Raw genomic sequence first — 137,439 nt, 5'->3', positions numbered from 1 at the left:
TAGCCATGGGGGCAGCCATTCAAGCACAGGATACACAGTAGATAACAGATAAGTACTACTATAGTTGATATAAACAAGCTGCTGTGTAGCCATGGAGGCAGCCATTCAAGCACAGGATACACAGTAGATAACAGATAAGTACTACTATAGTTTATATAAACAAGCTGCTGTGTAGCCATGGAGGCAGTCATTCAAGCACAGGATACACAGTAGATAACAGATAAGTACTACTATAGTTTATATAAACAAGCTGCTGTGTAGCCATGGGGGCAGCCATTCAAGTACAGAATACACAGTAGATAACAGATAAGTACTACTATAGTTTATATAAACAAGCTGCTGTGTAGCCATGGGGGCAGCCATTCAAGCACAGGATACACAATAGATAACAGATAAGTACTACTATAGTTGATATAAACAAGCTGCTGTGTAGCCATGGAGGCAGCCATTCAAGCACAGGATACACAGTAGATAACAGATAAGTACTACTATAGTTTATATAAACAAGCTGCTGTGTAGCCATGGAGGCAGTCATTCAAGCACAGGATACACAGTAGATAACAGATAAGTACTACTATAGTTTATATAAACAAGCTGCTGTGTAGCCATGGGGGCAGCCATTCAAGCACAGGATACACAGTAGATAACAGATAAGTACTACTATAGTTTATATAAATAAGCTGCTGTGTAGCCATGGGGGCAGCCATTCAAGCACAGGATACACAGTAGATAACAGATAAGTACTACTATAGTTGATATAAACAAGCTGCTGTGTAGCCATGGAGGCAGCCATTCAAGCACAGGATACACAGTAGATAACAGATAAGTACTACTATAGTTTATATAAATAAGCTGCTGTGTAGCCATGGGGGCAGCCATTCAAGCACAGGATACACAGTAGATAACAGATAAGTACTACTATTGTTTATATAAACAAGCTGCTGTGTAGCCATGGGGGCAGCCATTCAAAGCTGAAAAGGGAGAAAAGGCACAGGTTTCATAGCACATAACAGATAATCTTTATATTAAACAGTGGGATTCTACAGGGCTTATCATAACTTGATATCTTGATTGTTCAGTGGCAGGATTTCTTTCATTTATTTATATATAGGCACCCTTAGCATGGGCCATTGATTGCCTATATATTAATACTGTACAACCCTGAATCAAGGTGGCGCTGGTGCATTTTGAGTATAGTACATGGTTTCTGAATAGCCCTGCACTTAGATTCATTGCCAATTGGGCTTTTATTTTGGGGAGTTTGTGTCCTGTTTCAGCAGGTGTTACCATGAAACACAAGGTCGCTGCACAGATCCAGTGACAACACAGGAACATAGAATCTATGTGTTGGCACAACTCTTAAAGGGCTGAGATGAATTGTATAAAGTCGCTGGAATTTCCCCTTTGTTTTTGACTCAGAAAACATATTGTCCTTCGAGTGCAACAGATGATAAATGTGTGATAGATTTTTACGCTTTTCTGCTCTCCAGGAAGTTACATCTGGTAAATCGATTTGGGTTATTTGATGTGTGCAAGACAACGTTTAACCCTTCCTAAGTACCCACCATAGAAACTACATGCGGTGCAATTAAGCTGTGTGGTTACAGAAAATTTAAAGGTGCGTCCATAAGTCACATATTTTGGATTTTCCAGAGAACTGCGCAATAGCGTGCTTGGAATGTGCTTATTTCCCTGAGCTGTTTAGCGCTGACTCCCATCTATCAAAAATGTATTAATGTATGTATTATGTATGTCTTAAAGGGCTGAGGTTGCTAACCCATTCACAAGGATTCCTGCGAGTGGCTGTCTGGCAGTTGCTCTCTATTCCTGTGCAAACCTTCAGGGCTTCTCTATCTTCCAAGCAAAGTGAGGTGCCTGCTGTATCAATCAGATGTTTCATTGGAAGACCGGCCTGGACTGGATTCTGAGGGGCTGCTGTAAGTTACTATGAACAGTCACTCTTTATTGGGCTTCTGTGTAGTTCAATTGCCAGGGCCTATTTTTAATCCCAGCCCAGACCTGTTGGAAGGTCGTTGCCACAGGGCCCTGGGCACACGCCAATGTTCCACATGTGCTGACTACCTTCTGATCCTCTCTAAATTGTGTCAGCCCTCTCTCATCATGAGAAATGGCGAGGCCCCCTGCAATCAAATGGTTTGGCCCATCTAAAGTGGACAATTTATCAGCGCCACTAGGGCCCAGATATTGCCCGGGAGCAGGTGGGCTGAGAGGGAGTATGTGGGACTCTCTGCAAGAATCCTGCCTGTGGCTCCTCATTGAAGCTCCTACCAGCTGTGCTGGACAAAGGGGACACATCTTAAGCCCAAGGGGGATTAACAGAACTGATCAACTGCCCTTAGGTCTCACTGAGCAAGAGAAGAAGAAGGAGACATGGCCATTTTGTTTATGTTATATGTGTCTCACAGGCCAACCCAAGGCCTCCTAGTCACACTGTCTGGTCACATTTTCCACACAGATAATGAAATGTTTGTTGTGCTTCACAGAGCAGTGACATACAGTCATATGAAAATGTTTGGGAACCCCTCTTAATTCTTTGGAGTTTTGTTTATCATTGGCTGAGCTTTCAAAGCAGCAACTTCCTTTTAATATATAACATGCCTTATGGAAACAGTAGTATTTCAGCAGTGGCATAAAGTTTATTGGATTAACAGAAAATATGAAATATACATCATAACAAAATTAGACAGGTGCATAAATGTGGGCACCCAACAGAGATATTACATCAATACTTAGTTACAAATGTAACAGCCTCTAGATGCCTCCTATAGCCTTTGATGAGTGTCTGGATTCTGGATGTGGCTATTTTTGACCATTTGTCCATACAAAATCTCTCCAGTTCAGTTAAATTTGATGGCTGCCGAGCATGGACAGTCTGCTTCAAATCGTCCCATAGATTTTCAATGATATTCAAGTCGGGGGACTGTGACGGCCATTCCAGAATATTGTACTTGTCCCTCTGCATAAATGTCTTTGTAGATTTCCAAGTGAGTTTAGGGTCATTGTCTTGTTGGAATATCCAACCCCTGCAGCGGAACTTCAACTTTGTGACTGATGCTTGAACATTATATATTAAAAAAAGGCGGTAAACCATCCCAAAAAAGGACATGAGATTAACTTAAATGTATATGCTACTTGTAAATCAACTCATGTTGTATATCTTCTTAAATGCCCTTGTGTCTTGGGCTATGTAGGGCAGACTTCCAGAGAAGTGAAACAAAGGATTCAAGAACATAAATATAATATCAGAAATTTTAAAGAAAATACACAAACAGATACTTCGGTCTCTCTGTGAATCTGTGTTTGTTACACTTGACAAAGGGCAATTACAGCCCGAAACATGTCGTGTACAGCAGTTTAAATAAATATTAATCACAAGCAGTTAATCTGCGTCTGAGTGCTCTCCTCTTCCTTACTGAAAGTCTAACAGTTGTGGATGTTTGGTACATCTATGTAAGAGGATTGACGCATTCATCTATAAAGAGTTAATTGGCTGAGCACGGATTCCCTCTCTTTCTACAGATCCTGAAGAATTTGTTGATATTGGATTCATCCAACCCTTGACTTTAACAAGAGCCCCAGTCCCTGAACTAGCCACACAGCATGATGGAACCTCCACCAAATGGGACAGTAGTTAGCGGGTGTTTTTCTTGGAATGCGGTGTTCTTCTTCTACCATGCAAAGCGCTTTTTGTTATGACCAAATAACTCAATTTTTGACGGTGTCTTGTCTAAATGAGCTTTTGCATACAACAAGTGACTCTGTTTGTTAGGGATGTAGCGAACTGTTCGCCCGCTAACTAGTTCGCGCGAACTTCGACCGTTCGCGTCCCCCGAATGTTCGCGAACGTTTGGGAACGTTCGCATTTTGAGTTCACGTTCGATCGTTCGACCATTCGAATTCCTTCGACCGCTAAAAATCGAACGATTTCCATTCGTTCGAACGATTGTAAGCATTCGATTCAATGAAAAGCATTCGATCGAATGGCTTCGATCGTTCGATTCGAATGAAAATCCTTCGATCGAACGATTAAAATCCTTCGATCGTTCGAATCGACCGATTTTAGCGGTGTTCGAAGTTCGCAAACTGTTCGCGAACGTTCGCATTTTTTGCCGGTGTTCGCGAACGCCGTTCGCGAACACCAAATCGGCAGTTCGCTACATCCCTACTGTTTGTGTGAGTGCAGAAAGAGCTTCTTTCTCATCCCCCCCCTGCCATACAGATGTTCTTTGTGCAAATTGTGCTGAATTGTAGAACGATGTACAGAAACACCATCTGCAGCAAGATGTTCTTGCAGGTCTTTGGAGGTGATCTTTGGGTTGTCTGTAACCATTCTCACAATCCTCCGCATATGCTGCTCCAGTGAAATCTCCCAGTGAGCCCAGGTGACAGTGGGCCCTCATACTGCTAAACATTTAGCCTATTTCATGGCCATTCCCTATTTCTATAAAAACAAAGGGGTCAAATAGATTGAATAATAGATTATAGTATGTAAATAAAAGTGACTAGGAGAGTAGAGGTTGAGTGAGGAGAGGAAGAATAATAGTTCTGAGAGTGGACCCCTGATCTAAAGTTTTTGGGTGGGCCCCTGGTGTCCCAGTTGACAGTGTGCCGCTCCTGTATTTTTCTTGGCCTGCCAGACATGGGTTTTACAGCAACTGTGCCTGTGGCCTTCCATTTCCTCATTACATTCCTTACAGTTGAAACTGACAGTTTAAACCTCTGAGATAACTTTTTGTAGCCTTCCCCTAAACCATGATACTGAACAATCTTTGTTTTCAGATCTTTTGAGAGTTGCTTTGAGGGTCCCATGCTGTCACTCTTCAGAGGAGAGTCAAACAGAAGCACAACTTGCAATTGGTCACCTCAAGGCTTAACAGGCTAATCCAACCAATTTGGTGTTGCCAGTAATCAGTATTGAGCAGTTACTTGCATTCAAATTAGCAAAATATTTGCCCAGCCAGTTTTTCACATTTGATTTAATTTCGTACAACTGAATACTGCTTCACTAAAAATCTTTGTTCAGAAAACACCCCAGTACTCAGATATTTCTGGGAAATGAAAGACATACCTCTGTTATCTTTTTTGTTGAAAGTGGAGTCAATTATTATGCAGGCTGATAGGGGTTCCCAAACTTATTCATATGCCTGTATTTCTGTCACCAGTGTTGGACTGGCCCACCGGGGCACTAGGAAAACTCCCGGGGGGCCCAGGTGTCAGTGGCCCCTCATGCTGCTACACATTTGGCCTATTTCATGGTCATTCCCTATTTCTATGAGAACAAAGAGGCTAAATAGATGGAATAATAGATTCTATGTAAAGAAAAGAGACTAGAGAATAGAGGAGGTTTTGTAAGAGGAAGAAAATAGTGGGTGGGCCCCTGGTGTCCCAGTCCAACAATGTCTGTCAGACACGAGGGAAGCTCTAGCTTCTTTATTTGCCCCTTACAGAAATGCAGTTTGTTGTCAAACAAGGCCACTTGGCGCTCCCTTTACTGATTGGTAAAGTCAGTGACGTCTCAGTGCTGTGGGCGGAGCCTAGTAAATCTGTGCCGGCTTGTGATTGGAAGAGAGCGTTATTCCGGTGTGGGAGGAGAATCGCTTCCGGTGCATGAGGAGGAGGGAGGCAGCCGGCGCACAATGGCTGCTCAGTTAGTGGAGATATTGGGCTCTGATGAGGAGGAGCAGGAGGATCTGCGGGCGAAGGCTCGGGGGAGGCTGAGACTGGTGGATACAGACCGAGTGCGGCGGAGGTTGGAGTCGCGGAAGAAGTATGACTGCAGGCGGGTGAATCTGGGGGACGTGCACGGCGCTTGGGTGTTGCGGAGGGAGCGAGGCGGCGAGGAAACAGAAGAGCCGTGGAGTGATGCCAAGCTGGCGGCTTATCTACTTGCCCTGGAGAGGCACGGGTGAGGCGGGGATGGGACTGGCTGCTGCTGCAGGACGAGAGGCCCTGGGCCCGGATTGTTACTGACCCACTACTGTGTGTCTTACAGGAAACCCTGCGATTCGCTCCAGACTGGAAAACTGCCCAATAACAGTGAGTATCAGACATCCTCTGGGGCGGGATTGGCTGCTAGGGACGGGCCTCTCTGGGGTGGATTAGAAGGCTGGGACAGCCCGCCTCTAGGGTGAATGGACTGGCTGGGACAGGTGTCTTCTAATGCGGATTGGATGGTGGGGACAAGCCCCTCCCCTCTCCCAGGGTGGATTGGATAGGCCCCGCTGTAGAGGGTATTGATTGGCTGGGGCGGCCCACCTCCAGGGTGAAATGATTGGCTGCCTGGGATGGGCTTCCTTCTAGGCTTGGCACGTCCTTTAAAGGATAAGTAAACCTTTAAAATAAGTGTAAAAATGATGAGGGGGCTGTTCTAAGAAATTTTGTCATTTACATTCATTATTTATTTTGTTTTTATTCCAAGATATTAAGAGATACATGTGCTGTTAATATGAATGAATTTTGTTACAACAGCGCCACCTGCTGGTCAGTTTCCCACCAGTCTGACCACCAAGTAGTCAAGGAAGTTGCCAGGAGACTAGACAGAGGCTGCTCTGATGTCTGGATTTCTTTTTACTTCCTGGTTTTGTTACAAAAAGTCATGAGATTTCCCTCCCCGCCCCTAATTTGCATTTGCAAATTCGGGTTCGGCCGAGCAAAAGGATTCGGCCGATCCTGCTGAAAAAGGCCGAATCCTGGATTCGGTGCATCCCTAGTTTTAAATAGAAAGTCGGCAAACTGGAGTCTAGAGCGCGCACGTTAGTGAATGTCGCCTTTTCTAAAGCACAGTACACAACCGGAAGTGGGATTTTATCACATTGTTTATTTATTAAACACTACACATATTTAACTTTTTCCAGAATAGAAGTGTTGCTGGAATAGGGTAGAGTGGATTTTTCACTTACGAAATTTTTAGTGTTACCTTTAACAGCACATGTACCCCTTAATATCTTGGAATAGAAAGAAAATAAATAATGAATGTAAATGACAAAAGTGCTTAGAATAGCCCCCTCGTCAATTTTGCATTCACTTATTTTAAAGGTTTACTTGTCCTTTAAAAATAAATAATGAATTTTTTTAAAATTGGCCATTCTATAACATGCTAAAAGTTAACCTGAAGTTGAACCACCCCTTTAAGAGCCTGTGCGTATATAGAGATTTATCCCCCAAGCTTTAGCCCTTACAGTGCTGCTGAAATATCACACTCTGGCTCTTTAATGCAGTGGGAGATGCCAGGTCTCTTGTTCACTTGTTAGGCTGCACTGTCTGTTTTATAATCCACTCTGTGTTTTGATTCTCTCTTGTAGGGCGGAGACGCTGCACAAACAGTCTGCTGAGCCTCGCGACCTGGTACCATGCCCACAGGACCCACTGCCCCCATGAACCTGCCCTGTCTGAGCTCGACACTAGTCACATTCTGTACACTACAGCAGTGTGGCAGTGCCAAGAAGGCCACCGATACTTCCAGGACCTGCGCTGCCCCCTCAAGGCCATTAACCAGAGAGGCTAGTACCAATATCAGCGGGATCATTTAGTGCATAGTCTGATGAAAGAAGCAGTTTTAGGCTGAATCAGCATGTTGAGTTTTTATCTGTATCTCTACAACATTCCTCTGTTAATAAGTCAGAAGTGTTGGGGGTGAATAGGACCTGCTGAGAAATAAAAAAAACATTGTTATAGGATAAGTAAACCTTTAAATAAGTGACTATAAAACTGATGAGGGTGCTATTCTAATTATTTATTTTGTTTTTATTCCAAGATATTAAAGGAGACATTTTGTGTAAAAAAATAAGAATGTACCAGTGCTTAATACTAATTTAGATATAGAAGAATTGTGCTTAAAAAGTAGTGTAGTAGTTTAGACTGATTTATTGAATATTTCTGCAAAAATCCTAATAATCCCTCCCTTCTCTCACACTTTCTGCTCCCTGAATTCCCAGGCTGTGCAGGGGAGCTGGCAGTTTTCAGCTCACTGCACTGTAGGACAGGAACCAATCAGCAGCTAGCAGGACCTGATAGGGAACTGAAGCCTGTCTGTGCTTGTGTGACTGCAGGGCTGTGATTGGCTGTCCCTCTCCTACTGTGTGTCTGGCAGGGACCGTTAGGACACGCCCACCCCTCATTTAAAACAGGGACCAGAGAACATCTATAGGGAGCTCCAATAAAGGGGCTATTTTTATGGATGATCGTAATAATTTTTAGCACCATGTAAAAGCAACACCATACTTTACACATACTTGCCTACCAAATTAGGATTTTTTCATTTATCCTATATGTCTCCTTTAAGGGATACATGTACTGTTAATATGAATATGAAAAAGGCTGCTCAGATGTTTTTCTGCTTAGGAAAACAATTAGAAACCCTTCTCACATCTTTCCTAAGCAGAAGAACATCAGCCTCTTTCTTTCTCCTGACAACTTCCTTGACTACTTGGTGGTCAGACTGGTGGGAAACTGACCAGCAGGTGGCGCTGTTGTAACAAAATTCATTCATATTAACAGTACATGTATCCCTTAATATCTTGGAATAGTAAAAAAATAATGAATGTAAATTATGAAAGTGCTTAGAATAGCCCCTTCATCAATTTTACATTCACTTATTTTAAAGGTTTACTCATCCTTTAAGGGTAGAAATGCTAAGAATGCTGGGAGTTGTAGTTTTAACATCTGAAATCTCTTTCTGTTGTTTGATCCATGTTTGATCCATTGCAGAGATACTTTTTTTTTTTTTTTATTCCATGTGCAATATACAAAATGATTTACCCTGCTTGTTCTATCCTGATTTGCTTTTGTTGTCTATACCCCCAACAGGTTGCGATGATGGTGCCAGTTCTGATGACTCCTCCTCAAGCTCACTCCCTGTGGAGCAATCACCTGAAGTCTATCATGTGGCACATCCAGTGCATGCCGGCTTCCCCCACCTCTCTGAGAGTGTTGCTGAATCTGGGGCACAGACTTCTGAGAGCTCAGAAACTGTAGTGTGCGTCCCCATAGGATCAGATGAAGGGGTGCTGTATAGGGGGGTGTCTCAGGAGAACCTGGGGCACGTGGTGGCTACTAGTTGCCCCTCTCAGGTGATTATTATTGCCGGTCCTGGCTACGAGGCACTGACAGCTGAAGGGATCCAGGTTAATGTGGGAGATGGTGAAGAGCATGAGACGTGCACAGCAATGGAGGCCGTGACTGCATACTCACAAACTCACCCAGAGAACACTAGGCGCTTAGTTACAGGTAATAGGCTAAAAACACATGAGAGGCTTATGGGATTTGGAGGCTGACATGGAGCCTGTTCCTCCCACTGCAGGGTGATACAGTGACACAGACAGGAGGGAACTATGGGACATGAGTCTGTCCCTCCCACTGCAGGGTGATACAGTGACACAGACAGGAGGGAACTATGGGACATGTGTCTGTCCCTCCCACTGCAGGGTGATACAGTGACACAGACATGAGGGAACTATGGGACATGAGTCTGTCCCTCCCACTGCAGGGTGATACAGTGACACAGACAGGAGGGAACTATGGGACATGAGTCTGTCCCTCCCACTGAAGGGTGATACAGTGACGCAGACAGGAGGGTATTATGGGACATAAGTCTGTCCCTCCCACTGCAGGGTGATGGAGACAGAAGGTAACTGCAAGGCATAGAGGGATGATAAAGTTGGAAATGATGGAGTTAATTATTTTCCATTGCAGGATGGCACCCGTTCTTTTGATGTGAATTTGGATCATGTATAAGGAACCCAATAAGTCTGTTTCTTTGTTTCCATTCAGTGAAGGAGGAAGATGAGGAAGAGGAAACAGAGTTCCACCCACAGCACAAAGTGATAACAGGCCATGTAGCAGATATCTACCACCATATATCCTATGATGAGTCTGTACTTGATGATGATGATGATGATGATGATGATGAGGATTATGATCCAGAGCTTGTGGAAGACCCCGACTACACATCAGATTATACACCACACCCTCAAAAGGAACCTGCAAAGTATGTAGAGTAGGGTGTTCTTCTGCCTCTCTGTGTAGACTTGTTTTATTTTGTTTAAAGGAGATATATAGGATAAATCAAAAAACCCTGATTTTGTAGGCAATTATAAGTAATATATGGTGTTGCTAACGGTCCCTGCCAGAAGCACAGTAGGAGGGGGACAGCCCTGCAGTCACACAAGCACAGACAGGCTTCAGTTCCCTATCGGGTCCTTCTAGCTGCTGATTGGTTCCTGTCCAGTGCAGTGAGCTGAGAGCCGCCGGCTCCCCTGCACAGCCTGAGAATTAAGGGAGCAGGAAGTGGAAGAGAAGGGAGGAATTATTAGGGGGTTTTGCAGAAATATTCAATAAATCGGCCTGAAACTTTTTTTTAAGCACAATTCTTCTATATCTAAATAAGTATATTGCACTGGTACATTCTTATTTTTTACAAAAAATAAAGCCTAAAAATGAATTTGGCAAAAATGGCATATTTTACATAGTGAACTTATTGCACGAGGCTTAAGTTTCAGCTTGTCAATAGCAGCAATGATCCAGGACTTCAAACTTGTCACAGGGGGTCACCATCTTGGAAAGTGTCTGTGACACTCACATGCTCAGTGGGCTCTGATTGGCTGTTGAGAAGCTAAGCTTAGGGCTCGTCACTAATTATCCAGCAGAAAATGAGCTTCCCTGGCTGTAATATAAGCTGATGCTACAGGTTTGCTGATTATTCAATTCTGATGCTAATTGCACTGGTTTCTGTGCTGCCATGTAGTAATTATCTGTATTAATTACTAATCAGCCTTATATTGTGACATTTCTATTCTATGTGTACTGTATATTGTGAGTGGCTCCCTAAGCTCAGTAAGTGACAGCAGCACAGAGCATGTGCAGTGAATCAGCAGAAAAGAAGATGGGGAGCTACTGGGGCATCTTTGGAGACACAGATCTTTACTGCTAAAGGGCTGTGGTTGCCTTGGGCTGGTACAGAAGCACAAAACATCATGTACAACGTTTCTTGCTACTTCTTTGGTTAGGCTTTAGTTCTCCTTTAAGAGATAAATGTCTTTAAAGGAATTGTTCAGTATAAAAATAAAAACAAGGTGATTAGAAACACTATGCTAAATAAAGAATGTTTCTAATATAGTTAGCCCAAATGTAATGTATAAAGGCTGAATGTATAACATAATAGCCAGAATACTACTTCTTGCTTTGCTTTCTTGTTTTCCACTGATTGGTTACCAGTCAGTAACGTGGTCATTCTTTATGTTTCATGCAGAAAGAAAAGTCGCCCTAACCGGGTGCAAAGTGATGATGGTGTTCTTGAGATGTACCACTGCCAATATGAGGGTTGTTTGCAGGTTTACAAGGCTCTCAGCAGTTTCCAGGTATGTTGGGGTTGTAGGTTATAATTGGTGACCTCACTGTGTGCGGTTTATAAGGATCTATGTTGTGGGTTATTCACTCTCTTGTGGATAGGTGGGTGGGTTAGTGAAAGCAGAGCATTATATGTATGTGGTATATTGTAATGTTTTGTGTAAATACTCGGCCACAGAGCTGTTTGTCCCATCTGAGTGTCCAGTGTTTGGTACAAACTTTGAACTGTATCATTTTCCCCCCAGAACCATGTAAATCTGGTTCACAAAAAGGGTAGAACGAAGGTGTGTCCTGAACCGGGCTGTGGGAAGAGCTTCTACCTGACCAATCATCTGCGCCGGCACATGCTCATCCACACAGGTACGTGGGCTCCATTCAGGTGTTCCCTTGGTACACCATTGAGACGACTGCCTTTCAACATCATTTATCCCTTTTTTCTTTCATAGGGGAACGGGATTTTATCTGTGAAACGTGCGGGAAATCGTTCAAAAGGAAAAGTCACCTGCAGGTCCACAAAAGAACCCACACTGGGGAGACCCCATTGCAGTAAGTGAAGCCGAATGTGCTGTGCATTAGAGTGAGGTTGCAATGCTGCGGCCTCTGCTGTGTATACATCTTGTATAGTAATGTGTATGTGAGCAGAGATTTGATTTAACCCTTTATAAACATAGTTACATAGTATCAGGCTGAAAAAAGACAAAGTCCATCAAGTTCAACCCCTCCAAATGAAAACCCAGCATCCATACACACACCCCTCTCTACTGTCACATAAATGATATATCCCCATATCTATACTAACTATAGAGTTTAGTATCACAATAGCCTTTGTATTATGTCTGTCCAAGAAATCATCCAAGTCCCTCTTATAGTCATTAACTGAATCAGCATCACAACATCACCCGGCAGTGCATTCCCCAACCTCACTGTCCTGACTGTGATGAACCCCCCACTCTGTTCCTTTAAATGAAACTTCTTTTCTTCTAGTCTGAAGGGGAGGCCTCTGGTACGGTGATTCTCTTAATGGGTAAAAAGGTTCCCTGCTATTTGTCTATAATGTCCTCTAATGTACTTGTAAAGTCTAATCATGTCCCCTCGCAAGCGCCTTTTTTTCAAGAGAAAACAAACCCAACCTTGACAGTCTACCCTCATAATTTAACTCTTCCGTCCCTCTAACCAGTTTAGTTGCACTCAGTCTCTGCACTCTCTCCAGCTCATTTATATCCCTCTTAAGGACTGGAGTCCAAAACTGCCCCCATACTCCAGATGAGGCCTCACCAGGGACCTATAAAGAGACACAATTATGTTTTCATCCCTTGAGTTAATGCCCTTTTTATACAAGACAGAACTTTATTTGCTTTAGTAGCCACAGAATGACACTGCCCAGAATTAGGCAACTTGTTATCCACAAAACCCCAAGATCCTGCTCAGTTAAGAGATGATCTGCATTGTGTGCCTATGGTTGGCTTATCCAGTTCCGTTATGTGTTCTTCCTTTTGTGCCCCGGAGGTGTGAAGTGTGCGGCTACCAGTGCAAACAACGGGCCTCCCTTAACTGGCACAGGAGAAAGCATCGGGAAGAGATCAGTTACAGCTTCTCCTGCGAGCACTGCGGCAAACGATTTGAGAAGAAAGAGAGCGTGAAGTTCCATAAGCTGAAGAGTCACCCCGATGAGAAGCCCACCTGAGGCGCCAGCTTGGGAGCTGACACTTGCTATACTGAGCATGTGGCTTTAGACAGTGTACACCCATCAGTATAGACTGGGTGCCCAGCCAGATGGCTACCCTTGATGTGTGAATGAAGGATAACTGACTGACCATGGAGTAGTTGTAGCACTACCAGAAGGGGGCGTTACAGGCTCCCCACACATCACTCCCCTCGATTGCTTACCCACTTAGTGTTAGTTGAGGGGTGTGAGGCATCTAAACAGAACTCCGCTGCTCTGCACTAGAGGATGCGTATGAATTCTACCCTGGACTACATGAAGTGCCTGTTCCCACACCCCATCCCCAATCCTCTGCTTTTGTTAAACTGCCCTGTATTTATTATTTCTACTGATGTTCAGTATTAGTTCATTAAAAACAATTTTCCCAGCCGCTGGAGTTTTTCTAAGGAGCCAGAAAGGCCGTGACTGATGCAGCAGCTCAGCACCAGATTAGTGCTGGTTCTTGCCCCCTCTCCTTCCCTAGGCATATGTGCATCAGTTAGTAGAGGGGTACTTCCACAGCCCCCCATCATCTCTGCCACTAGATCATACAGCAAGTGTCCAACAGACGCATCTTTTCTTCCACTATATAGGCACCTATGGGGCCACATGACCTAAGAATGGGCCCTTGAATGTCTGTATATAAAATGTAGCCCTGGACCCACTTGTATGGCACGCTTTACTCTGTGCATTGAAACTGACTATGATTTAGTAAGTTTCCATCAATTCCTCTGCTTTCTATTGGCTTATTAAAGGTTGCCAATAATGGGTCAATGTTGAGTGCAGAATACCCAGATTTCAAAGTGTAGAACAGTTTGGTTCCCCTCCTAACTACAACCATGGGGGTCAGTACCCAATAGATTTTCTGCTAGAGATTAACTCCTCCAAAAACAGCTGAACTGGATTTAAATCCTTCATGACTTACTTGAGGCTTCACAAGGGCCTTAAGTGAATTTACATTCTGCCTAATAAAGAACTTTAGCCCCCAAAATACAATGCCTAATACACTAATCTCCTTGCCTCTGCTGCACTGGTCTGGTCTTACATTGTAAGAATTGGAGTCTAAACTGGAAGAGATCAGGTTTCTGAGATGCCATGAAACGTGAATCTAAAATAATTACAACTCAGCCTTGTATCATGAATTGTATGTATACAGTATATTGTGTTTGGGTCTCTAGCTCAGGTAAGTGACAGCAGCCCAGACCATGTGCTCGGAAACAGCAGAAAAAAAGATGGGGCGCTAGTGTGGGTGCCTTTAGGAGACACAGATCTTCCCTGCTAAAGGGCTGTGGTTGCCTCTGGCTGGAACGGAACAAAAGTTGTAACATATCTGGATTAATCTAAATTCGAGTATAGTGAAGTTACATCTTTCAAATGCCTGCAGGTTAAATACTATGTATCAACAAATGAATTAAATGAGATGTTACTCTTGAATCAATGTATCCACAACCAGTTCAGGTGCTAAAAATTGTTAGTGTGAAAAAACATAGCTTTTATTGGCAATTAAATAAAAAGACACGCTGCTCACAACACAAAACTCATTACTGATATATCACCCCAGTAGTGTTGGACCATGTCCATAAAAATGACAAACTATTAAAAACCACATAGGATGGAACGGTGATGGAAGTAGATAAACAGAGCATACGCTAAACCACTTTTGCTCCCAAGTCAATTCAGTATGCCATGGGTGGGCAGAACACTTATTTCACCTAAGTCTTGGTCCCTGCTTAATTTCTTTAACCTGTGTAATAAAGAAATACAGTATTCCCCCTATTCATTACAAATAGAGGCATTGCATTATCTACGCTGCAGGCATGCATGGATTCCATATTGAGAATTTGAAAAGAGAAACGTCTACAAACAATTTTATGTTGGAGCTCTTCATATAGAAGTGGAGAAAGACTGGAATCACTTCCTAGAGGGGCTGCACTGTGTATAAGTGTAATAGAAAGGAGCGGTATAAATACACAGATATTACTGGGATCCCTCCCCAGAGGAGCTGCACTGTGTATAACTGTAATAGAAAGGAACTGTATAAATACACAGATATTACTGGATCCCTCCCCAGAGGAGCTGCACTGTGTATAACTGTAATAGAAAGGAGCCATATAAATACACAGATATTACTGGATCCCTCCCCAGAGGAGCTGCACTGTGTATAACTGTAATAGAAAGGAGCTGTATAAATACACAGATATTACTGGATCCCTCCCCAGAGGAGCTGCACTGTGTATAACTGTAATAGAAAGGAGCCGTATAAATACACAGATATTACTGGATCCCTCCCCAGAGGAGCTGCACTGTGTATAAGTGTAATAGAAAGGAGCTGTATAAATACACAGATATTACTGGATCCCTCCCCAGAGGAGCTGCACTGTGTATAACTGTAATAGAAAGGAACTGTATAAATACACAGATATTACTGGATCCCTCCCCAGAGGAGCTGCACTGTGTATAACTGTAATAGAAAGGAACTGTATAAATACACAGATATTACTGGGATCGCTCCCCAGAGGAGCTGCACTGTGTATAACTGTAATAGAAAGGAGCTGTATAAATACACAGATATTACTGGGATCCCTCCCCAGAGGAGCTGCACTGTGTATAACTGTAATAGAAAGGAGCCGTATAAATACACAGATATTACTGGATCCCTCCCCAGAGGAGCTGCACTGTGTATAACTGTAATAGAAAGGAGCCGTATAAATACACAGATATTACTGGATCCCTCCCCAGTAGGGATGTAGGGAACTGCCGATTTGGTGTTCGCGAACGATGTTCGCGAACACCGGCAAAAAATGCGAACGTTCGCGGACAGTTTGCGAACTTCGAACACCCGCTAAAATCATTCGATTCGAACGATCGAAGGATTTTAAGCGTTCGATCGAAGGATTTTCATTCGAATCGAACGATCGAAGCTTTTCATTCGATCGAATGCTTACAATCGTTCGAACGAATGGAAATCGTTTGATTTTTAGCGGTCGAAGGAATTCGAATGGTCGAATGGTCGAACGGCTTGTATTCGAATCGAACGCGAACTCAAAATCCGAACGTTCCCAAACGTTCGCGAACATTCGGCGGACGTGAACGGTCGAAGTTCGCGCGAACTAGTTCGCGGGTGAACAGTTCGCTACATCCCTACTCCCCAGAGGAGCTGCACTGTGTATAACTGTAATAGAAAGGAGCTGTATAAATACACAGATATTACTGGATCCCTCCCCAGAGGAGCTGCACTGTGTATAACTGTAATAGAAAGGAGCGGTATAAATACACAGATATTACTGGGATCCCTCCCCAGAGGAGCTGCACTGTGTATAACTGTAATAGAAAGGAGCTGTATAAATACACAGATATTACTGGGATCCCTCCCCAGAGGAGCTGCACTGTGTATAACTGTAATAGAAAGGAGCCGTATAAATACACAGATATTACTGGATCCCTCCCCAGAGGAGCTGCACTGTGTATAACTGTAATAGAAAGGAGCTGTATAAATACACAGATATTACTGGATCCCTCCCCAGAGGAGCTGCACTGTGTATAACTGTAATAGAAAGGAGCGGTATAAATACACAGATATTACTGGGATCCCTCCCCAGAGGAGCTGCACTGTGTATAACTGTAATAGAAAGGAGCCGTATAAATACACAGATATTACTGGATCCCTCCCCAGAGGAGCTGCACTGTGTATAACTGTAATAGAAAGGAGATGTATAAATACACAGATATTACTGGATCCCTCCCCAGAGGAGCTGCACTGTGTATAACTGTAATAGAAAGGAGCCGTATAAATACACAGATATTACTGGGATCCCTCCCCAGAGGAGCTGCACTGTGTATAACTGTAATAGAAAGGAGATGTATAAATACACAGATATTACTGGGATCCCTCCCCAGAGGAGCTGCACTGTGTATAACTGTAATAGAAAGGAGCTGTATAAATACACAGATATTACTGGATCCCTCCCCAGAGGAGCTGTACTGTGTATAACTGTAATAGAAAGGAGTCGTATAAATACACAGATATTACTGGATCCCTCCCCAGAGGAACTGCACTGTGTATAACTGTAATAGAAAGGAGCCGTATAAATACACAGATATTACTGGGATCCCTCCCCAGAGGAGCTGCACTGTGTATAACTGTAATAGAAAGGAGATGTATAAATACACAGATATTATTGGGATCCCTCCCCAGAGGAGCTGCACTGTGTATAACTGTAATAGAAAGGAGCTGTATAAATACACAGATATTACTGGATCCCTCCCTAGAAGAGCTGCACTGTGTATAACTAATAGAAAGGATATTGCTTGGATCCCTGGGAAAGTAGAAGTCGCTATATCAGCAAAGGGAGGGGCAAGTTCCTATTATTTATGTTTGTGTCGACCTATAGGTAAATGGAGTTCTGTGTGTCCCATACAGATGATAATGTGTTTTTACCTGCCCTCAACAGAACAAACTTACAGGTGACTCGTCTTGATGTCAGAATGGGCCCTTGCCCATACTTAGTGGAGGAAGGGTGTTGCTGAACTTAAACTCTCAGGGTAATTAAATCAGTTGGGTGGCAATGGTTCGTAAAAGAAATGATAACTTTATTTGTGAGGATGTAATTATGTCTATTCCTAGGTCTGTACAGTTCAGTCACTACTCTGCCATGTGATACCCAGGATTTCTTATCTTTCTGCTTTCCTTGTCGGAGCATTATGCTGCTCATTCGTTACCCTGATCCTAAAGCTGGCCGCAAATATACAGTCGTACCAATGGAAATATACAGTCGTACCAATGGAAATATACAGTCATACCAATGGAAATATACAGTCATACCAATGGAAACATACAGTTGTACCAATGGAAATATACAGTCGTACCAATGGAAATATACAGTCGTACCAATGGAAATATACAGTCGTACCAATGGAAATATACAGTCGTACCAATGGAAATATACAGTCATACCAATGGAAATATACAGTCGTACCAATGGAAATATACAGTCGTACCAATGGAAATATACAGTCATACCAATGGAAATATACAGTCGTACCAATGGAAATATACAGTCGTACCAATGGAAATATACAGTCGTACCAATGGAAATATACAGTCGTACCAATGGAAATATACAGTCGTACCAATGGAAATATACAGTCGTACCAATGGAAATATACAGTCGTACCAATGGAAATATACAGTCGTACCAATGGAAATATACAGTCATACCAATGGAAACATACAGTTGTACCAATGGAAATATACAGTCGTACCAATGGAAATATACAGTCGTACCAATGGAAATATACAGTCATACCAATGGAAATATACAGTCGTACCAATGGAAACATACAGTTGTACCAATGGAAATATATAGTCATACCAATGGAAATATACAGTTGTACCAATGGAAATATACAGTTGTACCAATGGAAATATACAGTCGTACCAATGGAAATATACAGTCGTACCAATGGAAATATACAGTCGTACCAATGGAAATATACAGTCGTACCAATGGAAACATACAGTTGTACCAATGGAAATATACAGTCGTACCAATGGAAATATACAGTCTTACCAATGGAAATATACAGTCGTACCAATGGAAATATACAGTCGTACCAAAGGAAATATACAGTCGTACCAATGGAAATATACAGTCGTATCAATGGAAACATACAGTTGTACCAATGGAAATATACAGTCGTACCAATGGAAATATACAGTCGTACCAATGGAAATATACAGTCATACCAATGGAAATATACAGTCGTACCAATGGAAAGTTTGTACGGATTTTCAGACTGTGTTTGTATCGTCCCATCATTTTTCGTACCATGTCGATTAGTCACTTAGTTGATGGGACAGGTTAAAAGATTCCTGTCGGCCAATTTCTCTGCATGTATTGCTTATTTGATTATATCAATGTGTAACTGTCACTTCTATTTGTCAGACATTCGATTGCTGTCACGCACAGAACATCATCTGATTTGTTCTTTTACTACTTTATTTAATGTGAATGGTTAGTGGCAGGTCAGAAGATTGTCAGATAGAAGGCTAAAATCAGCATGTCTATGGCCAACTCACAAGTCTAGAGCAAGCTATTCTAGTACTATCATCACACTATCTTCACCTACTGAGCCTACCTCCACCCAGCTCCATCCACCTCTTCCAACAGGTCCAAAGAGGCCAAACACATGGCTTCCACTTTTGAAGGGGTGGTTCACCTATAATTTAATTTTATGCTATAGCATGGCCAATTCTAAGCAACTTTTCAATTGGTCTTCACTTTTTTTTTTTTTAAACAAAAAGTAATTATTTGCCTTTTTCTGACTCTTTCCAACTTTCAAATAGGGGTCACTGACCGCATCTAAAACAAAACAAATGCTGTGTAAGGCTACATATTTATTGTAATTGCTACTTTGTATTACTCATCTTTCTATCAGGTCTCTCTTATTCATATTCCCGTCTCTTATTCAAAGCAGTGCATGGTTGCTAGGGGAATTTGCAAATTCGAGAGCTGCTGAATAAAAAACTAAAAACACAAAAAATAAATAATTGATACCAATTATAAATTTTTACAGAATACCACTTTTTACATCATATTAAAGATAAACTGAAAGGTGAACAAAGCCTAAGACTATGACACCTAAATACAATGCCTAATACACTAATCTCCTTGCCTCTGCTGCACTGGTCTGGTCTTACATTGTAAGAATTGGAGTCTAAACTGGAAGAGATCAGGTTTCTGAGATGCCATGAAACGTGAATCTAAAATAATTACAACTCAGCCTTGTATCATGAATTGTATGTATACAGTATATTGTGTTTGGGTCTCTAGCTCAGGTAAGTGACAGCAGCCCAGACCATGTGCTGGGAAACAGCAGAAAAAAAGATGGGGCGCTAGTGTGGGTGCCTTTAGGAGACACAGATCTTCCCTGCTAAAGGGCTGTGGTTGCCTCTGGCTGGAACGGAACAAAAGTTGTAACATATCTGCATTGATCTAAATTCGAGTATAGTGAAGTTACATCTTTCAAATGCCTGCAGGTTAAATACTATGTTTCAACAAATGAATTAAATGAGATGTTACTCTTGAATCAATGTATCCACAACCAGTTCAGGTGCTAAAAATTGTTAGTGTGAAAAAACATAGCTTTTATTGGCAATTAAATAAAAAGACACGCTGCTCACAACACAAAACTCATTACTGATATATCACCCCAGTAGTGTTGGACCATGTCCATAAAAATGACAAACTATTAAAAACCACATAGGATGGAACGGTGATGGAAGTAGATAAACAGAGCATACGCTAAACTTCACTTTTGCTCCCAAGTCAATTCAGTATGCCATGGGTGGGCAGAACACTTATTTCACCTAAGTCTTGGTCCCTGCTTAATTTCTTTAACCTGTGTAATAAAGAAATACAGTATTCCCCCTATTCATTACAAATAGAGGCATTGCATTATCTACGCTGCAGGCATGCATGGATTCCAATTGAGAATTTGAAAAGAGAAACGTCTACAAACAATTTTATGTTGGAGCTCTTCATATAGAAGTGGAGAAAGACTGGAATCACTTCCTAGAGGGGCTGCACTGTGTATAAGTGTAATAGAAAGGAGCGGTATAAATACACAGATATTACTGGGATCCCTCCCCAGAGGAGCTGCACTGTGTATAACTGTAATAGAAAGGAGATGTATAAATACACAGATATTACTGGATCCCTCCCCAGAGGAGCTGCACTGTGTATAACTGTAATAGAAAGGAGCCGTATAAATACACAGATATTACTGGATCCCTCCCCAGAGGAGCTGCACTGTGTATAACTGTAATAGAAAGGAGATGTATAAACACACAGATATTACTGGATCCCTCCCCAGAGGAGCTGCACTGTGTATAACTGTAATAGAAAGGAGCCGTATAAATACACAGATATTACTGGGATCCCTCCCCAGAGGAGCTGCACTGTGTATAACTGTAATAGAAAGGAGATGTATAAATACACAGATATTACTGGGATCCCTCCCCAGAGGAGCTGCACTGTGTATAACTGTAATAGAAAGGAGCTGTATAAATACACAGATATTACTGGATCCCTCCCCAGAGGAGCTGTACTGTGTATAACTGTAATAGAAAGGAGTCGTATAAATACACAGATATTACTGGATCCCTCCCCAGAGGAACTGCACTGTGTATAACTGTAATAGAAAGGAGCCGTATAAATACACAGATATTACTGGGATCCCTCCCCAGAGGAGCTGCACTGTGTATAACTGTAATAGAAAGGAGATGTATAAATACACAGATATTACTGGGATCCCTCCCCAGAGGAGCTGCACTGTGTATAACTGTAATAGAAAGGAGCTGTATAAATACACAGATATTACTGGATCCCTCCCCAGAGGAGCTGCACTGTGTATAACTGTAATAGAAAGGAGTTGTATAAATACACAGATATTACTGGGATCCCTCCCCAGAGGAGCTGCACTGTGTATAACTGTAATAGAAAGGAGTCGTATAAATACACAGATATTACTGGATCCCTCCCCAGAGGAACTGCACTGTGTATAACTGTAATAGAAAGGAGCCGTATAAATACACAGATATTACTGGGATCCCTCCCCAGAGGAGCTGCACTGTGTATAACTGTAATAGAAAGGAGATGTATAAATACACAGATATTACTGGATCCCTCCCCAGAGGAGCTGCACTGTGTATAACTGTAATAGAAAGGAGCTGTATAAATACACAGATATTACTGGGATCCCTCCCCAGAGGAGCTGCACTGTGTATAACTGTAATAGAAAGGAGCCGTATAAATACACAGATATTACTGGGATCCCTCCCCAGAGGAGCTGCACTGTGTATAACTGTAATAGAAAGGAGCCGTATAAATACACAGATATTACTGGATCCCTCCCCAGAGGAGCTGCACTGTGTATAACTGTAATAGAAAGGAGATGTATAAATACACAGATATTACTGGGATCCCTCCCCAGAGGAGCTGCACTGTGTATAACTGTAATAGAAAGGAGCTGTATAAATACACAGATATTACTGGATCCCTCCCTAGAAGAGCTGCACTGTGTATAACTAATAGAAAGGATATTGCTTGGATCCCTGGGAAAGTAGAAGTCGCTATATCAGCAAAGGGAGGGGCAAGTTCCTATTATTTATGTTTGTGTCGACCTATAGGTAAATGGAGTTCTGTGTGTCCCATACAGATGATAATGTGTTTTTACCTGCCCTCAACAGAACAAACTTACAGGTGACTCGTCTTGATGTCAGAATGGGCCCTTGCCCATACTTAGTGGAGGAAGGGTGTTGCTGAACTTAAACTCTCAGGGTAATTAAATCAGTTGGGTGGCAATGGTTCGTAAAAGAAATGATAACTTTATTTGTGAGGATGTAATTATGTCTATTCCTAGGTCTGTACAGTTCAGTCACTACTCTGCCATGTGATACCCAGGATTTCTTATCTTTCTGCTTTCCTTGTCGGAGCATTATGCTGCTCATTCGTTACCCTGATCCTAAAGCTGGCCGCAAATATACAGTCGTACCAATGGAAATATACAGTCGTACCAATGGAAATATACAGTCGTACCAATGGAAATATACAGTCATACCAATGGAAATATACAGTCATACCAATGGAAACATACAGTTGTACCAATGGAAATATACAGTCGTACCAATGGAAATATACAGTCGTACCAATGGAAATATACAGTCGTACCAATGGAAATATACAGTCGTACCAATGGAAATATACAGTCATACCAATGGAAATATACAGTCGTACCAATGGAAATATACAGTCGTACCAATGGAAATATACAGTCATACCAATGGAAATATACAGTCGTACCAATGGAAATATACAGTCGTACCAATGGAAATATACAGTCGTACCAATGGAAATATACAGTCGTACCAATGGAAATATACAGTCGTACCAATGGAAATATACAGTCGTACCAATGGAAATATACAGTCGTACCAATGGAAATATACAGTCGTACCAATGGAAATATACAGTCATACCAATGGAAACATACAGTTGTACCAATGGAAATATACAGTCGTACCAATGGAAATATACAGTCGTACCAATGGAAATATACAGTCATACCAATGGAAATATACAGTCGTACCAATGGAAACATACAGTTGTACCAATGGAAATATATAGTCATACCAATGGAAATATACAGTTGTACCAATGGAAATATACAGTTGTACCAATGGAAATATATAGTCATACCAATGGAAATATACAGTCGTACCAATGGAAATATACAGTCGTACCAATGGAAATATACAGTCGTACCAATGGAAATATACAGTCGTACCAATGGAAATATACAGTCGTACCAATGGAAATATACAGTCGTACCAATGGAAATATACAGTCATACCAATGGAAACATACAGTTGTACCAATGGAAATATACAGTCGTACCAATGGAAATATACAGTCGTACCAATGGAAATATACAGTCATACCAATGGAAATATACAGTCGTACCAATGGAAAGTTTGTACGGATTTTCAGACTGTGTTTGTATCGTCCCATCATTTTTCGTACCATGTCGATTAGTCACTTAGTTGATGGGACAGGTTAAAAGATTCCTGTCGGCCAATTTCTCTGCATGTATTGCTTATTTGATTATATCAATGTGTAACTGTCACTTCTATTTGTCAGACATTCGATTGCTGTCACGCACAGAACATCATCTGATTTGTTCTTTTACTACTTTATTTAATGTGAATGGTTAGTGGCAGGTCAGAAGATTGTCAGATAGAAGGCTAAAATCAGCATGTCTATGGCCAACTCACAAGTCTAGAGCAAGCTATTCTAGTACTATCATCACACTATCTTCACCTACTGAGCCTACCTCCACCCAGCTCCATCCACCTCTTCCAACAGGTCCAAAGAGGCCAAACACATGGCTTCCACTTTTGAAGGGGTGGTTCACCTATAATTTAATTTTATGCTATAGCATGGCCAATTCTAAGCAACTTTTCAATTGGTCTTCACTTTTTTTTTTTTTAAACAAAAAGTAATTATTTGCCTTTTTCTGACTCTTTCCAACTTTCAAATAGGGGTCACTGACCGCATCTAAAACAAAACAAATGCTGTGTAAGGCTACATATTTATTGTAATTGCTACTTTGTATTACTCATCTTTCTATCAGGTCTCTCTTATTCATATTCCCGTCTCTTATTCAAAGCAGTGCATGGTTGCTAGGGGAATTTGCAAATTCGAGAGCTGCTGAATAAAAAACTAAAAACACAAAAAATAAATAATTGATACCAATTATAAATTTTTACAGAATACCACTTTTTACATCATATTAAAGATAAACTGAAAGGTGAACAAAGCCTAAGACTATGACACCTTCTGGCCAGTTAGTAAACTGCCAGGAAAATACTTTAAAGGAAAACTAAACCCTACAAATGAATATGGATAAAAATACCATACTTTATATACTGAACTTATTGCACGTGGCTAAAGATTCAGCTTGTCAATAGCAGCAATGATCCAGGACTTCAAACTTGTCACAGGGGGTCACCATCTTGGAAAGTGTCTGTGACACTCACATGCTCAGTGGGCTCTGATTGGCTGTTGAGAAGCTAAGCTTAGGGCTCGTCACTAATTATCCAGCAGAAAATGAGCTTCCCTGGCTGTAATATAAGCTGATGCTACAGGTTTGCTGATTATTCAATTCTGATGCTAATTGCACTGGTTTCTGTGCTGCCATGTAGTAATTATGTGTATTAATTACTAATCAGCCTTATATTGTGACATTTCTATTCTATGTGTACTGTATATTGTGAGTGGGTCCCTAAGCTCAGTAAGTGACAGCAGCACAGAGCATGTGCAGTGAATCAGCAGAAAAGAAGATGGGGAGCTACTGGGGCATCTTTGGAGACACAGATCTTTACTGCTAAAGGGCTGTGGTTGCCTTGGGCTGGTACAGAATCACACAACACAATGTACAACATACTTCTTTAGTTAGGCATTAGTTCTCCTTTAACCCACTATAGGCAAACAACTCCCCATACTTAGCTGTCCCAAAGCTTCAGAGGCCATCCTGCAATAAAGGGTAACGCACAACGTTGGACTGGGGACCCCCTACACCCACTGGGGTTTTTCCTGGTATCCCGCCGGCCCAGTCCAACCCATGTAATACAATCTTGAGTCCCCTACACTTGCTGCAAAATGGAGCCACCCCTTTACAGTGTTGAGCCATATGAAATATTTACCAGCAGAGGGGGCTCTTTCGCCATATTCACTGATAGCTCTTTCTTAGTTGAGTGATTCCCATTGTGTGACATTAGATTGTAAACTCCACTGGGATGTATAATCTCTATGGAATATGGCTTCTGTATACATAAAGGATCATACGCAGAGACCCATTTTAAACAGCATCATTGGTCAGATTTGGGGTCTGGACCCGTGAATACAAAATCCTTGCCTTAGACATTCTAGGCTGTAGAGCTGACATCTCTATATATCTGTAACCTGCCTACAAGCTAAGGGGAGCCCTTACCAAATTTTGGACCAGAGAAAGGGTTCAACAACCCCACTCTCCCCAAATGAAAGCATCACTTTGTCCCTAATGAGTGTATTGGAGGTGACAGATTCCCTGTGAGGGGACCAGAGGGATCCACGCCCTTCCCTGGTTCTACCCACAGAGGAGGAAGGTATTTTCTAGCTGGATCCAACCCTGCGGCTGCTGCGCGTTACTTCCACTCGGCTGATACCACCCTCTGTCTCCACAGTCCCTTTAAATAGCAGGGACTGGATAATCAGCATAAATTATTAAGCACTATTAATAATGCAGGGAATGCGGGGGGGGGGGGGGTGTAGAGCAGCTCCCAGAATGCTTTGCAGTCAAGGACAATCTTGAAGACCTCGCTCCATTCCCCCCCTTCTTCTTTCTCTCTTTGATCCTTTCTTTTCAATCTCAGCTCATCTTCCCCTTTTATCTCTCTAATCTCTGATTTTTCCATTCTCTCTCTCTCTCTCTCTCTCTATCATGCTGCCCAGCTTCTCACCCTCCTGTAACTCTTTCTTTGCTGTATGTCACACATACACGTCTTTCCCTGAATGCTAGGGATGCAACAAATCCATGATTCGGTTCAGGATTCAGCCAGGATTCTTTCTTTTTGAACAGGATTTGGATTCGGCTGAATCCTTGTGCCCAGCCAAGCCGAATACTAATTTGGATATGCAAATTCGGATTGGGGAGTGAAATCATGTGACCTTTTTGTCACAAAACAAGAAAGGAAAAAATGTTTTCCCCTTCCCACCCCTAATTTGCATATGCAAATTAGGATTCGGTTCAGTATTTGGCAGCAGGAGGTGTCCCTGCCTTTACCACTGCTGAGATGAAGGGTCTATAGACAGACTAGGAATGGGGTAAATTGAGCAAATTAGGCCTCACGAGACTGTGCCAGGGGGCTGCCAGCAGGGGTCGGAGTTTGGCTGCTCGTGACCTGCAGAGGGTAACATGGGGTTGTGCAGAGCCTTTGAATGTGATAGTGTTCCTTTACCTGTCCATGTACACCCATATGTAAGAAACCAAGAGGCTGCAGAATAATGGTTAATAATGGTTAGTGCCATTGTGCCATACAATACAAGAGACATATATGTGTATACTTGCAGAGTTTATACAGTATATATAAGGCAAAGGCATTGGCACTGAGGGGGCAACACCCCAATAATTTTCCCTTGTGGTTTCATATGCTGATGCGGGCAGCTGCCTGGGAGGGCTGGGAGGTAAGAAGAATTGTACTCCGCAGTAAAAACCTACCCCCCCCAAACTAATCCTGCACTATTACTGATATTAAAAAGGAACAAATATATTATCCTACCTGTGTTCAGTGTCAATTAGTTAAACGTAATCCAGGTATTTAAAGGGATACTGTCATGGGAAAAAAAAAAAATTCCAAAATGAATCAATTAATAGTGCTGTTCCTGCAGAATTCTGCACTGAAATTCATTTCTCAAAAGAGCAAACAGATATTTTTATATTCAATTTTGAAATCTGACATGGGGCTAGAAATATTGTCAATTTCCCAGCTGCCCCCAGTCATGTGACTTGTGCTCTGATAAACTTCAATCACTCTTTACTGCTGTACTGCAAGTTGGAGTGATATCACCCCCTCCCTTTCCCCCCCCCCCCAGCAGCCTAACAACAGAACAATGGGAATGTAACCAGATAGCAGCTCCCTAACACAAGATAACAGCTGCCTGGTAAATCTAAGAATAATACTCAATAGTAAAATCCATGTCCCACTGAGACACATACAGTTACATTGAGAAGGAAAAACAGCAGCCTGCCAGAAAGCATTTCTCTCCTAAAGTGCAGGCACAAGTCACATGACCAGGGGCAGCTGGGAAATTGACAAAATGTCTAGCCCCATGTCAGATTTCAAAATTGAATATAAAAAAATCTGTTTGCTCTTTTGAGAAATGGATTTCAGTGCAGAATTCTGCTGGAGTAGCACTATTAACTGATTCATTTTGAAAAAAACATGTTTTCCGATGACAGGATCCCTTTAAGTTCTATTGCTGGATGTTCATGCATATCTCCCAACGGTCCCGTACTGTTTCTGAAACATCCCGACTTTCTCTTTGATCTCCAGCACCTAACAGCCAGAAAAAGATACAATGTTTCTAAAACTTAATTGGCTTTTGGCAGAGAACCCAGAATATGTGGCAGATGCACTTAGTTACTTTTGTAACAATTTAAGATAAGCAAAGAAACAATTGTAACAATTTAAGATAAGCAAAGAAACAATTGTAACAACTTAAGATAAGCAAAGAAACAAATGTAACAATTTAAGATAAGCAGATCTCTTGGGGAAACTGTGACTTGAAGATTAAAGGGCAACTCACCTTCATTAGCAAGACTGTAATAACACATAAAAACCACAGAAATGTGTTCAAACTTTCATAGCCTGGCAAATTTAGTAAAATGAACATGGTAATTAGAGGGTGTGGCCAAAAAAATGGGCATGGTGAAATACATTTGTCACGCTCTGCGCTGCAAAGCTTTTTGTCCCTCTTTCTATTTCCAAAATGTTGGGAGGTATGTAAATGTTTTCATAAGTCTGTGGTTGTTTGTCACTACAAGACTGTACTTGTGCATTAGCATTTTAATAAGTCTGCTCTGATGTATCTGCAGCTATGTGTTTATGTAAGTGTACGCACTGAGAAGTCTGCAGTTATACACAAGGGCTCTATGGCTGTACATGAGAATTTGAATTAGCCTCTGAATGTGCATTAGGTTTACATTATCCTTATGTCTATGGCTGTACCTTGGTGAATTAAGTCTACGATTATACTGTACATAAGTATTCTCATAAGTCTACGGCTATGTGGAAACCCGTTATCCAGCAATCTCATAATTATGGAAAGGCCATCTTGTACTCCAATCTATCCAAATAATAATTTTTAAAAAAAATTATTTCCCTTTTCGCTGTGATAATAAAACAGTAGCTTGTACTTGACCCAGAATGAGATATAAATCCTTATTGGAAGCAAAAATCAGCCTATTTGGTTTATTTAATGTTTTATAATTTTCTAGTAGACTTAAGGAATGAAGATCCAAATTATGGAAAAATCTGTTATCCGGAGAGCCCCAGGTCCCGAACATTCTGGATAACAGGAAAAACACTTGTACATAAGTGTTCTGATAAGTCAATGGCTGTACAATAGTGTTCTGATAAGTCAATGGCTGTATAATAGTGTTCTGATAAGTCAATGGCTGTACAATAGTGTTCTGATAAGTCAGTGGCTGTACATCAGTGTTCTGATAAGTCAATGGCTGTACAATAGTGTTCTGATAAGTCAGTGGCTGTACATTAGTGTTCTGATAAGTCAGTGGCTGTATATAAGTGTTATGATAAGGATATGGCTGTACAATAGTGTTCTGATAAGGCTATGGCTGTACATAAGTGTTATGATAAGTCTATGGCTGTACAATAGTGTTCTGATAAGTCAATGACTGTACAATAGTGTTCTGATAAGTCTATGGTTGTACATCAGTGTTCTGATAAGTCTATGGTTGTACATCAGTGTTCTGATAAGTCTATGGTTGTACATAAGTGTTATGATAAGTCTATGGTTGTACATAAGTGTTATGATTAGTCTAAGGCTGTACATCAGTGTGACTTCCCTCTTGAGGACACTGACTTGAAAAGAAGTGACACTTTTTTGCTCTTGTGTCTTCTCCATATCCTCCCACCCCAAGTGCCTTTCTGTTGGGATCAGGTGGCCGGGTTCAATCCCCCACTCGCCTCAGGTTCAACCATATGCCATTAATTACCTCTAGGACTCTGCATCTGTCCTCCCAGCCCCCAGTCTTTGCTGGTCCTGCAATCTGCCCACCCAGAGCATCATTCAAGGAGCAGAGGGTGTGGTTTGCCATTATCATTGTGCCTCCTGCTCTCTTCTCTCTGCCGGGGACAATTATCCACCCTGCTATGCTGCACTGTCATCTCACTACTTCAATAATATCACATAGAATTACACTCGCCCCCAAGCATGGATACATCTCAAAGGTAAAAGTACATAAAACTAGAACTGGAGGGTGAGGGAAGCTCAGGGTCTTTTAATACAACTGCTTTTTCCTTGAGAGTATTGATAGCTTTGTCACACAATTTGAAGGCAACATTTAAAATAATTAATGTCAAGCCCCTGATTTTTATCACAAATAAATAAAGAGGATATAAACCCGAAAACACATATTTGCTCTCCAGTTGTCACTGTTGGCTACAACTCCCAGCACCCTTAACGAGCCTTGGCTTGGTTATGGTTTGCCACAGGTGGAATGGCTGAAGGGCTGGCGGAAAAGCAGAGGAGTGCTGTAATATTATTAGGATGTCATATGGAAGAATATTATTTTACTTATATGGCACCGACATATTCTGCAGCGCTGTTCAGAGATTATACATCATTCCCCTCAGTCCCTGAACTAGTGGAGTTTACAATCTAAGGTCCTTACATTCATACAAACTAGGATCATATGCTTTCTACTGTAACCTCCATGTAGTGCCCTTCTATAGTTCAGTAGACTGGAATATATGGCAGAATGGCATATCAGCAATGTGATGTATTTCCAGGGGTCCATCATTACCCCCTGCTACTCCTCCCGAGACCAGGGGCTCCAGCTCTTTCAGTGGCAGATGTCTAAGGGTCAGAGGCCAGAGGCTATCTGTATATGCCTCACACATCTGTGTGTTTGTTTGGGAGTTTGCCTGTATACATTAGTGCATTGAAATGCACAGGGGGTTTTATAGTGTGTGGGGGGGGGGAATTTAGTAAAAAAGGGAGAGAGTGGGGAGATTTACAGTGGGGGTGGAATAATGAATGGGCTTCTAAACTTGATGAATTTGCTCTCTTCCCAAGATAGAAGGTTTTTCCAATTGAAAATGTCAGCAAAAAGAGGGTCGAGATTTTTTAGGCAAAGACCAAAACAGATTCCCTGTAGGGAGAAAATGTGGTTTCCTCTAGTGAAGATAAGGATGGCCGGGACAATAAGGAGCAGTAAACGTAAAGGGGATTTAAGCCCAAACATAAAGATGTGCCTAATGAAAGAAAATGACATTCTGAGCAGCTTATACATGTAGTTGCTAGTGAAAGAAGTATCTGTCCCTTTCTGCACTGCTGGTTCTTTCTCCTGAAACAATGTAGCAGAAGTCAGCTGCTCTCCTGCAGGTCTGTTTATCAGCTAGCTTCTGCTGCTGCTTTCATTCTGAATTACATTAAAACCAATGAAAATGTAGAATGAATGAATAGCGGAAACTTGTTTAGAGTGATATTTTCTTTCATTGGGCAACATTTTATCTTTGGAATGCCAAATGAGCGCACCTTTGCCCGATTTAACCACCCATGTGTGGGGCCAAATTGGGCTGATCCATTTGTTGGCCTAGGGGCTATGAGGACTGGTCCAACAAGTGTGTCATCAGGCCGATGCATTCCTTATGTGATGGGTTTCAAACTCAAAGTATGGCCTTGACAGTACCAGGGTTTTGCAATGAATTTATTGGGCAAAAACATGTGTTCCCACATATTTAAGTAATGATCTCAGGTGGAGGGCTGTCATTTCCTTGTGCTTTCCCATTACTCGTTAGTCAATTTGTGGCAGCCTACAATGAGTCATTGGTGAGTCACCTCCAAGACCAATAATCTAATCCTGAGATCATACAGTATCTAGAAGCCATACCATTTAGCACAGTGCCAAGCTAAATTCTACTGGTGCCCAAGGCCCCCATTCCCCCTGCTGCCAGACACGTAAATCCCTTTCCACTGCCCACAAGCCACCCGAACACCACTGATCCTACATTGGTTGATCACTCACATCCCCTGCTGGTGGTTTACTGGCCTCTTCCAAACTGCACCCCCAAGGGTCAGAATGCTCCAGTGGGACACCAGTAAAAAGCCCTTTGTGTCCACCAACCCAGACCCACTCCTGCTGAAGGCCTGGGTGCTACAGGTTTGCTGATTATTAAATTCTGATGCTAATTGCACTTGTTTCTGTGCTGCCATGTAGTAATTATGTGTATTAATTACTAATCAGCCTTATATTGTGACATTTCTATTCTATGTGTACTGTATATTGTGAGTGGCTCCCTAAGCTCAGTAAGTGACAGCAGCACAGAGCATGTGAATCAGTGAATCAGCAGAAAAGAAGATGGGGAGCTACTGGGGCATCTTTGGAGACACAGATCTTTACTGCTAAAGGGCTGTGGTTGCCTTGGGCTGGTACAGAAGCACAAAACATAATGTACAACATTTCTAGCTACTTCTTTAGTTAAAATTTAGTTCTCCTTTAAACACAACTCCTAGCATGCCCCAAGCACAGAAGGCTATACAGTAAACAGAAAAACAAGAAGTGAGAGGTGCAAGGGAAATCCATTGGCGCCTCCAGCTTGGGGCATGTGACTTCATCTTGTTCTAACTTCTGGAAGCGATGGCGGCGTTCATTAAGCAAGAGAAAGTAATGGGTTTTCCTTGAAGGACAGCACTTAGTGTTGTTGCTTAACAGATGGGGAGGCCATAATAAAGTTTGTTATGGGTTCAAACACCCCGGCTTCTTATCCAATCAATACATTGATCTTGTCTGAGTGCAGCGGATCATCCAACCAACCCCCGGACCAGCAGGAGCATTAATTATTGATCAGAGCTAATGGCTGGTAATTGAGAGGGGAGAAGAGGATGGCGGAGAGGTTGAGGGATTCATTATTCATGAGGAGAGACAGGAGAACTGATTCTTTTTACAAACCTCAACATAACAGAGATTGCAGGAAGACAAAAGCCTGCGACCATATACATAACAGTTGCCTTTATTGCTGTATCCAACATGATGCACTCCCAGCATGCACCTCTTCATGCTGGCAGCCATTATACGGTAGCTCGGTGAGGCCATTTGCAAATTGAAAGGGAATAGCTCCTGATTTTCATTGTTATTGTGTCTCACAAATTGGGATGTGTTTTAGACTGATGAACTGGGCTGAGCAGCTGTTGGACTTGCCCTATTGTCAGAATTAAGTTGGAATGTGAATGGGCAAAACACCACATACATGAATAGATCTTGCTTGAAAATGGCTGCCTGGCTTGGAAGGCTAATGTGGTGGGAACAGGGGTTGGGTTTTGAGGTACCCCAGCGCAGTATGTCACTGTGAGGTGTGCATTGGGCTCTGCACATTACCAGTATAAGGAAGGAATGTTTCAACGGACGCTGATTCCCGCCAAATATGGCGCCATTAGTCTAAGGCGGGACCACAGTGCTTTGTAGCTTTCCTATATAAAATTTGATTGCACTTTCTTTTTGAAAACGTGGTCCTAATTGACATTTCACTCATTTTTGTGAGAAAGTTTTCATCCAACTTCGACCTCTATGTGCTGTCGGTATTGGAACAGAATGCATATTGTAGTTACCAGGGAACCGGCTGCACCTGCCCATTTTAATGTACCATGGCAGCACTTGATTGACATTGTTCTCTGCCTATGACTAGACACACGCACCCCTCGTTAATTGGGCAGCACGATGAGCTTTCCGCTTGCACTTTCTGCTTGCTTATTCGTTTGAGAAGATCATGTGACATGGTTTTCAGATTGGTTTCTAATGTTTAATGTGAAAATCGAATAAAATATTTTAAACATTGAGTTTTGCGGACAAATGGGTACCACATTGTCTAACATAGAGACTTGCTGCAGGCAGGGCCAGAACTAGGGTAGGCAGAAGAGGCACGTGCCTAGGGCGCAAAGTTAAGGGGGCACCAGGTGCCTCTTTCATCTGCTTACCCCTAGTCTGGGCCCTCTTCCCCATGCGGCAGATTGTATTTGAACTCTCTGGTGCCCTCATGTGATGCCATTGTGCGAACAAGCACACGTGAGAGGGTGAGGTGGCCAACCGGATTGTCTAGGGCACCTGGTTGGCTTGGCCCGGCTTTGGCTGCAGGACACAGATCCATGGAAGGTAGAAGCGAGTGCCACTACTGACTGTCAGATCCAGAGCAGATTGGCCGGAGAGGCACTGCAGCTATCAGCGATCAGGCAGCCTCCCTCATTGCAGAGTGGTAATGTTCTGAATACAGATAAGAATCTATGCACCAGTCTCCCACCAGCTCTTCCTCAGCTGCTTATAAGGCTCAGCTGTGGGCTGCAGGGATGGAGCTTGGGTTTCTAGGGGCCCTGATATTGCAGAGAGGCTGACAATCTAAGAAAAAAATGTTTATGCATTCCTGCCCAATAACTAGCCTTGCATATATTGAGGTGTCAGCACTGAGACATTATATACAAATGCTCTGTAAAGCTACACATTTATTGTAATTGCTACTTTTTATTACTCATCTTTCTATTCGGACCTCTCCATATTCCTGTCTCTTATTCAAATCAGTGCATGGTTGCTATGGTAATTTGGGCCCTAGTAACCAGATTGCTGAAATTTTCAAATTGCAGAGCCGCTGAATAAAAGGCTAAATAACTAAAAAAACACAAAAAATTTAACTACATCATACTTAAAGTTAACCCCATTTAAGCAAAATGCACGTGGTGCCCATTTGTCAGAGCACTTAGATTCCCATGTACCGAAACCTTAAGGGCTCTTACACATGAGCGTTTTGACCTGCGCTCCCCTGCGTTCCGTTTTTTGGCGTTCAGCCGCAGGGGAGCGCAGGGGAGCGCAGGAATAGACGCAAGTCATTATTTTAAATGGGGCTGTATTCACTCAGTCGCGTGTAGGCTCCGAACGCAGGTTCAGACGCAACATGCTGCATTTTTCCTGCGTTCGGCGCCTTCACGCTCCTGAGTGAGTACAGCCCCATTTCAAATAATGACTTGCATCTATTCCTGCGCTCCCCTGCGGCTGAACGCCAAAAAATGGAACGCAGGGGAGCGCAGGTCAAAACGCTCATGTGTAAGAGCCCTAATAGAGTTCAGTGGCAAGAGAGAAGTGTGCAGAGCACTTTGCCAGGCTGAGTGAGGAGGCTGATGAGAGAAGCATTGCTGGGCAGGTATTTCCCTTAGCAGCCAGTTAATGAGTTCTCCAGTCCTCCTGGGAATCGGCAAGCAAGGAGAACTAGGCAGGGCAATCTGTCACCACCACTGGAAGTGCTGCGGTCTCCAGCTTGCTCAGGGGGTTTGAAGGGGCTGCCAAAACTTACCAAGTGCTAAATAAAGGGATAGTATCTTCAACAACAATCTAAAATTGTTGGTGTCTTGTTTTTCACAAAATGACATGTTTTAAGGGGGTACATGTTAATCTCAAACACAGGGGAAGTCATATATTTCCCTGTTATAGAGTCACGGGTTTCTGTACTCCCTTTTCTATTCAGAGACCTGCATCTACCTCCCTAAATAGAGCACTTTCTGTGCACTTTCTTCAGAATGGTGGGCAGTCACAGAGGCGTCCTCACTCTCGAATGGCAGGGGACACAGGCTGCAATGGTGCCCTGCTGGTAAGGACAGGGATCTTGCCCCACATAATGCTCTTGCACTTCAATCCTGGGGGGGTTGGGGGAAATAATATACCCTTGTGATGTCAGAATGCCCAAAGTCCCCCTACTGGTTGCTTGCAATTTTCAAGGGCACAACAACAGGATTCTTGACATTTCGTGTTATCAGGTGGCCTAAGTAACATAACGATATGCTGCAAGGTACTCTCTACCCCCCTACTGAGGTGAGTTTCACGGCGGTTTGGCTTGTATGCAAACCGCTGGTTGGCCCTGGTTCAGTCGCATCCCCAGTAGTTCTGCTACTAGATGGCCATCCCTTTAAGGGCTCTTAAAGATGAGCGTTTTTACCTGCGCTCCCCTGCATTCCGTTTTTCTGCGTTCAGCCGCAGGGGAGCGCAGGAATAGACGCATTACATTTTTTCCAATGGGGCTGTACTCACACAGGCACGTGTAGGCGCCGAACGCAGGAAAAATGCAGCATGTTGCGTCTCAACCTGTGTGTGTGAGTACAGCCCCATTGGAAAAAATGTAATGCGTCTATTCCTGCGCTCCCCTGCGGCTGAACGCAGAAAAACGGAACGCAGGGCAGCGCAGGTAAAAATGCTCGTCTGTAAGAGCCCTAAAAATAATCACTAGCATATAGTAGCCAAAGCAATCCCCTAGATTCAAGACCAGACTGGGATTCAAAATACTCATTTCAAGTACACAGATACCCAAACAGCCCCCCACAGGCCCACTAAATACAGCAGCCCCTCTGGCATTTGCTGACGTTAGCAGAAATCACAACTTGCTGATCACCTGGCTCAGCTGCAAGACAAAACTTTGCGCACGGAATGTGGGCGGCATAAATCCCCCAGCCAAATGTAGGGCAGTGCGTGAATAAGCTTCAACAGCACAAACCGGAATTTCACTGAGAAGGAACAAGAGCAAATGATCACGGAGCAGGATAGAGATTCTTTGCTCCAGATACAAACTTGTACATATGCACCAAATCAGACCTTTTATCGCCCAAATCCTTCATAGAAACTGAATAGAAATTCAGCCGAATGAGCAAACTGAATCTGTACCCTGAAAACAAAATTATTTAGAAAGAAATGCTGTTGGTCTCAGCTCTACAGTAATTCCAAGACACATGACTTTAATGGCTCAGATCCAGTCCAAATGTTGGATTCAGTCCATCATTCTGAGGCTTTCAGTAGGACTGTCCTTGGTGGTGAGAGGACCAAGACCCTTTAATGAATAGCATCAAAAATCTCAACACAATCCATGATCATAAATGATCCCTATAGTCAGGTGTTTGATTCAAAATAGGTATTTCAAGTACACAGAGTTTCAGGCAGCTCCCCATAATAATTAGTGACTGGCACTTGCCAGAACCCACAGATTCTGTGGGTTCTGGCAAGAACCCACAGAATCTTAGAGGCAGGCTGCCTCTAATATTAAGGAGAAAACTAAAAATGCTTCTGAATTTTGTGAGAATTTCTTAGGGTTGCCTCCTCTTGGAAGGGTCAATGACTTAAGGTGTAAGCTAAGTGGAGGTAGAGCTGTGAAATAAAGATGGCAGGTAAGTGATTCAACAGGTGGGCCCAGAAAGTGGGGTCGGCTGTATCATAGTCCCTCTCCCGACCCGTCTTTTTAAACTTCATATCACTTTAAAATAGCTGCACGGTGCAGACCCAATAAGTGAAGCATGAGTGAGTTGGGGGGGGAGGAGAGGAGGATTATTTGAGCAGGGGGGCCTGATGCCTCCAAGTTACTCTATTGGGGTGGCACCATGTTGTGAAGCAGGTAGGGGTTGGTGAGCTAGCAGGGTTACAGAAGAAGGATAGAGGGGGAGCAGGAAAGGGAGATTGGGGTGAATTGAAAGAAGGCTATGGGAGTAAATGATGGGAATTTACAAATTTACCAGTTCATTGCAAGTAAACTTGCAATACTGGTTCCGGCACTGGAAAAACGGGCCAAGTACAAACCCTCTATACATTATTGGTTTAGCCAACATTTACCTACTGGATTGGGTTAGAACCCAGAGACTTTGTAAAAGACATCACTTGGTCCAAGCCATTGTAAAATTACATTTCGGTCTCCCAGAAAAACAACAAAATTCAACAGCCAGGCTACTCACAGAGCAACACTGCATTCCCTTGTACTCTCTATACTCACACTCACTATTAATTTGTGCTCTCTATACTCATACTCTGTATTCCCTCTTACTCTCTATACTCACACTCAGCATTCCCTCGTACCCTCTACTCACACTCAGCATTCCCTCATACCCTCTACTCACACTCAGCATTCCCTTGTACTCTCTATACTCACACTCACTATTCATTTGTACTCTCTATACTCACACTCAGCATTCCCTTGTACTCTCTATACTCACACTCAGTATTCCCTCATATCCTCTACTCACACTCAGTATTTCCTCATACCCTCTACTCACACTCAGCATTCCCTTGTATTCTCTATACTCACACTCACTATTCATTTGTACTCTCTACACTCACACTCAGTGTTCTCTCTCATTCCCTTGTACTCTCTATACTCACACTCACTATTCATTTGTGCTCTCTATACTCACACTCAGTATTCCTTCTTACTCTCTATACTCACACTCAGTATTCCCTCTTACTTTCTATACTCACACTCAGTATTCCCTCTTACTCTCTATACTCACACTCAGTATTCTTTCTTACTCTCTATACTCACACTCAGTATTCCCCCTTACTCTCTGTACTCACACTCAGTATTTCCTCTTACTCTCCTTACTCACACGCAGTATTTCCTATTACTCTCGATACTCACACTCAGTATTCCCCCTTACTCTCTATACTCACACTCAGTATTCCCTCTTACTCTCTATACTCACACTCGGGGGCACATTTACTATTGGTCGAATATCGAGGGTTAATTAACCCTCGATATTCGACTATCAAAGTAAAATCCTTCGACTTCGAATATCGAAGTCGAAGGATTTACCGCAAATGCTTGGATTGAACGATTAAATCCTTAGAAACGAACGATTCAAAGGATTTTAATCCATTGATCGAACGATTTTCCTTCGATCAGAAATAGGTTAGAAAGCTTATGGGGAAGGTCCCCATAGACTAACATTGGTGCTCGGTAGGTTTTAGTTGGCGAAGTAGGAAGCCAAAGTTTTTATTAAAGAGACAGTACTTCTACTATCGAATAGTCGAATAGTCGAACTATTTTTAGTTCGAATCGTTCGATTCGAAGTCGAAGTCGTAGTTGAAGGTCGAAGTAGCCAATTCGATGGTCGAAGTAGCCAAAAAAAACCTTCGAATCCTTCACTCGAGCTTAGTAAATGTGCTCCACAGTATTTCCTCTTAAGCTGGCCATAGATGCAAAGATCCGATCGTACGAATCATCGTACGATCGGACTTTCCCATCTCCCGACCCGCCACTAACCATTCAGATCAAAGTCTTACCAGTCAGATTAGTTAAAGAACAGATCAGCAATGTTCTGCCCCTTGACAGCAATCGTACGATATCTATGTCCAACCAAAGCTGGTGACAGTCTCCCACTGAAAATCGTACGATCGGCAATACACGCAGAGATATTATCGGCAGCCAACAGAAATTTTCTAACCTGTCCGATCGACCAAACGACTGATCTCCGCCGGACGAAAAATTCGGGACTCTCCACACACGGTTCGAAAATCGTACGAATCGAGGATTCAGATCTTTGCGTCTATGGCCAGCTTTACTTTCAATACTCACACTCGCATTCTCCCACACTCACTATATCCCACCTTTTATTCTCTCATTCATGATTCCAAGGAAAGCCAGTGACAGTCACTATATAAGGGGTTTGTTGGAACGGAACATTTTATTCAGTACCTGCAAAGACCCAGCTTATTAGTGACAATAAGTGCACAGAGCACAGCAGAAAGCCCAGTAATTAGAGACTCCTTGTAGCAACAGGTAACTGCAGGGACCCAGTTGATTAGTGAAAAGGGGAAGTTTACCTAACTATTTAGTTTGTATTTTTCTTTTAATGTCCTACTCCCCCTTTTCTCCCTTTTTCCAGCCTGCAAGTGATCCCCGTTCTACTAACTTATTGTCCTGATGTACAGTGCTTCATTCTCAATTAGCACTATATAAATAGATATATACATACATACTTATACTTGTCTGACCCTCGCAACCATATAAACAGATCTTTTTTTTTTTTGCTTGTGCTTGTATTCCCTTTCAGGCATTTCTTATTCATCTTTTATTTTCACTTGCTGTCTATCCCAGGTGGCACGTGTTAATTTAAAGGTGAATTACCCCTTTCACTGCACCTGCCGAGGCACAAAGAGGGTTAAAGACTTTGGTGCTCTATTCATAAATGGGGTATGAGTTAGAGATTAGGGGGTCTCCTGCAGTACAAGAGAGAACAAAAACCACATAACATTTGGAGTTTTACCAATTATAGCCTGTGGCTTGGTGTCCATTTGTTACACTTGGGGGAGGCCAAGACAAATAAGAATGTGTTCCCTGGCCTAAAGCCATCCCAGTATATATGATTTTCAATAACTGTACATGAATATTTAGTGTTAGTGGCTCCTATGCCCGTATGTACCAGAGGGACCAAGGGAGGAGGAAGGAGAGAGACAGTGATGGATGAAGCCTCTGGGAAGAGAGAGGAAGGTACAGTGAGGAAGCAGAAATCTCTAATATTGATGTATAGCAAGATACAGGGAAGAATCAGGACAAAGAATACACCAGGCAGAGAATAAAGGCAATTGCTAGAGTAGAGAGAGAGAGAGAGCAGAGGATGAAAATAAATACAAGAAGATGCGAGTCTGTGTGTGTGAGTGAAGGGGGGGCAGAGAGGACGTGCCTATGGGGGAGAGAGATGGAGTCAATGGAGGATGGAAAGAGAAGCAGAAAGGCTGCTTGGCAGGTGTGACAGTCTCCTCCTCTGTGTTCCTCTTCTCAGGGGGTCTGAAGCACATAAAGGAGTAAGAAAAAAAAATTCACAAGGAAAGAGGAGGGAGCGATTTACATCTCCCCCCCCCTCCGTCCTCTCTTCTCTTCTCATCCCCCTTGCCTCCCAGCCAATAGAAAAGAGAACTGCACCATGCAGAGGACTGTATATAAGACAAGAGAGGGGGGACTGGATTGTTCAGATTGATCAAGAGAACGAGGTGTCACCACATTGGGATAAAGGCACCAGGAGAACCATTTCTACCCCTCCCTTTTCCCTTTCTCCAAAATCTTGCTACCCCCTCCACCTCTTTCCAGACAAAGACCCCCCCACACACATTTACAACCGAAACTGTCCCTCAATTCCGCTTCAGCGCTGATCTTTTCTATATATATTTAATTCCTATTTTGGGGATTTCTTCCCACCTCTCTAAATTTTGTACCATTTTTTGGAATTATTGCCCCTTCTTACCAGCTGAGGGAGTTTTTTGATACCATTATTTTTCACAATCCTGTTTTCTGATTCGATCCCGTGACGGCCGCCGGGAGGGAGCAGGGGAGCGGCGGGGTGGGCAGGCGCACCTCGGACGCCAGGACTCTGAGGAAAGGGACAAGAAGGCTAGAGAGGCGCAACCGAAAATCTACAGGATCCAACCTACGTTCTCTAAGCATGGTGACTGTAAGTGCCGCCATCTTTCTTTTTACCCACTGATTCTAATGCTGCATTTGATAAAGGGGTTAAGAGGAGGTGAAGCAGGTTATTTTCTGTTTGGTCTTATTGGAGGTGGGAAGGGATGAAGAGTAGGGACAAAATCCCAGGGGAACCCCTTTTTGGATTTGAATGCGTCTTACAATGCAGCACAGGGAAGGGCAGGGGTGGGGGTGGGTGAAGGAGAAACTGTGTCCTTGGTGCACTGTGGTACTGCCATAATACAGGCGTGGATAGTGGATGGGCAAAGGGATAGAGAGACAAAGAGATGATCAGATGGACCATAAGATATTGGACAGAAAGATGGATGGATGGTGGGTGGGTGGATGTTTGGTGGATGGAATGTTCCATACAGAGGCAGCCAGATATCGGGACAGTTACATAGAGGAAAAGATGGACTGAAAGATTTATAGCTGGTAAGCCACATAGAGGGTTGGAGATTTGTGCAGAGGGATAAGTATATATATATTATATATATATATATATATATATATATATATATATATATATATATATAGATGACAGATCGATAGATGGGGATACATTGAGTGGATAGAATGGTAGGTTTATGGATTAATTGGCAAGTATGGTAGAATAATAGATAGATAATAGATGGCTTGTTAGTAATTGTTTGGATGGATATAGGGATAGATATCTATGTAGATAATCCGATGATAGACTGTGCATAGTGGACACATGTGTGCGGATGGAACTGGGAGAAAAGAGACAGATACAGGTCTCAGTGTCTCACTGCACATATAGTCACACACAATGGGTGGATGATTGGATATTGAGCTGAAACACGGGCTGATACCACAAATACCCAGCCCACATCCAGCTGGTACCTACAGACCTACATGCGGGGGGGGGGAGCAGAGAAGGAGGAGAGAAGGTTCTTGAGAACAATAGAGTAGACATGTCAGGCTTTGGGCGTGTACGGGTGAACATGCGTGTGTGCATCAGAATGATGGTGCAGGGCATCGGTACCTTATATTTTTGTTTTTATTTCAAAAAAACATGTGGAAAGCTGGATAAACTGATATAATATAGTCCCCACCCATTTTGCCCTACATATAACCTTGGTAGTGAACCCTTTGAACACTGCAGACAGTATTGCCAACGACACTGTCATTGTGACCTCTCTTAGTAGCAAAATACTTTTAAAAACACAAAAGGTCAGCTAGGAAGATGTGATGCATGAATGAATCATGGGAAGATGTGTCTTTAGAACAGCATTACTTACTAGCTAAAATAGTCTGGTGTTTCACACCTCCTGAGATCCTGGGTCACACACCATCTTAGATCTTGGGTCACACACTATCTGAGATCCTGGGTCACACACAGCCTGATATCTTGGGTCACACACCTCCTGAGACCCTGGGTCACATACTATCTGAGTTCCTGTGTCCTTCTTCTTCTTAGATCTTGGTCACACACTATCTGAGATCTTGGGTCACACACGGCCTGAGATCCTGGGTCACACACCTCCTGAGATCTTGGGTCACACACTATCTGAGATCCTGGGTCACACACTATCTGAGATCCTGGGTCACACACAGCCTGAGATACTGGGTCACACACTATCTGAGATCCTCGGTCACACACGGCCTGATATCCTGGGTCCAGGTCCAGACTGAGACTTAAAATAGGCCCTGGCATTTCAGGTACACAAAGGCCCAATCAGCACACATAGAGGCCCAAACAGCCTCCACCAGCCCACCAAATACTGACTTTCTATGGGACCTTATAGCAGCCCCTCTGGCATTTGCCAGAACTCACAGATTGCCAGTCACACACAGCCTGAGATCTTGGGTCACACACTATCTGAGATATTGGGTCACACACAATTTGAGATCCTGGGTCACACACAGTCTGAGATCTTGGGTCGCACACTATCTGAGATCCTGGGTCACACACACCTCCTGAGATCCTGGGTCACACACGGCCTGAGATCCTGGGTTACACGCTGCCTGAGATCCTGGATCACACACCTCCTGAGATCTTGGGTTACACACCTCTTGAGATCCTGGGTCACACACTATCTGAGATCCTGGGTCACACACACCTCCTGAGATCCTGGGTCACACACGGCCTGAGATCCTGGGTTACACGCTGCCTGAGATCCTGGATCACACACCTCCTGAGATCTTGGGTTACACACCTCTTGAGATCCTGGGTCACACACTATCTGAGATCCTGGGTCACGCACACCTCCTGAGATCCTGGGTCACACACGGCCTGAGATCCTGGGTCACACGCCTCCTGAGATCTTGGGTCACACACCTCCTGAGATTTTGGGGCACACATGGCCTGAGGCAACTTGGCCTGTATTGCACATTGCCTGTTATAGTCTGGCCTGTGTTGCACATTAAGGTGAGATGCAGTGTAGTTGTAGACAGTGGCGGGGTGCAGAGAGGGACAGGGATATGGAATGGTAGGCACAACATTAGGGAATAATAAGAGACTGGCATGGGGCACAGTAAGGTGCAGGGACAGGGTGCAATAGAGTGGGAAATTGGGATTGGAAGGGATAGTGATGTGATAAAGGGGCAGATAATGAGTACAGTAAGGGACAGGTAGGGTCCACTTTACAGTAAAGGATATTTATTGGGTACAGTTAGGGACACATATGGGGCACAGTATATAATAGGGATGGAATACAATAAAGGACAGAGATGGAGTAGTAAGTGACAGGGGTGGGGCTACAGTAAAGGACAGGGATGGGTTACAGTAAGGGAATGGCATTTGACAGTTATGATACAAAAAGGGAATGAGATGATACAGAAATAGAAAGAGAGCAGTGAGGAGCATGTGGATTAAGGGAAAGATATGGAGAGCAGTAAGGTACAGGGGTGGATTTTTTGAAGGTAATAAAAGGTGTAAAGTAATGGAGTGAAATGGGTTACAGTAAGGGTCTTAAAGTCAGCAATGGGGTAAGAAATAGGAAGAAACATGGATTGGGTACAGTAAAGTATAGGGATTGGGTACAGGACAGGCATGGTTTACATTAAGAGATGAGGGTGGGGTACAGTAAGAGAAAGGAATGGAGAGCAGTACGGTGCCTGGATGGGTACAGGAATGGAATGTGATTGGGGTACAGTAAGGAGCAAAGCAAAGATAGGGAGCAGTTATAGAGTGAGATGGATATTTGTTTGGCTGATTATTGGGAGGAGCAGATGGGTTAGATGTGGATAGAAAAAATGTCTGCTCACATATACAGTAGAAACACACTGAATGTGTGACATAGCAAAATGCAGAGACAGATCCCATAGACAGATTGAAAGACAGCTAGATCATAACTTTTTTTATAGTAGAGTAATGTTAAAAACAGGGCAGACAAACCTTGCACTAATGAATAATTAAATATATATTAATATGGATTTATCACATCAATTTACTTGATGATGGGTATAGCATAAAATCAGATTTCCCATTATAGAGTTCAAATTGCGACCCCCTCCTGCTGAGCTTCCCAGAGGTTACCAATTAGAAAAGGGCCAAATGAGCTAATTGAGCTGCAGAGTTCTGTTTGGACTAATTACCATTATCCTCTCTCTCTAACAAGAAGACAGCACAATGAGCTTTGCATGCAAAGAGACTCTTAATGACACTTAGCCAGAGCCACATGATTTCCACAGACTGTTCCTGCAGAAAACCCTCACTAGCACAGTCACCTGTCTGTTTAAAGAAGTTATGTGCCCTGTTCTTCATTAAAATAATCACAGAACTGCAAGATGACATTATATTTAAAGGGGAAGGGGAACTATCTCAATAAGGAAAAATTAATATAAGCTTCATCATACTGAAATAATAAACTTTCTAAATACAATCAATTAAAAATGCAACATTTCTGAAATAATCAAGTTTATCGTCACTATTCCTCTCTCAGCATATGTTTCTCATCATTCTGTCTTCAAGCAGCAGTTGAGTGTCAGATATTCATTGTCAGTTAGATTCAATATCTATATCTTATAGGGGGGGGCTGCTTTTGCCTAGAAGATGTATTCGAGCTCACTCTATTAAACTCACCAGACATCATGTCTCTCTACATGCAGAATTTGTGCAAAAGGCAGTTATTTTGTTAGATCTTTTTTGTACTGGAATCAGTTATTTGAGTGAGCTCTAATACATCTGCTAGGAAAGGAGCCCCCCCCTATAAGATATATTGGATCTAACTGTCAATGAATATCTGACACCCAACTGCTGCATGAAGAGAGAATGAAGAAAAACAGATGCTGAAAGAGGGAAAGTGAAGATAAACTTGATTATTTCAGACACAATGCCGATTTTTAAATTGCAATTTTAATTTATTGTATTTAGAAAGTTTCTTATTTCTGTATGATGGAACTTATATTAAATTTTCATTTTCAAGATAGTTCCCCTTTAGGCCAGAGACACACACGAAGATTTGGGGAGATTTAGTCACCCGGCGACTAATCGCCTCTTCTTCAGGCAACTAATCTCCCGAAAAGCCTTCTCGCCATTTAGAATCTAAATTGCCAGCGGGATGGCACTTGGATCGCTACATCTTCCAAAGTTGCCCGAACTTTCTTTGTGAGAAAGTGTTCCGAGGGCCATCCCGTCGACAATTTTGATTATAGCCGGCGGCAAGGCAGTTCGGGGAAATTAGTTGCCGAAGAAGAGGCGATTATCCGAATCTTTGCGTGTGTCTCTGCCCTTAAAGTAGGAAATATAATACAACTGCTGTGACTCAAGTGACATCACTAAGAGCCGATGACATCATTAAGAGTTATTAATAAGCTTCAGTTTTTTTGTGTATTATATACAGGGTGTGTTTTCACCATCAGCCCAGGACCATAAGGCTTACAATTAGATTTTTGGGTCCTGGGTCGCAGATAGATAACTTGCGACTGTTCCAGTAACCAGTAACCAAATCAGCACTAATTGTATTGAATTATATTAGATATGCAGCATATTTGCATCTCTGCTGGTGCCTATCTGCACACTGTTGTTTTATGAAGCTGCTGTTTCATTATCCTTTCTCTCCTTCGCTCTGCTCCTCCTCCTCCTCTCTGCCTGTCCCCCCTCGCTTCTAAGATCTCCCCGCTGGTGTACAAGGAGGGAGCAGCTATTTTTGTGAGCCAGGTTTACACACACCTAGGATATTTTTAGTCTCTAGCAGATATGCCATATTAACTGAAACAAGGCAGACAGTGTGGGCAGAGACACATACACCCTGAAATGTACTATATACACGACAAAGATATACACACACACTAGTACATTAAAACAACATATATATATTTTTAATGTTCCAGTTAGTGTAGCTGCCATTGGAGCACGAGGTCTGCTCACCGGTGAAGAATCTGTGAAGCAAAAGTAAAACAATAGATGTTGTAGGACAAGAACAAACATTTGCCCATTGCAATCAATTAGCAGATGGCATGGACTGGCCTAGTGGAGTTAAAGTAGAGGCCAAAGCAGCATCTTATTGGGTGGCATAGGTTACTGTACCGGGGAAAACGTTTGACCATTTTGCTACAGAACTTCCAGTGTCAGTTTTCTCTTTCCACGCCCGGTAGATAGTGGTAGTGCCAGGCTTCCCACCAAACAAAAGGCAAGGGTATTGTTGATACAGATATTAAAGAGTCTATGGAGCGCCGGTGTCAGGCACAGAGATCTCACTGGACCTGAAAGAACCATTGTGATGGGAAATCTCTGCCATTGCCCCACCCACCCCTTTACATCTCTATCTACATTCTATCTCGTCTCTTTCCCCTCAGCTGCAGCCCTTGCTTTCTCTTTGTCTTGCTTATTCTTTACTTTCTAACTCTCCTCGTGGTCTTCTGTGAATGGGGTTCAGCTGGGTTTGGGAGGAGGTGGTGGTCTTGCTGCTTCTATACATAGGATGCTTGGTATCCATGACAACAGGCTCACAAGGCCTCAGGCCTATAGGACCTTTAAGGCAGATGTCTTCAGAGGAGATAGAAATGTGGAATAGGGGGATGGGAAGGAACATTCTTGGCTACTGAATATGCCCTGTACAAAGCACCGCTATATTAAATTAGTCTATACAAATTCTGTAACACTTCTATGCAATGCAAGTATTGCATAGAAGTGTTACATTTATCACAAACACAATCCAAATCATAACAAAGACAGTTTATTTTATAGCAGTGGGATAATAGTGCCTGGGAAGGGAGTGTGACTGTGGGATAGCAGGTATAGTAGGGAGAGATGGTGCCTATAGTAACAGTGGATAATAGTCTCTGGGAAGGGAGTGTGACTGTGGGATAGCAGGTATAGTAGGGAGAGATGGTGCCTATAGTAACAGTGGGATAATAGTCTCTGGGAAGGGAGTGTGACTGTGGGATAGCAGGTATAGTAGGGAGAGATGGTGTCTATAGTAACAGTGAATAATAGTCTCTGGGAAGGGAGTGTGACTGTGGGATAGCAGGTATAGTAGGGAGAGATTGTGCCTATAGTAATAGTGGATAATAGTCTCTGGGAAGGGAATGTGACTGTGGGATAGCAGGTATAGTAGGGAGAGATGGTGCCTATAGTAACAGTGGATAATAGTCTCTGGGAAGGCAGTGTGACTGTAGGATAGCAGGTATAGTAGGGAGAGATGGTGTCTATAGTAACAGTGGGATAATAGTCTCTGGGAAGGGAGTGTGACTGTGGGATAGCAGGTATAGTAGGGAGAGATGGTGCCTATAGTAACAGTGGATAATAGTCTCTGGGAAGGGAGTGTGACTGTGGGATAGCAGGTATAGTAGGGAGAGATGGTGTCTATAGTAACAGTGGATAATAGTCTCTGGGAAGGGAGTGTGACTGTGGGATAGCAGGTATAGTAGGGAGAGATGGTGCCTATAGTAACAGTGGATAATAGTCTCTGGGAAGGGAGTGTGACTGTGGGATAGCAGGTATAGTAGGGAGAGATGGTGCCTATAGTAACAGTGGATAATAGTCTCTGGGAAGGCAGTGTGACTGTAGGATTGCAGGTATAGTAGGGAGAGATGATGCCTATAGTAGCAGTGGGGGGAAATACTGCTTGTGCGGTGTATATGGCTGAATATAATGTAAAAGATATGACTCTTGAAGGTTGTCAGAAACACTGCTTATTGTACTTCAACGAAAGCTGAAGATCCTTGTATTGGGTAACACTCATTTAAAGTATCACAATCTTTCTCTGCTGCGCTAACCTTCTCTATATAACTCCAATCTACTGTAGGATGTTGTGTTGCTTATGCAATGCCCCATTGCTCATCTCCCTACGCAACTGCCAGCTTCCTGTCATGTAGTTGCATAAGTGTCAGCTGGCTTCCTGGGGGGCCCCTAGGACTCTCTATCAGGGTCTAGCCCTGGTTCGGTCACACACATATATATGCCATTGGCCATTGAAGTCTGATTTGCAAAGTTCATTAGTTTCCTGCAATTCTTTGCAGAGGGATCTTCGTAGGCCAATTAAAAGCAGCCTGAATCCACTCGGGGGGGGGGGGGTCTTATTTATTGGGATAATAAACAATGAAAGTCCTTAACTCTTACTCTGCCAGAAATCCCAGCCACAGAGAAATTTTGTAATGGGTTTAAAGCTTTAGCCTCCATTGCCCTACTTTAATCCCATCCGGGTACATGAGAAGGGTCGTTAATACAAAATGCTGCTAAAATCTTGTTAAAGTCGCCCTGCTTATCCCAGGCTGCCTTGCTAATTACAGGACACATTTCTTGCTAGACAGATGCTGCCCCATCACCCCCTCCTTCCTCCTCGATCCGACTCTCTTTCTGCACTGGTCCTTTATGCAGGGATTGCTCATGAATGGCATTCTCATGGAGTCTGAAAAAAAGTGACTAAATCTGGACAGATCTGGGTCACGTTAGCTGTGCCTGCTCCATATAACCCTTACAAATTAGCTTAAACAAGATAGGGGGTTTATAGTAAAGCACCCAGACATAAATACAAATATATAATAATCAAGAACAATACATATACTGTAAAATATATCTTTATAAAGGTTCGTAATGATGTCATCAGTTAGAATTGGGTATTATAAAACAATAATAAACCCTGCTGTAAAATATAAGAAAAAAAGTCACCTTCATGGAATTCCTTGACCTTTCTAACTCAGCCTGCAGCTTTGTGCCTTTATATGGTCCAAGAACCCCTCAGTGACTTCTAATATCCTTATCATTTACAGTAGGGGTACATTATCCCTTATAATACATGAGTGATACTCAGAGTTCCCTGTATAACTCAGCCTGCAGCCTTGTGTCTTTATATGGTCACAGAACAACCCCTCAGTGACTTCTAATATCCTTATCATTTACAGTAGGGGGTACATTATCCCTTATAATACATGAGTGATACTCAGAGTTCCCTGTATAACTCAGCCTGCAGCTTTGTGCCTTTATATGGTCACAGAACAACCCCTCAGTGACTTCTAATATCCTTATCATTTACAGTAGGGGGTACATTATCCCTTATAATACATGAGTGATACTCAGAGTTCCCTGTATAACTCAGTCTGCAGCCTTGTGCCTTTATATGGTCCAAGAACCCCTCAGTGACTTCTAATATCCTCATTATTTCCTATATATTTATGGCATAAGCAGCTTAAGTACAGGGTACATCTTACATACTAATGTATATTTTTCACAAAATGACAGTCTGATTGTTTCATGCATGTTTAATAAGTTTAATAAGTGTTGATACAAAATGTGTGTTTATTAACTGCAATTGCATTTATATGGATGTGAGACTCCCTGTCGCCAGTACCCTGCTTTAACATTGTTGTGGTGGGATGTGTAAAGGGATGACTGAGATACATATATAACATCAGGTTATAGAATTCTATGATATCATACACAATGCAATATTGTAATATATGTATATGTAAATATATATATATATATATATATATATATATATATATATATATATATAATGACATCACAGAACAGGGATTGATGACATCGACAATGTAATCGTATTGGGAAGTTATAGCAATTGGCCCCAGTTTGTTCATTACAGTTGATGTGGAAATCCACTTATGAGATATGAATGAGCCCTGACTTGCTCCTCTCCCCCCTTCTCCTCTTCTCTCCAGCAGATAATCAGCACCATGGAGACCCAGGCCAATAATGGGCCAGGAAGTGCAGGTATCCTCAATGGCACCAACGGGGAACCCGATGACAGCAAAACCAACCTGATTGTCAACTACCTCCCTCAGAACATGACCCAGGAGGAATTTAAGAGCCTTTTTGGCAGCATAGGAGAGATTGAGTCCTGCAAGCTGGTCAGGGACAAAATCACAGGTATTGGCTCTTCTTTTCATGTCTGAGGAACTGCAGAACCTCCTCATGTTGGGGAAGAGGAAAGAACATTTGGTTTTGTTGTAACCCACCTTCCCATACAGTCAGTCCTTGCTGTGAAAGAAACTAGGCTCTCCCATTCTGAGGAATCACATCAGAAAGATTGTTCTTGACCTCACGTACTGAGCACTGATTGGTTAGCTAAGTTCATGAGTGGAAACCAATGCTAACCAATGGCAGATATACGGTTAAAATAATATACTTATGGTGTCTGCCTTTCAGATGGAATATCAGGGTGCTACATGTCCAATGCCTGTCTGTTCTATGGGGCTATAATTCTGAAATTAGCTTTAATATCTTGAACAGCACCTATGGCTCCCAGGTAATGCTGTAACCTAATGATGTGGAAGAACCCAATAACTTTATACTGCCTGAAAATGAATCCATCAGTATGTCTCTTCAAGCTTCCTAAATACCCTTCTACCTATGTTCATTGCAGCCTTGCCATGAACATTGTGAATTTTTAAATTAGCAGTAACACAAACACTGTCGTGCTGCACTGGTAAAACAGGTGTATTTGCTTCAGAAACTCTACTATAGTTTATATAAACAAGCTGCTGTGTAGCCATGGGGGCAGCCATTCAAGCACAGGATACACAGTAGATAACAGATAAGTACTACTATAGTTTATATAAACAAGCTGCTGTGTAGCCATGGGGGCAGCCATTCAAGCACAGGATACACAGTAGATAACAGATAAGTACTACTATAGTTTATATAAACAAGCTGCTGTGTAGCCATGGGGGCAGCCATTCAAGCACAGGATACACAGTAGATAACAGATAAGTACTACTATAGTTTATATAAACAAGCTGCTGTGTAGCCATGGGGGCAGCCATTCAAGCACAGGATACACAGTAGATAACCGATAAGTACTACTATAGTTTATATAAACAAGCTGCTGTGTAGCAATGGGGGCAGCCATTCAAGCACAGGATACACAGTAGATAACCGATAAGTACTACTATAGTTTATATAAACAAGCTGCTGTGTAGCAATGGGTGCAGCCATTCAAGCACAGGATACACAGCAGATAACAGATAAGTACTACTGTAGTTTATATAAACAAGCTGCTGTGTAGCCATGGGGGCAGCCATTCAAGCACAGGATACACAGTAGATAACCGATAAGTACTACTATAGTTTATATAAACAAGCTGCTGTGTAGCAATGGGTGCAGCCATTCAAGCACAGGATACACAGCAGATAACAGATAAGTACTACTATAATTTATATAAACAAACTGTTGTGTAGCCATGGAGGCAGCCATTAAAAGCAGCAAAGGAGAAAAGACACAGGAGACACAGCAGATAAGTTCTGTAGAATACAATGGGATTCTTCAGAACTTATCTGTTATCTACTGTGTATCCTGTGCTTGAATGGCTGCCCCCATGGCTACACAGCAGCTTGTTTATATAAACTATAGTAGTACTTATCTGTTATCTACTGTGTATCCTGTGATTGAATGGCTGACCCATGGCTACACAGCAGCTTGTTTATATAAACTATAGTAGAGTTTCTAAAGCAAACATACCAGTTGTACCAGTGCAGGGGAACACTACATTATATTGCCATTCCTTAGACAACAGAAGGGGGATCTGTTTTGTCCCAGTCCCAGTGCTTATCCATGTAACATGTCTGTTATATAAACCTCCAGTTGTGAATATGCTTTTGATCTGGCCAGATACAGGCCAATATTGTCTCCAAATTTGGTCACTCCTGATTAATCCATTGGTTTGTTCGCTCATATATGAGGCCAAAACAATAACCTCTTTCCTCTTCCTTCCAGGTCAAAGCTTGGGGTACGGATTTGTAAATTATGTCGACCCAAATGATGCAGATAAAGCAATAAATACCCTGAATGGGCTGAAACTGCAGACTAAGACCATCAAGGTAAATATTTCATGCAATATATATAAATATATTCAGCTTGGCTTTAATCCCATAGGAATCAGCCCCACTGTGCATAATAATAATAATAATGCATATCAACACCCTGATGGGATACTACATGTGATGCAGACCTGTGCCAATCTGCCTGTGTTATGTCCTAACACTGTGTAGGTATAGCAGAGTATGAGTACTGATAAAGATCATGTTACTATGCACATGGCTGTGATAATGATCATGTTGCTATGTGCTTGGTTTGCACTAATACAATCAAGTTACTATGCACATGGCTGCTACTGATAAGGATCATGTTTCTATGCTCTTGGGTGGTTACTTCAAGGTGTAACTACAGAGGAAGCAGACCCTGCAGTTCCTATAGACAGCCCAGTAAGGCCCAAATTAATGAACAATTTCAAAATCTCTTGGTAGAACATGTCAATTTACCAGCGGTTTGGGGCCCTTCAATTTGCTGTGGGCCCCAGAAGTGATGCCACTGGTGGTATTAATAAGTAGTGTGTTACTATGCACATGGTTTGTACTGATAAGGAGTGAACATGACTTGTATTGTTATTGTGCATCTATATAAGAAGCCTATGAGAGCACATGATTTCTGCTGATAAGGATAATATGGAAATGCATATGGCTGATATAGATAAATGCCCTTGAGCCTCCATTATATATACCTGCCCTACCGTAAGGTACCGACCCATGTTATTATGTAACATTCCAGTTTGGAAGCATATGATGTCACAATCGGGTCAGACTTACTGAGATTTATATCCTTATACTGATTTGACAGGAATTATAAATGCTTGCGTGCTAGTGGCTCCAACAGATTGAATCCCTTCCCTGGCAGAAATCAGATATGACTCCCAGCACCCTGCCAGAAGGCACATTTGACAGATGCCCTCGAACTCGCCCGCAAACCCCTCTTAAGGTCACACAATATACTCAGAAGCAGCAGGTCAGGATTGATGGAAGGGAATGAGTTCTTTTATATTCTATTGTCATTCAAATACAACATGGCCTTTGGTGGGAGGGGGGGCTGCCATGAATAGGGAGGCGGGGGCTCAAGAGACAAAAAAGCACTCAGCCATCTGTCTTCTCTCTCTGGCTAATTATGGGGGCATTTTCCCTGGAGTGTTAGTGGGAGGAAGAGTGTAGCATGCTCAAGCAGCTGCTCTTATTAAATAAGAAATTAGGGTTAGGGAAAGGGAAAGTTAAGGTAGAGTGACCCAATGGCTGTGACTCACTGAATAGGAGAAAAGGGGTCAGTCAGGCTGGAAGAGTCAGTATGGGGGAGGGTTTTTTTTTATTAATGTGATGCTTTATATATATACTGTATATATATATATATATATATATATATATATATATATATATATATATATATATATATATAGTATAAAGAGGATCAGCACTCACATCGTTGTAGATGAAGAAAATAGTATTTATTCAATAGATTTACATATTACAACTTTGATCGTGCACCACCTGTTATACACTGATCTGAGTGCTGGTGCTGTGGGATAATATATATATATAAAATCATAAAGCCTAGCATAAATAATCACTGAGTTAAATGCTGGCACTCATAATCTTATTGGAAACCCAATGTTAACATCATTACTAGGGATGTAGCGAACGTCGGAAAAAAAGTTCGCGAACATATTCGCGAACTTGCGCAAAAATGCGAGCGGTTCGCGAACGGTTCGCGAACCCCATAGACTTCAATGGGAAGGCGAACTTTAACATCTAGAAAAGACATTTCTGGCCAGAAAAATGATTTTAAAGTTGTTTAAAGGGTGCAACGACCTGGACAGTGGCATGCCAGAGGGGGATCAAGGGCAAAAATGTATCTGAAAAATCTGCCTGTGTGTGCTTGGAAGAGATAGTGTAGGGGGAGAGCTGTTAGTGATTTCAGGGACAGATGATAGTAAGCTTGCTGGCTAGTAATCTGCTTGATACTGCTCTGTATTGGAGGGACAGAAGTCTGCAGGGATTTGAGGGACATTTTAGCTTAGGTAGCTTTGCTGGCTAGTAATCTACTGTTCTCTTTAAACAACTGCCATACGTTGACCTTGTAGGCATTGTTTGCCCAGTTTTTTTGGACGCAGCCACTGAAGCACAGTTGCCAGAAAAATATGCCATATAAATGCTGAAAATAGTAATTTTTCGCCATACGTTGACCTTGTAGACATTGTTTGCCCAGTTTTTTTGGACGCAGCCACTGAAGCACAGTTGCCAGAAAAATTATGCCATATAAATGCTGAAAATATAAATTTTTTTGGTTGCAGCCACTGAAGCACAGAGGCCAGAAAAATTATGCCATATAAATGCAGAAAATATGCATTTTTTTGGTCGCAGCCACTGAAGCACAGTTGCCAGAAAAATTATGCCATATAAATGCTGAAAATATAAATTTTTTTGGTTGCAGCCACTGAAGCACAGAGGCCAGAAAAATTATGCCATATAAATGCAGAAAATATGCATTTTTTTGGTCGCAGCCACTGAAGCACAGTTGCCAGAAAAAATATGCCATATAAATGCTGAAAATAGTCATTTTTTGCCATATACGTTGAGTCAACGTATGGCAAAAAATTACTATTTTCAGCATTTATATGGCATATTTTTTCTGGCCTCTGTGCTTCAGTGGCTGCGGCCAAAAAAACTGGGCAAACAATGCCTACAAGGTCAACGTCGTTGACCTTGTAGGCATTGTTTGCCCAGTTTTTTTGGCCGCAGCCACTGAAGCACAGAGGCCAGAAAAAATATGCCATATAAATGCTGAAAATAGTAATTTTTTTGGTCGCAGCCACTGAAGCACAGTTGCCAGAAAAATTATGCCATATAAATGCTGAAAATATAAATTTTTTTGGTTGCAGCCACTGAAGCACAGAGGCCAGAAAAATTATGCCATATAAATGCTGAAAATATAAATTTTTTTGGTTGCAGCCACTGAAGCACAGAGGCCAGAAAAATTATGCCATATAAATGCAGAAAATATGCATTTTTTTGGTCGCAGCCACTGAAGCACAGTTGCCAGAAAAATTATGCCATATAAATGCAGAAAATATGCATTTTTTTGGACGCAGCCACTGAAGCACAGTTGCCAGAAAAAATATGCCATATAAATGCTGAAAATAGTCATTTTTTGCCATACGTTGACCTTGTAGACATTGTTTGCCCAGTTTTTTTGGTTGCAGCCACTGAAGCACAGAGGCCAGAAAAAATTAAACCAGTAGGGTTTGCACCCTAGTTTGTAACGGTGGCGGAGGGAGGAGGAGGACGCTAAAGGACAGCTGTGTGTGGAGTCATGAGGCTTGAAGAGAAGGACAGCTGCATAGAAGTCAGAACAAGTCTTCCGGCGTGCAGTAACCCTCCGAGATCCACCCCTCATTCATTTTAATAAAGGTCAGGTAATCGACACTTTTGTGACCTAGGCGAGTTCTCTTCTCAGTTACAATCCCTCCTGCTGCACTGAAGGTCCTTTCTGAGAGCACACTTGAGGCTGGGCAAGACAAGAGGTTCATGGCAAATTGTGACAGCTCTGGCCACAGATCAAGCCTGCGCACCCAGTAGTCCAGGGGTTCATCGCTCCTCAGAGTGTCGATATCTGCAGTTAATGCCAGGTAGTCCGCTACCTGCCGGTCGAGGCGTTCTTTGAGGGTGGATCCAGAAGGGTTGTGGCGCTGCCTTGGACAGAAAAACATTTGCATGTCTGACGTTACAGACTGGCCAAAGGGCTTTGTCCTTGCAGGTGTGCTCGTGGCAGGATTACTGGCACCTCTGCCCCTGGAATGTTGATGAGTTCCTGAAGTGACATCACCCTTAAAAGCATTGTACAACATGTTTTGCAGGCTGGTTTGTAAATGCCGCATCTTTTCGGACTTGTGGTATGTTGGTAACATTTCTGACACTTTATGCTTGTACCGAGGGTCTAGTAGCGTTGCGACCCAGTACAGGTCCTTCTCCTTAAGCCTCTTGATACGGGGGTCCTTCAACAGGCATGACAGCATGAAAGACCCCATTCTCACAAGGTTGGATGCAGAGCTATCCATCTCCGCTTCCTCATTATCAAGGACTGCATCATCCACGGTCTCCTCCCCCCAGCCACGTACAAGACCAGGGGTCCCCAAAAGGTCACCACTAGCCCCCTGGGAAGCCTGCTCCTGTTGGTCCTCCTCCTCCCTCCTCCACAAAGCCACCTTCCTCCTCTGACTCCACTTCTGGCACCTCTCCCTGCGTTGCAGCAGGTGCCTGGGTTCGTTCTGGTGATTCCGACCAGAAATCGTGCGCTTCCAGCTCCTCGTCACGCTGGTCTACAGCCTCATCTGTCACTCGTCGCACGGCACGCTCCAGGAAGAAAGCGAAGGGTATTAGGTCGCTGATGGTGCCTTCGGTGCGACTGACCATATTTGTCACCTCTTCAAAAGGTCGCATGAGCCTGCAGGCATCGCGCATAAGCACCCAGTAACGGGGGAAAAAAATCCCCAGCTGTGCAGATCCAGTCCTACCACCCAGTTCAAAAAGGTACTCGTTGACGGCCCTTTGTTGTTGCAGCAGACGTTCCAACATAAGGAGCGTTGAATTCCAGCGAGTCTGGCTGTCAGAAATCAAACGCCTGACTGGCATGTTGTAGCGCTGCTGAATGTCAGCAAGGCGTGCCATGGCTGTGTAGGAACGTCTGAAATGGGCCGACACCTTTCTGGACTGGGTGAGAACGTCCTGGAATCCTGGGTACTTGGAGACAAAACGTTGGACTATTAAATTTAACACATGTGCCATGCAGGGCACATGTGTTAAATTGCCTAGTCTCAACGCTGCCAACAGATTGCTTCCATTGTCACACACCACTTTTCCGATCTGCAGTTGGTGTGGGGTCAGCCACCGATCGGCCTGTGACTGCAGAGATGACAGGAGTACAGATCCGGTATGGTTTTTGCTTTCCAGGCACGTCATCCCCAAGACAGCGTGACAACGGCGTACCTGGCACGTCGAATAGCCTAGGGGGAGCTGGGGGTGCACAGGTGTGGAGGAGGAGAAGGAGGACCCAGCAGCAGAGTAAGAAGAAGAAGAAGACGAGGTAGAGAGCGATGGAGGAGTAGAGGTGGTGGCAGAACCGCGTGCAATCCGTGGCGGTGACACCAACTCCACTGTTGTTGTTGAGCTACCCATTCCCTGCTTCCCAGCCATTACCAAGTTCACCCAGTGGGCAGTGTAGGTGACATACCTGCCCTGACCATGCTTGGAGGACCATGCGTCAGTAGTCATATGGACCTTTGGCCCAACACTAAGTGACAGAGATGCGGTAACTTGGCTCTGCACATGTTGGTACAGGTGTGGTATTCCCTTTTTAGAAAAAAAATTGCGGCTGGGTACCTTCCACTGCGGTGTCCCAATTGCTACAAATTTGCGGAAGGCCTCAGAGTCCACCAGCTGGTATGGTAAAAGCTGGCGGGCTAAGAGTGCAGACAAGCCAGCTGTCAGACGCCGGGCAAGGGGGTGACAGTCAGACATTGGCTTCTTACGCTCAAACATGGCCTTCACAGAAACTTGGCTGGTGGCAGATGACTGGGAATGGGAACAGGTGGTCAAGGTGGAAGGCGGAGTGGAGGGTGGTTCAGACGGGTCAAGGAGAGCAGAGGTAGAGCAGTAAGATGCTGGACCAGAAGGAGTGTGGCTTTTAGTTTGCCTGTTGCCTTTGAGGTGTTGCTCCCAAAGTGCTTTGTGCTTGCCGCTCATGTGCCTTCGCATAGAAGTTGTACCTATGTGGCTGTTGGGCTTACCAAGGCTCAGTTTCTGACTGCACTCATTGCAAATTACAATGCTTTTGTCAGAGGCACACACATTAAAAAAATCCCACACTGCTGACTTTTTGGAAGTGTGCGATCTGGCGGTAACAGTAGAAGTTGGCGGAGTTGGCGGTATTGGCGGCAATGGCGGGTGCGTTGGCCGGCTGAACACAGGTGCCGATACATGTTGTTGCCCTGCTGATCCCTGCGGGCTGTCCTCCCTGCTTCTTCTAAGTCTTATTCTCCTACTGCCTCTCTGACTCTCCGTCTCTCCATCTGAACTACCCTCCTCTTGCTCTCTTCTACTAGGCACCCACAAAACATCAATCTCCTCATCATCATTCTCCTCAGATGCATCAATTTCTTCTGACACATCACAGAAGGAAGCAGCAGCGGGGACCTCCTCCTCATCACTCATTATGTCCATCTCTATCGTGTTCTCTGCCAGAATTAAATCTGGTGTAAGGTCCTCATCTCCTTCATCTTCTTCTGGCAATAATGGTTGCGCATTACTCAGTTCAAGAAACTCATTGGAAAATAACTCCTCTGACCCCAGTGAAGAAGGGGCACCGGTGGTGGAGGAAGTGTTACGTGGGGTGGCCATAGCAGTGGAGGATGAGGAGGATGTTGTGGTAAAGTTAGAAACGGTAGAGGATGGGGTGTGCTGTGTAAGCCAGTCAACTACCTCTTCAGCATTTTGGGAGTTCAGGGTCATTGGCTTTTTAAAACTGGGAAATTTGCTAGGGCCACAGGATTGCATAGCAGCACGGCCCCTAGCACGGCCTCTGCGTGGCGGCCTGCCTTTGCCTGGCATTATTTTTAAAAAAACAACAACAACAACAAAAACTCAGTTGGTTTTTCTGGAAACGATAATACACACAGCTAGATGGCGGGTTGAAGAAAACACTGTGCAAATAATGCCTACAAAGTCAACGTATACACTACTACAGCGGTGGATACGGATTACGTAAAATATATGAATGCTGCTTGAAAAAAAGTAACTCAAGTGGTTTTTCTAGAGACGATAATATTATCAATATTTAGACAAAATGTGAACAAGGTCACACAGCTCGATGGCGGGTTGAAGAAAACAGTGTGCAAATAATGCCTACAAGGTCAACGTATACACTACTACAGCGGTGGATACGGATTACGTAAAATATATGAATGCTGCTTGAAAAAAAGTAACTCAAGTGGTTTTTCTAGAGACGATAATATTATCAATATTTAGACAAAATGTGAACAAGCTCACACAGCTCGATGGCGGGTTGAAGAAAACAGTGTGCAAATAATGCCTACAAGGTCAACGTATACACTACTACAGCGGTGGATACGGATTACGTAAAATATATGAATGCTGCTTGAAAAAAAGTAACTCAAGTGGTTTTTCTAGAGACGATAATATTATCAATATTTAGACAAAATGTGAACAAGCTCACACAGCTCGATGGCGGGTTGAAGAAAACACTGTGCAAATAATGCCTACAAGGTCAACGTATACACTACTACAGCGGTGGATACGGATTACGTAAAATATATGAATGCTGCTTGAAAAAAAGTAACTCAAGTGGTTTTTCTAGAGACGATAATATTATCAATATTTAGACAAAATGTGAACAAGCTCACACAGCTCGATGGCGGGTTGAAGAAAACAGTGTGCAAATAATGCCTACAAGGTCAACGTATACACTACTACAGCGGTGGATACGGATTACGTAAAATATATGAATGCTGCTTGAAAAAAAGTAACTCAAGTGGTTTTTCTAGAGACGATAATATTATCAATATTTAGACAAAATGTGAACAAGCTCACACAGCTCGATGGCGGGTTGAAGAAAACAGTGTGCAAATAATGCCTACAAGGTCAACGTATACACTACTACAGCGGTGGATACGGATTACGTAAAATATATGAATGCTGCTTGAAAAAAAGTAACTCAAGTGGTTTTTCTAGAGACGATAATATTATCAATATTTAGACAAAATGTGAACAAGCTCACACAGCTCGATGGCGGGTTGAAGAAAACACTGTGCAAATAATGCCTACAAGGTCAACGTATACACTACTACAGCGGTGGATACGGATTACGTAAAATATATGAATGCTGCTTGAAAAAAAGTAACTCAAGTGGTTTTTCTAGAGACGATAATATTATCAATATTTAGACAAAATGTGAACAAGCTCACACAGCTCGATGGCGGGTTGAAGAAAACAGTGTGCAAATAATGCCTACAAGGTCAACGTATACACTACTACAGCGGTGGATACGGATTACGTAAAATATATGAATGCTGCTTGAAAAAAAGTAACTCAAGTGGTTTTTCTAGAGACGATAATATTATCAATATTTAGACAAAATGTGAACAAGCTCACACAGCTCGATGGCGGGTTGAAGAAAACAGTGTGCAAATAATGCCTACAAGGTCAACGTATACACTACTACAGCGGTGGATACGGATTACGTAAAATATATGAATGCTGCTTGAAAAAAAGTAACTCAAGTGGTTTTTCTAGAGACGATAATATTATCAATATTTAGACAAAATGTGAACAAGCTCACACAGCTCGATGGCGGGTTGAAGAAAACAGTGTGCAAATAATGCCTACAAGGCCAACGTATACACTACTACAGCGGTGGATACGGATTACGTAAAATATATGAATGCTGCTTGAAAAAAGTGACTCCGGTGTTTTTTCTGGAGACGGTAATATTATGGATATTTAGACAGAATGGGAACAAGGTCACACAGCTCGATGGCGGGTTGAAGAAAACAGTGTGCAAATAATGCCTACAAGGCCAACGTATACACTACTACAGCGGTGGATACGGATTACGTAAAATATATGAATGCTGCTTGAAAAAAGTGACTCCGGTGTTTTTTCTGGAGACGGTAATATTATGGATATTTAGACAGAATGGGAACAAGGTCACACAGCTCGATGGCGGGTTGAAGAAAACAGTGTGCAAATAATGCCTACAAGGCCAACGTATACACTACTACAGCGGTGGATACGGATTACGTAAAATATATTATGGCTGCTTGAAAAAAGTGACTCCGGTGTTTTTTCTGGAGACGGTAATATTATGGATATTTAGACAGAATGTGAACAAGGTCACACAGCTCGATGGCGGGTTGAAGAAAACAGTGTGCAAATAATGCCTACAGGGCAAATAATGCCTAAAAGGTCAACTTATACACTACTACAGCGGTAGTAAAATAAAAAAAAGTAAAATAAAAAAAAATGAATATTAAAAAAAAAAATTAAAGTTGGTGCTGCTGAACTACTAGGAGCAGCAGATTAGCACACCAGTCCCACTCCCCAACACTGCTAGACTAATAGCACTGGGCTCTTATAGTAGTAGTAGTAGTAGTAGTAGTAGTAAAACAACACAAAAAATAAATAAAAGCAGTCCTTACAAGGACTACTGTTATTGCAGCAGTCAGCAGATGAGATCAGAAGCAGGACAGCTGCCCACTGCAGCTACATACAGAGCACTGCAGTAGAAGGTAGATTACTAGCCAGCAAAGCTACCTAAGCTTAAATGTCCCTCAAACCCCTGCAGACTTCTGTCCCTCCAATAACAGAGCAGTATCAAAACGATTACTAGCCAGCAAACTTTCAACTGTCCCTGAAATCACTAACAGGCAGCAGCTCTCTCCCTACACTATCTCTTCAGCACACACAGGCAGAGTGAAAAAACGCTGCAGGGCTTCGGTTTTTATAGGGAAGGGGAGTGGTCCAGGGGAGAGCTTCCTGATTGGCTGCCATGTACCTGCTGGTCTGGGGTGAGAGGGCAAAAAAAAGCGCCAACAATGGCGAACCCAAAATGGCGAACGTCGCGCGACGTTCGCGAACTTCCGGCGAGCGCGAACACCCGATGTTCGCGCGAACAAGTTCGCCGGCGAACAGTTCGCGACATCTCTAATCATTACATGATTTATAGTCCTTTGTCGGATTCATTAGCAGAGTGAGTGAGATAAGGAAGCTTAGAAAGGCCAAAAAAAACATCATTCTGAGTGACAAAACAATAATTTTCATGGGTTCTCCTGTGCCTGAGAGTTATTGCAGGGTGCAGTCACAAGAGGGCACTGTTTCAGTGGAGTCTTTGCACAAGAGTACGTTTTAATAGAGTTACTTTCGCTGTTGCCTATAATAAATGGAAATATGCAAATAAATGAGTCTCCCCGTGGAGAATGACCTAAGCCAATCCGGTCCTGGGCATTCTTATTCCATTTCAAAGCCAAACTATTCTAGGAGCAGGGGGACATTAGGTCCAATCACAGCTCTCAGCTACTGTAAGGGGACAATAAACAGGAATTACAGTCACAGGGAACAATAGGGACTATCGCAGCATGCAAATTATGAATGACAAGAGAGGGAGAGGAACAGGGCAATGGGATGGAGAGCAGTGCTGAACTCCTGCAGAGTGAAAACACCACAGCTCTGTGTATGTGGTAAACTGGCAGCCATTTTGTTGGGCCAGACATGACGAATCCATAACACAAATATGAACTACAACAGAGCATGAGGCACAATCGAGTTGTATCCCCTGCTTGCTGCTAACAATAGCCCACCAATTACTTCCTGATCTCATTTCATGCACACAGGGGAGGGGCTAATCTAGCAACATTGTTAGTTATGGGGCCAGGCTTGTCTGGCAACCCAGAATGGTTGCAACGAGCTTCCGTAGACTGGTCAGATCTCCTGCATTTCCCCGATGTTTCAGAACCAATGTGGATGCAGCTGGTCCCGGGCCTTTGTGGCCTTCCCACAAATCCAGGCCTGACTGCATGAAATCCCCATAGCAACCCAAAAACCCAAAGCAATTTCAGACACATTAATAAATAAAATATAAATATTGACTTCAGTGTTGTTAGTTCCAGCTCAGCTGGAACTCAAAGGCACCAGTCCTTTTATAGTCCCCTTGAGTCACGCTGGAATAGCAGCACAGTAAATATTACAGAGGTGTTGTTCACCTTTAAATTAACTGTAAGGGTAAGGGCACTCGCTAAGATTCGGGGAGATTTAGTCGTCCATGCAACTGTACTGTTAAAATGGCAAACTGGAGAGCTGCTGAATAAAAAGCTAAATAATTCAAAAACTGTAAATAATAAAAAATGAAACCCAATTCCAAATTGTCTCAGAATATCACACTCTACATCATACTAAGGGCATAGACACATGGGAAGATTTGGGGAGATTTAGCCTCTTCGGGCAACTAATCTCCCTGAAAAGCGATTCTGCATTTAGTTTTACGAAGTTGCCCGAAGTTGCCTCAAGATGAAACTTCGAGCAACTTCAGAAAACGAGGCAATCTGAGTGCCATCCCGCCAGCGATTTAGAGTCTAGCTGGCGGGAAGGCTTTTCAGGGAGATTAAGCGACTGAATCTCCGCGAATCTTCCCGTATGTCTTTGCCCTTAGTATGATGTAGACTAGAGAGTGATATTCAATTGGGTTTCATTTGTTATTATTCTTTGGGTTATTTAGCTTTTTATTCAGCAGCTCTCACGTTTGCCATTTTAACACTATGGTTGCTGGGGGTCCAAATTACGCTAGCAACCATGCACTGATTTGAAAAGAGACTGGAAAATGATTGCTTTGGATTAGCCATTCTATTACATGCTAAAAGTTATTTTAAAGGTGAACCAAATAGTGAGTACTGCATAGGGCACTATTTATAGTGGGCCCCTCAAACCAGCTTTGATGGTTGGAAAAGTAGGGATGGATAACAAAGTATAATAACATGGGAAACAAAGATATATTTAAAGTCAATTGCATCAGACTCCATCTGCTCTGCCCTTAGCAACACATGTTAGCAGTGGGAAAATCTCTTATGGGACTGCTATGTTTCCATAGGAACCCCTGCAGCCTTATAATCAACAGTCCACATGCCCTGGGGAAAGGTAAGGTAGCAGGTTACACCTTCAGCTTCCTGCAACATTATAGGGGGAGTATAGGACATCCCTCATGCCACAAGGAACAACTAGAGACAAAGCTATATCTGTCCTGTTACCACTGTAGAACTGATCTTGCACAATCAGCACCAATATCTGTACGAGCTTTTACTTTCCCTTTAAGTAACATAGGCCTCACTGTGGTTGCAGAACACATCTGTGTGGCATCTAATTGTCCCACACTGGTCTATCTAAGCTTTATAGGAATTTATAAGAAGCCAAGGTAATTGACGTAAGCCGGACTGCTGAGGACAGTCACATGCATTTAAAGCTACAGGCTTTCACTTTTGTAAGTGCAAACTGCCCTAGAATGCATTCTGGCCTTTGATCACCACCTAGTGGGGCCTTTCCTGACAGAGGGAACATCATAGACAATGTTCTTCACCCTAAAGGCACGAGGACAAGTGATTTAACATGAGCTTTGCAATGTCAAGACTCATGGTGATATTCATATACTGTACAGGAGGGAACATTCTATTTCTTGAAATAATACACAGTGTTCAGTGAATCTCAGTAATGAGACATTTTAAAGGTTATTCATGGCTGTGGCGTATTATAGTTGTATGAGGAATGGCTCAGCATATTATTACATGGTTCTGTATTCACAGCGACTTCTAGTGCAATGGCTCATGGGATTATGTATTTGAGTGATATTCCTTCTTCTTTTTTAAAGCCCAGAAGACAGCACCTAAACAGTCCACCCATTGCCAAAAATTGCATAAAGAAACATCTCTACAGTTAGGGCAACTGTTAGGGTTGCCACCTGGCATTAATAGGGAAAAAAGATAAATATATAGGAAGGCCGGTATATTTTTTCCAGAAAAAGTGGCAACCCTAGCAACTGTAGCTATAAGGCTATTATTATTTAGATCTAGGTAGTGTTCGCTTAGAATGGGGCCATGTATAATATAGCAAAAGATAAATTAAATGTGTGTTTTCCCATTAACGTATCTAACTAATTTGGGGGTCACACTTTATAGGAGTAGTAATTAGTCACTATTCCCACTTGTCCCAACCCATATTCACAATAATTCTCCTCAGCAGCTCTTGCTGTTGCTCCATGCATGCTGTTAGATGACTAAGCAATGTATAGTTTTCCTTACTCTGCTTTTTAACATTGATCTACCTGTATATATATAATGGATTTCATGATTTGCTTTGGGCTATTAAACATTATACATAGTCAGCTCTGCAAAGTAAGGTCTTTCTCCCAATACAGTCATCTGTAAATATCCGCTTTCTGCTTCCTTAGGTCTCCTATGCTCGTCCCAGCTCTGCCTCCATCCGAGATGCAAATTTATACGTCAGTAGCCTTCCAAAAAATATGAACCAGAAGGAGATGGAGCAGCTCTTCTCTCAGTATGGCAGAATCATCACCTCCCGAATCCTGGTGGATCAAGTAACAGGTGACAGCACTACCTGTACGGGACAAGCTGCAGTTTGCACATTTTTATATTGTTTTATATGTCTGGCCCCTGAACACCTTATTGTGCCTGTACCTCCTTATTCCACTAACCCAGCCCCTGAGCCCCTTATTGTCCCTGTAACTCCTTAGTCCACTGACCCGACCCCTGAGCCCCTTATTGTCCTTGTAACTCCTTATTCCACTAACCCAACCCCTCAGCCCCATATTGTCTCTGTTACTCATTATTCCAATAACCTGACCACTGAGCCCCTTATTGTTCCTGTAACTCCTTATTCCAATAACCACACCCCATAGCCCCTTATTGTCCTGGTAACTCCTTATTCCAATAACCACCGACCCTTGAGCCCTTTATTGTCCCTGTAACTCCTTATTCCACTAACACGATACTTGAGCCCCTTATTGTCCCTGTAACTCCTTATTCCAATACCCGACCCCTGAGCCCCTTATTGTCCCTGTAACTCCTTATCAACTAACCACACGCCTTAGCTCCTTATTGTCCCTGTAACTCCTTATTCCAATAACCCGACCCCTGAGCTCCTTGTTGTCCCTGTAACTCCTTATTCCAATAACCCGGCCCCTGAGCCCCTTATTGTCCCTGTAACTCTTTATTCCACTAACCCAACCCCTGAGCCCCTTATTGTCCCTGTAACTCCTTATTCCAGTAACCCCGCCCCTGAGACCCTTATTGTCCTGGTAACTCCTTATTCCAATAACCCAACCCCTGAACCCCTTATTGTCCCTGTAACTCCTTATTCTACTAACCCGACCCCTGAGCCCCTTATTGTGCTTGTGACTCCTTATTCCAATAACCCCGCCCCTGAGATCCTTATTGTCCCTATAACTCCTTATCCACTAACCCCGCCCCTTAGCTCCTTATTGTCCCCGTAACTCCTTATTCCAGTAACACCGCCCTGAGCCCCTTTTTGTCCCTGTAACTCCTTATTCCACTAACCCGACCCCTGAGCCGCTTATTGTCCCTGTAACTCCTTATTCCATTTACCCCACCCCTGAGCCCCTTATTGTCTCTGTAACTCCTTATTCCACTAAACCAACCTCTGAGCCCCTTATTGTCCCTGTAACTCCTTATTCCAGTAACCCCCACCCCTGAGTCCCTTATTGTCCCTGTAACTCCTTATTCCACTAACCAGACCCCTGAGCCCCTTATTGTCCCTGTAATTCCTTATTCCAGTAACTCCGCCCCATAGCTCCATATTGTCCCTGTAACTCCTTATTCCACTAACCCCACCCCTGAGCCCCTTGTTGTCCCTGTAACTCCTTGTTCCAGTAACCCCATCCCTGAGCTCCTTATTATCCCTGTAACTCCTTATTCCAATAACCCGACCCCTGAGCCCCTTATTGTCCTTGTGACTCCTTATTCCAATAACCCCGCCCCTGAGATCCTTATTGTCCCTATAACTCCTTATCCACTAACCCCGCCCCTTAGCTCCTTATTGTCCCCGTAACTCCTTATTCCAGTAACACCGCCCTGAGCCCCTTTTTGTCCCTGTAACTCCTTATTCCACTAACCCGACCCCTGAGCCGCTTATTGTCCCTGTAACTCCTTATTCCACTTACCCCACCCCTGAGCCCCTTATTGTCCCTGTAACTCCTTATTCCACTTACCCCACCCCTGAGCCCCTTATTGTCTCTGTAACTCCTTATTCCACTAAACCAACCTCTGAGCCCCTTATTGTCCCTGTAACTCCTTATTCCAGTAACCCCCGCCCCTGAGCCCCTTATTGTCCCTGTAACTCCTTATTCCACTAACCCCGCCCCTGAGCCCCTTATTGTCCCTTTAACTCCTTATTCCACTAATTCCACCCTGAGCCCCTTATTGCCCCTGTAACTCCTTATTCCACTAACCCTGCACCTGAGCCCCTTATTGTCCATGTAACTCCTTATTCCACTAACCCCACCCCATAGCCTCTTATTGTCCCTGTAACTCCTTATTTCACTAACCCAACACCTGAGCCCCATATCGTCCCTGTAACTCCTTATTCCAATAACCCGACCCCTGAGCCCCTTATTGTCCATGTAACTCCTTATTCCACTAATCCCACCCTGATCCCCTTATTGTCCCTGTAATGCCTTATTCCAGTAACCCCGCCCCTGAGCCCCTTATTGTCCCTGTAACTCCTTATTTCACTAACCCAACACCTGAGCCCCATATCGTCCCTGTAACTCCTTATTCCACAAACCCGACCCCTGAGCCCCTTATTGTCCCTGTAACTCCTTATTCCACTAACCCCACCCCTGAGCTCCTTATTGTCCCTGTAACGCCTTATTCCACTAACCCCACCCCTGAGCTCCTTATTGTCCCTGTAACTCCTTATTCCACTAACCCCACCCCTGAGCCCCTTATTGTCCCTGTAACTCCTTATTCCACTAACCCCTCCCCTGAGCCCCTTATTGTCTCTGTAACTCCTTATTCCACTAACCCAGCCCAAGAGCCCCTTATTGTCCCTGTAACTCCTTATTCCACTAACCCCACCCCTGAGCCCCTTATTGTCCCTGTAACTCCTTATTCCACTAACCCCACCCCTGAGCCCCTTATTGTTCCTGTAACTCCTTATTCCACTAACCCCACTCCTGAGCCCCTTATTGTGCCTGTAACTCCTTATTCCACTAACTCCCTCCCCTGAGCCCCTTATTGTCCCTGTAACTCCTTATTCCACTAACCCAGCCCAAGAGCCCCTTATTGTCCCTGTAACTCCTTTATTACGCAAGCAAGAGAGTGCCATATTGCTTATTTATTAGATACTCTTCCCGTGTATTTACCTTGTGTTCCTTTCTCATTCAGGTGTTTCTCGAGGTGTGGGCTTTATCCGGTTTGATAAGAGAATAGAGGCAGAGGAGGCTATTAAAGGCCTTAATGGACAGAAACCACTTGGTTCCAGTGAACCAATCACAGTGAAATTTGCCAACAATCCCAGTCAGAAAACAGGACAGGCATTACTCACACACTTGTACCAAACTACAGCCCGGAGGTACACAGGACCCCTACACCATCAAACTCAGAGATTCAGGTGAGGGGATGCCCCTATTGGCTTTAATCCACCATATCTATCACCCCCATCCCACCCCTTGCAAAGCTCACTTGCTTGCCCTTATCTAATTCTATCTTCTTACCACCAATCCTGCACTGATATTTACTGTATTTATGGCTCTGTACGGCCCATGTCACATCCATATCATTCTTAGACTCCAATGCTTCTGCTGTACTCCACCAATGCCCTCTAGAGCCCATCAAGAGTTACAGTCCATCATGTGCCCCTTCGCCATCTATTTTATGTTACTGCTGCTATACCTCCCCTCATTGTACCCCTGTCATATTCACTGCCTTATATAGCCTCTCATTGTGTGTCCTGGCTGCTAATACTACAACAATATACTCACTAGCTGCAAGATTTCCCATGATGACCATAACAAAGGCATTGTTCATTCTCAGTATATAATTCCTTTCTGCTGCCCATTTTCTGCCTAGACTGTGCTTGCCTACGCATAGCTGTATCTGCTGCCCATTTCATGCCAGGCTAATGCCATATGTAGTACTTTCTCTTTCTGATACCAACTGTCATCTGTCATTGAGTGTAAAAATGCTATGATTGATATAAGATGCAGAGTCCATTAGCTACCTAGCCAAAGCACATACTGTAATTGTGGGTAGATTATTACTGATTGTTCCTTATAACCTGATATGCCCCATTTCACATGGATGATTTATACTGACTGATGATATACAGCAGAGTCAATAAAGCTCTTGGAGCAGCTAAGGGACACAGGGAACCTCTGGGAGACACAGCCTATGGTCAGCCATGGCTTGAGCTTGATTGGTTCATAGCCCAAGCCTCTACACCAATTCATACAACCAAGTATGACAAGTTATGATTGGCTGAGGTCTTAGCAAGACTTGACTCGTAGTACTCTCAACAAAAAATCCCTCATCGGCTTATCTGTGCTCCATTTCTTGCAAGTCCTTTCAAACCTCTTGCTGACATTTCAAGGTAAGAACACAATGGTCAACCAATGAGGTGATTGTAAGTCTGTATTCTATATGATGGTGAAAAGAGTCATTCTAAAAAAATCCCACAAAATGTCCATCACACTTTTTTTAATTTGTTTTGGCTAAAAGTGCTTTTTGGCCTGTATGGCAGATATGGCCTTGGTCTTTCTAAGCTTAAAGCTTGCTACTGACCCTTGGAGGCTCAGAGAAGCTAATGCTTTCACAGAGACAAGGAAAGCTATTAGCATTGGCTGATTACAATGTTACCAAACTCTTTGGATGTTATCAGGCCTAAGGTAGATGCCAACTGTCATTGAGGGCCATCATAATCCTGCTGTTGAGCAGGAACACATACTGGTGGCATCAACTGGATGTTATCTTGTCAAACTACGGCAGTAGAAAGTCTGTGCAGCTTTGTTGGTCCTTCTTTGTAGCATATGGGTCTATAAATACTTCCTGGTGTGGCCCAGAATTAAATGTGCAGCCCATGTGTAAATGATAACCACCGTGTTTAACATGATAAAAAAAAACTCTGCAGATTATGGGGCTGACCCATATCTTTGTATAGGAAAAAAAAAGAACCTCTATGTACACCATCTACACCTCTCATCATTTTATACTCTGCAGCAGTTGATAGACATACTAAAGCAACATGGGTTACCTTAATCATGTCTACAGTTACTCCAAAGTGGACAACAACCAAACAAGTGTTCATGGTGACAAAAGGCTGAGAGCCATGGCTATAGAACATCATCATCAGAAAGTGGTGGTGTGTGAAAGTGACAGATAAGAACCTTTTATTGGACTTTTATTTAAACCCTAGATTAACAAACTTTTTTTAGTTTAAGTCCCACTTTTTATCTCATTCTAAATGAACTTCAAGCTAGGCTCCCAAGAATATATACAAGTGTATTCCCCCCTTTTTTTTCCCCTATAAAGGTTTCAGATTGGGTTTCCCCAGCCAAAACTCTGGGGAACGGCCTCGCATTTTGGATACCGCTGTGCTAAAGTCATGTCACTCAACAATGCAAGACTGATGGTACACATTATATTAAGGCTTCAATCAAAGCTCAACATTCACCCTATGGGTTTTGCACAAGTGTAATATTAGGCTTTAAAGACACATTAGGCACAACTACACGTACACACACACACACACATGTACCTATATTTTCCCTATATGATTTTTCTTTGTACATTTGTTGTAGATTTTGAGTTTTGATGAGCCAAGCTCCTCTAGATGTTCCAAGCTCCCATCATTATCTGTGTGTGGAATATCTTCCAGATCATTCTCTGTGTTGTTCTGTGTCGAGGAAAGTGATAGCTCTGTGTCATTTCCTCCATTTTTGTTTTTGTTTTTTCATTTTGTAACCCCTTTGGGTGTTGGTCAGATAGTCGTTGGCTGTTGGAAATGCAGATGATTATTTGAAGAGAGATGGGGACACAGGAAGACATGGATGTCAACGAGTGAAATGTATATTTCATTTCTTCCCTCAGCTCCTAGTCTTTGGTGGCATCTACAGAGCAGCAGTCTCCCCACCTACCCCTCACCTGCTCTTCCTGCAGTCTTACTAACACACCACTCCCTCTCCTGTCCCTTCTCTCACAGGCTGGACTCTTTAATAAACATGGCGTATGGCGTCAAAAGGTAAACATGAGCCAAACCCGCTGCCCCCCTAACCATTACTGCAGTTTAATGAACGGACCAGGATACTCTACATTGCTATACAGTGCAGCACTTATTCAGCACTAGGCTAAGGGTACTCAGGTATAGAACTAATTCCACTGTAGGGCATGGTGGGAATGCTCTTCTTCTTGACTAGTATTTACCACCGATGGTAAATGGTCTTCCATAGCCCATTTGGCATTAATTTGTACTTACTTGCTTCTCTCTGGCAAGATGACATAGCAGAAGGACAGGTGAATGTTTAAGGTTCAGTACGTTCCTATTTTAAAAGGAGATTTGAGGGGTTTTTTTAAAAAAAAAAATAGGACTATGGCCATATTGCTTGCCTTAGAGACATTCTCAGCAAGTGTCCATAGAACAATAAATTCCTAAAAATGATTCTAGAAGTTATTAAAATGTGGACCGACAGAGAATACTTTTTTAAAAGGAGGACTAAGGCTGGCCATATTGCTTGGATTGGATTAGACACTCAGTAGAACAGCGAACTGCTAAAATTTAGTCAATCAACATATATACAAAGAATTCTCGGCAATATGGCTGATCCCATCTATATATGGAAGACTGGGAGAAATATATCCATAAATACTCCTACTATACTTATCATCTTTTAATCCTCCCTCTGCGCATTAAACTGCAGTGCAACCCCCACTTGAAAGTTTTCTTTTTTTTTTAGTTTTTTTGGCTGCTCTGAGAATTATTCCTTTTTTTAGTGGTTTTTATGTGATTTTGTTTTTTTTTGGTTTTTTTTGTAGAGTGTCAGTTTTTTCTCTTTCTTGTTGGCATTTAATTTTGCTTTTAGTGTTACTGTAGATTGTGTAAAGTTATGTTGCGTGCCTGTGTGCCAAGTATATTAGACTGTGTGTCTTATCAATGATCCACTTGTGTTGTACAAATATGGGGCACAGTACAATTTGCTAGGCAACTTATTAATGGTAATGCTCCTGCATCTTGTTTCCATACCATGCCGATAAGGTCAACTAGTGACTAGTTATGAGTAGGGGAGTGCCTCTTATCAGAATACTATAAGTTACCAGTAAAGGTTGATTGGCTTATTTAGACCTGCCAAGATCTTATAATAAATAGTGAAAGGGAGGAGGTCATATGCCCATACGTCCTAGAAAGAAGTAGAATCGGGCTATGTTGGGAGGTAAAAAGGGATGGGTCACATGGTCTTGTACATTGTATTAGAAATATGTCTATAAGACTGGGGAGTATTCTGGGAAATCAAGGGCCCCTCAAACATAACGGGTTAGATATTAAAGTGACCAATGGGATAAAGCCTTTGACCACCCGTTCCCTTAAAGACAGAATATTTTAAAATACCCGGTCCTTTAAATATCACCACTACCTTCTTCCAAGCCTTGTTTGGAGATGGGAACCTCATAATTTCATGATTTTCATTATCATCCTCCCTGATCCAAAGTAAAGTAATGTCCTCTGAACCCAAGTCCATTAATGTTGTTGCCACAATGGATACAACCAGATGTTAAGCTTTGCTCTGGTGTTGGGTCTTCATCCAACGTCTAGCACCTGAGTAGGAGTAGGAGAAGGTAAAGGTGTCCTCAGAACCCCTCATATTACATCTTGCACACAATTCTTGTCAGTAAAGGATCAGTCCCACTGGGGAGAAAAGTAAGCCACTGCAGGGATGTATTTTATGGGTTAAAGAGCCAGTCCCACTAGGAAGCAGAGTGATCTAAAAAGTTTACACTCCGTGACAGTGACATCATAATTACAATAAAAAAGACTAGAGCTGTAATAAAATTTAATTGTTTGTTGGGCAGCTATAATGTACGTATTCAGGACTGGACTGGGATTCAAAATAGGCCCTGGCATTCCTAGAACACAGAGGCCCAAATAGCTCCCATCAGCCCACTTATTAGTCACTTTCTATGGCAACTTACAGCAGCTCCTCTGGCATTTGTCAGACCCACAGATTGCCAGTCCGGGCCTGTAGGTTTGTCATAGAACCTTCAAGTTAGGCAACCAAACGGAATGTCTAGAATATGCTGTCATATGGGACATATGCTTGGTGAAATGGGCAGATACTAAATTCATATAGCCTTGGCAGGCACAGAAGGCTGTACAAGTACCCTCTACCTGTTTCCTTTTTATTTATTTCACCATTTTATGTCCAGAACTTACCAAAAATCATCCTCTATGTGTCTCACACGTTGCACCCTCTTACCTCTTAATCCTTCTACACAAACACTGCCAGGTATTGCCATTGTAAATATATATTATGAACTCTATTTTGACCTCTCTGGCCAATCCTCAAACTTCTTCCTCACTGTCATGCAGAACTACTTGGCAAACACAGGGCCATCTCTCGTCCCGTTGTGTCTTTGCTTGAAATAGTTATTTTCCTATACTTTGAATAGTTTTTCTTCCTTTCTTCCTCTAGTTCTTCCAACCTCCTCTCCTCTATTCCTCTCGTTCAGATCTATTCCTTACACCCAATGTAGTCCGCTTTCTTTCCTCCCTAGGTTCTCACCAATCACCATAGACAGTGTTACCAACCTTGCTGGTGTCAGCCTTACTGCTCCTACCACTGCTGGTTGGTGCATCTTCGTCTACAACTTGTCCCCTGAGGCAGATGAGAGTGTCCTGTGGCAGCTGTTTGGACCATTTGGAGCAGTGACAAATGTCAAAGTGATCCGGGACTTCACTACCAACAAGTGCAAAGGTTTTGGATTCGTCACCATGACAAACTACGATGAAGCTGCCATGGCTATCGCTAGTCTCAACGGATACCGCCTGGGAGACCGGGTCCTGCAAGTGTCATTCAAAACCAGTAAACCGCACAAAGCCTGAAGGGAAATGTCATAAGGAAAGGGAGTGAGAGGCAGGAGTGGGGGGAGAGAGAGAGAGAAAAATAAAGTGTTGGGAGGTAGTGGAAGATAGAGGAACAACTATGAAGAGTCACCTCTAAGGCTGTGACCCAAAGCAAAGAGTCTAGCACAGGACACCAAGCTTATCTTGTAGGAATCATGCATGGGGTCTTGGTTTAGGAAACCAGTCTCTTTGCAGTTCTGAAACTCCCAATTTCTTCAGCTGGATGTGGGTAACCCTAAAGTAGAGATAAGTAGTGGTGATATATCTTGACATGGTTGTCTAATAATGTTGTATTTCTCTCTCTCTGGCAGTGAATGGGTTAATTTTCTGCCCTTCCAAACACCTAAAAAACATGAACCCATCTGCTGCCATGACTATTTTCTGAGCTCCCTGCATCTGTGCCCTCCACCACCTTAACTTCATGCTTCTACATAAAGGAGATTATAAACGAAGAAATGAGACGGGCGCAGACATTTAAACAAAAAAAATATATATTTTTATAGAAAAGCGTAAATAAATCCCGCGAGCAGTCAGAACCTTCATAACCTGTCCAATATAAGACAAGCCCACTGGACAAAAATTGTGCTTTTAATTCCCTAATGTGGGTTCTGAAATAAAAAAATAAATAAATAAAAGAAATCCTATTTTTTTACAGATACGAATAACCAACGAACACTTACTCCGCCCCAGTGGGATTGTGCTGTTCAATTCCATCTCTCTCAGTAGGTTTAATTCAGTTAGTCTCCATTGCTAGTGTTCAAGAGGCCTCCATTTTAGGGAATTAAAAGCCAGGAAACGATGATATGTTTTACAAATGAGGGTAAACAAAAAATAGCATGTATTTTTATTAATATTCTGTTTTCTTACTAAATATCGTGCTAGGTTTTTTGAGAGGAGAATAGAAAAAAAATCTGAATTGGATTGATGTTTTAACGATTATCGCTCCAGCCCCACTTATCCAGGAAATATGGAAAATACATTTAAAAATGAAAAAAACATTCAAGTAAATTTACAGCAATTAAATCTTCCAGTTCGTAAACATAGATGATATATTTTTTAGGGATCTCTTTGCTTAAAACAGAACAAAAAAGCATGACAGAAACCCCTGACCACTAAAAGCAATGTAAAAGTGTTATATATAAAAATATATTGGAAAAAAAACTAATATAAGGTCTGCTTTGGACAAAAAGGACTCTAAAAATGAGACCGAAATGATTCCAGAAGTGCAGTCCTGATTTTTTGTAATGAAAATCATTGAAAAAATATTTTTCTGCAATGCTAATTATAAAATATTGTTTGATCTGATTCACTGAATTCATAATTTTTGGATTCAGGTTGAACGGTTTCTGCCAAATGTTGAACTGAATCCAAACCCTAATTTGAAAATTTGCATTTAAGAACAATAATTTAAAAAAAATGTAATGTTAAAATATTATGTGATCTGAATTCATAATTGTTGGATTTTGCCTAGTGAATCCCCCACAAAAGTTTTAGCCAAATACCCAACCAAATCCAAACGTTAATTTGACATTTGAAAACAATTAAAAATAAATTGGATCATCAGTAATAAAAAAATTGCCATGTTCAGTTCAGTCCATATGTGTAGGTTTACTAAAATTAAAGAGTTTTTCAAATTTAAAATTTTTTTAAATGAATGCGAACGCATTTATTTCCCCTTGATTGCCAGCACATTTACAAAAAAACGGATTCAGAAAACGTAATCTCTTTAAATTCTGTGAAAAAAAAAGATTGAACTAAAATCACATTCTATTATTCATTTAACTTATTAAATTCATTAAATTATTTTGAAAACCTGAATTTGAAAATAGCTTGAATTTTCAAAATACATTTTCAAATGTATTTAAAGTTGAATTTACAGAAACTTGCCAGGTTTTATCTGATGAATTCTTACATTTTTTTTTTTAAATCTTGAACATTCAAAAATCAGAAATCTGTCATTTGAAAATATGTGTGATCATGGTTTATTTTCCTATTAACAAAAGTGTAATTGTGGGGAAAAAATACAATTATGAATTTTAATAAATCAGCATCTTAAAGTTCAAATCCAAATCGGAATTCAGTAGAAAGTGCTGCGATTCCAGAGAATCCAGTGCATTCCTAGATCTGATCGAACGGGACTCGTAATTACATTTCACTTGCAGAAAGCCTTGAGGCAGTCCTTCATACATATCATTTGCATTTTGGACAAATAATGACATTTCTGTACAATAGGAAAGTGGGACTGCAGCCTTAAATCGAAACAAAATTATTTCTAAAAAAACACACACAAAAAAATTGGCTTGGCCTTCAGTTCTAGTGTAGGAGAGGACATTGCTAGAACAATTAGTTTTGTTTATTAAGTTAGCGTCTGTTCTATAAATCGTTTTCTCGTTTATTTTCAGTTCCCCCAGAAATCTCTTTTTCACTGTTTTTTGATATGATTTAATCAGAAATTGTTTGTGTTTCTTTTAAAAAATATATATATCATGTAGTTGGGAAAGAGGGAGGAAAATTCCTGCCCGAACCCACAAATTTTATTTAGATCTTTGTATTTTAGGTTCTGTGTGGTTATTATGACTGTGTTTAGTAGAAAGTGTAGGATCTCTTATGAATTCAGATTTAAGAAGAAATCAACAGAGGATATAGAAAATGATTTTAAAAAAAATGCAAAAAAAAAATGACTATGAAATCCTGGCGAGATCTTTTTGAATTGTTGTTTTTAACTTATTTCGAAGTATTTATTCTTTATTTGTGTGGGTATAAATATGTGCTTATTTATGTTTGTTCCGAGCCGAAGCAAACAAGGTTTTTTGAAGCCCTTCCCCCGACAGAGGAAAAGGCTTTCATTGGTTTTAAAGGGAAAAGGTTAATTTATTTAAAGAGCAAGAAAGGGACTGAAACATTGTTTAAAAAAGAAAAAAAAACACATTTAAAAAAAAAAAATGAATAATGTGCATTTTTTTATAAGCTGGTTTGACATTCAAGGAGCTAAGAGCACTGAGTAATTAAAACAAAAAAAAGTATAAAAAAAATAAAAAGATAATTATTAATAATGGTTCTGTGTATTTATTTGTGAGGGGGGAATGTGGGGTGCAAGGGTGGGAACAAATGCACAACAATTGTGAATTGTGTTCAAGAGGGGAATCATTTGGGGAGCAAAACAGATGATTGGGGGGTTTAAAGGGATACTTTAGATTAACAATAAAATAGGCTGGAAATGCTGCACATTATGTTTTGGGGTTCTGTACTAGTCAAAGGCTACTACAGTTCTTAATCAGGGAAGATCTGTGCCTCCAAAGATGTCCCCAGTAGCTCCCCATTTTCTTCTCTGATGATTCCCAGCACATATGCTTCTTTTACTTAACCCAGAGCACACTGAGCATGTGCAGTGCCACTGACACTCCTAACAGTATCCAAGATGGTGACCCCCTGTGCATAACTTTCAAGACCTAGCTCTTATAGAGATGCTGAATATATAAAATACAGTATTTCTTGCCACATTCATTGTTTAAGCTCTCCTTGCAGACAATGCACATATAATGGTTAATCTGTGCATTGTCTGCCAGCCAATCATGTCAAGGACAAAAGTTACTACAAAGGTTACTCAGTATTAGAGACTTTGCTATACCTCCTTTCTACATTTGACTATGCAGTATATGGCCCCACTGAGTAGATCATTAAGTACTTTAATGTCATTGGATGGAGTGGTTCTTACTGTAAATGGGCAGTAATTATCTTGCTTTTGGATTGGGTGCTGTCCATTAAAAATTGCTTTGAAACATATGCCACCTAAGAATCTGGTCTCATTCTGATCTGACTTGGGAAGGAGAAAAAAAAAAAAAAAAAGGGACTAGGGACCCAAGTACAGAAATACCAGGACATTTGGACTTCGAAGTTGGGGGGCTGCAGTTTTTAACCGTAACATTTTCATCCATGGAGTTCAAGAATTTTATTATTCTGACAAGCTTTGTTCTTAAAACTACTGTCATGTCCCCTGCCATTAGTCAATATCCCAGTGCATACTGGTCAGCATGCCCAATAGCCTATCCCAACTTTGGAAATTCAGGCTGCAGCATGCTCCCATAAACATATGGTGGCAGCAACACGACTTAAAGGAAAACTATACCCCTCAAACAATTTAGGTCTTTATAAAAAGATATTGCATAAAACAGTTTATATGTAAAACCCTGCTTCATGTAAACAAACCCATTTTCATAATAATATACTTTTTTTAGTAGTAAGTGCCATTGGGTAATTATAAATAGAAAACTGCCATTTTAGAAAATAAGGGCCGCCCCCTGGGATCATATGATTCACGGTGCACACAAACATACCAACAAACCATACTTGTTAGGCCACATGAGCCAATTAACAGACAGAGTTGTGTCTTTTGCTTCCACACTTCTTCCTGTTACAATTAGAGCTGCAGTATTTCTGGTCAGGTGATCTCTTCCTGTTACAGTTAGAGCTGTAGTATTTCTGGTCAGCTGATCTCTGAGGCAACACACAGACCATCACGAAATGGTGGTTCAAGGCAAGAGATGTAAAAGGGCAATATTTACTTAAATATATATAACAGTTTGGTAAGATTCTTTAATGTGCCACTTAATTTGATACAAAACTATCTGTTGCTCAAGTGTTCATTTTGGGAGTATAGTTTTCCATTAATTGTGCTCCCTAGTGGCCGGGTCATACAGTCTCAGGGAAGGTAGGAGACATTCCTATAGTAAAGGTTCACGTTAAAAGGATGTGATTTGTCTAATGTTAATGACCATGCCTTGTTCACAGCCTAGTAGAAACCCAAAGGCAGGAGACATTGCTAGCTTTATCACATGCTTGTAAGTGGTCTTCCTTCAACCGCCAGGTTCATGAATGATGTAAAAACAGGGACCTTGTCAGTCACCCCCCCATTTCATAAAAGAAGCTGCAGAGATACATAGTATGTCTCTTTCCAACACTGTAACTCTTCCTTTAACATTCATCTACCCCTTAATCCACCAAGTCCCAGAGAGGTATGCTGGGGGCTAATGACCAATCAATCTGGCACTACACAAAGTACAACCTCCCTCTATTTCTTACTTGCCAACGCAGGTAACCAATGGACTAAAAGGTCAGACTCTTTTATTTAACGAAACACAACATTACAGGCCATTGCCAGCAATATGTACAGCGTAAGGAAAGGCAAAGTGCTAAGGGATGGAATGTGTCTTCTGGTTGCCCCTTCTGTGGGAGGAGAGTGAGGTGTCGGCATGTGATTGGCTCAGAGAGAGATGATGCTCTTCTGGAGAAGTTATCTTAAGCAGGGGAGGGTTTCCATGTTACTGGTCACATGTCTTCAAGTCCCAGAAGAGAGCGGCTCCTTCTGTTGGCAATAAGGGGTGCCATCATTTCTATATCCTAAGCTGGAATAGAACATTTGTCATGGAGTCACTCAGGCAGGTTACAAATCAGACCAGTAGATATTTAGTGATCTCACTTACACTGAACACAAACGGCCAGATGTAGTGTGTGATACATCTCTGTTAGGACAACAACAGTCGCAACAGTAAGGGCCCAAACCCAACTGAGCTTACAACTAGGGATGCACCGAATCCACTATTTTGGATTTGGCCAAACCACAGAATCCTTCGCGAAAGATTCTGTGAATACCGAATGAATAGTAATTTGCATATGCAAATTAGGGGTGGGAAGGGAAAACATTTCTTACTTCCTGGTTTTGTTACAAAAAGTCATGTGATTTCTCTCCCTGCCCCAAATTTGCATATGCAAATTAGGATTCCGATTCGGTCAGGCAGAATGATTCGGCCGAATCTGAATCCTGCTGAAAAAGGCAGAATCTGAACCAAATCCTGGATTCAGTGCATCCCTACTTACAACACCCCGAGACCAATAAAGCTGGGCCCCTCCACATCCAACAATAAGGTGTAGACTTTAAGCTCAAATACAAGCAGGACAATATAACGAGATGTGTCAAACACCCTGTTTACACAAATATATATACTGTATGACTATATCTATTTTATTGGCTCTGTACATAATAGGACCCTGTCTGGATGGCATTTATTTGTCACCATTCCCCTTATTTGTTTTTCTTCCTCTTTAACATTAACTTTGCCATGAAGCATTTGCAGAAAAAGGAAACTTCTTAGGATAACTACACATTATAGAGAAATTTACAGATGATGCCTTTCACATTCATCATTCCACAGGCTTACTATGAATGAATGTAAACATCAATACTCAAACCTTAGATTTACTCTATCAAAGCTCATCATGATCTCCCGGCAGGACCTCAGGGGGTGGGTGGCAGGCCGCAGGGGTAAAGAACTCCATCAGGTACTCGCAGCGGCTTGGTTCTGATGTGGAGGTCACAACTGTATCCTTCCCACATGATAACTTCACCTAATAACATAAAGATTAATGAATAACACTATTCACATTGTCCCATAGTTCCCTCCTGTCTGTGTCACTGTATCACCCTGCAGTGGGAGGGACAGACTCATGTCCCATAGTTCCCTCCTGTCTGTGTCACTGTATCACCCTGCAGTGGGAGGGACAGACTCATGTCCCATAGTTCCCTCCTGTCTGTGTCACTGTATCACCCTGCAGTGGGAGGGACAGACTCATGTCCCATAGTTCCCTCCTGTCTGTGTCACTGTATCACCCTGCAGTGGGAGGGACAGACTCATGTCCCATAGTTCCCTCCTGTCTGTGTCACTGTATCACCCTGCAGTGGGAGGGACAGACACGTGTCCCATAGTTCCCTCCTGTCTGTCACTGTATCACCCTGCAGTGGGAGGGACAGACTCGTGTCCCATAGTTCCCTCCTGTCTGTCACTGTATCACCCTGCAGTGGGAGGGACAGACTCGTGTCCCATAGTTCCCTCCTGTCTGTGTCACTGTATCACCCTGCAGTGGGAGGGACAGACTCGTGTCCCATAGTTCCCTCCTGTCTGTGTCACTGTATCACCCTGCAGTGGGAGGGACAGACTCGTGTCCCATAGTTCCCTCCTGTCTGTCACTGTATCACCCTGCAGTGGGAGGGACAGACTCGTGTCCCATAGTTCCCTCCTGTCTGTGTCACTGTATCACCCTGCAGTGGGAGGGACAGACTCATGCCCCATAGTTCCCTCCTGTCTGTGTCACTGTATCACCCTGCAGTGGGAGGGACAGACCCATGTCCCATAGTTCCCTCCTGTCTGTGTCACTGTATCACCCTGCAGTGGGAGGGACAGACTCATGCCCCATAGTTCCCTCCTGTCTGTGTCACTGTATCACCCTGCAGTGGGAGGGACAGACTCATGCCCCATAGTTCCCTCCTGTCTGTGTCACTGTATCACCCTGCAGTGGGAGGGACAGACTCATGCCCCATAGTTCCCTCCTGTCTGTGTCACTGTATCACCCTGCAGTGGGAGGGACAGACTCATGCCCCATAGTTCCCTCCTGTCTGTGTCACTGTATCACCCTGCAGTGGGAGGGACAGACTCATGTCCCATAGTTCCCTCCTGTCTGTGTCACTGTATCACCCTGCAGTGGGAGGGACAGACTCATGTCCCATAGTTCCCTCCTGTCTGTGTCACTGTATCACCCTGCAGTGGGAGGGACAGACTCATGTCCCATAGTTCCCTCCTGTCTGTGTCACTGTATCACCCTGCAGTGGGAGGGACAGACTCATGTCCCATAGTTCCCTCCTGTCTGTGTCACTGTATCACCCTGCAGTGGGAGGGACAGACACGTGTCCCATAGTTCCCTCCTGTCTGTCACTGTATCACCCTGCAGTGGGAGGGACAGACTCGTGTCCCATAGTTCCCTCCTGTCTGTGTCACTGTATCACCCTGCAGTGGGAGGGACAGACTCGTGTCCCATAGTTCCCTCCTGTCTGTGTCACTGTATCACCCTGCAGTGGGAGGGACAGACTCATGCCCCATAGTTCCCTCCTGTCTGTGTCACTGTATCACCCTGCAGTGGGAGGGACAGACTCATGCCCCATAGTTCCCTCCTGTCTGTGTCACTGTATCACCCTGCAGTGGGAGGGACAGACACGTGTCCCATAGTTCCCTCCTGTCTGTCTCACTGTATCACCCTGCAGTGGGAGGGACAGACTCGTGTCCCATAGTTCCCTCCTGTCTGTGTCACTGTATCACCCTGCAGTGGGAGGGACAGACTCGTGTCCCATAGTTCCCTCCTGTCTGTGTCACTGTATCACCCTGCAGTGGGAGGGACAGACTCATGCCCCATAGTTCCCTCCTGTCTGTGTCACTGTATCACCCTGCAGTGGGAGGGACAGACTCATGCCCCATAGTTCCCTCCTGTCTGTGTCACTGTATCACCCTGCAGTGGGAGGGACAGACTCATGCCCCATAGTTCCCTCCTGTCTGTGTCACTGTATCACCCTGCAGTGGGAGGGACAGACTCATGCCCCATAGTTCCCTCCTGTCTGTGTCACTGTATCACCCTGCAGTGGGAGGGACAGACTCATGCCCCATAGTTCCCTCCTGTCTGTGTCACTGTATCACCCTGCAGTGGGAGGGACAGACTCATGTCCCATAGTTCCCTCCTGTCTGTGTCACTGTATCACCCTGCAGTGGGAGGGGCAGACTCATGTCCCATAGTTCCCTCCTGTCTGTGTCACTGTATCACCCTGCAGTGGGAGGGACAGACTCATGTCCCATAGTTCCCTCCTGTCTGTGTCACTGTATCACCCTGCAGTGGGAGGGACAGACTCATGTCCCATAGTTCCCTCCTGTCTGTGTCACTGTATCACCCTGCAGTGGGAGGGACAGACTCATGTCCCATAGTTCCCTCCTGTCTGTGTCACTGTATCACCCTGCAGTGGGAGGGACAGACTCATGTCCCATAGTTCCCTCCTGTCTGTGTCACTGTATCACCCTGCAGTGGGAGGGACAGACTCATGTCCCATAGTTCCCTCCTGTCTGTGTCACTGTATCACCCTGCAGTGGGAGGGACAGACTCATGTCCCATAGTTCCCTCCTGTCTGTGTCACTGTATCACCCTGCAGTGGGAGGGACAGACTCATGTCCCATAGTTCCCTCCTGTCTGTGTCACTGTATCACCCTGCAGTGGAGGGACAGACTCATGTCCCATAGTTCCCTCCTGTCTGTGTCACTGTATCACCCTGCAGTGGGAGGGACAGACTCATGTCCCATAGTTCCCTCCTGTCTGTGTCACTGTATCACCCTGCAGTGGGAGGGACAGACTCATGTCCCATAGTTCCCTCCTGTCTGTGTCACTGTATCACCCTGCAGTGGGAGGGACAGACTCATGTCCCATAGTTCCCTCCTGTCTGTGTCACTGTATCACCCTGCAGTGGGAGGGACAGACTCATGTCCCATAGTTCCCTCCTGTCTGTGTCACTGTATCACCCTGCAGTGGGAGGGACAGACTCATGTCCCATAGTTCCCTCCTGTTTGTGTCACTGTATCACCCTGCAGTGGGAGGGGCATGTCCCACAGTGCCACTTACCTGTGTTGAACGATTTGGTCCTTGCCAACATGATGTGCCATGCTCATACTTCATACTGCTGAATTTGTTATCCTCTGGTCCAGCCCAGGATCCCCATGATCTGAGAGTGGTGAGAGACAAAGAGCAATGCTATGCAGTGCATGTACATTTTTAGTGGCACCAGACTCGGGCTTCCACATGTCTCAGGCAATAGCATGTGGATGCCAAGGAATATAAAACACAGTTAAAGTATTCCATAAGCAACGTATAGGTCACTTACTTATATATATGTATAGGTATGTATAAGTCAGTTACTTATTTTTTTTTAAATAAATATGGGTGGCCCTGTCAGAAATTTTAAAGCAAAATGAGCTATGATCATATGACAGACTCTTCATCCCATGTTCTGATTGGCCCACCTGGGAAAATGACAATATGTCTAGCCCTGTGCCAAATTTCAAAAGTAAATATAACAAAATCTGTTTGCTCTTTTAAAAAATGAATTTTGCTGGAGCAGCACTATTAACTGATGTGTTTTGAAAAGAAAAAAGAAAAAAAAAAAAAAACAGGTTTTCCTGAGACAGTATCCTTTTAAAGGTGAACCACTCTTTTTTAAAGGAAGCACAAATCTTGTTGATTGGGGAATAAAGGCAGCTAAAGGTTTCAAGCTCTCACCCAAGGTTGGTTTCAGATCCTCCATGTTTTGGCTTCTGAGTCACACGATTAAATGGGCAAAGACTGTAAACGTACCTGGAAGAGTGAAACAGAGAAAATTGTCAATGTATCCCGTGGTCTTGCTGCAGAGAACAGCAAAGTACAGATAAAATCTGGATTACTGTTCTGCAGCTTCCCAACTATTTTATCACTGTCCGTACCAGCAGATCCCTTTCTACTCACTCGCTTGTCGAAAGCTCGTAGCATTCTCCATATAGGTAAGAAAATTCTCCACTGGGTCCAAAATCTAAAGAAATCTCCTTCTCCAACCGCCTAAAACACAAAGCAATAGTGGTTACAGCAAAGGTAAGGGACTGGGTCAGCTGCATTTCTAAAGAATTATTTTACAAAGGTAATAAGGGGCTGAGGGGTCAGGTTAGTGGAATAAGGAGTTACAGGAACAATAAGGGGCTCAGGGGAGGGGTTAGTGGAATAAGGAGTTACAGGGACAATAAGGGGCTCAGGGGAGGGGTTAGTGGAATAAGGAGTTACAGGGACAATAAGGGGCTGAGGGGTCAGGTTAGTGGAATAAGGAGTTACAGGAACAATAAGGGGCTCAGGGGAGGGGTTAGTGGAATAAGGAGTTACAGGGACAATAAGGGGCTCAGGGGAGGGGTTAGTGGAATAAGGAGTTACAGGGACAATAAGGGGCTCAGAGGTTGGCTTAGTGGAATAAGGAGTTACAGGGACAATAAGGGGCTCAGAGGTTGGCTTAGTGGAATAAGGAGTTACAGGGACAATAAGGGGCTCAGAGGTTGGCTTAGTGGAATAAGGAGTTACAGGGACAATAAGGGGCTCAGGGGTGGGGTTAGTGGAATAAGGAGTTACAGGGACAATAAGGGGCTCAGGGGAGGGGTTAGTGGAATAAGGAGTTACAGGGACAATAAGGGGCTCAGGGGTGGGGTTAGTGGAATAAGGAGTTACAGGGACAATAAGGGGCTCAGGGGTGGGGTAAGTGGAATAAGGAGTTGCAGGGACAATAAGGGGCTCAGGGGTGGGGTAAATGGAATAAGGAGTTACAGGGACAATAAGGAGCTCAGGGGTGGGGTTAGTGGAATAAGGAGTTACAGGGACAATAAGGAGCTCAGGGGTGGGGTTAGTGGAATAAGGAGTTACAGGGACAATAAGGGGCTCAGGGGTCGGGTTTGTGAATAAGGAGTTACAGGGACAATAAGGGGCTCAGGGGTGGGGTTAGTGGAATAAGGAGTTAACAGGGACAATAAGGGGCTCAGGGGTGGGGTTAGTGGAATAAGGAGTTACAGGGACAATAAGGGGCTCAGGGGTGGGGTTAGTGGAATAAGGAGTTACAGGGACAATAAGGGGCTCAGGGGTGGGGTTAGTGGAATAAGGAGTTACAGGGACAATAAGGAGCTCAGGGGTGGGGGTTAGTGGAATAAGGAGTTACAGGGACAATAAGGGGCTCAGGGGTGGGGTTAGTGGAATAAGGAGTTACAGGGACAATAAGGGGCTCAGGGGTGGGGTTAGTGGAATAAGGAGTTACAGGGACAATAAGGGGCTCAGGGGTGGGGTTAGTGGAATAAGGAGTTACAGGGACAATAAGGAGCTCAGGGGTGGGGTTAGTGGAATAAGGAGTTACAGGGACAATAAGGAGCTCAGGGGTGGGGTTAGTGGAATAAGGAGTTACAGGGACAATAAGGGGCTCAGGGGTGGGGTTAGTGGAATAAGGAGTTACAGGGACAATAAGGGGCTCAGGGGAGGGGTTAGTGGAATAAGGAGTTACAGGGACAATAAAGGGGCTCAGGGGTGGGGTTAGTGGAATAAGGAGTTACAGGGACAATAAGGAGCTCAGGGGTGGGGTTAGTGGAATAAGGAGTTACAGGGACAATAAGGGGCTCAGGGGTGGGGTTAGTGGAATAAGGAGTTACAGGGACAATAAGGGGCTCAGGGGTGGGGTTAGTGGAATAAGGAGTTACAGGGACAATAAGGGGCTCAGGGGTGGGGTTAGTGGAATAAGGAGTTACAGGGACAATAAGGAGCTCAGGGGTGGGGTTAGTGGAATAAGGAGTTACAGGGACAATAAGGAGCTCAGGGGTGGGGTTAGTGGAATAAGGAGTTACAGGGACAATAAGGGGCTCAGGGGTGGGGTTAGTGGAATAAGGAGTTACAGGGACAATAAGGGGCTCAGGGGTGGGGTTAGTGGAAAAAGGAGTTACAGGGACAATAAGGGGCTCAGGGGTGGGGTTAGTGGAATAAGGAGTTACAGGGACAATAAGGAGCTCAGGGGTGGGGTTAGTGGAATAAGGAGTTACAGGGACAATAAGGGGCTCAGGGGAGGGGTTAGTGGAATAAGGAGTTACAGGGATAATAAGGGGCTCAGGGGTGGGGTTAGTGGAATAAGGAGTTACAGGGATAATAAGGGGCTCAGGGGTGGGGTTAGTGGAATAAGGAGTTACAGGGACAATAAGGAGCTCAGGGGTGGGGTTAGTGGAATAAGGAGTTACAGGGACAATAAGGGGCTCAGGGGAGGGGTTAGTGGAATAAGGAGTTACAGGGATAATAAGGGGCTCAGGGGTGGGGTTAGTGGAATAAGGAGTCGTGTGGTATTAAGGTACTAAGAAACAGGTTTATCACTAACTTAATAGTATCCTCCATATCATGCAGAGACTTCTCTGCTTCTTCATACTGGGAACGAGCTTTCTGCGCAGCTAGGAAACAAAGAAGGTGAGAATCAGAGATCTGTTTGGGAGAAAGTAGGGAGGTGTAGGTGGTGGGCACAGACTACAGTTAAACATGTAAACATGAAAGGGCCAGACAGGAAAAATGATCAGTTATGTGTGAGAAGTAACATTAAGGAATTTAAGGCCAAGAAGTGAATGATTCAATAAAGTGAGCACACATACAAAGGGAAGGGTTAGAAAGTGCGCAAGGAAGATAAAGAATCATTACACACACTCACCATCAATCAAAGCCTGTGTTGTTTCATCATAAGGCGGCATCTCTGGTTCTGCTTCCTGTGCCTTGCTGGGTGGAACCTATAACATTGTAAAGGTTAATAAGCCTGTGACTTGTATCCCCTCTCTTCCCAAGCACACCATTACTTTCAGAACATCAGCCATTGTTAGCAAGGAGTCTGATTGGTTTATTACCCTAATGTCCTCTTCAGGTTCCTCCTCTTCATCATCTTCTCCATCATCTCCATCTTCCTCATCATCATCATCTTCAGGGACTTCTGGGTGAGACTCCGTTGGTTGCTCTATAGGAGGCACTGGCAGGGCATCGGTCTAAGTGCCAGACACAAACAGAAGGGGGATATTCCACACTCCCATGTGAGTCTGGCAGTTAATATCCCATATGCCCATGCCTGTATAGGGTTGCACCAAGCTCCACATATGCTTCTAGATCCCCTCCCCACAAATCTGCTTGCTTGGACAACCACAAAGGCATCTCTAAAGGCAATGGGCAAGGATACCCCTAGCATCAAGCGTGATCAGTGTGCAAGGCTATAGTGAGCTTAGTTCCTACATCTCACCTCTGATTTGTATTTTTCTTGGATCTGAGGCCAGACAGACTCCTGGAAACTGCTGACATCCACAGAAGATGCGCCACCAAGCAAAGACTAAGCACAAGAAGACAAATATTAAAGGCATACTGTCATGGGAAAGCTCCATCAGAATTCTGCACTGATATCCATTTATCAAAAGAACAAACCAAGTTTTTTTTATATTTAATTTGGAAATCTGACATGGGGCTAGACATATTGTCAGTTTCCCAGGTGCCCCCAGTCCTGTGACTTGTGCTCTGATAAACTTCAGTTACTTTATTGCTGTACTGCAAGTTGGAGTGATTATCACCGCCCTCCCAGCAGCCTAAGAACAGAACAATGGGAAGGTAGCCAGATAGCAGCTTCCTGACACAAGATAACATATAGGTATAATATAGGTGTGACATCACTTCCGGTCTCAGCAGAGAGTGGATGTGCAGGTGGAACCCATGTATTGCAAAGGTTCACCTCCATGATCTGCACTACAAGACTGGCTTGTTTGATATGCATTCAGAAATTTGAGTTATGCAAGTGCGATAAGTTTTAAAACCTTTTAAAAAAATAACGGCAACTTACACTATGGTTGCTGTACCTGATTTTTTACAGAAAAAGGAATACCCTGGAGTTGATATTGATATGCTGTTTTGAAATCAGGAATCTTGTAAATTGCCAATCCCACCAGAGAGTGGAGAAGCCACATGCTGATTTTTACTGATTGAACATAACACCATTGCACCTTATTTTAATTTGTTTTACCTTTTGAAGAAATCACTATAGCACTTTAAAATACACACGAAAAATCTGTGCATAGACATTCTATGGTTCAAGACACACACAGATTAGTGTTGTAACATTTTAGTGATTTCACTAAATATTAACAATATTGCACTAGGTTCGGTTATTTGGTTTTTTCCATAGGCTGTGGCACAGATCTTTCATTGAATCTTGACAAGATAACAGCTGCCTGGTAGATTTAAAGAGAAGCGGACACCAAAAAACTTCTTTAAAAAAAAAATGATTCTTCATTTGAAGTTATATATGTCATGCTGACTGTTTTCTCCTTAAAGGAGAAGTTAAAACTAAGTAAGCCTTATCAGAAAGGTCCATCTAAATATACCAGTAAACCCCCAAAGTAGTGCTGCTCTGAGTCCCCTGTCAAGAGAAACACTGCATTTCTTTCCTTCTATTGTGTACACATGGGCTTCTGTATCAGACTTCCTGTTTTCAGCTTAAACCTCATTGCCCTGGGCAAGAGCATGCTCAGTTTGCTCCTCTTCCTCTTCCCCACCCCCCACCCTTTTCTACTGTAATCTGAGCCCAGAGCAGGGAGAGACTCAGGCAGGCTCAGAGCAGGGAGAGACAAACAGAGTTTCTAGAGCTTTTTACTCAGGTATGGTAAAACATTCTACAGAATAAATATAGCATTCTAGCTTGCACTATTGCAGCTAATCTATTGGCAATAAAATGCCTCCGTAGCTTTCCTTCTCCTTTAAAGGAGAAGGAAAGGCTAAAACTAAGTAAGCCTTAACAGAAAGGTCCATCTAAATATACCAGTAAACCCCCAAAGTAATGCTGCTCTGAGTCCCCTGTCAAAAGAAACACTGCATTTCTTTCCTTCTAATGTGTACTCATGGGCTTCTGTATCAGACTTCCTGTTTTCAGCTTAAACCTCATTGCCCTGGGCAAGAGCATGCTTAGTTTGCTCCTCTTCCCCACCCCCTCCCTTCTCTACTGTAATCTGAACCCAGAGCAGGGAGAGACTCAGGCAGGAAGTGATGTCACACCACGTTAATACTGCAGCTCCTATCCTAAACAAACAGAGAGTTTCTAGAGCTTTTTACTCAGGTATGGTAAAACCTTCTACAGAATAAATATAGCATTCTAGCTTGCACTATTGCAGCTAATCTATTGGCAATAAAATGCCTCCTTAGCTTTCCTTCTCCTTTAAAGCTTTTTTTCACTTAATAAATCCAGTTCTGCATCAGACTGTGGCAGCCAGACTGTAGCTCTCTCCTGCATCCAGTCAGAATGTGAGATTGATGATGTCACAAAGGGGGCGCAACTTCTCGTTCCGTTTCCCTTGCAGCTTCTACTCTCTGGAACTTCCTGATTGTCTCCCTGGTTTTGTCTGCAGCCTGTGAGTTTCCTTTTTCTACCTTTCGCCCCTCTAGTGTGTTGCCTGCCTGCTGCAAAGAGCTCTCTCTCCCTCACGCTGCCCCCCTCTTTGTAACTTGATAGGAGACAGACTGTCCGTTGCTGCCTGCACCAAAGTACTCCCACCTTTCATACAGAGAACTGGATTCATTAAGTGAAAAAAGCTTTAAGGGGAACACAGTCAGCTTGACATATAGGCAACTTCAAATGAAGAATCATTTTTTTAAAAGGAGGTTTTTTGGGGTCAGCTTCCATTTAAGAACAGCACTCAATACTAAAAACCAGGTCCCACTGAGACACATTCAGTTACATTGAGTAGGAGAAACAACAGCCTGCCAGAAAGCAGTTCCATCCTAAAGTGCTGGCTCTTTCTGAAATCACATGACCAGGCAAAATGACCTGAGAAGCACCTACACACCAATATTACAACTAAAAATACACACTTGCTGCTTCAGGAATGAAATTTTATATTGTAGAGTGAATTATTTGCAGTGTAAACAGTGTCATTTAGAAATAAAAACTACACCATAAAAATCATGACGTAAATCCCTATATTTTTAGGAACTTACAGAGAGCTGCCTGGGCCTGAGTGCTTACCTGAGCCTCTTGGTCTGACATAGCACCATCTCCATCCACGTCCAACTCCGGGTGAGAGAGCAGCTCAACACCAGCCAGCCTGGAAACAGTGCAATAGGTAGAGTTGGAGTGGCCAGATCCCCTCCAGTGAGAGGACCCAACGCAAACACATTGAACAATGGTCGCACAAGTCAAACATAATCAGACAGATATAACAGGACAGTGTTTATGGCCTCTAAATGGATGGATACTGTTAACTGATGGGCTGTTAACACATACAACATTCCTATGCAGGAAGCTCTGACTAGCTGCTTGGCACTCACATTCCATCAGAGTCCTGGTCCAACTCAGTGAAGACCTCCAGTGATCGCTGCTTATCCATTTCAACCTTCTCTGCTTCTCTACTCTCTGTAACATAAGGGCAATTAGAACAAACACACACAAGGCATGCAGACCTGCAATAACACATGATTACTTAAAGTGGAACTATCATGAAAATGAAAATTGAATATAAGCTTCAGCATACTTCTATAAAAACGTTCTAAATACAAACAATTAAAAATTCTCTAGCGTTTTTGAAATAATCAAGTTTATGTTCACTATTCCTCTCTCAGCATCTGTTTTCTCTTCATTCCGGCTTCATGCAGCAGTTGGGTGTCAGATATTCATTGACAGTTAGATCCAATATATCTTACAGGGGGGCTTCCTTTTGCCTAGAAGATGTATTAGAGCTCACTCTTAAAATCACCAGACATCATGTCTCTCTGCATGCAGAATTTGTGCAAAAGGCAGTTATTTTGTTAGATTTTGTTTGTACTGGAATCTGAGGGAGCTCTAATACATCTGCTAGGAAAGGAAGCCCCATATAAGATATATTGGATCCAACTGTCAATGAATATCTGATACTCAACAGCTGCATGAAGACAAAATGATGTGAAACAGATGCTGAGAGAGGAATAGTGAAGCTAAACTTGCAGCATATTTAATTTATTGTATTTACAAATTTCAGTAAGAGGAAGCTTATATAAAATTTTCATTTTCGGAATAGTTCCCCTTTAACCAGCAGGCACATGCACACTTACCCTCCCAGGACTTTTTATGCGCATCCTTTGCTTCTTGCTCAGGTTGTTCGGCTGCTTCTTTCTCTGTGCGCAAAGAATCCACTTGTGCCTGCAGTGCCTGGCGACTCTGTACCATATCTTGCAACTTGGTCTGTGGCAAAAAGTGCAGATAAGTCTCATTTGTAGCTCTGTCCATCCTGCATGTGTTACTCACACACCTGTTGTCACTTCCCTAACCATACACTAATAACACACATGCACTTCTGCACCTGTCCATGCAGTAACAGTTGCATCATTACAGCTGCCGTGTGCTGGTACAATTACACTGTGAGGATACTCCTGCAATGCCTCACGTCACATTTATCAGTACCTTTACCATGGAAGGATGAGATAGGTCCGTACCTGTTTTTCCTCTCGTCCCTTCCTGGCTTCCTCAATCAACAACTGTTTCACCCGAAATCCTTCTCTGGCTGTCTCTGCCTGTACCTGGAGCTCTTCTCGCGCTTTCCTGCCCATTTCCCTACAGAGGGGGGGCAGGTGGAAGTTGATGGAAATCAGAGTTAAATAGAAGGAAAGGATTCTGTGGTGCATTCTAATAAGAACAAGATCGCTAGGTTACCTGCAGGTATTCTCACACACCACTCCACTGTTATATTCATCTGTTGTGTCACAGCAGTCTGGGGGGGACAAAGAGTAAATTAGAATGCAAGCACTGCAGGGAAGGATTATCCTCACACAATGACCCCCCTCTCCCTGTATTGTATCTGTGTCCCTTTACCAAAAGTTCCCAAAAGCTCTGCAGGACAGAATTCCCTTCTCCCAATGGTTCCCTCTCTCTGTATTTTATCCGTGTCCCTCTGAATATTAGAGTGTAAGCTGTGCAGGGCACGATTCTCTTCTCAGAATGGTTCCCTCACCCTGTATTGAATTTATGTCCCTCTATACACTAGACTGTAAGCTATGCAGGACAGGATCTGCTTCTCCCAATGGCTCCCTCTCCCTGTATTGTATCTGTGTCCCTTTCCCAAAGGTTCCCTGTATTGTATGTATGTTCCTCTGTATACTAGACTGTAAGCTCTGAAGCACAGTATTTGCTTCTGCCAATGGTGAACCCACTATTGGTGCAAACTGCAAGGACAGGAGAAGTGCTCAGCCTAGAACAGAATCTCTCCCATATTGCAAGCAGTTGAGATGCTCACTTACCACAGATTCCATCGTTGATGCGGGACGATGGGATATACTGGGGTTTGTAGCCAGCGTTGGTGCAGTGGAATCTCCCATTGGAACAGGCCGAGGTACCTACAAGCAACAAGCAATGTGTCATATACAGGCCTTGGAAATTATCTGAACTAGGAAATATTAGGCCCATCAGTACGCTGAAAGAACCCCCTGCTATGAGTGACTGCATCAAGGAAAATTAGCTCAGTATTAGCACATAAGCCCCACTTTGAGTGACTAAAAGTTAACTCCTTGTACAGTTAAGGTCACATGTGCAAATAGCTTGTTCCCACAGACACCTAGGAGTTGAGACTAATGGAAAAAATTAAAAACCTTTCTCACATCTTTCCTAAGCAGAAGAAAATCAGAGCAGCCTCTTTCTTTCTCCTGACAAGTTCCTTGACTACTTGGTGGTCAGACTGGTGGGAAACTGACCAGCAGGTGGCGCTGTTGTAACAAAATTCATTCATATTAACAGTACATGTATCCCTTAATATCTCGGACTTAAAAGAAAATAAATAATGAATGTAAAGTGCTTAGAATTATAGGGGTGTGTCTTACTATTCAAGGGGGCATGGCATTATGGAATGCGAGCAGTGGTGGGCTACACCCAGTTGATTAGGGCCATATATAAAAAGATTCACAGCAGGAACAAAGGCCTACATTTTCCTGTAAAGAGAGATACCACAACGCCCCTGTGCAGGTAAATCAGAAGGTTTAGAGGCTCTTTAAAGGGTTAGTTCATGTTTAAGTTAACTTCTAGTATGTTATAGAATGACCAGTTCTAAGCAACTTTGCAATTGGCCTTCATTTTATCTTCTGAATTATTTGGCAACTTCTTTTAACTCTCCCCAGCTTTCCAATGGGGGCATTGACCCCATCTAAAAGACAAATGCTCTGTAAGGCTACAAATGTATTGTTATTGCTATTTTCTATTACTCGCGGCTTTCTATTCAGACCTCTCCTATTCATATTGCAGACACTTATTTATTTCAATTCATCTTTGCTAGGGTAATTTGTAGGGATGCACCGAATCCACTATTTTGGATTCGGCCGAATCCCCGAATCCATCTTGGAAGATTCGGCCGAATACCGAACCGAATCCTAATTTGCATATGCAAATTAGGGGCGGGAAAGGAAAAAGTGGAAAAAAAATTGTTTACTTCCTCGTTTTGTAATAAAAAGTCACGTGAAATCCCACCCTCCCCACAATTTACAAATGTAAATTAGGATTCAGATTCGGTTCGGCCAGGCACAAGGATTCGGCCGAATCCGAATCCTGCTGAAAAAGGCTGAATCTTGGCCGAATCCCGAACCGAATCCTGGATTCGGTGCATCCCTAGTAATTTGGGCCCTAGCAGCCATAAAATAAAAAACCCTTTGCAAATTGTCTCAGAATATCCTCTTTGCACTTTCATTTAAAGGTGAACAACCCCTTTAAAAGGGGATCTGAACCCCAAAAAATTAATTTATGTAAACCGACGACGAGCACTGCAATTTACATTCAGTTTGTTAGTGGTTCCAGTGACAATAGCAGTTTGAAACTGCCTATACCAGGCTTTTGTCTCCATAGTCCCCAACAGCTGGAAGTCAAAACCCTACGGTAAACATGTATACAGGAAGTGCATAGACAGTTAGGGTCACTGACCTTGAAAGAGAACTGTTGAGTTTAGAGCCTGGTATTATCAGTCTAAAACTGCCAAGGTCTCAAACCACTAAAAAGGAAAAATAATGTATATTGCAAAGCTGCTGAAGGAGCCCCTAAGTAACTATAAAATGAATGTATTGTTTGGGGTTAGATCCATTTAACCTACAATCTAGGGTTGCCACCTTTGCCAGAGGCTAAACCCAAACAGGGGGCGGGGCAGATAGCATTGGGGGTGGAGCAGTGATGCTGGGGTGGGCATGAGGACATCAGAGGAAGGCATCATGATGTAAGAGGTGTTATAACACTGGGGTGGGGTTAGTGCATCACTTAGGGGAAGATTTACTAACCAGGCGAAAAGTCGCCAGCGTCCACTTCGCACCCAGCGCAACACTTCGCCACGCGAAAATTCACTCAGACAACGCTAATTCACTAAAATACATAGTTTCGTCCTGGGCGCCAAACGCTGGCAACTTTCGCAGCTAGCAAAGATGCGCTAGCGTTCATTTCTGCCTAGCGAAATTTGCATAGGGCAGGTAATTTAAAGTTGTATGGATGTTTCCATTATAAATGTTGCTGCAAATGGTTTAAGTTACCGGTTTATAATACACAAGTCCAGGGAACCGTAATAAAGACAAGAGAGTTAATATAATGCCCTAAACATGAGCCCACTGTAAAATGAATGTTCCATATGTTAGGAAAAAAATGTTCCCAAAAAATCACAAAGGAATCAAAATCAAAAAGGAAAAGTCGCCAGCGTTTTTTGAACCTTGATGCATTTTCCAGTCACAGAATATAATGTAAGTGACAGAAGATTGAGGTTGACAGAAGATTGTATTCCATTGCACTTTGCCTGGTCTGAGCAGGCGACAGCAAGTCTGGCGAAAGAGGCAACGTTCAGTAAAAGCCGCATTTTAGTGAATTTGCGGGGTTACGTCCATTCACCAGAGCAAATTGTCGCCTGGTGATATAGTGCGAATGAGCGCTAGCGCCTGTCTCTTTCACTTGCGAATTGGCGCCTGTTAGTAAACTTTTTGATGTCCCTGTGGGCGGTAATGCTGGCGAATTGTCGCTAGCAGTAGCCACTTCGGCCTTAAGTAAATCTGCCCTTATGATGTAAATGGCTCGATTTCTGTTCAGTTTTCGGAATATTTTGGGATCCATTATACAGAAATCGGTAATCAAGAAAGCTCTGAAATATAGAAATGCTAATTTAAAAAAACAATTGCTTATTTTTGATTGATTGGACATTGGCCTTTTTTTTTAACCCAGCTTAAAGGAGACATATAGGATATATGAAAAACCACTAATTTTGTAGGTAATTATAAGTAATATATGGTGTTGCTTTTACATGGTGCTAAATTAAATACATGGTGCTAAATTAAATATATTAATATTATCTTTAAAAATAGCCTCTTTATTGGAGCTCCCTATAGATGTTCTCTGGTCCCCGTCTGTGTTTCAAATGAGGGGTGGGCGAGTCCTAACGGTCCATACAAAAAGCATAGTAGGAGGGGGACAGCCAATCACAGCCCTGCAGTCACACAAGCACAGACAGGCTTCAGTTCCCCTTCAGGTCCTGCTAGCTGCTGATTGGTTCCTGTCCTACAGTGCAGTGAGTTGAGAGCCACCGGCTTCCTTACACAGCCTGAGAATTCAGGGAGCAGGAAGTGGAAGAGAAGGGAGGGACTAGTAGGGTTTTTGCAGAAATATTCAATAAATCAGCCTGAAACACTACTTTTTAACGCACAATTACAATTCTTCTATATCTAAATGAGTATAACACACTGGTACGTTCTTATTTTTTACACAACATGTCTCCTTTAACTATGTAACTATGATTTGCTTTTTTGTTCTGTTATAAGAAATTAACTGCACTTGATAATAACTAAGCCATGTTAAGTTGAGTATCTTAGTATTTAAATGTTTTTATTTATTGGCCAGAATATTGTTCGGGTTTCATAAAGCTGAAAACCGAACAGAGTGTTGAGACCCGAACAGGCCTTTGAAAAAAAAAAATGAACTGTTTGGGTGAAAACCTAACAGGTGGCAACCCTGCTACAATCACTGATCATTTAGGCCCGGCTGGCACAATCCCCCGCTCACCAGGTTCATCGGTCCCATCGGCGCAGTCACAGTAATCGTCATTGACTCTGTCGAAGGGAATGGTCCGAGATCCGTCTAGACAAGTGAACGGCTTGGAATCATCGTAGAAACCACGGTCTGCAAAAGGCAACACATTATTTGTTATGTTTTTTTTGTTGTTGTTGAAGTCAGAACCAGCAGTGCAGTGAACAGGAAACCATTCTATTTAAGCATAATCTTGAAACCAATAACAATATGTATGGAACGTATATTGGGAAGCTGTTTAGAATGATATTTACTTTCATTAGGCTAAATGAACTTTGTGGGTGGAGTTCCCCTTTAATGCCTGAGTCAGACAGACGTAAGACACATCCCGGCCGGGCAGGAGGCAGAATGAAAGCCCTATATATATATATATATATATATATATATATATATATATATATATATATTTATACATTCCCTGCTACACTCACTGGACAGCGAGACCCCACGAGGCCTCTTCACCTCCACAGCCCAACAGCCAAGAGCCCCAAGAAGCAGCAACACAAGCGAAGCCTTCATTCTTCTTTTCCGCCAGGACACGATACAGACTCACAGCTAAAGCCAACGGCGAGATAGCGGCAGCCTATCAGATAACGCCAAGTTCAGAGATCGACGACGGCGCACTTCCTGTAACATCACCACCTTCAGCGACTACCGTCTGGGCGCCATATTGAGTATGGCAACAAGCAGTTCCATTAAAAAAATGAATAAATATCGCATAAATCAAGCCACCCTTATATTTTAAACAAGTGCAGAAACACACTGACAAAACTGAATAACCCAAGAAGAAGTAACGTTGTTGATAATGACGGTGACTTGGCAAGATACATGCACTGGGTTTACCAAGATGGAGACCAGACGTACTCTGACTGACATGTCTGGGTAGCCGAATCAGCCAATGGGAAGGCTTGTATTCTGATACCATGGAGACTGTTGCTTGGTAGTCAAGGGAACTGGACGCCACTGTAATTTCCAGTGAGTGAAAAAGGAGATAGCAGTTCACTGGTAAGTGATGGAGGATTTGGAAAATAATGTCAATAAACATACCTCCCAACTGTCCCTTTTTCGGAGGGACTGTCCCTCTTTTGACAGCTCAACCTGCCTTCCCTCATTTGTACAGGAAAGTCCCTATTTTCTCTGCATCGAACAGTCAGAAAAAGAAACAAAAGTTTCTTACTTAATTGGCTTTTAGCAGAGAACACAGAACAGCCAACAGGTGCAAATAAGATACTTTGTAACAATTTTGAGACACAAAAAAAAAGTTTAGATAAGGAGAAATATTTTCAAACTTTCATAGCCTGCCAAATTTTGTAAAATGAACATGGTAATTAGGGGGTGTGGCCGCATAAAGGGGTGTGGCCCAAAAAATTTGCTGCACTACGTGCAAAAAAAATGTTGTCCCTCTTTTTACTTCCAAAATGTTGGGAGGTATGAATAAAGAAAGGAAAGGGCAAAAATAAAGGGGAAAACAGAGGACAGGATTGTATCTGGGTTAATTAGGAAGGTAACAGACTAGGGAGAAAATGGGCAGAGAAGGTGAGGTGCTGCGTTGATTTTCAATTAACTATTAGTATAAAACAGAGAGGGATATTCTTAGACAATTTGCCATTGGGTTTTCATTTTTTATTATTTGTGGTTTTTGAGTTATTTAGCATTTTATTGAGCAACTTCAGCAGTCTGGTCTGGTTGCTAGGGTCCATATTACCCTAGCAACCATGCATTGATTTGAGTAAGAGACTGGAATATAAATGGGAGAGGCCTGAATAGAAAGATGAGTAATAAAAAGTAGCAACAACATTACATTTGTAGGCTTACAGAGTATTTGTTTTTTTAGATAGGGTCAGTGACCCCAATTTGAAAGCTGGAAAGAGTCAGAAAAAGACAAATCATTCTACGAAACATAAAAAAAGAAGGCCAATTGAAAAGTTGCTTAGAATTAGCCATTCTATAGCGTATTAAAAGGTTAACCACCTCTTTAATTGGATTTGGAAAGTAATATCAATAAAGAAAGAGCAAGGATAAGAAGGAAAACAAGCAGCGGCAGCATTGTATATAGGGTAATTAATAAGGGTAACAGTCTAGGGAAAGATAAGACATGCTGCCTTGTTAAACTACAGCTCACAGCACTGTTGAGTCCAGAGTTTGCTCAGTTCTTAGAAGTTTGCTCAGTTCTTGTTAAAGGGGTTGTTCATCTTAAAATTAATGTTTAGTATAATGCAGAGAGGGATATTCTGAGATAATTTGCAATTGGTTTTCATTTTTTATTATTTGTGGGTTTTGAGTTATTTAGCTTTTTACTCAGCAGCTCTCTTTTGCAATTTCAGCTTACTGGTTTCTAGGGTCTAGACCATCCTAGCAACCATGCATTGATTTGAATAAGAAAAAAATACAGATTAATGGAGGGCACTCCAAACTTGACTACAAAGGAGTTCATTATAATACCACTGTGTCAATAAAGAAAGCAAAGTTAAAAGGGAAAACAAGCAGCGGCAGCATTGTATATGGGGTAATTAAAAAGGGTAACAGTCTAGGGAAAGAAATTGCCAGATAAGTGTGACATGCTGCGCTGCCTTGTTAAACTACAACTACCAGCACTGTTGAGCCCAGAGTTTGCTCGGATCTTACATCCGAGCAGAGCTAGCAATTAGTCAGGGCTGTCAGATCTCACAGAACATACTGAGCAGTGCACATATGGCTCAGTCCCAATAAATAGTGACTGCTGTGTCTATGGCATATTTGAGCCATCTAGACAAATACATGAGATCCTCTGCACTCAACCCATTATCAATATATTTAAGATATTTTTCAATTTCCAGTTTTCAATTTCAGCAATCTGGTTGCTAGGGTCCAATTAACCAAGCAACCATGCATTGATCTGAATAGGACACTGGAATATGAATAGGATAGGGTGTACATAGAAAGATGAGTAATAAAAAGTAGCAATAACAATACATTTGTAGCCTTGCAGAGTATTTTGTTTTTTAGAAGGGGTTCAGTGACCCCTATTTGAAAGCTGAAGAGAGTCGGAAATAGAAGGGAAATAATTCAAAAACTATAAAAAAAATAATGAAGACCAGTTGAAAAGTTGCTTACAATTGGCCATTATAAACCCTAAAAATGTACAACATTTCTAGCTACTTCTTAAGTTAAGCTTTAATTCTCCTTTAAAGGTGAACCACCCCTTTAAGGGAGACTTTAATTGTGTCTGGGTGGGGAACCAATGTATAACATAAAGATCTGAATTCAAATATCTTGCTTTACAGCCATCTCCCACGGGCAGCCATGCCAGCCACAGTGACCCTGGATGCAGTTAAACCAGCAATACATGAGCAGATCCATGAGTTGCACAAGAAACTCCAGCTCCTGGGTCAGTCAGTTGCTTAGTAATAATGGATCCCAAAACAATTGGGTTGAAAAACTAATGAAAAGCTGTCTCAGCTCTGATTAAAAAGGTTAAGTGACAGTGGGCTTTATGGAGGTGCATGGACAGTGGTGTGAATCTAGGGGAGCAGATCCCACAGTTGTCAGGTGGGGGCGGGAGGAATGGAGATAGTGAGCATGAGTATGTGTGCATGGTGGGATTGCAAACAACACATATCCCATGGCTCTAAGGATGAGCACCTGCATTGTGTGAGGATGGGCAATTGTTCCTAGTCCAGGAGCCAATCAGATGTTTCATTTCAGTATCCCAAGAAGACCTTTAAAGCTAAGTGCTGATTGGTTTCTGTGAAGTCGTGTACAAAGCAAGTGTTATTACTGAAAGTTGTCTGCTAAGGGGTTGTCTGTAGCAGCTCTCATATACTGTTGAATCCTGTGTTGACAGATGGAGACCACAAGGCTTACGTGGAGAGGTCACAGTCGGATGTCGAGAAAAATGAAGATAAAATTCAAAGGCTGCGGCAAGACAACAAGAAGCTGCACAAGAAACTGTCTGACATGCTTGCGGTATTGATGTCTACTCGCTCCTGTACTTTCCCTTTACTGAGATGGGACCAGGCTGCGTAGCAAGTCAAATCAATTCAGTGAGGGGTGCCAAATCCACCAAAATCCCCTTGTCTGCTGTTGCAGTCCCCTGAAAGCTTTCTACGCCTGACACAAGTCTACACCACAAAGAAAGAAATAGCATACAAGGAAATACTTTCCCTTTAAAGGATAAATAAACCTTTAAAATAAGTGAATGTTAAATCGATGAGAGGGCTTTTCTAAGCACTTTTGTGCATCATTATATATTTATTCCAAGATATTAAGGGATACATGTGCTGTTTATATGAATGAATTTTGTTACAACAGCACCACCTGCTGGTCAGTTTCCCACCAGTCTGACCAGCAAGTAGTCAAGGAAGTTGTCAGGAGAAAGAAAGAGGCTGCTCTGATGTTCTTCACCAGCAGGTGGCGCTGTTGTAACAAAATTCATTCATATTAACAGTACATGTATCCCTTAATATCTTGGAATTTAAAAAAAAAAAGAGAAATACATGTCAATTATGTGTAAAACTTCAAGAAAAGCAAAGTTAAAAAAATAAATAAAAAATAAATAATTAATGTACACTGCAACATTTCTTAGAAAAGCACCCTCATCAATTTTACATTCACTTACCGTATATACTCGAGTATAAGCCGATCCGAGTATAAGCCGAGGTACCTAATTTTACCTACGAAAACTGGGAAACTTATTGACTCTAGTATAAGCCTAGACACAACTACAGCCCTGTCTCCCAGCAGCGCACATTCCGCCAAAGAGACTCCCCCAGCGATCAACCGGACTTCTTTGCAAAGTTGATGGTGACAGAGAATTGTGCAGAGAGTGCTGTGTGATATTGCCATCACTGTTAATCTTTCGTATAACCAACAGAGGGTGCTGTGTGATATTGCCATCACTGTTAATCCATTATACAACCAACAGAGGGCGCTGTGTGATATTGCAGTCACTGTTATTCTTTCATATAACCAACAGAGGGCACTGTGTGATATTGAAGTCACTGTTATTCTTTGATACAACCAACAGATGGCGCTGTGTGATATTGCAGTTACTGTTATTCTTTGATATAACCAACAGATGGCGCTGTGTGATATTGCAGTCACTGTTATTCTTTGATACAACCAACAGATGGCGCTGTGTGATATTGCAGTCAGTTATTCTTTGATATAACCAACAGATGGCGCTGTGTGATATTGCAGTCACTGTTATTCTTTGATACAACCAACAGATGGCGCTGTGTGATATTGCAGTCACTGTTATTCTTTGATATAACCAACAGAGGGCGCACTGTTATTCTTTCATAAAACCAACAGAGGGCATTGTGGGATATTGCAGTCTCTCCCCAAGTGAACTGTTAGTATAGGAATGATTAAAAGTGACTGCAATCTCAGCTACTGCCCGCTGACCCGAGTATAAGCCGAGGTAGACTTTTTCAGCACATTTTGGATGCTGAAAAACTCGGCTTATACTCGAGTATATACGGTATTTCAAAAAACATTTTTTTCAAAATGAATCCGTTAATAGTCCTGCTCCAGCAGAATTCTGTAATGAAATCCATTTCTCAAAAGAGCAAACAGATTTTTTTATATTCAATTTTGAAATCTGACATGGGGCTAGACATATTGTCAATTTCCCAGCTGCCCCAAGTCATGTGACTTGTGCTCTGATAAACTTCAGTCACGCTTTACTGCTGTACTGCAAGTTGGAGTGATATCACCCCCCCCCAGCAGCCAAACAAAAGAACAATGGGAAGGTAACCAGATAACAGCTCCCTAACACAAGATAACAGCTGCCTGGTAGATCTAAGAACAACACTCAATAGTAAAAACCCATGTCCCACTGAGACACATTCAGTTACATTGAGAAGGAAAAACAGCAGCCTGCCAGAAAGCATTTCTCTCCTAAAGTGCAGGCACAAGTCACATAACCAGGGGCAGCTGGGAAATTGAAAAAATGTCTAGCCCCATGTCAGATTTCAAAACTGAATATAAAAAATCTGTTTGCTCTTTTGAGAAATGGATTTCAGTGCAGAATTCTGCTGGAGTAGCACTATTAACTGATTAATTTTGAAAAAAACATGTTTTCCGATGACAGGATCCCTTTAAGCTTCCACTATCCAGCCCTAAACCTACCAGATGGAGTAGAACGTTGAGATTTCCTAGGAACAGAGATTTTTTTATTGCCCTGATTACAAACCTAAATGACAATACACTTTTACTATCCAAATAACTTGTTCTATTCTCTGTGGTTCAGGGGGATGAGAAGGTGATAAAGGAGGCGTTTCAGCAACATTCTGCGGAAAAAGCTGCAATGAAAAACAAGAGCGGGCAGGTGGGTGATGATAATGGTGCAACTACAACTATTTTAGAAAATCATCAGCCCACAAGACTGAATTAAAGAACCAGTAACATAAAAAAAAAATGTTTAAAAATTCGTTAGTGCACAACGAAAAATAAACACTAAGACAAAAGAAACTTTTAAATAGCAAAGCCTTTATTAAAAAATAACTTACAGAATGTCCACTTCCTGTCTGCTTCAGAAACGGCGAAAAGGCGACCATCCATCCTGCAACGATCAATTTCTTCTCCCTGGCTAGTCACTGACAGGCATTGCTTTCATCCACCTCCTGGTCTCCCGACGCACACTTCTTTCTGCTACTGTTGTGGGGAAGTGAGTTTCGGCTGGAGGGGCCTCCAGTTGGTGGGAACTTAGAACCAGCTGGATCGATGTGCAAAGTCCTGGGGTAGGAGATGTAGTCGTGTCCCCGCTTCATGGCTGCTGCTTTGAGTCTGTGGCTGCTCCCGCTGTGTGCTCGTTACTGGCTGCTGACACTGTGCTCCCTGCGCTGCCTCTGCCAAGCCATCCCTTTCCCATGGTCCCAGCGCAAGCCGACACTTCAATACTGGTGCCGGCGGTAGTGCAGGAAGCGGAGGGGTAGCGGCTGGGGCACTGCACTCCCCTCAGGGGGGAAATGGTACAGACTACAGCACAGCCGGCAGGGCAGTGAACACAGTCCGTCCACCAGCACTACCGCCGGCTCCAGTTCTCAGACTGGCCCCGGCGGGACCCAACCTCTCAGCTTCATGGCAGTTGGGGCAGTCACAGGTGGTAGCGCCGAGCTGCGGACTGCCCCGGCCTCCACCGCTCCCTGCCCCAGCTGCTACCCCTCCGCTTCCTGCACTACCGCCGGCACCAGTATTGAAGTGTCGGCTTGCGCTGGGACCGCAAGCGATGGCTTGGCAGAGGCAGCGCAGGGAGCACAGTGTCAGCAGCCAGTAACGAACACACAGCGGGAGCAGCAGCCACAGACACGAAGCAGCAGCCATGAAGCGGGGACACGACTACAGCTCCTACCCCAGGACTTTGCACATCGATCCAGCTGGTTCTAAGTTCCCACCAACTGGAGGCCCCTCCAGCCGAAACTCACTTCCCCACAACAGTAGCAGAAAGAAGTGTGCGTCGGGAGACCAGGAGGTGGATGAAAGCAATGCCTGTCAGTGACTAGCCAGGGAGAAGAAATTGATTGTTGCAGGATGGATGGTCGCCTTTTCGCCGTTTCTGAAGCAGACAGGAAGTGGACATTCTGTAAGTTATTTTTTAATAAAGGCTTTGCTATTTAAAAGTTTCTTTTGTCTTAGTGTTTATTTTTCGTTGTGCACTAACGAATTTTTAAACATTTTTTTTTTATGTTACTGGTCCTTTAAATGTTCCTTGTAATAGAAACTTACCAACTAACATTTTACTCCCCGTCACGATTCTTAACTGCAGAGATTTCCCATATGCTCATGCTCCATCTTTTTTAGTACTACAACTCTCAACACCTTAAAAGCTTTAGATCTTATTAGAATCCTATATAATTTTGTGTAAAGGTGGCATTTTTATATACAGTATATGTAAGCTTGTTATGAGCTAGGGGGCCCAGCCCGAAGGCCAGTTAGGGGGAGATTTGGGGTGACTGCTTATTTGTGCCCTGGGTACCCCTGGAACTATAGCAAGGTGACACCCCAATGTTTCTATGGATCTGTAATCTTGTTATGAGCTAAGGGGGACCAACCTTAATGCCAGTGAGGGGGAGATTTGGATGAGTGCTTATTTGTACCCTGGGTACCCCTGGAACTATATCAGGGTGACTGTTACCCCAATGTTTCTATATATCTGTAACCTTGTTATGAGCTAAGGGGGCCCAGCCCGAAGGCCAGTTAGGGGGAGATTTGGGGTGACTGCTTATTTGTGCCCTGGGTACCCCTGGAACTATAGCAAGGTGACACCCCAATGTTTCTATGGATCTGTAATCTTGTTATGAGCTAAGGGGGACCAACCTTAATGCCAGTGAGGGGGAGATTTGGATGAGTGCTTATTTGTACCCTGGGTACCCCTGGAACTATATCAGGGTGACTGTTACCCCAATGTTTCTATATATCTGTAACCTTGTAATGAGCTAAGGGGGCCCAGTCTGAAGGTCAGTTAGGGGGAGATTTGGGGTGAGTGCTTATTTGTACCCTGGGTACCCCTGGAACTATATCAGGGTGACTGTTACCCCAATGTTTCTATATATCTGTAACCTTGTTATGAGCTAAGGGGGCCCAGTCTGAAGGTCAGTTAGGGGTACATTTGGGGTGAGTGCTTATTTGTACCCTGGGTACCCCTGGAACTATATCAGGGTGACTGTTACCCCAATGTTCCTATATATCTGTAAAGTTGTTGAGCTAAAGGAGCCCAGCCCGAAGCAGGGCCGGATTTACCCACCTTGCCACCCCTAGGCCCAGCTACTGTGCCGCCCCCCCCCCCGCGCGCATTTTCTGGATGTGAATCTTTTTCCAATCAGGACATTTATGCAAAAGTGGATCAGATGGATCTGCTAGTTTAGGCTTGTTTGAGATATATCTATATATATTCTCTATATATAGACACCTATTTTTTTACATATATGCAGAGAGAGATGTGTCACTTGTTTTGTTTTGATAAGTTTGTCAATTGTGCTCCAGTGGGCAGCCGCAGCATCATTTAAATATTTATTATAAAATAAAAAAGTCAAATCTTAGCAGCAGCATAATCTTTGTAGTTCCTATTTCTCAGCAGACATTATCCCTTATAATACATGAGTGATACTCCGAGTTCCCTGTATAACTCAGCCTGCAGCCTTGTGTCTTTATATGGTCACAGAACAACCCCTCAGTGACTTCTAATATCCTTATCATTTACAGTAGGGGGTACATTATCTCTTATTATACATGAGTAATTCTCAGAGTACCCTGTTTCCAGTTGAAAAGATAATTTACAAATACAACAAACTGTGTCTGATGTTGCACTTAGTACTGCAGAGCAGCTGTTCTTATAAGAAGCAGTTTCTGTCCGTATCTGCTGCTGCACAAATCTGTATGTCAGATAACTGAAAACCAATATGTTTTGCTGAACCCTGCAGCTAAGATGCAAGTCAATCACATTTTGTAAACAAGGGAAAAGTGTAAGGAAGGAAACCTAATTCTGTAATAGGTTGAAACGAAAAAGGTCCCTTATGTCGCACTCTTGTAAATTTCTTCTTAATGAAATATAATAATCATTAATTAATTAAATGGAGTAAATGGGTTTAAATTAAATGAGGTTTTTAATTTCATCACACAATATATATAAAATCATGTACAAAATTCATTTATCAAATTTCATATGTAGCCATCAATTTATAGCATTAAATTCATATTATTAGTTTGTATATAAATATTTATTTCATCTTATATCGTAGCAGTAACTTAAAGCATAAAAAGTTCTATATTAAAAATAGACTAATTGTGTAATAGAACTGAAATGGTTTTCATTTTGTAGGAAGCAGGAAAGGGACATAAAAACATCTGTAACAGGTTTAGAACACTTGTGATTCTGCACCTCCAGCAAATCTGCAAGTTGACTATGACATATTTCTGTACATGGCCGATATACAGCAGATCTGCAGGGGAAATATTAAATGTACATACCAGCTAAGGAACAGATCACCTTGCTGGGACACACGCAGCACAGCAGAGGCAGCAGCAGCACGAGCACAGAGAGGAGTGGGAGGGGGCGGAGCCACAGCGGGAGATAGGCTGGAGGAGCGGTCCTAAAGCCAGCCGGATCTATCAGGAGCAGCCGATTTAAGGTGGCCATACACGGGCCGATAAAAGCTGCCGACAGACCAAGTCGGCAGCTTATTGGCCCGTGTATGGGGGCCCCCGACGGGCTTCCCCGATCGAGATCTGGCCGAAAGTCGGCCAGATCTCGATCGGATGGGGTTAAAAATCCCGTCGGATCGCGGCCGCATCTGTTCGTTGATGCGGTCCCGCGATCCGACCGCCCGTTTGGCGAACGCTAGGATCCGATCGTTGGGCCCTAGGGCCCACGATCGGATCAGCCCGATATTGCCCACCTCAAGGTGGGCATATCGGAGGGAGATCCGCTCGTTTGGCGACATCGCCAAACGAGCGGATCTATCCGTGTATGGCCACCTTTACACAAGATGTTAGGGGGCGCCTTCTTGCCGCCCCTAACATCTTGCCGCCCTAGGCCCGGACCTAGGGGGCCTTTCCCTAAATCCGGGCCTGGCCCGAAGGCGAGTCATTGGGGGTTATTTATCAACACTGGGCAAATTTGCCTATGGCCAGTAACCCCTGGAAACCAATCAGATTGCTGCATTTATTATTCTACTTGCAGCTGGCTTTAAAAAGCTTATCACTGATTGGTTGCTATAGGTAACTGCCCATGGGCAAATTTGCCCAGTGTTGGTAAATGAGCCCCATTGTGTCATAGCGACAAATACAAGAGTCCTCTGCACTCAACCCATTATCAATATATTTAAGACAGAGACATTTTGTGCATACCGCTACTGAAAAATGCCTTACCCTTTAAACAAAACAGGGATTGTTTGTCCATATATTGCAATATATTTAAGCTGGCCAACTACATCATAGTCATCCCATATCTGGCCAGTCCTATGCTTAATTTTCATCTGATTCATTAAGAATTCTATTGCTTCATTATACATTTTACAAAGGGACCAAGTTTTACCTGCAACTTACTAGCTGCTTTCAAAGTAAAATTCCCAAACTTGGCTGCCCTTTTATTAGACACCAGTGGGATCACCTGACTATAGCTGGGAGGGGTGGGAGGTACAACATGGAGCTGGTCACTGCTCCTGTATAACTATAACAAACAAGGGAAAGTTGTGCTCACCACTAATTTTTAAAACCATTAGGCGGGGGTGCAATGAGGCTGTGACCACAAAATACATATAGTCAAATACAAGAGTCCTCTGTCTGCACTCAACCCATTATCAATATATTTAAGACAGTGACATTTTGTGAATACTGCTACTGAAAAATGCATCATTGTGTCATAGCATCTGCTTAGATATCTGCAGATATCTTAAATAACATAATTTCCTCATCTGCTTTGTCTATTTTGTGATTGCACAGGCTGCCATCGAGCTCATGGACCAGAAGTTGTGTGATAAGATGAAGTGCCTGAATGCCCTGCACCACCAGACAGAAAAGAAGAGGAAACACTTGGAAGACATGCAGACAGAGTACAAGCAGAGGGAGCTAGAAATGCAGAGCAAGATGGAGGGGGAGGAGGGACCCTCACAGGGTGAGCAGGTGAATAGATACAAAAAAGCTTTTAGCGCTAGGGTGTCCACCATGCTACCCTACAAATTGCCCTATGCCCTACACTGCAAAACAAAAGGCAGGTGGTTAGATACTGTATCCTTAAAAAATCCTTCCATGTCCCCATAGCTCCCTCCTGTCTGTGTCTGTGTCATGCCTGCAGTGGGAGGGACAGACTCATGTCCCATAGTTCCCTCCTGTCTGTGTCACTGTATCACCCTGCAGTGGGAGGGACAGACTCATGTCCCATAGTTCCCTCCTGTCTGTGTCACTGTATCACCCTGCAGTGGGAGGGACAGACTCATGTCCCATAGTTCCCTCCTGTCTGTGTCACTGTATCACCCTGCAGTGGGAGGGACAGACTCATGTCCCATAGTTCCCTCCTGTCTGTGTCACTGTATCACCCTGCAGTGGGAGGGACAGACTCATGTCCCATAGTTCCCTCCTGTCTGTGTCACTGTATCACCCTGCAGTGGGAGGGACAGACTCGTGTCCCATAGTTCCCTCCTGTCTGTGTCACTGTATCACCCTGCAGTGGGAGGGACAGACTCGTGTCCCATAGTTCCCTCCTGTCTGTGTCACTGTATCACCCTGCAGTGGGAGGGACAGACTCTTGTCCCATAGTTCCCTCCTGTCTGTGTCACTGTATCACCCTGCAGTGGGAGGGACAGACTCATGTCCCATAGTTCCCTCCTGTCTGTGTCACTGTATCACCCTGCAGTGGGAGGGACAGACTCATGTCCCATAGTTCCCTCCTGTCTGTGTCACTGTATCACCCTGCAGTGGGAGGGACAGACTCATGTCCCATAGTTCCCTCCTGTCTGTGTCACTGTATCACCCTGCAGTGGGAGGGACAGACTCGTGTCCCATAGTTCCCTCCTGTCTGTGTCACTGTATCACCCTGCAGTGGGAGGGACAGACTCTTGTCCATAGTTCCCTCCTGTCTGTGTCACTGTATCACCCTGCAGTGGGAGGGACAGACTCGTGTCCCATAGTTCCCTCCTGTCTGTGTCACTGTATCACCCTGCAGTGGGAGGGACAGACTCGTGTCCCATAGTTCCCTCCTGTCTGTGTCACTGTATCACCCTGCAGTGGGAGGGACAGACTCGTGTCCCATAGTTCCCTCCTGTCTGTGTCACTGTATCACCCTGCAGTGGGAGGGACAGACTCTTGTCCCATAGTTCCCTCCTGTCTGTGTCACTGTATCACCCTGCAGTGGGAGGGACAGACTCATGTCCCATAGTTCCCTCCTGTCTGTGTCACTGTATCACCCTGCAGTGGGAGGGACAGACTCATGTCCCATAGTTCCCTCCTGTCTGTGTCACTGTATCACCCTGCAGTGGGAGGGACAGACTCATGTCCCATAGTTCCCTCCTGTCTGTGTCACTGTATCACCCTGCAGTGGGAGGGACAGACTCGTGTCCCATAGTTCCCTCCTGTCTGTGTCACTGTATCACCCTGCAGTGGGAGGGACAGACTCGTGTCCCATAGTTCCCTCCTGTCTGTGTCACTGTATCACCCTGCAGTGGGAGGGACAGACTCGTGTCCCATAGTTCCCTCCTGTCTGTGTCACTGTATCACCCTGCAGTGGGAGGGACAGACTCGTGTCCCATAGTTCCCTCCTGTCTGTGTCACTGTATCACCCTGCAGTGGGAGGGACAGACTCATGTCCCATAGTTCCCTCCTGTCTGTGTCACTGTATCACCCTGCAGTGGGAGGGACAGACTCATGTCCCATAGTTCCCTCCTGTCTGTGTCACTGTATCACCCTGCAGTGGGAGGGACAGACTCATGTCCCATAGTTCCCTCCTGTCTGTGTCACTGTATCACCCTGCAGAGGGAGGGACAGACTCATGTCCCATAGTTCCCTCCTGTCTGTGTCACTGTATCACCCTGCAGTGGGAGGGACAGACTCATGTCCCATAGTTCCCTCCTGTCTGTGTCACTGTATCACCCTGCAGTGGGAGGGTCAGACTCATGTCCCATAGTTCCCTCCTGTCTGTGTCACTGTATCACCCTGCAGTGGGAGGGACAGACTCATGTCCCATAGTTCCCTCCTGTCTGTGTCACTGTATCACCCTGCAGTGGGAGGGGACAGACTCATGTCCCATAGTTCCCTCCTGTCTGTGTCACTGTATCACCCTGCAGTGGGAGGGACAGACTCATGTCCCATAGTTCCCTCCTGTCTGTGTCACTGTATCACCCTGCAGTGGGAGGGACAGACTCATGTCCCATAGTTCCCTCCTGTCTGTGTCACTGTATCACCCTGCAGTGGGAGGGACAGACTCATGTCCCATAGTTCCCTCCTGTCCTGTGTCACTGTATCACCCTGCAGTGGGAGGGACAGACTCGTGTCCCATAGTTCCCTCCTGTCTGTGTCACTGTAATCACCCTGCAGTGGGAGGGACAGAACTCGTGTCCCATAGTTCCCTCCTGTCTGTGTCACTGTATCACCCTGCAGTGGGAGGGACAGACTCTTGTCCCATAGTTCCCTCTGTCTGTGTCACTGTATCACCCTGCAGTGGGAGGGACAGACTCATGTCCCATAGTTCCCTCCTGTCTGTGTCACTGTATCACCCTGCAGTGGGAGGGACAGACTCATGTCCCATAGTTCCCTCCTGTCTGTGTCACTGTATCACCCTGCAGTGGGAGGGACAGACTCGTGTCCCATAGTTCCCTCCTGTCTGTGTCACTGTATCACCCTGCAGTGGGAGGGACAGACTCGTGTCCCATAGTTCCCTCCTGTCTGTGTCACTGTATCACCCTGCAGTGGGAGGGACAGACTCTTGTCCCATAGTTCCCTCCTGTCTGTGTCACTGTATCACCCTGCAGTGGGAGGGACAGACTCGTGTCCCATAGTTCCCTCCTGTCTGTGTCACTGTATCACCCTGCAGTGGGAGGGACAGACTCGTGTCCCATAGTTCCCTCCTGTCTGTGTCACTGTATCACCCTGCAGTGGGAGGGAACAGACTCGTGTCCCATAGTTCCCTCCTGTCTGTGTCACTGTATCACCCTGCAGTGGGAGGGACAGACTCGTGTCCCATAGTTCCCTCCTGTCTGTGTCACTGTATCACCCTGCAGTGGGAGGGACAGACTCATGTCCCATAGTTCCCTCCTGTCTGTGTCACTGTATCACCCTGCAGTGGGAGGGACAGACTCATGTCCCATAGTTCCCTCCTGTCTGTGTCACTGTATCACCCTGCAGTGGGAGGGACAGACTCATGTCCCATAGTTCCCTCCTGTCTGTGTCACTGTATCACCCTGCAGAGGGAGGGACAGACTCATGTCCCATAGTTCCCTCCTGTCTGTGTCACTGTATCACCCTGCAGTGGGAGGGACAGACTCATGTCCCATAGTTCCCTCCTGTCTGTGTCACTGTATCACCCTGCAGTGGGAGGACAGACTCATGTCCCATAGTTCCCTCCTGTCTGTGTCACTGTATCACCCTGCAGTGGGAGGGTCAGACTCATGTCCCATAGTTCCCTCCTGTCTGTGTCACTGTATCACCCTGCAGTGGGAGGGACAGACTCATGTCCCATAGTTCCCTCCTGTCTGTGTCACTGTATCACCCTGCAGTGGGAGGGACAGACTCATGTCCCATAGTTCCCTCCTGTCTGTGTCACTGTATCACCCTGCAGTGGGAGGGACAGGACTCATGTCCCATAGTTCCCTCCTGTCTGTCACTGTATCACCCTGCAGTGGGAGGGACAGACTCATGTCCCATAGTTCCCTCCTGTCTGTGTCACTGTATCACCCTGCAGTGGGAGGGACAGACTCATGTCCCATAGTTCCCTCCTGTCTGTGTCACTGTATCACCCTGCAGTGGGAGGGTCAGACTCATGTCCCATAGTTCCCTCCTGTCTGTGTCACTGTATCACCCTGCAGTGGGAGGGACAGACTCATGTCCCATAGTTCCCTCCTGTCTGTGTCACTGTATCACCCTGCAGTGGGAGGGACAGACTCATGTCCCATAGTTCCCTCCTGTCTGTCACTGTATCACCCTGCAGTGGGAGGGACAGACTCATGTCCCATAGTTCCCTCCTGTCTGTCACTGTATCACCCTGCAGTGGGAGGGACAGACTCGTGTCCCATAGTTCCCTCCTGTCTGTGTCACTGTATCACCCTGCAGTGGGAGGGACAGACTCATGTCCCATAGTTCCCTCCTGTCTGTGTCACTGTATCACCCTGCAGTGGGAGGGACAGACTCCATGTCCCATAGTTCCCTCCTGTCTGTGTCACTGTATTACTCAAGAACAAAATAAGCACAAGGAAGCACCTAGCCTTGAGCCCCCTATAATTCCAGGGTTAGTCATTAGTTTGTTAGATGATAGCTTGCACATAGATACATGATAGGTCCATGGGGGGGACCCATACAGATGCCTTTGCACTTTACACGTTATTAACAGTGGGAGATAGTATTGACGTGTAAAGGGGCTGGGAAAAATCAGTATGCTGTCGGTTAAAAACCCTGGCAGATAGCACCAACTTTTTTGTATTTTACAAATTGCCCGCTGATAGTAAATGAGGCCTGCAGAATCCATGTTCCACTTGAAACACTTTATTGTTCACAGTTTACTTATTTCATCCGCAGGATGAAGCCGCAGACAAAGAGGAAGTACCAGAACAGGTTAACTATTTTATATTTGCCAAAACTTCCTTTCCTTTGCAGAATCATTTGTGATTTTCGATTGCCGAATCAACTGGTGCTAGCTTTCCAACAGGCTTTGGGCTTCTCTTTATCTCTTGTCAGCTATAGGGTTTCCCCATTGTAAGTCTCTCCTTTCTTTATCCAGCAGACTATGCGCCTCTTGGAAAACCGACTGGAAAAGGCCCAGCTGAAGTGCCAGGAGGCAGAACACATTTTCAGTGTCTATCAAAAGCTGAAAGAGCACATGCAGGTAATGTGAGTCTCTGTGAGTTAGAGTATGAGCTCTACAGAACAGGATCCACTTTTCCCATGGCTTTCACTCTATCGGTGCATCCATAGACAATAACAGGACATGTATCTCTGCAGGAGGAAAGCCTGACATTTCAGACTCAGCTGGATCTCATAGAGGCTGAGATCCTAAAGCAGAGAAATGAGTTGAAGGAACTTGAGAAGATGAACAAAGATGCTCTTCAAGCACAGGATGAGGCACGGGTACGAGGGATGGGAAGTTCTTTACATCTAGAGATAGTTACCTGTCAATCGACATGTATTGAGCTCTGAGCTGATCTGGTACCTGGGTATTTATACAATTGCTTTTTTTTTATTTTCTGGTGGACAGGCTGATCTACGGCAGCAGGAAGAAGAGGTTACAAGAGAGCGAAGGCAGAGAGCGCGCACCCTTCAGAATTACAAAAAGCAGGCAGAAGAGAGGCGTATTCATGCTGAGCGTGTGGAAAGAAGAGTAAGGTTTACATTACCTGCCCCACATCAACAACTTTAACTTTATTCTAGAACCACATCTCTCCCTCTTCACTTCACTTATTTTAAACCTTTAAAATAAGTTAATGTAAAATTTATGAGGGTGGTATTCAAAGAAATTTTGTACATTTATTATTTATTTTGATTTTATTCCTAGATATTAAGGGATACATGTGCTGTTAATATGAAAGAATTTTGTTACAACAGCGCCACCTGCTGGTCAGTTTCCCACCAGTCTGACCACCAATTAGACAAGAAAGTTGTCAGGAGAAAGAAAGAGGCTGCTCTGATGTTCTTCTGATTAGGGAAGAGAAAGGTTTCTACTTTTTTCCCTAAGCAGAAGAACATCAGAGCAGCTTCTTTCTTTCTCCTGACAACTTCCTTGACTACTTGGTGGCAGGCACGTTTCAGGGGCTGCTGCAGCCTGAGGCAGCAGCCCCAATGCCGCACCCCCTCCTGCTCTGCTCTTCTAACTTCCAGCGTCGGAGTGGGTGGAGATGGGGCCACATCGCTAGCGCAGCGAGCGCTATTGCGTTCGCTGCACTAGAAGAGCCGAATTTCCATTTTAAAAAACGGAAATTCGTCTCTTAAAGTTACCATAGGCGGCTTTTTGCTGCCCTTGGTAACTGGCCACTCCATGCCCCCTGAGGCAAGATTCCCACCTTGCCTCATGGCCGGAGCGGCCCTGCTTGGTGGTCAGACTGGTGGGAAACTGACCAGCAGGTGGCGATGTGGTAACAAAATTCATTCATATTAACAGTACATGTATCCCTTAATATCTATGAATAAAAAGAAAATAAATAATGGCTGTAAATGAATAAAGGACTTAGAATAGCATCCTCATCAATTTTACTTTCACTTATTTTAAAGGTTTACTTATCCTTTAATGACTCCACATATCTTTGTGCCCAAGCCTGAGACTCAAAGAAACTGTCAAGGTAGTGAATACAGCTCATTTGCTATGTAAGGTGGCATGTGGGAGCTGCACGTATGTGCTACTCTGTAGGTGCAAGGGCAAGTGCCAGTTTTTAAATGTATTTGCTACTTCTGTGCCTTTTTCTAACTCTTGAAACAATGTAGCAGAAGCCAACTTATTAATGGACTTGTGAAGAACCATCAAGGTATTGTGGGAATCGGAGTCTTCGCAGAAAGACATCTGGCTTCTGCTACACTGTTTCAAATAGAGGCATTGAGTAGAGGATTCTATTGTGCTTTGCATTTTTTAGTCCTGGAACACCCATCTCCTTTCCACGTGCCACCACTCAGGATCACTGCATAAAGAGAGATAGAGAGGCGACACAACTCTCTGCTCTGCATTTTGGGCACCACTTGGGAGTGGTAAGGTGTATAGTAGACTGTGCACCTGCCCTTTTTGTTTTTTTGCTCCTTTCCATCCATTAGTAAACGAGCCCTCCAGGCATGCACCCTCAATTATGTTAACCACAGTCTCAGCTTGATTCATGCACCATGCATCGTTTTTTCCATTCTGGTTCTGATGGGCAAATTGTGATGTTTTTATAGGCTCAACAAGTGGCCTTGCCTGGAGAAGATGCTATAGTGGACACTCAACAGATGCCAAGTGGAGAAAATGAAGAAAAGGTGATACGCAGCTTCCAGAAAACCTTTCAGAAGATAAAGGATGCCGCTGGGGTCACAAACACTCAGGTGAGGGCAAAGTAAGATCACAGCAATCCATTTTATGGGACATTAGCCATGTGACATGCAGTAGTGTCCTTAATCTGAATCAGGGTTACCAGGTCTAATTTTTAAAACCAGCTAAAGTCCACTACAAAACCAGTCCAAAACTAGCCAAGAGGCACTTCAAAAGTAGCCCAAAAATAGCACAATATGTGCAGTGGAAAAAAAAGTAAAAAAATAAATTAATATATGTGAAAATACGCCTTTTTCAAATTTATTCATGAAGCAAAATGGGAAAGATTTGCCCGTCACCCGGGGCGTAACTATAGAGAGGGGCCTAGGAGGTATAGGGGCCCCATAAGGCCCTGATACATATACAATTTCAATAAATATTGGTAAAACCGGTCAACCTATAGACATTTTGGTGGCCAGCAGATTTTTATCCCAAAATTGTCTGAAATTACGGAAAGTCACCGGTAAAATGTGAGAATGCTTAAGTGACGGGACAGGAGACTGGAGTACAGAGCCCAAAATCTGGTAACCCCTGACTTCTACACAAGTCAGTCCCATTGCATGCTGGGTATTGTAGTCTTATATTAAACTTGGCAGTTGGCAAATTGTAAACGACTTTACCCAACATGCATTGGGCTCGGCACATTAGGGCAAGAAAAAACTTTTGCTTGTTTCCATAGTACAAACAGGCCAAAGGCCCAAAATGAAGCCAAAATCTGTACCTTGGCAAGTTTGTACTTTCAAAACCCACCTGGGCTTTACTGGAAAACCTCCAACCTGGCAACCCTGGGCTGAATGTTGGGTGGGGAGAATAACAGAGGTTTCACCCCCTGTTCCCCATGTAACCATGTAGGAAATTGTGAAGCGCTTCAAAGCCCAGGGAGAGACCAGCAAACACTTGGAGGAACTGAAGAATGATAATGAAATGACACTGGTCAGGCTCAGAGAGCAGAAGGAGAAACTTGAGGAGGAATTCTGCAATCAGAAGTACTCTGGGGAAGCCAAGTTATCCAGGTATATGTTTTCCCTTGTACTTATAGACATTTATTCATGCTCCATAGTGTGCACTTAGAGTGGTCTCCTGTGGTCATGGAAGTCATGTTCATGTTAAATATTCTTGTTTGGGTCACTATCCTAAACAGATGGAATGGTGCTATTTAGCCATATGTGTGAATATCTACACACTTTGCAGACCCACTGGTTTAAAATGGTCATACATATAAAGAGCAAAAAGTGACCAAAGTAGTGTATGGTTTTTCCAAATTGTCTAACCTGAATGTTTGTCTCTCTCCCAAAAAACTGGGTCTTTACAGGGGTTAGGGTTAGACCCATTAGAAGCAGACCACACCAACAGCCTGTTGCTGTCCTTGTCTGTCATATAAATACAATTTATCTAGATATCAGTAAGGCAGGATTGACACAGCTTGCTGGTGTCGGTACTTAATATTGGCTCATGCATGGCCATCTTAAAGGAGAACTAAAGCTTAACTAAAGAAGTAGGTAGAAATGTAAATTATGTTTTGGGTTTCTGTACCAGCCCAAGGCAACCACTGCCCTTTAGCAGGTAAGATCTGTGTCTTCAAAGATGCCCCAGTAGCTCCCCATCTTCTTTTCTGCTGATTCACTGCACATGCTCTGTGCTGCTCTCACTTACTGAGCTTAGGGACTGTTTATATAAAATATATGTGGAACGGTCTAATTCCTAAGACGGACGAATGGCTAGTGTCAGAGAGTTGATATTTGTTACCCCCACCCGCTATGATGCCATAACGCTATAGGGCCCAAGGCAGGATGGACTATAAGGGCTAATGGTCAACTGTGGACAATGGTCACTCATATAACTTATACTAGCCCATACAAATAAATGATCTCCACTCTGTTACTTAGAAGAGTGTCAGCATAGTGTCAGCATGTCTCTTGTGGCGCCTTTTGCAGAAATGTTGCTCAATAGCTGTCTGTACCACAATGGCTATGTTTAGCCTACAGATGTCTACGAGGCTGTGGACAGTTGGAACCAGAGATCTCTTATGTTGCAAAACTGCACATCTTACAGGAATGTATAAATATATTTGCCAGTAAGTCTCCTCGCCAGACCATGTATGGTATTTCCGTGTACCCCTTGTCATAATTACTGTAAATGCCTTCTGAAAGCTATATAACGCTTGGACCAAGAGGTGGGTCTTTGGTAAGTCCTTGGGTGACATTCTGTGTGTTACTCCAACAGCTTACCCAGACAAAACTGTTATGTTGTATTCTGTATGAATAAATTGCCTGACTGTTACTAAAGGTTTTCCTTTACCGAGTTTTGTCTTACACAAGGTCAAAAATGGTACTACTAAAAATACCATCAGGACCCACTCACAATATACAGTGCACATAGAATAGAAATGTCACAATATAAGGCTGATTAGTAATTAATACAGATCATTACTACATACACAGAAACCAGTGCAATTAGCATCAGAATTAAATAATCAGCTGTTATGTTTTGGGTAGCCGAGTTGAGTATTTTATTAGCAGAGTCAGACAGCCATTACACAACTTTACACATCTTTACTTTCACTTTCACTTTTAAGCTACCAGGAAGTATGCACAGTGTAAGTATAGGCACAATGACATCTACAGGTCATCTGCATGAACACCACATATTCCCCCTATAGTAGGAAAGCATTTGGGCAAATGTAATAAACAACAACAATGCATCTTAAAGCAATAATTAGTGATGGGCGAATTTATTCGCCAGGCGCGAATTTGCGGCAAATTTGCGCGATTCGCCGCCAGCGAATAAATTCGCAAAACGCCCGCGAAAATTCACGGAAAAAATTCGCAGGCGTCAAAATTTTTTTCCGAAAAAACGGACGCCGGCGTCAAAAACGAGACGCCAGCGAAACGGCGCAAATTCGCCCATCACTAGCAATAATATACATTATTGACATCACATAGTCCTGGGTCCATGCAGGTAGTTTTCTGATTCTCTCAGTACGCCTTATAGGTTCACTTTCTTCATTCCTATTGCAGTTGACATCAGGAGTAGGAAAATGTCCTTCATCAAATGGAGCTTCTCCAAAGTCATTTCTAACAGGAGCAAGACGACTTGCATTCCATATGCATCCATCAGACAGTTCATATGTGTATGGTCCTCGCTGGCGTCTCACTTCAAGTGGTGTAGTAAATTTAGATTGTCCTTGTTTCAGTATTCCTGATTTCTAAATTTTGTCTAAAGATCCAGGCTGAAAGTGTACCTCTCTGGCACCACCTTTTCTGTCAGTATAAGCCTTACATTTGGCTTGTTGACCTTTCACAATGTCAGCAGTAGATGATTTTGTAGGCACATTATTTTTTTTTATTTTTGAAAGTTTGATGTCTGCAACATGTAACCTAATGCGCATCTGTCTGCCATGTAATAATTCAGCTGGAGATGATTGGGCTGTTGCATGGCGTGTTGCTCTTTAGTTATGTAGGAACTCTGTTGTAAATACTTTCCAAGATTTCCCAGTAAGATTTGCTGTCTGTAGTGTTTCTTTCAGACTTCTGTTGAAACGCTCAATTTCTCCATTTGCTTGTGGGTAATACACTGAAGATTTCCGATGCACAATATTCCTCTCTCTCTCTCTCAGAAAGGATTCAAACTCATATGAGACAAACTGTGGTCTGTTGTCTGATATTAACTCCTTTGGATTACCTTCTCTGCTGAAGACTGTAGACAGAAATGTTATTACTGTAGCTGATGTTATATGAGAAACACATGCAATTTCTGTCCATTTACTGTAATAGTCCATCAAGGTTATAGCAAATCTACAGTCTATAGGAGCATCTGTAAAAGGACCGACAATATCAATAGCAAGTTATTCCCATGCTGAATCTGGTTTTACATCTGGTCTCAACTTTACTTTGTGTACAAAGTTCTTTGCACAACCCAGTGAAATGTTGCTTTGTGGTGAAATTTTAGACACTGGCTGTGTGGCAGGCACTGGTGCTGTAGTAATGAGACCATCAACTAATTGTAGGTTTAATGAAGCAAAGAGATCCCTTCCAAGTATAGCAGTACCCTTATTCACAATGTAAAAGTCACATTTTGCAGTATTTGATTGAAATTGTACAGTCACTGGCAAGCAACCAAGCAAAGGGACGTTGTCCACGTTGGCGGAATTTATATCTTTCAGCAACCACACTTACTCTTGGCACAAAAAAGTTCTTTATAGCATTAAGTGCAGTTTCATAAGTATCATCAGGTAATGGTAATGTATAGAATATACGCTGTCCCTCTGCTCCCAGGCAGTGAATAAGTAAAGCTTTCTAGCAGCAGAAATCTCCCCTTTGTCAGCAGCAATAATGTAATTTTCAAACATACGGATCCAAGCAGTAAAAGGTATGGTAGGCTCACCAGGGTTTGGAAGAAAAGCTGCAGGCTGCTGCAGAGGTAGAAGAGCCATCCTTGTCAGCATTTGTTATGTTTTGGGTAGCCGAGGATGAGTAGGGTATAACACTGCTTTATTAGCAGAGTCAGACAGCCATTACACAACAGTAACTTTCACTTTCACATTTAAGCTACCAGGAAGTATGAGCACATTGACATCTACAGGCCATTTACATGAACACCACATCTGCCCTGTAGCATCAGCTTATATTACAGACAACCTCATTTTCTGCTGGATAATTAGTGAAGACCCCTAAACTTAGCTTCTCAACAGCTGCTCAGAGCCCACTGAGCATGTGAGTGTCACAGACACTTTCCAAGATGGTGACCCCCTGTGACAAGTTTGAAGTCCTGGATCATTGCTGCTATTGACAAGCTCAAACTTTAGACTGGTACAATAAGTTCACTATATAAAATATGCCATTTTTAGCCATATTCATTTTTAGGGTTTAATTCTCCTTTAAAATGCCTAGAGCCACGTAATATCTCTCATAATTTACTTTCTTCCATTGAAGAGGGCAGCAAGATCTGGAAGAGCTGCAGAGTCACCTACAGAAGGAAGAGAAAAGGCATGAGAAAGCCAAAGAGGAACTAGAACAAATGTCCAAAATCCTTGATGAGACCAAAGCTGGCATTGAACATCTAGCAGCCAAAGTCAAGCACATCAAGGTGGTGAGTACTAGTTGAGCAATATAGGAAATTTATTAATTGCTGATTGTCTGCCATCCTACAGTGTATGGTGCAGAACAGCCCAGGAAACAGGTGCCAGGTGGCTAACTGGTGCCATGGGATGCACTGAACAACACCGGTGATGTTTTCCCCCACTGTTTTACAAAGTGTGATAAATAGGCCTCACACATTACAGCTCTGAAAACTGAAGTTTTCAACAACCGGCCATGCTGTGATTTCTCTCTTCTCCATTTTAGCCAAAACACTATTTTCCTGCTCTGGATGGTTCTCCACTATCAGACGAGCAAGTTCTTGATCTAGTTGGGATCACAGAGGAGAAGCTGCAGAAGCTTCTGGATGAACTAGAGGGGCAGGATCTGGGGCAGATTCTCAAACAAATGGAGGAGGAAGAGGTGAGTAAAAGGGAAAGTAATGGTTCTTGAGTGCATATAGACCATTGGGCAACGTGTAGTGTGCAATAAACAGGGCACCTTGCATGATTAATGGGCCCTAAGGTTACAGTTATTGTGTAGCGTGTCTGCTACTGGCTCTGTGCATCATGGAGGGGAGTGTAACGTGGCAGTTAAATATTTTAGCTTAAAGGATAAGTAAACCTTTAAAATAAGTGAATGTAAAATTGATGAGGGTGCTATTCTGAGAGCTGTTGTGATTTACATTCATTATTGATTTATTTTTCATTCAAAGATATTAAGGGATACATGAACTGTTAATATAAATTACTTTTGTTACAGCTCCAACTGCAGTTTCTGACTATTCGTCCTTGACAAGTAGTCAAGGACGTTGTCAGGAGAAAGAAAGAAGTTACTCTGATGTTCTCCGGCTTAGGAAAAGGATTAGAAACCTTTCTCACATCTTTCCTAAGCAGAAGAACATCAGAGCAGCCTCTTTCTTTCTCCTGACAACTTCCTTGACTACTTGGTGGTCAGGCTGGTGGGAAATTGACCAGCAGATGGCGGTGTTGTAACAACGCTGTTTTATATTAACAGTACATGTATTCTATAATATCTTGGGATTAAAAGAAAAATTTAATAATGAATGTAAATTACAAAAGTGCTTAGAATAGCACCCTCATTAATTTTACATTTAATTATTTTAAAGGTTTACTTATCCTTTAACTATTTGATACCACAAGTGCTCCAAAAGGGGAAGAGATTTACCAATCATTTGCTAGCTTTATTATAATGCCAGTATTCTCAGTTCCAGGCAAGCATTGAGGCCAAACTGCCAGCACACAACATACGGATTTCTCTTCCAGCTCCATCCAAGCAGGATATGTTTGAAGGTAAGTGTACCTGGCTCTAGCTATAGCATTACATACTATAAGGCACCATGGTCGGGTAACTCAGTCCTAAAATACAAATCAACGGAAGACACTTCAATAATAGAAAAATATATAGGACTGTTACATGAGGTGCAAGCAACCCAAAGGTACCCCCCACATTGAGTAACCAAAAATGGTACATTCCATATATTGGGTTTGCACACTCAAAAAAATACAGGCACAAGGTGCTATCACAAAAAGTTTCTTTATATATAGAATAGCAGTACACTGTACACCAATCAAAACAGTATCTTGTCAAAACAATATGTACGCAGCAGAATTATCAGGCATAAATACAAACCAAAAGGAAAAAGGAAGGAAAAAAGTTAGTCCTTTTTAGTCCTGTTAATTCCTGCCGGTCCTGCTTCAGTGTCTCAACTGTAAAATTCCTTCATAAATAAAAAAGGATCAGCGCCTCTGGCAACGGAGAGAACAAAACAAAAAGCACAATATAGTGTAGTATTTTGAAAATAGTCCATTTAGACACCATGCGTTGAAGTAGGGAAATAGTGATATATTCTATTATTTCCCCTTTAAATATTGTTTCACTCTTTCAGACTACGATAGGATATCCCATGTGCTTTCCCTTTAGATGACCATTAGATCCTTTGTGCATGCCTATGTGACTCCAGACACTTTCACCAGAGTTAGCAAAAGTGCCTACTTACCAGATAGTAGTTGAAAAATTGCGTGTAGTGATCTTTGAGCTCCCCTCTTCCTCCGTCACTTCATATGCTCCCACATAGAAAACAGCTTTTATTGTGTAATATTATTTAATAAAAAGTTTTAAAAAATATAAAAATGTTTCACTAATTTCTTTCCCATTTACAAATACACCCATAAACAAGCTTTCTGACAGATAGCCCAGTTGGATCCGGGATAGGAGTATTGCCGGCGTCTCCCTCGTGGCTCTTCCCTGCAGCTCGCCGTTCCGTCCCCTCTGCCTGACGCGTTTCGCTGGTCTAATCAGCTTCCTCAAAGGCATAGGGAGTGTAGCGCATAGTTCCTTTTAAAAAGCTGATCTTGGCTGTGTAGCGCATAGTACCTTTAATAAATACAAACCACCCAGTTATATGTTTGAGACAAAAAAGAGGAACAACAAGAAGCGGATACACTTGCCAGCAATGAGAATACCCCAACGTTTCTGCATTATAGGGTTATTCTGCTGTGTACATATTGTTTTGACAAGATACCGTTTTTATTGATGTATAGTGTACTGCTATTTTATATATTGTGAGCTTCCGGTAGCGAAACCCTAGGCCCCGGCACAGATTTCAGCACAAAAAGGGAGACTGACCACCTTGTAGAGTTTAAAGTGCCGCTTTGCTGGCTTTTATTTTCAAAACAACCAAACAAATCTTCAGCCCACTGGGTTCACATGGGGGAATCACATAACCAGTCCCGCTTTAGACCCTCACTGGTATTCTCTTTACTCACGTTTGTGTTTTAGCCCTCACTGGCTCACTATATTGGATCTAACTGTCAATGAATATCTGACACCCAACTGCTGCATGAAGACAGAATGAAGAGAAACAGATGCTGAGAGGAATAGTGAAGATAAACTTTATTTCAGAAATTATTTAGAATATTTAATGAATTGTATTTACAAAGTTTCTTATTTCAGTATGATGAAACCTGTATTAAAATGTTCATTTTTGCGAGAGTTCCTCTTTAAAAAGAGCCAGCTTCATAGCATCAGGATTGGGGTGGGGTGGAGGAGTCAGTTGCTTCATGGTTGGATTAGAGGCAAGTAGTTTGATCAGTGTAGGATTGGAACAGACTGTTATTGCTTATCTGGTACAGAGAATGTAACAGTGGTAGGGCTGATACAAGGGGGCCATGAATTCTGACAAAAGGAACATGTGTGTACAAGGTTCCAATGTCTCCACACTAGGGTGGACTCAGAGAATGCAGGAAATTTATAACGTGGCAAATAGAGCTCATATGCCCTTTCCAGGCATTTGGCTAATCACTTAATTGAAGAATATAATTGTGCAGAGGTGCAGGTATCAGTACTGGCATAGCCACACGCCAGCAATATACTTTTAAACAAAATGGAACACCAGTACCTTGTTGTGCTTCAAACTGGTTAATCCCAACTTTTATTGCAAGGGTCTTCAGACACTGCACACCCAATCAAACTTTTCAGGACCCAAATGGCCCTTCCTCAGTTTGAAGCACAACAAGGTACTGGTGTTCCATTTTGTTTAAAAGTAGGCTAATGCCAGCACAGGATAGAATACCTCCCTAGTTGTCGAGACAGTTCAATAAGAATAACTTCCATCCCCCTTCCTCAGGACCGCCATCAGAAATTGCGGGGCCCCATACAACAAAATTTCCTGGGCCCCCTGGGCTGCACCCACCGCAAGCCCCCCCCTACAGGTCCGCCCCCCACCCCACAGATCTGCCCCCCACTACACAGTAAAAAAACAAAAGAAAATATTGGTGGCTAGGGTTCCCACATGTTAATAAAAAATAAAGATATTGGTGGTCAGGGCCCCCCATAAAAAAAACTTTTGTGGCCAGGCCCCCCCCATTAAAAAATATTGGTGGCTAGGACCCCACATGAGAAAAAAAAATTGGTGGCCAGGGCCCCTCCCCCACATTATGTGAAAATTGGTGGCCACGGCCCCTTAAACGTCCATGCCTTCCCGAAGTCAGCAGCTTTCAGAAAGATGGGGGGCCGGCTAATCAAGTAGCCCCCCTGATGGCTGCCCTGCCCTGCTACAATGATGTAAGCCTCTCCATTGTCCCCTTACTATAGATGAAGAGGACAGCGGAGAAGATGAAGGCGATGTGGTGACGCGCGCAACCTTAAAGAGACAGTCCAAGCAACTCATTGAATCAAAAACAAAGAGGAGAACCCGCCCCAAGGAGAAAAAGGGCAAACAGTAATGGACCTTCCTATCCACTGCACACTGGTTTCTGTTCTTCCTAGGGATGCACCGAATCCACTATTTGAGAAGTCAGGCCATTGGGAGCAACATCCATGGGGTTGGTGACCAACATTGGTTGGGGATCACTCATTTAGAGAGTCACACTGAGCTTTGCACATGCAGTAGCCTCTGCCTATCTGATGACGCCCTCAACTGCTACTATTAGTAATAAATATCTGTGCCCTTTTTTTATAACTCTGAATTCAGAGAATTCCCTGTGCTCATCATCCCATTTAACAGTTGGAAGCCTAAACATCTTCCATGAGCATAAACATACCCATCAATGTCACACCTGGGAAACAGGAATATTGTCTCAATCATACAGTGCTACGCAATATGTTGGCGCTATATAAATACATGTTAATAATAATAATCATGCAATGGAAAATCTCTTTTACTTTTGTTTATTATAATAAATAATATTATGGTTTCTTCACTAAAGTAGCAAATGTTGCTGTTTGTCCAAAACGTATACTCCTCTGTACCTTTCCCTGTTTCCAATGTTTCTCCATTTGCATCCCCATTACATTCCAGACAGGACAATGAGGCTACACATGGAACAGAGGGTCAGGGACTCGCATCTCATGACGTTGATGGGAGCAGAAGTATTGTGGGAAGATCGGGTGATGACGCCAACCAGAAAATTTTCTGACTGTGATTCTGTCACCTTTCTGTTTTGTGTGTTACCAATAAAAACACATTTCACCAGAGCCTGCAAAAAATGCTGCCTTATTGCCTCTCTGTCACCTTTTTGTTCCTATAACCCGTTTATTATTAACCCTGTAACTCTTTATTCCACTAAACTGTCCCCTGAGCCCCTTATTGTCCCTGTAACTCCTCATTCCACTAACCCCTCCCCTGAGCCCCTTATTGTCCCTGTAACTCCTTATTCCACTAACCCCACCCCTGAGCCCCCTATTGTCCCTGTAACTCCTTATTCCACTAACCCCACCCCTGAGCCCCTTATTGTCCCTGTAACTCCTTATTCCACTAACCCCACCCCTGAGCCCCTTATTGTCCCTGTAACTCCTTATTCCACTAACCCCTCCCCTGAGCCCCTTATTGTCCCTGTAACTCCTTATTCCACTAACCCCACCCCTGAGCTCCTTATTGTCCCTGTAACTCCTTATTCTACTAACCCCACCCCTGAGCCCCTTATTGTCCCTGTAACTCCTTATTCCACTAACCCCACCCCTGAGCCCCTTATTGTCCCTGTAACTCCTTATTCCACTAACCCCACCCCTGAGCCCCTTATTGTCCCTGTAACTCCTTATTCCACTAACCCCACCCTGAGCCCCTTATGTCCCTGTAACTCCTTATTCCACTAACCCCACCCCTGAGCCCCTTATTGTCCCTGTAACTCCTTATTCCACTAATCCCACCCCTGAGCCCCTTATTGTCCCTGTAACTCCTTATTCCACTAACCCCTCCCCTGAGCTCCTTATTGTCCCTGTAACTCCTTATTCCACTAACCCCTCCCCTGAGCCCCTTATTGTCCCTGTAACTCCTTATTCCACTAACCCCACCCCTTAGCCCCTTATTGTCCCTGTTAAGGTGGCCATAGACTCCAAGATGCGCTTGTTTGGCGACATCGCCAAACGAGCGGATCTTTCCCCGATATGCCACTAACTGCATGGCTATTGTGAGAAAATCTTACCCTGGTGGTCTAGTGGGGGGACGGCAGGGACGCCTGCCGCCCCCTCGGCGGGGACGCTCGCCGCACTGAGCCGGGTTCACTGTAGCGCCGGTCTGTTAGGGCGTGCGCGCCTCTTCCTGGGTTTATGCGCATGCGCGCTGACGTGATGACGTCAGCGCGCAGTGGCGCGAAATTCAAATGCTATTTAAAGGTACAGTTTTACTTTATGCATTGCCCGTGATAGGATTTGTTCCTGGTGCTTTAGCTGTTGCTATTCTGTGAGAATCTGTTCCTGATTATCTGTTTTGACCCTTTGCCTGCCTGTTTGACTATTCTGATCTTTGGAACCTGACCCTTGCCTGAAACCGACCTTGACTCTGCTTAATCCTCCTGTTTGACGTTCCGGTTTGACCTCTGCCTGTTATTTGACTCCGATTCTGCCTCAACCCATCTGATTGATCACCTGGTTTTGACCCTTTGCCTTCCTGACGATTCTGTTATCCGCCTGCCTCGATCCAGCCTGTCTGACCATCCGCTTGCCTTGTCCTTTTGTACCGTGACCTTCGGCCTAAAGACTCTGCTAAACAGCCATGCCCCTTTGCCAGCCAGAACATCTTGCCTTGCACCCCTCGTTAAGTCCAGGTGGCACCCAAGTAAGATGAGGGCTCCTCCCGAAGCCCAACGGTGGTCACACTACTTGTGAAGCCGAGCCGAGACCAGGGTGCTTGGCATTTGTTCTGGTATCGGGTGCCGGCCGTGACAGCTATATCGGGGGTAATTCGAACGATCGAATTACGATGCGCCAAGCGGCTCCGACGGGTCGGTCAGGTAAAAATCCAACCTTCCCGATCGATATTGTGGCCAGATATCGATCGGGAAGACCCGTCGGAAGCCCCCATACACTGGCAGATAAGCTGTCAAATTGGTCCAAACGACCGATATCGGCAGCTTTATCTGCCCGTGTATGGCCACCTTAACTCCTTATTCCACTAACCCCGCCCCTGAGCTCCTTATTGTCCCTGTAACTTCTTATTCCACTAACGCCACCCCTGAGCCCCTTATTGTCCCTGTAACTCCTTATTCCACTAACCCCACCCCTGAGTCCCTTATTGTCCCTTTAACTCCTTATTCCACTAACCCCACCCCTGAGCCCCTTATTGTCCCTGTAACTCCTTATTCCACTAACCCCACCTCTGAGCCCCTTATTGTCCCTGTAACTCCTTATTCCACTAACCCCACCCCGGAGCCCCTTATTGTCCCTGTAACTCCTTATTCCACTAACCCCACCCCTTAGCATGGGAATGACAGGTGCACAGAGGTGCAACACAAGCCGACTGGGAGCAGGCCCGGATTTGCGGCAAGGCCGCATAGGCCTGGGCCTAGGGCGGCAAAAAATAGGGGCGGCATGCCGCCCAGCCGCATTATGGGGACGTGTGCGTCCCCATTCAATTACACCTGCTGCGCCGGCGTTTTTTCGCCGGCGCACTGGGAAGGGGAAGTGTAGGCAGATGCTAGGACCGCGCGGCCGCCTGGTCGGACCTCGCGGCCTAGGGGCGGCCGGCAAAGAAATCCGGCGCGGACTGGAAGTTGATAGAACTTTAATAAATGGAGGTTTACAGTGTTGGCTGAAGCTGAACTTTGTTGCTGTGTCTGATTTACAGGACAGGGAATCCAAACTTGTGATTTATACTTGTTTACTGAACTGTAACCCCCAGAAGCCATAGCCAGGATCAGCAATAGACATTGTGTTATTGTCCTGAAGTTTGGTATCACTCAGGCGCTACAATTCTGGTAGTGAAGGAATGTAACTATGCTTAGTGACCGGCAGTTAACAATGGCGTCAGAAACTGTGTATCCGTAAGGGTATCAAATGGGTCAATCTCCTTTCTTTTTCCCAGAAAGTAAATCTTCTAAATTATAGATATCTGTATAATAGTATTGATGGGCGATTTTATTCTCCAGGCGCGAATTTGCGGCGAATTTGCACGATTCGCCGCCATCAAATAAATTCGCCCGCTAAAATTCGCCCGAACGGGCGCCGGCGTCAAAAAAAACGGGCGCCAGTGTCAAAAACGAGCCGCCGACGCCGTTTTGCAAATTTTTCCCCGTTTTGCAAATTTCGCGCGAAATTCGCAAATTTTTCAGCGAAGCGAAATGGTGCAAATTCGCCCATCACTATATAATAGAGTATTCTGTCCCAGTGGCTGCACAGATCCTATCTGATCCCCATTGTAAGCAGCAGTCCTGTCCTGCTTTATGGCAGCTGAGATTCTAGCTATCTGTATAACAGAACATTCTGTCCCAGTGGCTGCACAGATCCTATCTGATCCCCAGTGAAAGCAGTCGTGCATCAGAGAGCTCTCAGAGAACCAGAGGAATGGAGAGTGTCAGCCCAGGCAAGGCCTGGGCGGGCAAACCCCCAGCGTGAGGCCCAGGCCTTGGGGCCTACACTGGAAGGTGTGAGATCCACCAGGACAGTGCAGACAAGGAGTAAAGCAGCAGGGAGTGAAAGGAAAGGAGCAGCAAGAAGGTCGAGATCGGTTTCCTTGGGAAGGATTTCTTCCACAGACATGGAGGATTTGGGAAAGGCAGCTGCCAGTGCTGTGAAAACGCCTGACAGGGAAGTAAAGTGTGTGATGAGTGAGAGGGAGGGAAGGAAGGAGATTGTTGGTAAAGAAAGACAAGTGGAAAGTAAAGCAGAAATTGTATCTGTGACAAACATGGAGGGTTGTGTGCAAAATGTCAGTTCTGATATTTGTGTCTTAAAACATAAAATGGAAACCAGTCAGCATTTTATTTCTCCTGATCTCTTTGCCTCTATGAAATCTGTGTCAGGGGAAGACTGTGAGTTTGCGGGTGGAGAGGCAGCACAGAGCAAACCCAGCAAACAATCAGGGACTGAATATGCAGCAGCTGCTTTGCACCATGCGGCCGACATGCAGTCTCCAGTGGCTGATTGTGGGGGAGGAATGGCTGCTTCTAAAACTTCCCCTGAGAGGCATCAAGCACCCCATGCTCTGGTAACAAAAACTGCCTCATGTGTGGGGGTGCGGGTGGTGTCTGGAGCTGGTGTGGAGTCAGGGGAGGCAGTAGGAACAAACTCCAGCAGCCATATTGCTACTCCCTCTGTAGAGATGTATAAGAGTCTCACAGGGAACAGCCATCTTGGTACTCCCACCTCAGAGGGAAACAATTGTTCTGATATAAATGAACAACCCCAAGCAGAAAGCCTCTTAAAGGGACAGTATGCTGTTTCAAGTCACAACCAGGATCAAACACCTACCACTGATGAACTGGTTGAATTAATAAAACTGGCAAATGAGCAGGAGCTGCAGCGAAAAAAATTTAAAGTTGAGTTGCAAAAAGCATTTTATAACTATTCCACTGCTGATGTGGAGAAGCAAGACTTTTATTTAGCAAAAGTCAACAAAATAAATGAAGAGTTCAGAACCTTAGAAAAACAGATTTTGCAGAATTATAAAAAATTGGTCCCCTTTCTGAAGTCTATACAAACAGGAGAAGGTTTGAGGACTCTCTGCAAGCTCTTAAACAGCCGGCTAAATACAGGTCCATGAGGCAAATTGCATCTGCTTCATCTACTTCTGATAGTGACAAGGAGACTAGAAGGATTGGCCAGCTGAAACCAAAGAAATCAGTTGTTGCTCAGATACATGCGCCCAATTTTATCTTCAGCTTGGATGAGGCAAATAATATAGAAGATGAAATGGGAAAGAGAAGCCAATCTGCTCATAAGGAAGAGGAAAGCTTTGTTTTCTCAGAACAGGATTTTCCCTCCCTTCCCTCTACTTCCCAGAATGACTGTGCCCATCAGCCCTCAGCATCCAAGGAGACCTTCACTCAACCATCAGCCAATAATACAGAGACTTCTGCAGTTGTGCAGAGTGCCCCAATGTCCTTGGCACTGGGGCATGGGAAGCTGAGTGAGCAGGAATTGACGGCAGCTGCTGGTGTGGGAGAGTCTGGGAAGGATGGAGTGGATGGAGTGGAGGCTGGAGCAGACTGTGTGAATGCAAGTGATGTTATGGAGTGTGGAGGTGGAGACATCAGTGAAAGTGTTGCAAGGCAGTGTGTGGAATCTGTGCTGAGTGATGTTAATGAAGTAAACAAAGATGCTAATTCATTGGCCGATGTGATACAACCTGTTCCTTGTACCACCCCTTTAAGTACTGCCGCTTTAATTTCTATTCCATCTTCTTCTGCTGTACTCACCACTTCTTCTATAGCCTCAACCTTTTCCCCAGCCCTTACAGTTTCTCCAATAACAACTTCCCCTTTAACTACTCCAGCTGTTTCTCAGAATCCACTGCCTACAGTGCCCTCCGCACAGCCAAGTTCTGTCTCTGCACCTGTTTCTTCCTCTGTAAGAAGACCAAATGGTCAGCAGTCAATTCCTTCAGAAAGTGCAGGCAGCAGAAATGTGCCCCACCACCTCCACCAAATGCTTGGAATAGGCCACTGAATAGGGTGAGGGTGCCTGGGGTGCAAAACAATATCACCCCTTTTTAGAAAGACATTGATAATAATGGATATTGGTCAGGTGGGTGGTGTACTAATGTGGAATTGTACATGAGGTATAATGTGCCGCAGCATCTTCCAAACTCTATCTTCATTGGTAGTGAGCGAGGGGTGATTTTTTATCCTGGTCAGCCAAGGGCCTGTTTCAAATGTGGTTCTTACCGACATCGGGCAAGTGCCTGTGCAGTGGTCAAGTGTTCACTATGTGGTGATGTAGGACACACAGGGAAAGATTGCAATGATGTGAAATGTAACTTGTGTGGAAGCTATGGCCACTCACATAGGGCTTGTCCAGAGGCTCTTCATAACATAATGGAGAGTTGCCCTCAGTTAGAGGAAGAGATGGCAAAGGATTTGTTGGAAGAGATAAGGGATGAGATGGATTATTTCCAGTCTGATTCACAACCATCGGTCATTCCCTCTTCTCAGCCTCATGATACGGTAAAAGATCAGTCAGCTGTGGCAAGAGATGCAGGAGATTCTGTTCCCCGACTGTTTCCTCTTTGTCTCAGGGAGCAAAAAATGAGTTGCCAGTTTCTATAACAAAGGCCCCCATCATTCAGCCTTTGGGAATACAGCCTCTTCCCCAGAGACAGAAACCTCTTGCACAGTCTTTAAAGGGAAATAGTGAACCAGCAGATAAGGCAATTCCACCAGTAAGACTAAGTAAGTCCCCTTTCTCACAAGATTGGACAGTAATAAAGAACAAAGACCTTTCAGGAAAGCAGTCCCCTCCAAAATACATTCCACCTATGCAAATCAGCCTAGAAAACAAATTTGAACTTTTGGCAGAGAAAAAATCTTGGGCAGATGCTATGGAAGAGCAAGATGAACTGGAAAGGATAGATATGGAAGACAAACAAAGTGTGAAACAGTGTCATGGTCAGGCTGATGTGGGTACAGATAGTGGTGCTGAAGGCGATACTGACAGTAAGGGAAAGGAGGAAGTTGTTTCAGGGTCTGAAATGGAATGTAACAAATTGCAAGTCCGCAGGAAAATTGTCTCGGTTGAGTTCAGGGAAGATGATAAGGCTTTATCTGATGATGCAAGTGAGATGATATTGTTAGGAGATGATGATCCAATCCCATCTGGTACACAGATTAAAAGATTTGGTGATCAAGATGATAGTCAGGATGAGAGAAGGAGTAGAAGGAGGAGGAGGCACAAAAAAATTAATAACACTTAACTATGGCTTCTTGCCCCCCTCAGGTTTATTTCAACAAATGTTGCAAGCATTAAAGTGGCCAGTACAAGATATCAAGCCTTTGAAGCCTTAAGCCACACCTCAGCTGACATCATCTTCTTGCAAGAGACCAGACTGACCACCACTGCAGATATCAAGAAAGCATCAAAAGATTGGCTTTGGGTCCAGCTTTTTTTTCAATTGCTGCAGAACCTGGGGGTGGTGTTGGTATTTTGTTTAAAGGCTTTTCTGGAATATTTGTGCACCGCCTTATAGAGGTGGAAGTAGGCAGGTGTCTTCTATTAGACGTCTCTGTTGCAGGACGCAGACTGAGACTTATTAATGTTTATGGGCCTCAGTCTGGGCATGGGAGAAAAAACCTTTTGAGGGAAATTCAGCCATATCTACATACCTCCACTTCAGTCATCATGGCTGGTGACTTCAACCAGGTCCTTAGAGCAGAAGATAGATCAAGGCTTTCCTTTGACAAATATGAAAGTAATTTTCTTAAAAACATACTTGAGCAAGCAGACTTGGTTGATGTCTTTACCCATGGTGGTTGGATGTCAAAGCATACTTACCATTGTGCAGGTCGAAGCAGCAGGATTGACATGGCTTTTGTTCGAAAGGAGGAGATCTTTACACAGACTGAGGAAATCTTGGTTGATTACTCTGACCACCTTGCCTTATCTTTTTTGCTGGGTGTCTCCTCAGTTCCAACCAAAGGTAGGGGGTTATGGAGATTGAGTTCAGATACCCTGGAGAGCGAGTCAGTGCAGCACTCCTTTGAGGCACTCCTTCAGTGTGAGTTAACAAAGATTGTGTTTTTCGACTCAATGTCGCAGTGGTGGGAGGAGGCCAAGAAGTCATTCCGCACCTTCTTCCGCAGACTATCTGTTATAAGGGAGGGAAACAAGTATAAAAAGTACCTTGCCCTACGAAGAAAGCTTGAATCCTTAATTTCGGACAGGGTGGTTGGGGAGAAAGTTTCCAGACTAAAGCTTCAGATCAAACGGCATCAGTATAGTCGTTACAGGTCCTTGGTTCTGGAGAGGGATTATGGGGGATTTCATTGCCCAGATCCCTTTCGGAATTGCAGGGAAGCTGTGACGAGGAAGTTGATTGTTGGTTTGAAGGACTCTCAGGGTATAGTTCAGAAATCTAAGGGTGGGATCCTGCGAGTTGTTCAAACCTACTATGCTAGTTTGTTCGGAAGTAAGGTTTTGGATAGGGGAAGGATGAAAGCTTTTCTGGAGGGAACCCCAGGTCCAGACCTGAAAAATTTGGATTTTTCACCCTTGATTGAGGACATCACAGAGGAAGAGGTCAAAAAGGCAATTGAGCAGCTAAAATTAAAGAAAGCCCCAGGTCCAGATGGCCTAACAGCTGAATTCTATAGAATTTTTAAGAACCTTTTGACCCCGATTCTTGTGGAGGTCTTTAAAGACTGCCTGGGAAGAGGCATTTTGCCTCCCTCCATGAGAATCTCCTCTTTGGTGTTATTATCCAAGGGCAAGGATCCTACAGATGTCAAGAACTGGAGGCCAATTGCCCTCTTGAACACCGATAGGAAGCTTTTGGCAAAGGTTTTTTTTTCTAGGCTTGTTTTATTTTCAGGCACCTTATTGTCCCGTGAGCAGTTCTGCACGGTGAAAGGGCGGAGCATCTTTGGGGCAGTCTTGTCTGTACGAGAACTGCTCGAAACATGTAAAGCCCAAAATAAGGGGAAGTATGTGGTAGGTCTTGACCAAGCTAAGGCTTTTGATAGGGTGGATCATGATTATCTGTGGGCGACCTTGCGTAAGTATGGCATTCCGGACCAATTTGTTGTTTGGCTTTCTGTTTTGTATAACGAGGGGGAAAGCTTCCCACTTGTCAATGGGTGGTGTGGTGAAACCTTCGGGGTTGAGGCTGGGGTACGCCAGGGTTGCCCTCTTAGTCCACTGCTATATGTCTTTGCGATTGACCCATTTCTTCGTGGAGTTCAGGCTTTGGATTTGGAGGGCTTCCAGGTCCCCTGTTACCTGCCCCTGAAGTCGGTAGCCTACGCGGACGATGTCTCAGTTGTCATCTCCCGTCCTGAAGAAGTTGGGATGTTGGCCGGGGTTATCGAAAGTTACTCAGAGGCCTCAGGCTCTCTGGTCAATGCTGATAAGTCGGAAGCTTTCTGGACCTTGGATGGTGAGCCGTATTTTCCGCTCCCTGATTTCCAGCATGCCTCCGGTGAAATAAAGATTCTAGGGGTCAAATTCGGGAGGGGTGATAATGCCAGGTTAAATTGGGAGTCAAAACTGGATGCTGTCGACTTAAGGATACAGCGATGGAAAAACTGGAAGCTGTCCTATAGAGAAAGAGTGAAGCTCATCAAAGCTTACCTGGTTCCTATCCTCCTGTATGTGTCTTATGTTTACCCCTTGCCAAAAGCTTTCTATGTAAGGATCCACAGCTTGTTCTTTCAGCTCCTTTGGGGGAACAAGCTGAATCATGTCAAAAGAGGGATCACTTACCTGCGGACTAAAGAGGGTGGGCTGGGCATGTTATGTCCTGTGGCCTTCTTTGGCACAATTTTCTTGAAATTTAATTTTGGGAATCTGGGCCAAAGAACTGATGTTCCGTGGAAAAACAGTGTCAGGGCCTGGGCATCCCCTTTTATAGGGCAATGGTTACAAGGCGATAGGGAGAAGTTGGTGCGGGTGCGACATGGTCAACTCCCACTGCACTTTGTTGCCGCACTGAAGCTTTTAAGAGTTTGGGACATTAGGATAGGTGAACTTGGCACAGCCTCCAGACGTGATCTTTATAAGAGGGTGTTGAGTGTCTATTTTGCTATTCCAATGGCCTTAAAGGACTGTGTAGGGGGAACTCTTGTGGAGAGCCTGCGTTACCTAAACAGTAAGAGATTACCCCCAAAGTTTTTTGATCTGGCATGGCTCTCTCTTCAGGGAGGGCTCTTTGTTAGGGGGAATGTGAAATACCTGTCTGCAGTAGATAAAAATTGTCCCTGGGGGTGTGGTGTGGAGGAGACCCAGGAGCATTTTCTTTTGCAGTGTCCCATGGCAAGCAACGTCCTTCATCAAGTTTCCCAGGCCATATCTGCCCCATCTTTAAGTTCCCTTAACTATGCTGAACTTGCATATGGTGTTTTGGCAAGAGACCTTTCATATCAAAGGGAGACAGTGTACCTCATTATTACTGCCTACAAATATCACCTTTGGCAGGGTCGTTGCAAATACACTTTTGGGATGGATATGAGTGCAGAGAGGATAGTGTCCTTTATACTCAGAGAGTTATGTTTTATAAGACAGATGGAAAGATCGAAATCCTCATCCAATATTTCTTCATGGAGGGATTTCATATTCTAATGTTTAGTTTAAACCTGCCGTTTTGTTCAATGTTTATTATTTTATTATGTACACCTTGGAGGAGAATTACTGCCTGCTTTGTTTTGTCCTTGGGGGTCCTTTGTTTTGGGTGGGGGACGGGGTTAGGGTGGAGGGAGTGTGTTACGAGGACATTTCAAGCAGACTCTGGACTTGAATATGAATGTCCTTTATTATAGGGAGGGGAGGATGTCAGTATGGACAGAGTTTGGACAATGGATTCTGACTATCCTCTGGAGGGTGGTTTGGTGTCACATACTACATGAACTGCCACAAATGGACTCTCATTAATTAGATTTTGCATCATGCTAGTAATTTGAAGGTGTGCATTATTTTGTAAAAGGGTTTTTATAATCTATGTAAATAAAAAAATTCCTATCTGATCCCCATTGTAAGCAGCAGTCCTGCCCTGCTTTATGGCAGCTGAGATTCTAGCTATCTGTATAACAGAGCATTCTGTCCCAGTGGCTGCACAGATCCTATCTGATACTGGCAGAGCATCCTCACCCTTAGGGTAGGGGCACACGGCGCGATTTCGTCGCGATTCTGCGCTAAGCGAGTTGTCGCTGCGTTTTTTAAGCCGAAATAGCTTTGCTAACTTTGGCGCTGGCGTCAATGCAAATCGCGGCGAAATCGCTGCGCTAATTCACACGCGGCGATTCGTTTTCTATTGTCGTCCGAAGTTGCCTCGCTGGGCGTTTCCGGGCGACAGTAGAAAAAGAATTGCCGCGTGTGAATTAGCGCAGCGATTTCGCCGCGATTTGCATTGACGCCAGCGCCAAAGTTAGCAAAGCTATTTCGGCTTAAAAAACGCAGCGACAACTCGCCCAGTGCAGAATCGCGGCGAAATCGCGCCGTGTGCCCCTAGCCTAATATTTTTTCCTGCTTCAAACAACTCGGTCACGCTGTTTCACAGCTGGAAATCTCAAATCACTGATTTGTGTTTGAATCAACAGTTAGGGCCGACGACTCATGGTGAGTGTTTTCGTATTACAGTTGCTTGAAAACCAGGGCTGCCACCTTTTAGGCAAAATAACTGTTACATTGATAAATTTACAAATACATTAATATCACAGCAACTGTTACATTTATTATGCATTATCTGCACTGAAATAATAATAATAAAAGTATTGGTGCTGACCAATTGTCAGGCTGCGGTGCATTTGCCGTCTCTGTGTCCCATTGGAAACACGGCAAAACAAATACCCAATCCTGTTGTGTCTTTGTCATTTGTAAAAGCAAATATGAATAATGAGTACTTTATAAAACTCACAGGCTCAGTGGGTACAATACATGTACCAAGAAATGGAACATAACCCCCCCCCCCCCCGTTGCTACTCCTCTTGCTCTGACGGATTTGAGAGTGAGATTTGCAGTTGCCAATATCCAATTAAGCTGGTAATTCATGAATGAGAAATAAGAACAAGCTGAACTCCTGCTTATTGCCTGACACAGGTCCTAAATACCTTGCCTTGCAGGGCCGCCATCAGGGGGGGACAGGGGGGAGAGTTGTAGGGGGCCCCGAGGGTAAGGGGGGCCCTGACACGCCAAACTTACTTGATTAGCCGGGTCCCGCATCTTTCTGAGAGTTACTGACTTCGGAAAGGCATGGACGTTTAAGGGGCCCTGGCCACCAATTTAGGCCACCAATTTTTTTTTCTCATGTGGGGTCCTAGCCACCAATGATTTTTAATGGGGGGGCCCTGGCCACAAATGTTTTTTTATGGGGGACCGTGACCACTAATATCTTTTTATTTTTTATTAACGTGTGGGAACCTGAGTCACCAATATTTTTTTTGTTCTTTTGTTCTTTACTGTGTGGTGGGGGCGGACCTGTGGGTGGGAAGGGCGGACCTGTAGGTGGGGCTTGCGGTGGGCGCAGCCCAGGGGGCCCAGGAAATTTTGTCGTATGGGGCCCTGCAATTTCTGATGGTAGTCCTGTTGCCTTGGCACAAGGCTAGTTTGTTACCTGTGCTACCAATTAAAGGGACATGCACACTGGGGAATCTTTAGTTTCAGCTATAATGCGTCTATATAGAATGTCATCTTTAGATGTGGGGGGTAATCTACAGTAAAGTTGCTGGGCCCCATTATTTGTGTAAATTAGGACTGCCTGACTTGTGGCCCACTAGATGTTATTGAAGCACAGGTGAAGGAACAGGTGAAGAACAGTTAAAGGAGCTCAAGTTGGACAAACCATGTTGCCCTTGATGCTCTTGGGGCCAATCTAGGCCTTCATTTGCCTGACGCTTCCCACCACCATACTGTCCACTGACTTACTACCCAGAAGGTACAAATGGATTTAGGGCTGGTGGCAACTTTTCCCCATTGCAGAGAGAGGACATCATTTTTGTGGCCACACCCCCTAATTGCCATGTTCATTTTACAAAATTTGGCAGGTTATGAAAGTTTGAACACATTTCTCGGTTTTTATGTGTTCTTAAAGTTCTGCTAATGAAGGTGAATTGCCCTTTAAACTGCAAGTCATAGAGTCCCCAAGAGACCTGCTTATCTTAAATAGTTACAATTGTTTCTTTGCTTATCTAAATTGCTACAAGGCAAAAGGCAGTTAAGTTTTAGAAACTTTGTATCTTTTTCTGGCTGTTC

General features: G+C 43.5%; 4 protein-coding genes across 18 annotated transcripts; 3 read left to right on the top strand and 1 right to left on the bottom strand.

Annotated features, from left to right (window-relative positions):
- Positions 1 to 5,642: 5,642 nt before the first annotated feature.
- znf653.S (zinc finger protein 653 S homeolog) lies at positions 5,643 to 13,454 on the top strand. The gene is given in 9 exon segments (NM_001127808.1): positions 5,643 to 5,926; positions 6,014 to 6,057; positions 7,323 to 7,520; positions 8,827 to 9,246; positions 9,790 to 10,006; positions 11,267 to 11,375; positions 11,610 to 11,724; positions 11,811 to 11,910; positions 12,871 to 13,454. Coding segments are annotated over 9 exon segments (1,650 nt in total). The 5' UTR covers positions 5,643 to 5,657; the 3' UTR covers positions 13,049 to 13,454.
- A 26,701-nt stretch (positions 13,455 to 40,155) lies between these two features.
- LOC108703481 (ELAV-like protein 3) lies at positions 40,156 to 76,250 on the top strand. Of its 9 annotated transcripts, none has more exons than XM_018239618.2 (7): positions 40,156 to 40,647; positions 49,749 to 49,953; positions 51,799 to 51,902; positions 64,906 to 65,074; positions 67,880 to 68,105; positions 70,692 to 70,730; positions 73,235 to 76,250. In XM_018239618.2, the coding sequence occupies exons 1-7, from the start codon at positions 40,639 to 40,641 to the stop codon at positions 73,581 to 73,583; spliced, it is 1,101 nt and encodes a 366-aa protein (XP_018095107.1). In that variant the 5' UTR covers positions 40,156 to 40,638; the 3' UTR covers positions 73,584 to 76,250. The 9 variants fall into 9 exon arrangements, with proteins under 9 accessions (XP_018095107.1, XP_018095110.1, XP_018095108.1 ...); XM_018239621.2 differs by having other exon boundaries at positions 49,746 to 49,953; positions 64,906 to 65,059; positions 73,256 to 76,250; XM_018239619.2 differs by having other exon boundaries at positions 49,746 to 49,953; positions 64,906 to 65,059.
- Positions 76,251 to 78,708: 2,458 nt separating this feature from the next.
- prkcsh.S (protein kinase C substrate 80K-H S homeolog) lies at positions 78,709 to 96,727 on the bottom strand. Of its 3 annotated transcripts, none has more exon segments than NM_001092716.1 (17): positions 78,709 to 78,966; positions 79,851 to 80,006; positions 83,088 to 83,187; positions 83,742 to 83,816; positions 83,964 to 84,053; positions 86,377 to 86,446; positions 86,698 to 86,773; positions 86,888 to 87,022; positions 87,271 to 87,357; positions 90,034 to 90,112; positions 90,336 to 90,420; positions 91,095 to 91,224; positions 91,476 to 91,593; positions 91,693 to 91,750; positions 92,277 to 92,372; positions 96,043 to 96,159; positions 96,498 to 96,636. In NM_001092716.1, coding segments are annotated over 16 exon segments (1,545 nt in total). In that variant the 5' UTR covers positions 96,586 to 96,636; the 3' UTR covers positions 78,709 to 78,966; positions 79,851 to 79,865.
- A 203-nt stretch (positions 96,728 to 96,930) lies between these two features.
- odad3.S (outer dynein arm docking complex subunit 3 S homeolog) lies at positions 96,931 to 124,806 on the top strand. Of its 5 annotated transcripts, none has more exons than XR_005966709.1 (16): positions 96,931 to 97,071; positions 99,330 to 99,433; positions 99,890 to 100,011; positions 102,299 to 102,376; positions 107,488 to 107,667; positions 112,267 to 112,302; positions 112,469 to 112,573; positions 112,690 to 112,815; positions 112,943 to 113,065; positions 114,604 to 114,747; positions 115,586 to 115,746; positions 119,665 to 119,821; positions 120,076 to 120,231; positions 121,037 to 121,121; positions 123,925 to 124,154; positions 124,631 to 124,716. XR_005966709.1 is itself a non-coding variant. In XM_041588895.1 (16 exons), exons 2-16 carry the CDS (start codon positions 99,349 to 99,351, stop codon positions 124,746 to 124,748), a joined length of 1,800 nt encoding a protein of 599 aa, XP_041444829.1. In that variant the 5' UTR covers positions 96,931 to 97,071; positions 99,330 to 99,348; the 3' UTR covers positions 124,749 to 124,806. The 5 variants fall into 5 exon arrangements, 4 of the variants coding, with proteins under 4 accessions (XP_041444829.1, XP_041444828.1, XP_041444831.1 ...); XM_041588895.1 differs by having other exon boundaries at positions 112,472 to 112,573; positions 123,925 to 124,051; positions 124,631 to 124,806; XM_041588894.1 differs by having other exon boundaries at positions 123,925 to 124,051; positions 124,631 to 124,806.
- Positions 124,807 to 137,439: the final 12,633 nt, after the last annotated feature.

The sequence above is a fragment of the Xenopus laevis genome, chromosome 3S (genome assembly GCF_017654675.1).
Source record: "Xenopus laevis strain J_2021 chromosome 3S, Xenopus_laevis_v10.1, whole genome shotgun sequence".
Classification (NCBI taxonomy): Eukaryota; Metazoa; Chordata; class Amphibia; order Anura; family Pipidae; genus Xenopus; species Xenopus laevis.
This window is presented reverse-complemented; position numbering and strand designations above follow the sequence as displayed.

Coding starts and splice junctions, on each gene's coding strand:
- prkcsh.S (XM_018239517.2), bottom strand. CDS start 96,585: ATGAAGGCTTCGCTTGTGTTGCTGCTTCTTGGGGCTCTTGGCTGTTGG. Junction 91,225..91,475: donor AGGGACGAGAGGAAAAACAG/GTACGGACCTAT, acceptor TTTTTGCCACAG/ACCAAGTTGCAAGATATGGT. Junction 83,188..83,741: donor GGATCTGAAACCAACCTTGG/GTGAGAGCTTGA, acceptor CACCACTCTCAG/ATCATGGGGATCCTGGGCTG.
- odad3.S (XM_041588894.1), top strand. CDS start 99,349: ATGCCAGCCACAGTGACCCTGGATGCAGTTAAACCAGCAATACATGAG. Junction 107,668..112,266: donor GACCCTCACAGGGTGAGCAG/GTGAATAGATAC, acceptor TTTCATCCGCAG/GATGAAGCCGCAGACAAAGA. Junction 113,066..114,603: donor CTGAGCGTGTGGAAAGAAGA/GTAAGGTTTACA, acceptor ATGTTTTTATAG/GCTCAACAAGTGGCCTTGCC.
- LOC108703481 (XM_018239617.2), top strand. Junction 65,075..67,879: donor AACAGGTGACAGCACTACCT/GTACGGGACAAG, acceptor TTTCTCATTCAG/GTGTTTCTCGAGGTGTGGGC. Junction 70,731..73,234: donor ATGGCGTATGGCGTCAAAAG/GTAAACATGAGC, acceptor CACCCAATGTAG/TCCGCTTTCTTTCCTCCCTA.